Below are 110,830 nucleotides of genomic sequence, written 5' to 3' on the forward strand. Positions count from 1 at the left end.
ATGCTTAAGAGAGCAGCAGACTTGGCTTTGCTTGAACATGAAGTGCAATAACCTGTTGAAGAAAAGTACGGCATTTTGTTCAGGAGGTGGCAGTGAATAGAATCTGACATTGTCAATACACAGTAAATAAGTTGAATTTCTCATTTTGTTTATGTAATTGTTACTATAGATGGAGTACTTATCTGTTTCAAGAGGAAAACCCGCTTTACAAAAGGTTCATGGTGGTCAAAGGTCAATGTTTAGTTCTGTTGTTGCCTTTATCTTGACATAATGTTGCGAGCACTTTACCATCCTGTGAGCAGGAGTGTCGATAGAAGCTTTTAACTATGCAGCAGACAACTCTTGTACTGTAGTTTCTCTGGACTATAGAACCCGTTTTGTGCTTCTTTTTTTTTATATAATGAACTTGCAGTGCTTTATAATGTGTGTGCATCTGTATTGAGTTCTGTTTATCAAATAGAAATGTACTGTATGTTACATGTATAGTCATACACAGAGGCGTGTGCACCCAAACTGTTTCAACTTGCTGGTTTGCCTGTATTGCACACACCTCAAAATGTGATCAGAGGCACACATAAACAGGGCTATGAGGATAAGTAGTTGCCATGAAATTAAATGTTGTACAAAGTTTGCTCACATGTGTGTGCTTTATAACCATTTAAGCTCATCTGTATTTTGAGGTATGGTGGCTTTAAAAGTTATTTTTGTCTCTTGTAAGTTGTGTTGTTTAATTGTCTGCAGTTGCAGTACAGTATATACCCCCAGTTGATACACTCTACAGAACTAAGAAGGGGCTTTCATGAATCCTGTTGGTGATCAACTAGACACTGAAAGTATTTTGTGAATGTTGAGCCTAGCCATGCAGTTTTGTCCAAAGAGGTTTTAAGACTTACAGATATGATAAGGGAGTATGGACAAACGCTGTGGAAGTGGTGATTTAAGGCTAAAACCAAAACTTGAATTTTACAACCATTTCATGAATGTTTTAAAATGCTTTGCAGAGCCAGTGTGATGACTCACTGTATGAAGTTTTATTTGTTTGCAAATAAAGAGAGGACACGCTGGTCCCAACTGTTGTGTTTTTGTCTTTCTTTCTAGTGTAAGAAGCTTGTACTCTAGGTTAAAAGACACAGTCTCTTAGGTCAATATTATAAGTTTCAGGTTTTTCTTATCCTAGTGAAAAACACATTTTGTTTTTGGCTTAATGCTTGTATGTTTTGTTTGACATTTTCTCATCTTTTATATCCTTGTCCTGAAGATAGTATTTCATTTCAGCAGCACTGTCTTATAGTTGGAATTACAGACCATTCTCTTGAACTCTTGGTCTAAATAGCTAGTATTCTGAATTCTGACTTAAAATTTGTTTCTGCTTTACTCCAATGCTTTAACTTCTCACTTTGCTGCAGTGATGTAAAGTGTGGGTGTGTCAGCACACTGTGACATCACTTGTGGGTGTGGCCAGAGGTGCAACAGCCCTGGGGCAAGTTTCATAAAGATATCTCAGATTGGGCTGTAGTGTAAAACCAGGTAATTTGGCCCATAGAGCAGTTTAATGTAAGACTGTTTCACAAAAATAAAGACTGACTAATTTTAATCCAAAAACATTAGACTCCTTACCCCCATGCTCTGGTCTAAGATTAATGTTACCATGGTAACAATCAGTGACATGAGCTGGCCAATAGCACCCAACATCAAAAAACAAGAAAAAATGACCCATAATTTGTGGTTTGCTAACATTATGATGGAGAGAGCAATGTAAAGTGAAAGAGTTTTTAGAGACCACAGTAACTGCCTCTCCTCCTTTGCTGTCTCATCCAGTCAAAGAAAGGGTCGCTAAGAAAAATAAACACCGACAGCACTACTGAAGGCCAAGTTGTAGCGTTTGTTGACATGTAACTTGCCTAGCTTGCACATAGGCTGTATCTTAAATCGTTAGCAGGTAGCTACCGGCTCAACCGTTAGCATACCAAAACCACTGAGACACTGAGTAAAACTTTTTCTCTTGACTGCTATAATTCAAACAATCACTAGAGACATTATTGGCCTAATCTTACCTGTGTTCTCTTGGCTGTCACTGGCCTCTGTCTGTCTCTCTCGGGAGGCTGCTGGTGGGCTGCAGTGGGCCGCGGTTGACCCCCAAACAGAGGGATTGACACTGTTTACTGTCGCTGCGATTTCTTTCCAAACCACATTTTTCTTCTTATTTTTACACCCTTCGCTGAATTTCCCAAGTAAAACTTCCTTGTAACTTTTGAATTCTTCCAGTAGACAAACATTTTCTGCTGGGATAAACAGCTGTGCGATTGTATGTGTTGACTCGGTCGGCCATTTTATTTTGAAAAAATAATTTAATTTACCCAGAATTCATTGTACCACAGTCCAATTTAAAATAGAACTAAACTGCTTTGTCCAAATGATGTGTTTAGACGTCTATCTGAAGCCTGACTGTTATCTACTAGCAAAAGCAGAAGTTAATCGGGACTCAAATATGAAAACAACATTAAATTGGAACCAAAACTGTGCATTGAAAAAGACTATGACAAAACACAAACTTTTAAGTGTTTTATTCATTCTTTCCCAAAATCTTTCATTGATAATACTTGTGCCAACACAACACACTGTTTACTGTCATCAGAGACAGGATCCATATGAGTCCTGTATCGGCTTTCTAGTTGATTATACACAAACTCAGAAACAAAGCTGCTTTCCAGTCACATAAAAGCTGCACCAATCAAATAGCAGTATATACATACGCAACTCAGGACCAACAATACATTGTTTCAAACTGCCATTTGATTCCCTTCTTAATAACAAATAGCAATAAGGCTTTGTTTACGCTCGAACAAGGTGCTTTGTGGGTCCAGCATTCACAATCTTTCCAGTCATTGGCTTTTTGTTCTATTTTACAGTAGACAATTCTTCAAAACTTTTCCCTTTTAACTTCGTTAATTTCAAAAGGAAGTATCAAACTTTTTACCTCTATTGAAATACTTGGCAACTTTAGTCTTTTCTTCAAGACTTGAGCGCAAATAAAACCTAGTTTGGCAGATCTCAGGTAGACGCGCGCTAGTTCAAGGCCATTTCTACCACTGAGAGCAGACTGAGGCAGCTCTCAAGCTAAATTTAAAGGCAAGCGAAGCAACATTAATCAGAGCTTTTTTATAGGTGGATGGTATTGTGATCTGTGTCTTACATATCATGAAGGCATAGTTTATGATTTCTTATCAGACACATCTATGTGGCTAATTGATTCAAAGTGACACAATCCTCTAACATACACTGCATATAAATCATACATTGCAGGAAGTGAATGTAGCAAACACACTTGTAATACAATGATGTTTAACATCAAAATAAAATATGTAAAGCTATTGCACAGCTACCCAGATAATCAACTTTGCAAAAAGCAAATGTTGTATGTATTTTCACACACACACACACACACACACACACACACACACACACACACACACACACACACACACACACACACACAAAAGTAAAGTTTATACAGAAAAAGCAGGTTATTTACAGCATAAAATGGCAAATGTACAGCAAGAAAACACATCAAACCAAACGTGAAGTTGTAGTTATAAGTGAGTGAATTATAGAACAATGATCCCGCCAGTAGCCTGCCAAAGTTTGTGTTATCTATGAGAACTTAATAACCTATATTGCCATTGCCATGGGAATGCTAAGATGGCCTGAACCAAGAGAAATAACATAAAGACTTTAGCATATGGCCTTGTGGGAAAAAATCCACTGTTGCGTTTTGGTCCAAAAAAGGAGCTAATTTCTGTCGCACAATTCGAAATAAACTGAACCAGCTGTCTAACGGTTACCGTCTCTGTGGTTCTAGAGGCCCTCTGAAGAGAAAACACCTCTGTATCAGTTTCAGATCAGTTTGTCATTCGCATGGATAAGGCAAGTCAAAGTGAAGTAAAGAGTTCAGAAGTTCAAACTTTGGCAAGTATTGGCAATCCCCTGTTCCATAGCTTAGATTTTACCATTTACCAATCTCTGTCATGCATTAACACTCCAGAAAAAACTTACAATCATAACACTGATCGTTTCCTAACATTATTATGAGTGTGACTAATAATCCAGTGTCAGGCAAAGAAATAATGATAATAACCCGGTGCAGCATGATCATTCAAGAAACAATATTATTATTGCACATGCTCGTATGAGAACTCCTACAGAGGAGCTTGAATACGCGTGTTTAGCCTGGTTCCATTTGAGCACATTAACCTCTTTTTTTCTAACCTACTCTAATGTACATCCTGCTTAGAAATCACAACTTACCAATCACAAAGTGGCCTAAAGAATTTAACTGACCCAACTCTTCATTACTTTTACGACTGCAGCTTGATGCCAAAAAGCACCATTAGGAGCTAAAAGAGGAGGCTTGTGACTGAAATGGAACCATTCTCTGGCTTTTGTTCTGCTATTCATGACCCTTGGCTGATGGCTGACATACCATTCATAAGCTTCCTCCACAAATACAGATATAGCTAGTACACAACTATGTAGCAGTGATCGCCTACCTCCTCTACATTCTTCAACTGTGTCTAGTGATACATTGTGGGTGTCATTGTTATTTGCATTGCATTTGCAAAAAAAGATGTCCTCGTTAATAAAAGCGCCACGAGAAGTAAACATTTCTGCGGCAGTCATAGTTGAGGATGTCTTGTCTTTGAGTGAGCTGAGTTCAATCACATATAGATATGTGTACACGTGTGCAGAATTCCTCTCACAAGCCATTTTAAACATGCATGTTCATCTACTCCGTCCACAGGCTGTCTGGCTCTCAGGAGAGGATGCTCTTATAGACAGATCCGGGGGCTATCTTAGAAACTTTTTATTTTAAGTAACAAGTAGTAATTAGTTCTCTCAAGTATAAGAAAAATTTAAATTCTCCAATGTCAATGTCAATTCTTTGTCCATATTTTCAAAAATAAAAGGTAATTTGACACTAACTTAAATTAGCACGATTACCCTCAACATTTCTGTGATTTAACTCCACTGAAACCAGACTGGAAAGATACATCTGGTCTGAGATCAGAATCTAAGAGCATCTTCAACCAGTTCCATCAGTAGGACGCACGTCACTGAAACCATCAGAGGCACATGTCAAACACCTTCTTCTGTCACACACACGACAAGGCAAACTGCTGACTGCATCATTCAAAGACAATAATACATGTGGTTGGGGGAGGGGGCAGAGAGTGAGGGGAGTTTGGTAAGGCTCAAGGTGCAGATTATACTGTGCACATATTGCCCAGAGGGGGGAAGGATGGAAGAATGGGAGAGGGCAGGCTGGTGTGGGGGTGGGGGCGCTGGAAGGATGAGGGTGGGTGTTGGGGAGTTGTATTGGCGGTTTCAGCATAGAGGTCAGAGGTCAGAGGTGGTAGCGTTGAGGCTGGTTCTTTTAAAGTCTAAAGCAGGCATTGGCTGCTGCGCTTCCTTGTTGGAGGACGCTGACCGGCTGCAGCCCCAGCAGCTCTGGAAGCACAGCCGGTCTTCAGGAAACTGCCATCAGCAGGCCGCTCTCTGGCAGCATCTCCTGGGTCCTCAGCTGGATTTAAGGACAAAAGCAGAGAGGGAAAGTTAATATTCAATAATCCTTTGACAGCCTAATAAAACTGACAAACTAGACAGAGCCAGGCCAGCTGTTTACAGCCTTTATGCTAACTTGCTAAGCTCCGCTAACCGACTTCTGGCTCTAGTGTAGCTCACATTTAGCGTACAGACTGGTAGCCATCTTCTTACCTCACTCTTGGTAAGAAAGCAAATAAATTTCCCAAAATGTCAAACTATCTCTTTAAAACAAGTAACATCACAGCAAGGGGCAGGTCGCTCTTCTTAATATTAGCTGCAATAACATTCCCAAAGTACAACTGCTTGCAGATGAAGAGCTGAGAATGAGTGATTAGAGACACACACACACACACACACACACACACACACACACACACACACACACACGCATACACACACACACACTTGCTGTGTTTTTTTCTGTGTGCCTTGTGGTGTGAAAGAATCTAGGTGTTTATGTCAATCCTAAAACTAAAGGGCAGAAGTCAGTCAGACACATGACGGTGTCACACGTTTGTGTGTACATCCTTGGGTGATACTGTGACAGAATTCACACAGAATGGAAACTATGCGTGCGGTTATTCTCATTGCTCACTGTGGGGGGTCTGAAGCTGTAGACTCAACCTTAATACTCGGGTCACGTACAATTAAACAAGTGGTGGCTTAGTAGACTGATGTGAGTGTAATTTGGTGCCAGTGTTGTGGTTTCAGGAGCAACTCAAAGTCTTTAAAACCCACAATCAGCCAGCTTCGACATGGCCATGTCATGGCATAACATGGTATGACATGGCATGTATGACTCATACACCCCAAAAAACTAGGTACTGGCTGTGGAAGTGTCCCAGGTAGAAAACAAAGTGTATCAACTGAGCTGTGTGTGTGTGTGTGTTGTGTGTGTGTGTGTGTGTGTGTGTGTGTGTGTGTGTGTATGTGTGTGTGTGTTTGTGTGGGGTCATCTTGTTTTCTACTCTCAACCAGAATAGTAGCATGCCATCAGCTCCATTATCTCCCATGTGTTATTTCTCTCTCATAAACACTATTAGAGCAGGAATGTCACAAAATGCTAAAAATAACAGTCAACAGTTAAACTGGGATGGAGTTTGCTGTCAGATGGGATGGTGAAGCAGTGACGTCAGCATGATTAGACAAAAGCAAATCCACACTTCGGTAAAAGCTGCCCCAGACAACAGAAATTTACTTTAACACTTACAGTTTAACTAGAAGGAATAGTCCTACTACTAATACTACTACAGTCCACTTATTCAAATAGAGTATCTGGGACAACGTCTACCTATTCAGAACACCACGAGATGTCAGACAATTACCAGCATAAGGAGAGGAAGAGGAGGAGCTTAGAGAGGAAAGTCTCAGCTCATTCTTCTGGGGGTTTTATAAGAGGAGAGGAGAGGAGAGGACAAATGGAGGATGAAGGAACAAGTGAGACAGAAAAGCCAAAAGTGATGTATTTGCATCATTAATACCAAAGACTTGAGGAAGTGTAGGACACCAGGGGACATCACAACATACAATACTGATACACATAATACTGTGACCTATGGAATATGCACACAGATAACCTACATTATGTATGATATCCTGGATGAGTGATGCAGCTTACCTCTAAATTTGTCCTTGCTTTCTTCAACACATCACGAGTCCTCGACACTGCAAAAAAACAAGGAAAACATTTATGCTTGTACTGCTATTACAACAACACAAGAGCACAGATATGTTAAAAACAAATCAGCACTATATGTGCTACACATATATAAATAACAACTTTCCTTTTAGGTTTTTTTGTATTCAGAACAGGGTTGAAAGAAGCAGTCTTGTGTTATTCAGTAAAATCCACAGAGGCCTGTGTATCACAGATCTGTGGATGATAATTGCCTCATTTATTGTTTTTGTCTAAACCCCAACCTGGAATTTGTCTGCACTTCTAAGAAGGAAAGGGCAATGTTGTCTGCTGAGAATGCCTCTCTGTCTCACTTCCTTTACCTTATTAGGTCTGTTGTTTTTACACTTGCACGCACACACACACACACACACACAGAGAAACACTTACACTGGTTAACTATGAAGTGCTCCATGCTCTCCTTGGTGCGGCTGGTGCTCCTCAGTCTTTGAATCGTCCCCTTAAGAACCTCTTCCTGCTCTGACACGCGCAGTTTCAGGGACAAGATCTCCTCCTGCATACACTGCTCCTACACACACGAACACACACACACACACACACACACACACACACACACACACACACACACACACACACACACACACACACACATGACACACACACACACACACACACAGTATATTTGTTACCATGGCATGACTTTTTTACTTCACACAGCTCTTGAAGATCAGACTATTGTCATGATAATAATGTATTTCCAAACCTTCTTGAGGTTTTGGATGGAGGGATCGGTGCTGGGCAGAGCAGCCCTCCAGAACATCTTTAGCAGCGACACCGCCTCCTCCAGAATCTGCCTTAGAGTCCTGGTGTTGGAAAGCAGACTCTTCACACATCCATAGTCCAGAACCTGCATAAAGAACAGATTTAGATATTTGCAGTCATTACTTGATGATTGTGGGCAGCGCTTGGTTAAAAATTTTCATTTGGCCTTGTGGCTCTCACCAGTTCGCTGCCCTGTTTCTGGTTGCCCTCCAGCAGTGGCGGGCCGAGGCAGGCCTGCAGGGTGGTCTCCATTCGCTGGACGAGGCTCCGGCCCTCCAGGACTTGCTGTTGCAGAGCACTAAAATCATCCACGTGACCGATGGCGTGGCGGCCGTTACGGTTCGCAAACGATCCGTCGGGGGCCTCCCCCTCCAGCTCAGAGTGAGGGTCGAGAGGGTCTGCTGGAGATAAAAGGACTTTAAATGACATTATTGTATTTTTTTTTATTGTAAGTGTTCAGAAGTGATTAAAACAAACCGGCGACAAGCACATTAGAATCATAACAATGAGTTATTACTGTTACACAGCAATACACTCTCTTATAAAAAGGCAAAAAATTTAAGAGATTTAGTTGCAGTCATGCAGTTTCAGGGTTAAGTCACACCATTGGCAGTGCTATGGCTGTCATCCAGGTCTGAGTAGGGAGGACCGGGAGATCCGCAGTTAAACAGACCAATGTCCCTGACTGGTGGAGATGGAGCTGGGTCTGTGGAGCACACAGATACACAAACCAGGCTTGGACACAATGCAAACCCACACCACAGCAAACGAGCCTCACAAACAGTTTGTGCTGTAGTTTTTTGGAGCAACATCTAGAAGCCCGTGTCTCACCGTGCAGCAGCTGTCGTCTGTAGAAGTTTTCTCTTTGAGGGCTGGCAGTGAGAGCAGAGAGGGAGGGAGTCCGAGGGGAGCCGACACCCAGCTTCTGCTCCAGCTGCTTGTGGAGCTCCAGCTGTTTGAGGGCGCTGTTCTCCTGGACGCTGGTTTGCAGCTGGGCCGCAGACTCCTCACCTCTCCAAGCAGCTCTCCCAGCTCCACTGGTAGACCTGGGAGCTCACACAGGTAGCCTGAAGACAAAATACACAATTACTGGAGAGACTGGGACATATTTCTGAATAAAAAACTGAAACAGTCTTTGTTTGCATAACCTATTCATGTCAGTGTGCATGGGTCTACCATGATGTCATTCTTTATACTACCACCAGATGGCGCCAAAGTAAAGGAATTCCACAGGAAACCAACTTTTTTTTTCTATTTAAAAAAAGAAGTATATTAAGTATAGCTAGTGCATTATTACAATTCTGACCTTTGTTGGCCTTTGTGCTGGAACACACTCGATCGTAAACCTGTAGTTCACTCTGCAGGGAGTGGATGAGATCCCTGCTCTCACACAGCTGCTGCTGCAGCAGAGACACCTCATGCTGGAGCCTGAGGATGCACACACACAAATACTGTGTGGTCAAATGACAGAAATGTTAAAACAGACAGGCATAATTTCTATATGCTCATGAACACACCGACCTGTTGGTTCTCTCCTGACTGGCCTGTCGCTCCTGCCTTAATGTGTGTATCTGCTGTCCTTGGTCCTGGCTGTGAGTCTGAAGGCGCCGTAGCTCCTCCTTCCACTGCTCGGCCTCCAGCTCTGCCTGCTTCAGTCGTGCCCGTGCTGTAAACACGGCCTCCCGCAACTGCACCACCTCCTCACGCGTGTCTGAGGGAAGAGGTGAGACCAAATGAATTAACATGCAAATTTCCAAAGGAAAACTTTAGCTGGCTTTCAGATATAGCACCTGTGCTGGCCTGCAGGCGCGACTGTAAACCCAAGTTTTCTTCCTTCAGGACTCTGATCTCATTGGACAGTTGAGTGACGGTATCCAGCCCCTGTATGTAGATGTTTGTTGGTGCCCCTGGACAAAATAAAACAGTTATTTGATGTAATTTCTTCAAGAGAGAGAAGTGATCATGTTTGGTGTTTCTCAAGTGGAGGAGGGCTACAGTACCTCCGTCACGCCCAGTGGTGGCCAGTCTCTCTTCTAGCTGCTGTCGGAGCCTCTCATTAGTCCTGATGGACTCCTCCAGACGCTGACGGAGACACCTCACCTCCCGCAGGTGCTCCTCTATCAAATTTACCCCTAGGGACAAACAGACATTACAAACATCAAACATTAAGAACAGCCATTTCCAATTATCAGCTAATTATCCTAATAGATCATTAGCCTATGATGTTAACACAACATAACTTATTCACACCTGCATGGCTGCTTCCTGGCTGGTGTCCAGCTGATCCAGGGTAGCTTCCAACTGGATGAACCATGTTCTCCATGTCCCACAAGGGCCCGCCCGTCGTTAGACCTGAGTCAGACTCCAGCGAGTGGCCTTCAGGGATGCCACCCAGCTGGTACTGTTGAAAGGCATGATGGGATAGCAGGCTGTAGCTGGAGAGGTTGTGCTGGTTGTGGGCACCGGGTGAGAGTGTGAAGAGAGACTTGTCATGGGGAGCAGCAAATCCTGTAACCATAAACAGACACACAGAAGAGTGAAGAAGTGTGGGAAACATGATACGAAAACACTCAAAGGACAAGAGAGGACTATGAGACGGTGGATACACACAGTAGACATTATGACAGTTAAGTCTTTAAATTACAATTAATTTCACACATGACACACTCTCCCTTGCCCCTCACCCCTGTTCTGCTCATTCATCTGTTTGTACAGCGTGTCCAGCTCTGGGCGAACAGCGATCACAGACAGGGCCCTGGGCCGGGGGTCAGAAGTGACTTCCTTACCCCAGACGTCAGGGCCAGAGGGGACAGAGAGGAAGGAGGAAACAGGTTCACTGAAAAGGGCTGGAGGAGAATGACAGGAAGTGACAGGTACAGAACATGGAGGAAGAGGAGGAAAAGAAAATCTGGATTTTTGGGTTCTTTGCAAGTCATAGCCATCTATGAGTCCCATACCTCTGGAGGACTGACTGGTCAAAGACACAGGGGCTGAGCAAAGCATGTTGGGACAGCTGCTGGAGGACTTGAGGAGCCCATGAGGAGGAGGGAAATATGGACGGACTAGAAAAGGGGAATGGAAGGTGAAAGGATAGAACAGACATTTCACAGAGAGAAAGAAAGCTTAAACTTCAACAATACCGTCTGGTTCTGATCCGTGTCCTGGCTGCTGCAGCCGGTGCTCCTGCTGATACTCTCTGGCGTCTAAATCAGAGCACAGCTCCAAGTCTTCATTGGTTCTGTACTCATCGGACACCAAGGAGGTCCTGTCTGATTGGTCGGTGGTCTCAGAGAGGGCGTGGCAGCTGGACGGGGTCTCAGGACGCTGATGCAGCTTGGTGTGGAGCGACTCGATGATTTTATCTTTCTGCTGCAGCTCCTTACTTAGCCTGCAGGCGTACACAGGGACAAGAATCAGCACTCTGGGCTGATAGAAATGAGGCAGGGTGTTTCCTGGCAAAGTTCAGAGTTCAAATTTTACATGATGCATTCACATCATTTTATTTTGATAATCAAATAACAAATAACTTTTTATTATTGACTGTTGGTCAGTCAAAACAAGACATTTGAAAACTTCTTCCTTGAGCTGTGGGAAACACAGTAACTACTTCAGACTACTAGATAAAATGACATATTATTATATTATCCGAGCAGACCTTCAGCTGTACTTGGACCAATCCACAACCATTTACCAGTATTTTTGTTTTTTTTTACAGTGGAGTTCTTAATGTAAATGTGAAGTGGACTACGTGTGCGTCTCTTACTGTTTCAGCTGTTGAAGCATGACCTCCCTGTCTCTCTCCAACAGCATCCTAAAAAAGGCTGTCTCTTTAGCTTGGCTTTGACCCACAGAAAAAGACCACAGGGAGTCCCTGTATATGGAGCTGTTCTTAGAAAGCATAGCTTTCCACAAGGGACCCATCTGACTGTGAGTCCAGTCCACAAACTGCAAGTCCTTGATGCACCAGAGACAGAGCTGAGTCAGCTTTAAAGACGCAGAGAAAACAGCTGACTACAGTCTGTGATGTCTTCTGCTTCTTTTTTACTTTACCCAGACTTCTAGACGACCTTATAAATAACATTTATTGGAAAATGAATTAAAAAAAAAACTCAACAAAAATGCAGCAGCTATAAATACAGGAGCAGATGTCAAAATGAGAGAAATCAATAAATAACTCCTTCTTTTAGATCTTGCACTCAGCAGGGTGATGTACCACCAGCAAAAGACAGTCACACTGAGCCTCTTAAGCCCGGCTGGTGGGACACCTGCAAGTCTGTTCATCTAAAGCAACTTAACAGTAAAGGATCCGTGCTTTGGCCTGTGTGTGGATTAACACCGACCGTCTGTCTGCCGTGTGGACGGCTCCTCGCATGCTGCAGCGAGTCACATGACAAAGTAAACTAATCAGTAGGACAGAGCTGGTGCTCTACACAGTGAGCTAATAAACTGATCACAGTGCCGCAGGTGATACTACAGCCTGTTGCCTTGCTGATGCACGAGTGATGAAGAGTCTAAATACTATAAAAACACTTGTAGACATTACGTAATCTGAACATTAAACTGTGCAGCTGAATCATGAAACAGATTAGCTCTGATTTCTCATCTTTAAGCTTGTAAACATTCACCTGTCCTACACATGTGGACACCTGCAACCAACCATGAAGACTCCTCACCTCCCAAATGTAATATATATACTGTATATGCATGGGCAGGACTCTGTATCTTATATAACTGAAGGTGTGAATGTACGCACTGAGGTCCATCTTAAATTAAATCTCTCTCTCACACTGGCCTCACATGACAGCTAACCTTACCACCACTTCAAGTTGTGTTATGTTAAAGATATTCTTTTTCGCTCATGCAGTACATTTAGCATGGGGACATGATAAAGTCGACTCACCGTAGGGCAAGCAACTCATGGCCCGTCTTGTCATCACTGCTCTCTGCACGGTCGCCTGTGTAAACCAAATCCAAACAACAGAAGAGGAGAGGGACACAAAGTTCAGGAAAGACCATTTAGACAGAACAAGACCACAAGAATGTAAAGTGGTGTCTTTCTGTGCGTTTAGCGCAAAGGGGAAGATGTTTCTTACGTCCACTGATCTTGGTGACCACTCTTTGTGATAGGGCGATGCTCTGTGCCAGCTGTTCTCTGAAGCTCTGACCCATGTAGTAATCAATATCATTAGCTCGCAGCAGCTCCTCAAAGGCCTGAATGTTGTTGAGAATTTGAAGAAGGATAAGAATATTGACCATAAAACGTCTGCACATGGCCCAGAAAATGAAGAATCGATTAATGCAGAAGGGTTTGCGGTACCTTTGTGGTATCACCCAGGTGCTGGGTGAGGATGTGGCAGACTCCCTGCCCCTCTCTCATCCTCTGCCTCAGGTGCGACAGCTCACGAGCTTGTGCCTGGATCAGAGAGTTGTACTTCCTGTGAAGGGAGGAAAAGTATCGGAGAGGGACACAAGGAGGCTCAGAATTAATAGGAATGTTATGATGTTTTTCAGAGCACCACAGGCTTTAAGTCTTATGACTAACCATTCCCATGTGCATCTGTTAACCAATTCTAGATAAAACAGAGGTGCCTTGGGGTATATACAGGCACTGCGAACCCTTACTAGGCCCCCTCTTCCCTTCCCCTTCTTTCTTTAACCACTGCCTCTCTGTCTCTGCCTCACTCACCCGGGCCATGTGGCACATTTCCCCTCTTCTGCTTGGCCTTTTCCCTCCTGTCTGGAGCTCTTCAGTTGCGCCTCCAGTGACGCAACTCGTGCCATCAGTTCTTGCAGCTCCCTGCTGGGTTTGGACCCTGAGCGAATCCCTTGGGTGTCAGACATCCAGCCCTCATCCTCTTCCGCACCGCTGGGGGCAGGTGATGTCTCAAATGCCCAGTTTACCTTGAAGGTGAGGATTAAAAAAAAGTTTATGAACTTTCAGTGATATTACAGTGAGTATTACAGAGCAGCTGATTAATGTTGCAGTACCTTGCGAGGGGTGCGTTCCAGACTGGAAGCGTAGTCGCTGGTGGCAGACAGGGAGCGGACACGCAGCTGCAGCCCACGGATCACCTTGTGGCAGCGGGTCAGCTGTGAGCGCAGATCCTGGACCAGGTGCTGGAGAGAGGACTCATCCGCCATTTCATAAGCTCCTCTGTTACTGCTGCAGTTACCAGCGTACCAGCTGCTGCCCACACCCTCATAGTCCTGCTGATGGGACAGGGATGTGCACATCTCCAGGTCATCAAACTCTGTAGAACGGAGAGAAGCAGAAATATATTGTTGAATGTGTTTCACAGGAGAAAAATAATGTTATTTATTATGATTTAAGAGGAATTTGAATCTGTTTGTTACCTGGGCTGCTGGTGTCTTCTCTCTCAGCTTCGTTCTCACTACGACCACAAGTCTCATAACCCAGATCCTGAAGATCCACCTGCACCTGTTTACTGGCTTGCTGGACCGATGTCTCTGCTGCATAGACACAAAAGAAAAACTGAAATCTTGTACACTAACAAATGTTAGTTTGTGCTTTTGAACACTTTTTTTTCCAGTATGTCTGCATTCCCTTAACATGTCTTTGAGAATGACTCACTGAGGAGATCTCTGTAGTCCTTCAGTTGTTCAGCCTGAGCGTGGACCGTGGCCTCAGACACCATCAGCCTCTCCTGCAGCTCTCTGTTCTCCTGGTGGCTCAGAGCCAGATCGGAGCGGAGGCGGGAAGCCTGCTCGTTGAGACCCTCCTCTTTATCCCACCAGAGCGCTCCCACCTCACTGCTGTCACCGGCAGGCTCCACCTCCTGCAGCAATAAAGTGTGTAAGCAACTGACATGTATACAAAGGATGGAGGATGATACTGCAGGTAAAGTATGTCACTTACATCGGTTTAACAAGTGGGAGCTTATGTTCATCACATACAGCAGGACAGCAGGATACTAACTGTTAATATATGAATATTTTAACATGGGAAGGTGCAGCAGCGAGAGCTCCATTACTTATGTAAACAACCACGAGACTAAAGAGAACATCACACCGGTACACAGAGACCGTAAATAGAGAGCAAAGTGATGAGAAGTCAGGGAGAAAAGGAGGGCAGGGCCTGGAGGCAAAGCTGCTCCCGCAGTGATCACTAAAATCTGCTTTGCAGCGAGCATAGACACTGCTTTATTCACAGAGGTGGAACATAACAAAGCACTTTTACATCATTAATCTGCCAGCTGCAGTTCTCTTCACTTTCCCAAAACAATGTTTTACATGCAAAATATACTGTAGCTTAAAAACATGATTCATTTTTAAATTACTTCATACTTAAAGGACTTTTAAATTGACAATATAAAAAAACTTGATTACACTTCAGTACCTCAATTATTTAACATTAACCATCATTCAAAATGAAGTTTTACTTGTGATATTTTATTGCCAATAAGTTTACAATTTATAAATCTAATTAGAACTTTTAATGGGCTATTTTCCCATCCAAATGGCATTTGCCGCTTTTACTAAATTATGCAAGCACTTTTCCCACAACCATTGTTTGCCATTTTATTCTCTTTAAGACATTGTCAGATGTGTGGAGGGAAACATAAATGAGTTCTGTGCCTGCGTATCATAGTAAAAATGACCATATTGAACAAAGGGTGGACAAAATAACATGAGAAACAATCTCTTGCATAATCCTACAGATTAACCCTGCAATAAAGATATTTGAATCTTATTACATTCAGTTTAGTAGAGACTGTGTCAGAGAGGTGTTGATGCAGCTAAGATCTTTTTCTTGTTGTTGACATGTTTGCTGTGGTGTCATTGTTGTGCTGAATCAAACTGCACTGTGAGCTGTTCCTAATATGTTCTCTACCCCCTGGACCTTTATTTGACAATATTATTATATAAATTGAAAGACAAGTAAAAAAATTCTTAATTACTGCAGCAGATTCATAACTCATCTGTGATAGTTATTAGCTGCTGATGTAAGTCACTCAAACATCACCTTATTATATATCTATTTAAAAGTATAGTGTGTTGTTACCGTTTCAGTCTGGTGTGTGTTATGACGGGACGTCAGCTTTCCCAGGTCCAGAGAGCGTGGCCTCGTGCAGTGCCTCTTCCCTCTCTCTTCACTCGGACTGACACACAGAGCACCTCGCTTCCCCACCGGCACTGGAGATGTTTCCTCCTCTTCATCTTCTTCCTCTTCCTCCTCCTCCTCCATATCCTCCTCTTCATCCTCCTCCTCCTCCTCCTCCTCTTCGTACTCCTCCTCTTCCTCTTCCTGGTTCAGACTCCTGTGATTCGTCTCTGTGTTCATCCTCAGTCCCAGGACTCCAGCTCGTCCTTGGCTTTCTTTCAAAGCCCGGTTTTCCTCCTGTAGCCTTTGCAGTGCACTCCTAGTGGAAGACGGACAGAAACATGAAGCCAAATCGACATCAGCATAATGGAGCTGTCAGGTTTAAACCTCTCCAGCAGCTCAGACAGCAGAGACAACAACACAAGAGTCAATGAAGTGAACAATTAAAACATAAAGTTTACCGAGGATCTGAGACAAATACGCACCTCATCTGGGCCACAGAGGCGTATCCATCCTTCTCCAGTTGTAACCTTATTTCCTCGAGCTGGCCTTCAAGTGTCGTCTTTGCTTCTTCAAGCTGCTTTACATCAGCTCTCTGGGACAGCAGCCCCCTCGCTAGCCCTCCTGTCACACCCTCAGGTTCATGAGCCTTCACAGAGGTCTAGAAAAGAAAAAGAAAAAAAGTTAAATTTCTATTCAAGTCAAGGGATTATATGAAGTACATTCTCCAAGATTTAAATCAGTAAGAAATCAACAAATCTGCCTGAATTTAAAGGTATTTAACTTTGAAATATAAATAGAAGCATTTTACCTGAATGAAAGCCAAACTCCTGGCCGTCACTTTATCATCATCGTCCTCTATGCTGTCTGTGAACTCGTCACTGCTGCCATCTTCATCGTCTCCCTCCTCCTCCTCTGTGCTGAGCTCTGGAAACACAAAAACCATATAAGGACAATATCCACTTGCTGTTTGTTTTTTTGTTGAAATCTTAATCCAAAGTTTCTCCGTCTTCTTCTTTAACTTTTGCGTCTCTCCCTCTGTAGCGTTCACCCTCTACCCCATTCTTTCCACACTTCTGTCTGTACACTGAATCACCAGCCGTGGCACTGAAGGGAAATGTTATGTCATACATTGCCAGCCAGCCAAAAACACACTCAAGGCGGTGCAACCTAGTACGAGTGTGTGTGTGAACTAAAACAAATGTAATGGATTTGGGATCACTTATATTCACACACATGAAAGGACGGTGGTGATCATGTGCTAAAACATAGTATGTATACAGCATATAAGTGTCATTTCATGTTATTAAAATATTGTACACACACTCACACACAGAGTGAGGGAGGAACACATAAATGGATGTTGGTTTGCTGCCAGGAAGCAGAGGCTCGGAGGAAAATGACTAGCAGGAATTTCAAAGGAAAACTGTTTTACATAATAGGCCCTAATGCTTCGAAACAGACCCGCACATACGCAGAACATACTACATATGCACACACACTGCGCAGTGCTAGATGTGAGTCATAGGTGTATGGGTGTGTATTTCTACAGTTCCTCTATGTATTGTTACGACTTATTATGGGATTATTCCATTACAAGGGAAAGTTCAAAGACATTTGGCAACTAAAAATGTCTCTACCCGCAAACAAGGATGAAAGTGAAATATATGAAACCTCTCTGTGCCGCTGGTGAGAAGGCAGGAAATTCATTGAGCAAAAGTGCTGGGTTATTATTGATTCAACAATGTGCTCTGTAAGCTGAACTGACTGAATGTGGGGCCCTGTTCACACACTGTGACACTACATACTGACACCACTGTCATACTGGGGACATGTAGAAAGAGGCAAAGTAGGGTCTGTTGATCAGTGTATCTATCATTTAAACTAACATGGATTTCATTTGTTTTTTTCTGATATAAGGGAATAATTGAGTGAAAGGGCTCACATGAGCTTCCCTTATTTGGTGGATTTTGCATTTTAGTGTAGTGAACATCTAACTGGGCATTAGAGCAGAACAGCCATGCAAACATGAAAACCATGCCACAATCTCATGCATGAGGGATCAAGGACATGAACAAAACTCACTCATTTGGATTGGAAATGTCTTGTAATACACATTCTAGCTTGATGTAGATGTTTACAAGTAAACGTTAAAACTGAATTATCTACAGAAATCTACTGACATTTAAATGTGACAATGTTTCAAGACATTTATAAGTGTGTTCTTACGGTTATAAAAATGTATATTAGGACAAACTAGGAGGCAAACTGAGGAGGCTGATGATGACATGTAAATAGTATCTCTACACTGAGGATTGGTTCAATTGTGGGTTGACCTCTGAGGAAAAAAGGAAGGTATATCAAGGAGCACGCAGGGGATTTCAGGTTTGGGATATTCTTAAAACAAACTCCCAATTAAACACAATAAAGAGAAATCCATAACAGAGCTGCTTTTGACAAAAAGCCAGCAAATGTTTATTTTCGTTGCATTTAAAATACAAAAAAAAAAAAAAAGAGGTGTTGACAAGGATTCCATCTTTGAGGCTTGATGATTGATCAGGGCACACATCCCAAGAAATTGTACTCTGCCTAATATAAATATTTAATGAGCAACTATTATTTCTGGCATTCACATCTCATGTGCTTTATATAGAGAGCACAGTCCAGACTGTAAAATAACTTATTATATATATAATATTTTCCTGTTATGTTGGTACAAAGCTGAACTGAAGTTCAACAAGCAGATAAACTAAAAACAATACATATCATATTAACTTACCATAACGTTACTTTGAAGTAATCAGCAGGCACCTAGCGCCTTATATCTAATGTGGCTGACTATATGTTTCATGCATATCTGTCAGACTAAAATGTAACTACAGCAGAGCAGGTCTACAGTATAAAAGCGAGTATGAAAGCAATCCAAGGTTAAGCTGAACTGAGGGGAACGACTTGGCCATCTTTTGTTTGGATTTGTATCTTGGGCCTTGTTAAGTGTGCACATCCTGTTCACGAACAGATGATATAAAACAAATGATGGATGGTGAGACGTTTCACTGTAAGGCATGAGCTTGAGTTTCTCCACAAGACGTAACTTCACTGTGACAGTAAGGCTGGAAGAGTGACACCGGTGAGAGACAGTACACAGAAATGGCAATACAACAACAGTCGCACTGCAAAGCAATACGCAGGCAGTTTTCATGAAACAATAGAACAACATATTCACACCACACTCATGAAATCTATTAATAAATAAGACTCTTGAGTTGCACGTTGCCACTTCATACCATTAAGGTTAATCTGAACAGGCAGCTGCCACTGTGAGTAGTGCTTGCGCCATCTGGACGAAGCTTCCTGCAGACTGAGGGTCAGATTTTTGATTCATACTCTGAGCAGATTGTGCTTTATCACGTTCACTTAAGGATAAAACTGACCATCAGTTGCTACGGGCAGCTTCATCTCACATAAAGAGTGTGAGTGTAACTCAGTCGAGCTGTGGTCAGACAGAGCATCACGGAGCATTAGTGACAGTGCCCACTGCAGCCCTGGAGGCTGGACCCTGCCCATCCCCACCTCCAAAGTCAGGCTGCCGTTTAGCAGCCCTGTCCAGCACCAGGGCCATGTTACGGGTCCTGGCCAGGACCTCCTCCAGCTGTCCGCGGAGTGCCTGAACCGAGTCTAGCTCAGTGTGGAGGGCCTGGATCTTCTCTGAGCTGCTGCGAGGCGGAGAGGAGGAGAACAAAGAAGTGTCTTTAGGGCAAGAGCAATTAAAAACTGCAACTTACTGTATTCACAGGGAACTGAGCTGGGTGCAGCTTCCCTACCTGTCACTCTTGGTGTGAATTTGCATGAGATTTTGGTACAATCTCTTCTCTGCCCTCAGGGCGTCATTCAGCTTGTTGTACTCTGACACAAGCTGCTCCAGCACGCACTAGACCAGATTGGCAGGTAGGATGGGGGGCGGGGGTGGGGGGGTGAAGATATACATTAGGTGCATAATTCTTAAGTCACTCAAACCCCTGAATATTGTCTTATTGGCTGGGAATGAAGGAAAATCCTACTTGGTGATTTGTGCTGTCTTTTGGGGCAACTTGATCGACCTGCTGGTGAGCCAAAGACAAACGCAGAACAGAGAGCTCCTTCTGCAGGGAGAGGACACAAAGCTATAACTTGTAAGATATAAAAAAAAAAAAAAACCACAAGGATTGTTTTAATTGATCATCCACACAGATACCTGAGCCTCCTTTTCCTTCTTCAGTACCAGCTGCAGCTCCTCCTGGAGAGCCTTCACCTCTGCCTCACTCTCTTTAGAAGACAGCTGCATCGCCTCTTCCTGGCCCTGCATCAGCTCCTAATGAATAAAGTATACTGTGAAGATCAGGTGTACTGGACACAGAGCATGGGAATACAATCATGGACAGATACCTTGATAAAGGCTTCCTTCTCTTTGAGCAGACTCTGCAGATGTGCTGTCTCTCCTCCCATCTCCCTCTCCTTGTCCCGCCTCAGCTCGCTCAGCTCTTGTTCTCTCAACGCCAGCTGTTTGCGTAGCTCCTGCAGCTGGCGGGTGCGCTCACTAACCACCAAGGACAGCCTGTAGGAGTAGTCCTGAGAGAGACAGAGTGAAGAAGCTGAAGGCTTTTCAACTTCGTTGCGTACAATCTATCAGTTGCATGTACCAGCAACATGGCCCTACCTGCAGATACTGGTCTTTGGAGCTGAGAGTGCTGAGCAGATCCTGGACCTGTGTTTGATGTTCATTAGACTGGCGGCTGCGGTCTGACAGCAGCTCCTGGAACAGCTTCTCTTTCAGTGCCAGCCGAGCCTTCAGCTCCTCCACAACCTCGGTGGGGCCGGCCTGAACTCTGGCAACAAGGGCGGCTGTCAGATCCTGTACACAGACAGACAGACAGACACAGACACACACACACACACACACACACACAAAGCAACATACACCCAGAAAAAGGCTGCATCAGCACACCTGTTGTGTTTGTGAAAGTGAACACACAGGTTTGCCGACCAGGGCTGTTTTTCCAAAGCTTTGAAAATTACACAGCAAACAGAAGCCATGATAATAAAAGCATAAAACGGTGTGCGTGTGTGTGTGTGTGCATGTGTGTGTGTGTTACCTGTGTCTCCTGGCTGCGGCTCTGCAGGGCCGCCTGTAGCTGGTTGATGATGGTGTCTTTCTCTCTCAGGGTGTTTCTCTCCTTCTCCTCACTCTGCTGCTTCAGCCACTGGAGGTTCCTGTAGGCCTCTGCCGCCTGCTCCAGCTCCAGCTCTTTGCCTCGCACCAAGCTGTCCAGACTCTGATGGTCACAATCACACACAAAAAGCAAAATATAATACCTCAAGTACATATATCTAGAATGTATATTTATTGTTTTGGAGTTGCTGATGGACCTCTGACCTGATTCTGTGGGCAAAATGACTCCCACCTGGCCTTTCCAGATCAGATAATTCCACTGCATTAGTATAAACTGATCTGATATCATTGCACTGTGTGTAATGAGCGTACCGTGATGGTCTCTTCGTTGTTGGACAGGATGCAGCGCAGTCTCTCCAGGTCTCGTTCCTTCTCCCTGAGGGCCAGCTGCAGCCTCCTCACCTGGCCCTCGCGATCCTCCAGACAGCGAAACTTGTCATCGATGGAGCGCTGCAGACAGGGAAAGGGGATAAATCACACTGTTGCTATTCTGGGCGCCCGCAGCTGTGACATTTATCATGTTCTATACTGTGTTCAGCTCTGTAGTTGACAGCAAAAAAGGGGCCAATATGCAGTTTTGAAAAGGTCTTTTTTCTTACAAACTAATTCAATTCAATATATCAGGGTATGAAGTTAACATTTTTGTTTGGGAGCATCTCCTGCAACTGAAGATGAACTCTTTACATGGTACATTTTATTATAAAATAGCATTTTCCCTCTCGTCTGTCCAACACAGCTCCCATCAAGATCTTTTAGTATACTGGTGGTGGAATTTTACGCTGGACTACTGGTTTTTGAGGGATTTTGCATACTAAATAAATGCATACTTGCCTCTTTTCTGATTAATTTTCCCTGCAAGACTCCCATGGCTGCTCCATGAATCACATAGTTTTTGTATAGAGTATAGTAACACTGATCCACATGAAACAGTATTTGAGAAGGGTAGTCTTTAGTATTAAGAGCATTTTTCCATCCACTCACTATTGTGTGTGAGTTTGTGTTTTACCTCCAGAGCCTTGTCTCTATCTTTAATACGCTCTCTCAGTTTCTCCAGCAGGGCATCTCTTGGTTTGGAGCTTCCTGCTGATTCCAACATGTCCGAGTACTCCTACAGATGTAACGATTTTTAAGACATCTAAGCATGTGTGCATATCTGTGTATCTACATAGTGTATGTATGCACAGTGTGTATTACCTGTAACTGTTGCTCCTTGTCCTGCAGAGAGCGTTTGAGCTGTGTGATGCTTCTCTCTTTTTCCTGCAGCACACTGTGCTTCTCTGCATCGCTCTCCTTCAGAGCTGCGTCTTTAGCCTGAAGCTCAGAGCGAGCTTTCTGAAGGGCACAGCGCAGGTCCTGCAGCACAGAGATGAGAGGTTACACACGCTTCTGCCTCTAAATGTTTGGTTTTCCTGCGCTCACAGATTCACAAAAACACTAACCTGGTTGTGTTTTTCTGTGACCTCCCTGTGCTGCAGTGCCTCCTGCAGATCAGAGTTCAGTCTGTCCTTGAACCTCACCAGGTCGTCTCCTTGCCTCTGGCTCTGTCTCAGACTCCTCTGGCTGGCCTCCAGCTCCAGACCAAGGGAGAACAGGGAGCTCTGCACCCCCACCAGCTCGTCCTGAAGCTGTGCAAGCGTCAAGGACTCACTGACCCCCTCTGGAGCCTGGAGAAGGAATGACCACAGATCAAGGTCATCAGCCTGAAGACAATTTTTCTCACTATCAAAAGGAGGGTTCTGGATCAGGGTTTGCACCGCTATATGTGCATAAGTCCTCACCTTGCTCTGAGTGAACTGGTTGCGGTGGGCCATTTCTCGCAGCTTACACAGAGTGGTGTTTTGTCCTTCAATCATCTGGTACAGCTCCTGGGCCTTAAAGCAGAATGAATCATATGTTTGAGGACATTCTCAACAGATATCCTCTCATGTTGGCTGACCTTTGTTAATTCACTACTTAATGCAGGAAACAAAAACACACACACCTCACTGTCTTTTGTGCTAATAGACTCTGTGAGGCCCTGAATGGTTCTTTCCTGACTTTGAGATTCCTGGCGGAGAGAACGCAGCTCACACTCCATCTCATTCAGCTTCTCCTGCAGCTTCTGCAGACGTAGACAGAGATGACTGTTAGGCTGTCATCAGGTCTCAGGTGTGCTTGTATCAAACATATCCAACTGTAAAGAGGCATTTTATGTGTCTTTACCATATTGTTGGCCTCGCTCTCATGGATCTTGACCTGCAGGGACTGGACCTGGAGCTGGGCCTTCTGCAGCTCGCTGACACACTGACCAGCAGCACACTCGTACTGGTTCAGCTGACTTTGCTGCTCCTCAACGAGACTCTGTATTAAAGACAATAAAGTAAGGAGAGAAGAGTAGCTGCATTATTTTTTTAAGAAGATATACGTATATATATATATATATATATATATATATATGAATGATACTTTTTAGTCTCAGAATACATGAAAAATACAGAGGCTGAAGGCTGCATAACTTCCACAGCAGATTATGTAACACTATATGTGAACAACATTTAGAGACTCTGCTCATTCATGTGTGTACTTTGTAAAAAAGCTGATACAAGGATAGAGCCTCCGGAGTGCTGTGTGATCATCTGCATGAATGAGTGTGTCCAAATTGTTCTGTGCTAACATTATCTTTACATAACCAGTGTATAAATAATTCCAACTTTCACAAACTAAAGGAAGGCTATTACCATGATACACTGACATGGTTTCATGAAGCTGAGATTATATATTCAGAATTTTACTTTAGTAATTTTTTCCTAATAGAAATGCTAAAGTTAACTTACTTAAATGGCGTTACTGTAGTAGCCAACCAGTACTGAGATGACAGGGTGGTCTGACATTGCGTGGATCACTTTTGCCTCAAGGGCTCTGAGTGAAAATAGGCCAGTGTTGGAGTCACTCTATCTTAATGTCTCCCCACATCTAACCTACTTCAGTCAGCAGCCACGGGAACCGAGATCACACACTCCAAATAAGGAGGAACATCTCATTCAATGGCAAATTCAAAAGCTATCAAAGCTGATTATTATTTTGAAGAAGTCAGCTTTTTAATAGATGCAAATACTGAACACACACTTGTTTTCGCATAGTGGTGCAGAAAATCGTGTGCTGCAACCTAATTTATAACTGGAAAAACTGGGAGACTCATCTGTCTGCAGACTGTGTTCATGCTTCAGAGTATTACCAGCTACACAGAAGTCACTGTGTATCCTCATCTTCAAATAGATATTAAAAATGCTGGTTTTAAATTTAAAGATATTTTACACTCGATAAATAGTGAAAAATGTCTGTTTTCACTCGATAATCTTATTTTCTACTTCATTGAAATGAATAATGACCTCCTTGTATGTGCCCACACACACCAGGTAATTAGGCCATGTCGTGTGTCACCTCTTACCCACACCTGACTGCTCATGTAATGTATTCCCACACATGGAAAACTAAGCAGAAGACGCACACACGCACACACCACTGTAGTTCACATCCTCCTGAGTATAAAAGCTTGTAGTAGAGGCCATGGGGAGGATTTAGGTGACTGACAGCTGGATTATGTGGCTAATTAAGCTAAAAAAAGTGGTGAGAATAATCGTTTTGCAGACAGGCTGCACTGTTTGTATGTCAAACATCAAAGCCTGTTGGGGTGGTTCACTGCAGATATTGCTGATTTGCAGTGCATAGGCAAAATTCACTACAAGTTTCCTCATCTTTGAGTAGTGAAAATTTGTATTCAGTACCATCACCATCCTCATCAAGATTTATACCTGGTGGGGAGGTGGGGGAGGATACTCTTTGTACAAATCTTCTAATAGATCCTCCATGTCAGTCAGGTTCAGAACCTGAGCCATCCTGACATCCAGCCTGATCAGAGGGGTCTCCAGCTCAGGTGTCAGCATGTTGTTGTCTCTTTCTCCATCTGGAGTTCCATACAACATTCCCAGGACAGGATCAGGGAAGCCCAGCCTACTGCTTCCATTACTGGAGCTCCGTCTGATCAGCACTGGCAGCTTGCTCCCCTTAAGGCTCTGGACTGGCCGGTAGACGGCATAGCTTTGAAGCAAGCAGAGGGCCAGAGGGAGGCTGAGCCCAGGTGAGCCTTGGCCATGCGGGGCTCCTATGTGCTCCTCAGAGAGGGAGTCACATATCCGGTCATCTATGGCGTCCCTGGGGGAGCTCATTGGACCATCTGTTATGGCTCCAGGCTGGATGTATTCCTCAGCTGTCTCCAGGGATGCTATAGAGGGGCTGGAGCTGGCTCGTCCAGCCAGGGTGCGATCACTGTCTGATGTCCTTGAGGGTTCCCGAGAACCAGGGACCAGAGTTAGAGAGGAGGGGGGTTCTTCTGAATCTTCCACATTTTTTCTGTCTCCCTCTCCAACACCTCCTATTCCTCCAATCACACTACCTCCGATAACACTGGCTGAATATCTGGTTGATGGCCCACAGGAAATACTCCGTGCCAACTTCCTGGGCACCTTACAAACAGCTTCGTAGTCTGAGTCTGCCACCCGCCAGTAGGAACATCCTCGACACCTCCTGGGAGTGCTGTGCACACAGCGCTGTGAGCCGGCAACTGTAACCTCTGACCCTGGACCCACAGGACACTGAGGGTGGTGGTGATGGTGACTGTCCAGGCTGTCGTCAGCCCAGGACTCATACAAAGAGTAGACCAGGTCATCCTGGAGCAGGGCACAGTACTTCGCATGGGTGAGACCTGAAATATCCACCATACCATCTCCTGGTCCTTCATTGCCTCCACTGATCGTCCCTGCACCCTCTTCTGAATTTGTTTTCCGGTAGAGCCCACCAATGCACTGCCTCAGCCGATGTTTCTCCTGCAGGAGCCTCTGCAGCCTTTCAATAGACAGGGCCTCCACACGGGCGATGACTGTGTCGAAGCGGTACATGCGGTCCAGCATGAAGGTGCATTTGGAGCAGGCGAACTCTCCTCTGCCGTCCCGGGTCAGCTCTTGCCCCAGAGCATGAGACAGCAGCACATGCAGGTTGAGTTTGGCAGTGGGGTGGAAGATCCATCGCCTTTGGTTACCGCAGAGCTCCCGGCCACAGATGCGACACGTCTCCTTCATCTTGAGATCAAGCATTCCACAGGTTTATAATCATGCAGCAGTGGTAGAATTTCTTATTTGTTCTAACATGAGGACACCTGGATCCTTATGATGAATTTGACATTCAAGCTGCCTCAGACTAAGCACATATTACAATAAAAAGCCTTCTGCATCTGATATAGTGTAAAGCTCTTCATGGCACCAGTCCACACAATGGCATTAAATTCAATGGCTTAAAGAGAAATGAGATGAGGTAGAAAAGAAGAAGCAGTCGTCCAGGCTTGTAGAGAATGGTTGCACATGTGGTTCTTGGCAGCACTGAAAACGATGAGGTAAAAGCAGATTAACAGATACTGTAACTATCATGTAAAGATTTCCATCAGCTCAGGATCACCGTTCATTTGCTGGACGTGCAGGTGCATCGGGAATATGGCGTACACCCCCACAGATGTTGAAGTCTAGTCAAACAGATGCAGTATTTATCCGTATACTGTGTGATTAGCATGTCCCGACAGCACCGCACGCTCCTCTGCACCATCCCTCGGCTGTCACGGACACATGAGCCGCACCGCACGCGCCATCAGGTTCATTACGACCGGGTATCGGTAATAATCCGCTGCCCTTTTACACGGACACGGAACAGTAACATGCGTCCCAGGACAGTCATCTGATTCTTTCCCCGGTGTCCGTGTTCGGAGGAATGGACTCCTCATTCATTTCAGAGCTGTTACCGACAGCTCGTGAAGGAGACACGCGCACATCAGACTGGCTCCTCCGTGCGGTCGGAGATCCTCCGGGCTGATAACGCGGTGGCTGCCTGATCTAGACCTGCAGCGGCGGAGTGCACCATTCAGGGAAGAGGGGGGTAGAGAAGCCGCCGGATGCAGTCAAATAGGGGTGCTCACGGTTTAATAGCCACTATGATTCCGATTCATAACGACGAGTTTCATTAAGAAACACACGAATAAACGTAAAACCAGCGAATATCCGCTTTATTTAAGGTTTAATGTGAAAGAGACGGAGTAATGTACCCTGGCAGTCGGTTACTTCCTCCGGTCCGGTTTACTAAGCTCTGCTCGCTCGCCTGACTGAACAGGTGAAATGCTCAGTAGCATGTTAACATTAGTGACGCTCTGTAAAATTAAATACAACTGAGTGCAACACAGACTCTATTCTATATTGTTCTATTTTTTTTTTCAAATTATATTTCTTTATTGACACGATAATACAGTAGTGTTGTTCTACGAGGTTTACCATGTAAGTATATGTGTAATAATTCTCTCTTTTTTAGAGATAATAATATTATGATAAATCAAATGGACAGACACACACACACACACACACACACACACACACACACACACACACACACACACACACACACACACACACACACACACACACACACACACACACACACACACAGCCTAAGGGTGACTCTTGAACCAGTTTCTATATTCTAGTATTTGAGTTTAAACTGTACTGTATATGAAATAATTTATACAAACTAATGCTGAAACTATTGGTGGATTAAATGATTAGTCACTTGACAGGAAATTAATTGCCAACTATTTTCATAATCAATTAATTATTTAAGTGACTTATCCGGCACAAGATTTTCTGCCTTTCTCTGTTTTATAAGCTGAATATCATTGGGTTTTGGACTGTTGTTCTGACAAAAAAAAACATTATATTCAATTTTATCAGGCCGAGCCAAGAAGCTCTGTGGAGTTAGGATGTTTTCTCTACTAATCATAAGATTGTGAGCCTTAAAACCAGTTGGTAAGATGACGGCTGCTGTGTGGTGATGTAAAGATATAAGGACAAACTTTGAATAGAGGATATTATCTTACTGGCAGCATCAGAGAGTCAGTGCTTGACAGATTAATGTTTAGATAATCAATAAGTGGTTTGAGTCAGTTATCATATATAAATGAACAAACAAGTATTGGTTGCAGCTACATAATTACTGTTATAAGTGCTCCCTGTCCTCCATTAGGTAATAAAAGTGCAATCAAACATTCTGAAGACGTAATAATTTAAGGTTTAACCATACTGGTCTGTTAGTTTTGGTCTATTAATAGCGCCCTCAACAGACCAGTGTAATTTTCCAAAGATGAACACAGAGTGTCAAAACATGTTCTTGCTACAAGATCATTAGTGTTTCTTGTTGCCGTGGTGCACATATATCAACAATGGTTTCACTGTGATGGTCAAACAAAAAGGCCTTTCTGATGCATTTGACTGTGCAAGTTTGCCTCTGCGGCAACCACAATTTTTGTTTTCCCGAGGGCAGAAAGACAGATGGTCATGCTGCCATGCTGTGACTTCCAAACAGACACGCAGTGAAAAAAAAAAATCCCCTGTTGACCATGGATGTACTTTCATCCTGAAAGCAGTTCCTTTGCTTCAGGGCACAGTGTGATCCTGCACATCCACATTAATGTGTGAGTCACAGTTTTGGGAGTCTGCATGCAGGTCCTTCATTGCTGATTATTTAAAGGTTAATTACTGGTCTGGACTTCTCTGAAATCAGATGTTTTCAGAAGGATGTACACAGCCTACAACACATGTGTGAAGGATGCAGCTGAATAAGTCTAGACATGTGATATTTCTATGTTATATTTGTATGTTAAGTAATTGTGAATGTTCCCTTTTATTTTTCAAAATGTAATGTTCATAAATACAAACAAATGTAAAAACATAAACAACTTAGCTGTTTACAGTGTACAAATTATTATTGGAACAGAAATGATTGAGTTAAGAAGTTTCATTTTATACTTTCTCCCGCCTCCTCCTTTCTCCCTAGACATAGAATTGATCTAAATGGCTGAGGTGCCTGGGGAACTAATTAAGAGCTCTTGTGGCGGGTGTCCGTCTGAAACAACACAACTTGATATCAGTGTCAGGGTCGCAGATCACTCAAAGGTCGACCTGACCTATCAACAACCTGGCTGAAACCAGAGCCGCTAAACTGCTAACCAGCGAGATGCCTGCATGCACACATGCACATATGAAAGAAGGCACCTCATGGGAATGTGCGCACACACACACGTGCGCGCGCAAAACCCCAGTTACAATGATCCTCACAAGATCTCTTCTGATCTGTGTGTAGGACCGTTTCTCTCACTGCTGCAGAACTTTGCCAAAGTCCACATTTTGAATCATTTCATTGCAGCAAAAGGCACTAGGTGTCATTTAAAGCTACAAAATATTGCAAAGCATTTTTGATATAGCAATATTCCACCGGTGTTTTCTAAATTGTTAAATGCAAAAATAAGTTTTCTAAACATGGAAGCAATGGCATACACATAACAGCATATTCATTCAGTTCTCGCACACATACACCACTTACTCAACAAACAACTGTCACTTCCCTTTGATTGATTTTGCAAAGTCAAATTGTCCTCTGCACTGACACAACAACAAGTATTTCGACACACATGTGGTTCCGATTCAGGCATCAAAAACCACAAGTGTTGTCTCTTATTATACTCATGTTAAGGCTACGTCTTTTCTTATGTACATACAGTAAATACGCCAACACAAAAAGTGTCATAGCATTTGTAAATGATACTATAAAGCTTATTATACACTAGCCCACTGTTACCATAGTGACCCAATGTTTTGCACATACAGTGTAGTTGTTCATCATTGAACATGGTGCTCAGATTTGTGAGCTCTAACAGAGGCACACATGCACACTTCCGCACACACATGCATCCAGTGTGAAATCTGAGCAGAGAGCCTGTCTACCCAGTACATTTGCATCCTTCATCCAAAACTGATTTACAAGTTAAAACGCCTGCAGCAGCACCTTGACAAACGAAAACACTGTTTGAGAGAAACTCACCAAGCATCAAATATATTTGCAACAAAAACATTCATTCACACATTCGGGTTGTTGCCAAATAACAAGAACCAGCACTGCACAGGTCATGCTATGGCTGTTGTTATGTTATATTAATTTAAAAGACTAATAAATGGTAGGGATTTATTCTGGGTGGAGAAAGCTGTTGTCAAGATAATGGTCCCTCTCCATTTGTAGTTTCATTACATATCAGAGGAGTAATGTGTCCTTGGGGATGTCAGCGCAGCTAAAGCCTGTAAATGTAATGAGATTCTGGCACTTTGTGTGATGAGAAGAATCCTCTGTAAGATGGACTGTACTTTCAAAGCAAGCCTCACATAACTTTCCATCCACTGCGGCTTTAATTACCACATAGTTCTTTTTGTGTTATGTCCCTTGCATCCATGTGTTCAGGATTTGATTGCACAAAGATGAGCAGAGTTTAACTTCACTGCAGGATGTTTCATTGGCTTACTGGTTTACTTTTTACCATGCCCTTCTTAATAGTCAGTTCTTTCAGCTATGGTATAATGATGCTCTGTTCTCTTATTCTGCACAGTAGTTGTATTGATTTTGTTATGTTGATTTCTGCACAAAACGCTCTGCAGAGACAGAATAACTTTCATAAAATATTTTTAATACTGTGCTTTCTTCTGTTTGGTCCAATTTAGATGAAGTTGCTTAATTCCGTACCACAACCTTACTGTTTATTTTATTGTAAATGATATTGTGTTGGTCATGTTGTGAGTTTTCATATTTCCCTCTTTCTTTTACTGCAGGTCATTTCTGTGAAACAACAAACTAAATTAAATAATTCAAATATGCGTCATGTTTAATCTACAGTTGTCAGCTCTTGTGTGAAAATGCTATGTGTCACTTCTCCATGAGGAGGCAGAGTCTGTCTGACTTCAACAGTGAACATAGTGATGCTACTCTGACACTTAGTGGAGAACTGTATAATGACATGTGAAGGCTAAAGAACTAACGTTTTAAATATCAAACTGAGGAGCTCAAATTTATGCATTAATGCGATGCACCTACCTGCATCTCCTGTTCGATGCGCAGCCTCTCTCGACCCAGTTCCTCCTGATAGAACTGTGTAACAGAGAAGACTGTAAACCTACTGTACGAACCAACATAGGAACTGAGAAATCAATAATTATTTTCAACCTTAAGCTTTATGGAGGAAGGGAATGCACACAACAGGAAAGTGAATAAATAAACCCAGACTGACTTATGAATTTTTTTTTTTTGTGTGCTTAAATTTGTACTACTAATACTTGCATACTGATGCATCTGCTTACATCAGTGTCTGTGTTTGTTAAAGTAGTAGTTTGTGTGTGCAAACTGTTCTTGTGACCTACGTGAATAGCTGTTAAAATAAGGCTGAGGAATGTCACATATGCTGCTTCAGGAGCCTCATTTCAGGAATAGAAGTTTGGCCAGAAACAACATGGTGGTCCAGAGGAATGCAGTAATAATAGAAGGACAGTATCAATTGTAAAGGGACTGACTCTATATACATGAGGGAGAAAAAGCTTATAGAAAGACATTCACCGAAGGGTTCCTTCAGTGAATTTTACCTCAGATTAGAGGAAGGACATAGCGAAGTTTGAGAACCAATTTCCTACAACTCAGCTGCAGAGTTTCAATGTTAGTTGTCATTCAAAGCAGAAATAAAAGGCCACATACCTCCACATCCTTGTCCTTCTGCAGCAGAGATGAAGACAGCTCCTGAACCTGTCCCTCCAGTTCTCCCACCCTGAATGTCAGGGTCGTCTTCTCTCCGCTCAGCTCTGTAATTAGTGCCTCTTTGGAGCAAAGCTCTTTAGTCAGCTCCTCTATTAACCTGAACACAGACAGACGTGGTCAGTCAGTGCCACTTGGAGATGGATTTCGTTTGGTGTTGCTCATGGTTGAGGAGATTTTTTTTGTGCACCTGTCTTTGTTGGTCTTCGATGGGGACAGGATGCTCAGAGGCCTCTCGTCCTCTGGGATGTCCTCCATGGGGGTGTCTAGGGAGAGGAGGGAGGCATGGGAGTGTGATCCAGCCAGCGACGCCATCCGCTCAGCCTCGCTGCGTGCTAGCTGGGCCTCCTGGAAACACACAGAGCGGAGCTGTTATCATTTGTAAATCTGAGACACCTTTGTGTCAGTTTAGATACCTGAAGGTGTAAGAGGACCAACCTCCTGCAGGAGCTGAATCTTGGTCTCAAGCACTTGCTGCATGTGATCAATTTCCTGCTGTCTCTCCTGACACCGTCTCTGCAGCTCTGCCTCATTGTGATTGGTCAAGCTCTCTGCTGTTGTGCTGTCAAAGAGCAAAACACACAAGTGCAGTCAGAGGGTCAGCATTAGGACATGATGGAGACAACCAAGAAATAATATGTCATCACTTTCCTGTCGGCTACGGTGCTCATTGGATACCCAACACCCTTCTACTTATAGCGCAGATTAAGTACGTGCCCCACCCGTGGTGTAGACTTTTATTGTCATAATTAATAATAACATGCAGTGATGTTCACATGATCTGATGTTTATACAGTCATGGATTCAATTAGGATCCTTTTTCCTTCTGACAGTAACCTCGACTGTGGCAGCAGCACTGAGTTCAACCAGAGATTTGAGTCACAGATGTGAAGATTAACTGACAGATGTGTTTGTGGTAAAACAATGAACTGAACTGGGAAAGTTTTGTGTGCATGAAACATGAATATTTTAGACTTTACTCTGAAATATGAAATCTCTCTCACACACACATCCTTTGTGTTCTTCTACAACCACGTGTGGCTCATGACTCATAAGTGTTTTCCTCACTCCTTTGGCCCCCAACTGCACAAGCATCTGTCTATATCACTTAGTCAGTCAACGACCCTATCCCAGAATTCCTGCTCCCAGAATGGCACACGCCACTCTGTCGCCACGAGTCCTGTTCTGGACCCTCTCTACTTACGTTTTTAACTCTGTCCACCACATGCAACAGCTCAAATAACTGGGATATTTTGAACCAGTCTGAGTAATGCAAATGTCTGTCACTTGGACAAGTGTCCTTTTTGTGTAGTGGACAAGACCTTCAGCCTAAATCACTGCTTCCGCAAGAACTCAGAGGCAGAGGATTCAGTAAAAACATATACAGTTTAGAGGGCGCATTGGTGGCTCACCTGGTAAAGCGTGTACCATATAGACTTACCCTAACCGCAGTGGCCATGGGTTCGAGTCCAACCTGAGGGCCTTTGCTGCGCATCATCCCCTCTCTCTAACCCTGAATTTCCTGTCTCTCTCACTGTACTGACGGGATAATGGCAAAAATGCCCCAAAATATCACATGTATACAATTTAAACTAGCAAGAGTCACAGTACGACAGTAGTAAGAATCTGTTGACAACTGTGCTTTAAGATCAGACAAACACTGTTACATATATTTTTATGATGTGTTTTTCCAACAGCTCCAGTGATTGGCTATGGCAGTAATTTCTGGCAATCAAGATGATCCTCAAAACACAGGGCTGGGGCTGTGCAGAAACGGTCACTTTTCCCGCTGATAGTTAGATTACCATTTACCTTTGACACTGGCTATGCAATTCTGTGGCAACAAGCACAGCACAAATTATGCACTGTAGAAATAAAATATAAAGCAGCATTATTGTTGACCAAGAAGACAGCAGAATCAAAGTCATGCAATAATAACTGGCTTAACTGTCAGAATCATCTCTGCTATCACTGACAGCTTTTCAAATCACGTTTATCCATAACAATACAAAAGTAAAGGATGGGCAGAGAGGGAGCAACAACAGCAACAAAAATAGAGACACTAGTAATAAGTAATAAGATCCAATTTATCCTTTCCAAGAGCACCAGCAGCTGGCCAGTGATGATCCATACCAATTTAAAGGTCAACAACCATGACCTTTAAAGCAGCATCTCTGATGATTTCAGCAGCAGAGAGATTCTCTCTCTATCATATGCCAAATCAAAGTAGTGCAGAGCCAATACATTCTACTGAAGCCCTGCAGCAAGCTCCGCCCTGGGGCAAGAGAAGCCCTGCAGGAGGAGGTGAACATCTGTTTTAAGGGATTAAGAGTGTCAAAAAGGGACAAACAATTACCACAATAAGAAAGCAGGAACCCTGAAAACTGAAAACGTGGTCTCTCTCATCGGTATGCCACACTGACAATATCAGTCTTTTCATACAGCATTTATACAATAATCCTAACCAGGACTATTCTAACATGTTAGGTGTTTACACTGCATTCGCCTATACATGAAGGTTTATGTAACTCCATTGTGTGTTTGTGTGTGTGTGTTGCCTCTATCAGCTGCTGCACGACATATGAGCTGTTAGAGATATGAGGTGTTACCACCCGTTAAGACAGGACCATGTAGAGAATCAGAGATAATCTCTAGCAGGGACTCACTTACTCCTCTGCAGCCAACATCCATAGATGGAGGTGCACAACCACACATAAACACACGAGGTCTGACACTAGAGGATTCATCTGTGTTGTCAGTGTCTAACTCCACTGGAGCAACTTGTGCAGCTGCCCACTGATACACACTATAGACTATATTGAACAGTCTATGTGGCCAAAGAAAACATTAAAATAACTGGATGCAATTATGTTACACAGGCTGTTTCCGTAGACTATTTTAATGAAGCTGGGCAGTTGATACCTGCCTGTCACACTTACAGACTAGGAAGTCTTAACTTAAGGGTTGGAAGTTCACAACAATATATTTAAGATTAATATTTGAGGACTTACAGGGCTTTGTCCAGAAGCTGCTGTTTTTCCTGGAGCTCCTGCTTCAAGCTCTCTACTTCCACCTTCAGCTCGATATTCTGCAAAAGATGACCAGCAGTCAGGTCAGCCAGTCCATCATCATCATCATCATCATCATCATCATCATCATCATCATCACAGTTTGTGTTCCCCACCAGCATAAAATCTCAGCAACAGATAAATGATCATTTGTACAACATAATTCTGCAGAGTCAGTTAGTGGTAATTTGTAGCTGTGAATAAAGAATGATGAATAGTATCATATGCTGTTAAAATGATTGATCACCCCATGTGAAACTTGACATAAGAATGAAAGTCAGTTTTCAGATGTAATTGCAGTCTTTATAGCTTTTCAACCTTTTACAAAAAACAACAAATCTTTGTTTTCACATTCGCTAACCGTGGCAGACTTAATGAAGAAGCATTTTCTTCTCAAAACAAACACTCTGTAGGCAAACATGCATAACTTAGGTTGTCAATATACAGTAGCTACCACATTGGGCATGGAGCTTCCAAACACAAACAGCAATTGTGATTTACAGAGGCTTTCTAATATCTCTAGGATATTTCTGTAAATTGTCACCTAGTAATTAATTATGAGCCTGAAATGGTAAAATTGGTAGGGACTGGGTGTGCAGTGTTGTCAGATGTCTTAACTGACATACAACTATTTGAATTGTAAAACCTCTACACACATATGGTTCGCCCACACAGGTCTTTTCCTCTCAGGACTCAAGCTCTATGATGTGTACAGAGGCCAACACGGGAAACATCTGAGGGTATGGCCAATGATATTCCCAATGGAAGTAACAAAATTCATCAAGTCACTGCAAAGATTAAAAAGTTTTGGACCGTTTAAATAATCTCAGCATGTCTGTGATGTTGTGAAAACACAAAAATAAAAGTTTTATTTAAGATTCCTCACCTTACACACTAAACATGCCCACAGCAAACCACATACATTGGACTCATAGCAAATCTTGTCATTTATGCAGAAACAAAGGACCACTCAATCTATTTTACAATCATGCTGTATTTATATCAGGTGAAAAACCTTTGTGTAGAGTGTGTCTAATTGAGGTTCAATTAAAAATTCAAGATATGAAAAAAGATGACGGATCCCCCCCCCCCCCCTCCTCATTACATCTCTCCATCACACCCTGATCCCTCTGTCTCTGCTGTGTGAATAAGGGCTGGTGGGTGTTGTGTGTCATTAGTACAGAACATCTGACCGGGCTGGTATATTTAGAGCTGGAGAATTCAGGGCGGCTCAAATACTCACCACCGGGGCCAAAGGCTAAACTCCAGTTTGTTTACCTGCTGGGGGACCACGGGGGACATTTTAGGGACAATCAGGGCTCTTAAACTGGGCTATGGGACAGAGGATTTAAACAGCAGGAATGGTGGGGTTTCATTCCTTCCATTCTGACCTCAGACAGGATAGAGAGGACAGTTTATCTGTCTGCTGGACTCAGATCAGATAATTGGTCTCAGTGGTTTTTATCGCCATTATCACTGAAGCTTGGCTCTCATTCATTTCAACAGATCATCCACTTTCTCTTGTCCATCATCTTGGTTTAGCTGCCTCTCTGTCCCTACGTCATTCTGTCTCTCCTTTCCTGCCTTTTCCTTTCTCCATTTCTCTTTCAGAAATGTTTCAGTGCCTCTTCGTGCACGTCCAAGCTTGTTAACACTCCCCTGTCCCTTGCAGAGAGCTTTATGTGTGTATGTACTGTATGTCGATAACACTCACAGAGCTGGGCTACACGTGTACCTACTCTCGTAGCTTGAAACCTACCCATGAACATATTCCAGGCACCAACACACACATGTACACATTCATCCTGCATGTGACCAGAGTACACAGCAGTCATGCTGGAGTCAGACTGACAAAATATTCATGAATAAAACTGCAACTTGTAAATATGATATCACGATTTTACATGATAAAATAAATTGCTGTTTCTATAAGATATCGTGGAAAGAGCTGTCAAGCTACAACAATAACTAGGAAACTACTGTATTTTGATCATCATCATATTTTGATTGTTTATTTATTTATTTTTTTTAAACTAATCTCCAACTAGTCACTGGTTGCAGCTTCTTCAATACGAGGACTTGGAGAACTGGATGATGGACCTTTTTCACAGTTTTCTGACATCTTATAGAAAAAACTATTGATCAGTCAATCGAGAAAATACTTGTCAGTATAACAGCAGTTGCAGTAATACAGAGTTAGTAATACTTTTTGGACTGAGCATAGTTTTAATGTTGTGAAAGTAAAAATATAATAACAGAAGTTTATTTTAAGGGACAAGATGTTGGGTTATGACAATATATCAGTCTAAGAGTGGATTGTGTTCAGTGATAACATCTTAAAAAACATCCCTAATAACTGGATTTAATGTTTTGTATGTTAACAGACTGAAATTAACACTATTTGAGACTCTGCATATCCTCTGCTTATATTGATCATTAATGTTACTCTGTCCAATTCATCTCCAACAAAGCATTCCACTCTTCTGATGCTAAGTGATGCAGCAGCAGCTATAACTTATGCAACATATGACCACACATATGCTCTGAATAGCTAATGATGGCAAGTAATTTGCCTACATGCTCTAACAATACATGATGTGCCACACACTGTGTGTGTCAACATGGTTTACAGTAAGAGAGACACTTTCCCATCTTGAAAACAGCTCTAAATATAGACGCCCATCACAGTGCACCTGCTATTCTAGCCCCTCCTGACCCGTCAGCCCTCAGCAACAGATCCACTTATAACCATTCAGTGAGACAAAAAGGAGATGGCTACATGGACAGGACCATCACACATAAAACAAACACACATGCAATGTTATGATGACTTATCACTAACACTACTGACAGGTATTATCATTTAGGTTCATGGTGATCCTGCTTACGCTGTTTTGACTCGTACTAAAGATTTACATCTGGTAGTATCTTGATAACTGTCATTTTTAAAGCAAAAATATCAAACATTCACATGTTCCAGCTTCTCAAATGTAAAACCCTGCAGGTTTTCTCTGTTTTACACAGTAAATCGACTGGTAGTCGGACAAAACAAAACATATGAAGATGTTATCCTGAATTCTGAGAACTTGTGATGGGCATTTATCAGTATTTCTTGATGTTTTATAGACTAAACAATAAATTAATCTGAAAAATAATCAATAGCTTATTCTGTGTAAATGATCATCAGTTGTAGGCCTAGAAATCAGTGAATTAAAAACTGAAATTCTTTCAGCACAAGATGTTAAATATGTATTTACTTACAATTCATATCAAATAATATGGCTAAATCATAAAGTGTATTTATGAACTAACTGTTCGAACTAACTAACTTACTGAAATTAAATGCTTTATAAAAAAGACCAATATAACAAACCATACAGTGAAGAGAAACACAAACACGTGTAACACAGTGCCTCTCATGTCATATGGACACTCATATGAATACATGTGATAAATAAATCAGTGTACTCAAACCTGCTCTATAAATAGAGTCTCTCAAGCTCTGAGAAAGATCACTATGTACCCGAGCTGCTCAGGTCTGATAACATCTACAGTGCAAAGATTTAGACTCCAATAAAATAGTGATTAGACTGATGAACCTTTAGCCAAACAGAGTGAGGGATTGTCAAGCACAAGGATTAAACTCCAGTTGCATGTCTGTATGTTGTGGGATCAGTTTACCCAGTCACTGCTGGTATGCAGTAATTGCGGAGGATAAGTGCCTGGACACTCAGGTCTTGTTCAGCTGGCTCAAGCGGCCATTTCATTTTCTCATATCAAAGAGTCGTTGATGATCACAAGGGATTTGGAATGATGAGAGGAAGAGAGAGACAAGTTTCAAATGCCGACTGCCTCATGCAAACAGGCACCAGCTGAGCTGGGTCACCTTACTGTAGGTGCTCACTTTGCACGCACACATACAGAGGAGTGCAGAGGGACTTAGAAACAAACAGAGCACAGTGCATGCATATAAAAGGTGAACTCAGAGACTCTGAGGAAGAGAGAAATAGTTTAAAAATGTTGCCATTTTAACAAATGATTATTTTCGTCATCACTTTTTCTTTATATTATGTTTTTGATTAATCGTTTAATTGTGTAATCTAGTAAATATGAAAAACATATGCCATAATAAATTCTAAGAGAGTTCAAAGCGACACCTTTGAATTTCTTGTCTTGTCTGAGCAACCATCCAAAGCCCAAAGATGTTCAACAACATAAAGCAGACAAAGAGCATAACTGGACTGAGAAAATGTTTTTTGCTTCATAAAAGATTTAAACAACAAATCGGTTTATAAAAAAATCAAATTTTTGTTAATTTTGTTGTCTGGTAAACTAATCTATCAGAATATCGTCTGATAATTAATACCAGTGAGAGTATAACATCTGGCCTGTGGTACCAGTAACAAAACAATACTGTTTTAGACAGTGGCGAGACACATACATCATTAGGGGCCCCACTTGGGGGGGGTTTGGTGAAGCATTGGTGCACAGTACAGGCCTTTATGGGAGGTTTAAGGGGTTTATAGTTGTCATTGCAAAATGTGCCAATATGTGGGGCGATCGGGGATGCCGAACATTTGCCTGGTTCGCCTCTCCTGGTTCAGATACCTTAGGGAGCCTGATTTGTTACATCAGTGCTCTGTGTTATACTGTGTGATTGACTTTTCCCCAAAGGTTTAAGTGAGGAACATTATGTGTTATGAGGTCATCTATGGGGCTATAATTTACTTTGAAGAACATAAATGTTTACTGGAAAAAAACACCCTTTTCTGATTTTACAAAAGTGCTCAAATATCTAATGTTGTCTAAACACACGCAGCTATAGAAGAACTTTACTGCAATAAAAATACAATTGCAAATTGGCATTCTTAAAATTTAAATCAGGAACTATTTGATAAATAAACCAATCCAGCTTTTTTCTCCCCTAATACCAATTCAAATACCTCAACTCAAGGTATTCTGTAAATCACTGATCCAATATCAGTGTTATCTTTAATTCTCAGTATAAATATGCAAACCTCACTATGGGGAATTATTTGAATTATCTTTAAATAAAGTAACATGAGGCCAATGCTGTATTACAGCACTGGCCTCATGAGAGTGGAAACACAGAATATTATATTGTATTGAATGTGGATCAGTCATGCCATGGCCAATACCTGATCGGCTAAATAAGGTCAGTATCAGCAGCAATATTGATCTGGTGTATCGGCTCAGTGCATCCCGAGGAAAACCAAGTACAGAAAAATGACATTCTGTTCTGCATTTGATATCACATTTTTCACGGTGCCACTGACACATTTGGTGTGTAATTTTTGTTTTTTCCCCCTTTTATTTTTTATCACTGGCCTATTGCTGAGATTCCATTATAGGTCCACAGGTATACCCCACTAAGTCTTTATATCTCTGCAGCTGCAGTTTAATCCAAAGTATCCCTGGGCTGTGGGGTGAGCCTAAATTTAGTTTGTCTAACTAAACCACATAAAATTTTCACAAATCCCAGTATAAGACAACAATACACAGCAAAACAGAGGTCCCACTGGACAGCTGACAGACAGGCACACACATAAGCTGCATCACTTAAAGGTTCCTGAGCAAAAAGCTAGTTAATGTGTAGTCCTTCACATGGTAGTCATATCTAAACACAAGCACTTGGTAAAACAAACACATGGCAGGTCACATCACCTCAACCAGGTCAGTGCGACAGCTGGGTCAACAAACAGTGGAAGTGGCTCAGTAAAGCAACTCTTCAAGACTATCCTGACAACAATCATCCAATACCATTGTTGAAGGCACAAATCATCTCTTTTGATTACCTACTCAGCACCAAATCTGTCAACAAAGCAAAAATCAATTGGTGCTGATCATTTCTTTTAATGAATTTAATGACCCTTGGCCCCTGAAGAGCAACCACTCATAATCCCACACATCAGCAGTCAAACAGATCCCAATTCATTTCCTCATAATCAGAGAGAGCTGCCCTACTCACCGTGCGGTAGACATCCTCACTACTCTCCTCGTACTTCTGCTGTATCCGCTCCTCCAGGAAGTAGATGCGGAGCTTGAGGCTGAAGTTCTCCTTCTTCAGGTCATTCAGGTGCTGTGACAAAGTACGGTAACCGTTAGACATGACCGTCAAAGAGCACCGACACTGCTTGACATGTCCGTTATAGGTCAGAAATGAACAGTCGTCTTCGACCTCTCTGTATCCTGGGTGAATACAGAGTCCATATTAAAGGACAGCGACTGTCAAGATATGTCCTTGTGATAGAGTCCGGTAACCGTTAGACATGCTAGCTCCTTCTCCTAATGAGCATAATGCTATACCTGAAAAAGCCTAATTATTTACAAAGTGGCATCCCAGCCTCTAACAGGCCATTGGGATACCATCTACAAAACTACACTCATACACACACCCAAACAAACACACACACACACTAGAGTCTAATGGGGCCTTTGCAGTGCAGAGGGCTACTCTGCAGCCCGGGCTGTCAGAGATGCAGCCATTTCAGCTCCATGGTGTGATCTGCTCTACTAGGGGACGGGACAGGAGCTTATTTTACTGGAGGAGACATCCCTGGAATCCCAGACTGCCATGGGAGATGGGTGGAAGGGGAGAGGAGGGGGAGGAGAAGGGGGGAGGTAAAAGGCTGAGGGCTCACAGGCACTTGTAATATGAAGGGAAATCTCACCCCTCTGCAAAACAGAGCTGTCGAAAGGAAGATAGACATGAGGATGAAGATGAAGTGAAGGTAGGGGGTTAAATGACAGTCCCTTTGTGTCCTTTTCTGCTTCCTTTCAGATATTACATTAAAGGTAAATTTCATTTCTCCAGTTTAACCACTTCCTTTCCCCTTTTCAACATATTTTTGAGCCTGGAGGTCAATCCCTATTGAGAGAACAGCTGTGTCTCTCCACACCAGACGCCATGCCGATGCTGATACACTTTACACAAGTTTATCAAACACGGAAACACTTGATTTAGGAAACAAGAAAAAACATTTAAAAGGTATGAATAGTACAACCAAAATAGTAGTCTATTGCTAAGCTTAACTGCTTCAACCCTCTGAACTCTAATTAATACCGCTCTCATGACAAATAATGGGTTTTCTGTGTAGCCTTATCTCTGCAGAAAATTAACTGTATGTAGCATGTCTGACTGAGTACTGACAATTCCTTCAAATAAATAATAGAATAATGGAATAGGGAATAAAGGTTTCAAGAGGTAAAGGGGCTCAGGCAGCATAAGACTCTCATGATTATAAGAATCAATATTTTTTTTTTATAAAAATGCCAACAGAGTCAAATGAGAAATTTATAAGGCGTCACTTTTAATGACGACCGAGCCGAAAATTATCAACCAACTCTGCAGCTCTACTGAGCCTTTTGTCTGTGTTAGCCACTTGTTTTGGTTGCACAAGTAGGAATTTTAATGTATGGTTCAGTTTGTCCTGTCTCATTAAATTATGTGTCAAGCAGTGGACACACGACCACACTAGAGGTAACTTGGGCAACTAAGGTAAAGTTAGCAACAAGTTAAAGCTAGCTAGCGAAGTAAGTTTGCTGAACACCCTGATATCTCTCTGAAGAGTTGGCGGAGGCTAAAGTAGAGCTAAACACCAGAAACTCTGGGGGCCTGGGGGATGTGTAGCTAAGTAGGCAACTGTTTGCTTAAACGTTAAGCATACCAACACAGCTGTGTCTGATTTAACCAATATCACACGAGAGGGAGTGATGTTGTACTGATTACCAGCACGGCAGCAACGGCTGTGATTGTCTTAGCTACTCGGCCGCAGTGCTGATATTCAATACAACATCACGACCTCCGGTGTGATATTGCTTTTAAACAACAGTTCTACGAGCGCAATATTAGTTAAATAAACCACAACAGATTATGATTTGTTTGTTTATTTAATCATTAATTTGGCTACGACAACACAAATAGTTCCGCAACTGGACTGATACTGGACTGTTGCTAAGCATTTTCTTAAATTTTCCTGACCTGCACAGTGCACACTAGCTTGCTACTTTGTCTACACGTTACCTCAGGAGTGCGCTAAAGTATCCAGGCTGCTTCCCTTCATCCTCTTCTGATGACCATACAGCATGTAATTTAAATGTTATTTCTTGAAATATATTCATCTTTTCAAAGTTTTTTACAATCTAAGAGAGATAACGACCGTTAATGTGGCGCTACTTAACAGTTAATAGCACACCTGTGACGAGGAGTGATACATGTAGTTAAAAGTCCCAGTGCCATTATAAACAGCACTCATGGAATGCCACTCGTCCAATCAAATTACTTGGTCGGAACTAACTGTTTTGGTGCTCTTGTGCCCACTAGTCAAACTAAGCTAGCTTTTAACTAAACAAATAGAAAAGTCACTGAGACACAGTTAAGTAACGTTTTTTTTTTTATCTTTACTTTTCTTTTTTTCTTATTTTTACTAGCATAATGTTATTGAAAAGGATGAGTCCATATCATCTAACTAACATTTCAAAGGAACCACATCCACCCAGTCCCACTCTGAATTTGCCATACCTCTATAGTTATACAGTTAAAAATGAAACACTCCCCAGACAAGGGCTAACCAGTATGGAGAAATAAAATCAGAGGGGCTGATGGGAGTGGGACAGACAGGTGAGTGGAAAGAAACTGGATGAAATAGGAGACCTGGAAGCACTGAGCCACAGTGCTATTAATAGGGAGGTGTCCTGAATCTCACAGAGCGGTGAATCCCTGAATGTCCCTCAGAGATGAGTGAACAGAAAGAAAGGAAGATCGGCTCCACTAAGTATATTTCTTAATTTCATAATAAAAGGAAAAACCCTAGATAAAATTTCATGACTAACGTCCAGTGCAAAAAGAATTTCTATCCCCTTTTAAACAGAGATCCTGCTGTACTGCCGTTAAAAAAAGGCCCCTGATTATGTTGGTTTTACTTGTTTACAATGAAGCAAACAAATCCAGATCCCAACTGGAGGAATCAGAGGTGTGACACGTTACATAACAGCATCGCCGTCTGTCCCACCATGCTGGCTCTCCATTTTACACCGTCTGTCCAGCCCTGTTACTACCTCCACTGCCAGCTTAAAGGCTGAAAAACAATGTCCCCAAATTCCATGTTAGGTGGAATAAAGGTGCAAAATTCCAGCCTTGAACAGGCTGTGTAAAAGGGGCTTCTGATAAAGTGACTGAGACATGTTACCAACAAATTACATCATTATTAGTTCTTGATGCATTCAGTGAGTCTGCCCATTAAAGTGTCACATTACATACTGCTGCTAAATAATTCAGAGCAAAGATAGGCTAGGCGCCAAGCGGAGTCTCCACATAACATTAGGGATGACATCATGTTCATAGTGTGTGTTTTTAAAATTACTCCACACATGATACAGCCACACCCCCCCACATACACACTTTTCAGCTCCTGGTCAAAGACAAATAAATAGGAGTGAATGTGTGTAAATATATACATGCAGTGTGTGTTGGGATGTGTTTATGTCAGGTGTAAAAGTGACACATCCAAGATCTGGCAGCCATGAAAGCGACTCCAGCTTTCGTGTCTGGTTGGTGACACCTCCCGTTTTAACAGGGCTCAGCAGCACCTCCAGAATAACATTAAAGGAGTACCAGTGGTGGTGAGTTTTCAGTGACAGTTTTAGTGCTTGTCTGGTGTTTTATTATGATCTGGTATGTGTCTGAAACATCAACAGTTTTTGGAGAAGAGCACTGAGGTGTGTATTGAAGGACAGTGTGCTGGAATTGGGAATCCATGTAATACTGTGTGACAGTCTAAGGATAACCAGCCAAACTTAACAGCTCTATTTTACAAAGAGCTCAACCGCAGAGACTATCATTGGGTACACTGCAGGAGGCAACTAATGGACAATGGACTCAAAAGAGAAACAAGGATGAAGGGGATGGAATAAATGATTACTGATGTATGAGTTTGGATTTGTGTCAGTAATATTCTGGCTGCCCATTACAACACCCTACTGACAAACAAAAATATTTCATATGGTATTTCTGTAAAATGTGACTGGTACAATGTCCAATAATAGTGCAACAGAGACTAATGAGAAATCGTTAAGTAGGCCATGCTGTAGCCAGAGGCAGACTTTAACCATCAGGAGGTTTCAGGGTGTTTTCCATCCAAATCGTCAGCTGCAGGTGTTCTCCTTTTCTGTACAGTATTTTAAAGACATGTACTGCAGATGATTCATTTAAGATCAAGGATTTCTGGAACACCACTGATTTCCTCAACACTCAATGGTCTGTATCAAACCAAACCAAACCAGCTTATTTACATCTTGTAGTAAAACATGGATCCTCAAGATGGCCCTGCTGAGCACATTTTATCAGAGCTCACCCAGTGTCACTTATCATGCTGAAGGACAAGCTGGTGTCACTCGCATACAAGCTCTCACCTGTTCAAACTGCTTGAGTGTGTGAAGCTGGAGAGGAAGAGAGCCGTCTGTTTCATCACTACACAAATCTAAACAGAAGGAAAAAAACATTTTAAGAAATCATAAAATCATTAGAAATCAATTCATTATGTTTCTTACACAAGCATAATAATTCCATTCTTTTTTTATGAGAACTATGTACCTGTCATGTGACCTGTGATCTTGGATGAAGTATCCTCTTCCACAGCACTGTCCAGAGAAGCAAGAAAAAGAAGCATTGTCAGCATGGATAACAAACACACACACACACAGAGAGAGAGAGAGAGAGAGAGAGAGAGAGAGAGAGAGCGAGAGAGAGAGAGAGAGAGAGAGAGAGAAAGAGAAAGAGATAAAAATAAACCTGTGAAGAAATTCAAACAACTACAGTAGCATATCCATTCCTACACTTATGGAGGTGGGAATATCATGCAAAAGTAATCAATAACCTGTCTGTTTGTAATCCTGACAAGCATAGATCTCCGCTAGAAATGAAAAAGCCACTAGAGTCTTTTCACTATAGAGGCATGATCTCATTTGCACCTCTGTGGGAGAGTAGGGGGTCATCAGGGAGTCCCAGCAGGGGAGAGGAAAGATTTTGGAGCGGTGGGGGTGCTGAGGGTCAGAGTTCATCTGACTATGCCCAACTATCTGCCCACCAAACAAAACTGAGGGTGTTTACATGACTTGGTGGAATAATTATTCCATTAACGTTGTGGAAAACAGTTGACGAGACTGCATTCAAACACACTTTCACAAGAAAGTGACAAGTACACTATAATAAAGCTATACAATCAACGACTGTGTGCAGTGACCACAGGATAACAGTAGCATTCTAGGGTCACTATTTTTGCCTACACTACTAGGCTATGTATTTTACAGTGCTACATACTGTCCCGACTGTTCTCCTCATTCTAGACCCTGCACATTGTAAATTCCTCTAACAGCTGCTGGCTCAGAAAATGTAAAGACAGTTGCTGCATGCCAGAGGTCTAAAAGTTCACCAGGTGGGGGGAATAGTCATGCTGCAATGTTGTGGAGGGCAGGGTCTCACAATCTCAGCCTATTTCACTACTGTTTTCTTGTTGCCAGTATCAGCAGGTTGGTCCTTTTTTGGTTAAAGTGTGCTTGTCTGTCGGAGGGATTTGGTGATGCAGTAACCCACATATCACACACTGCATGGAGAATTAGAAGCATGTGAGGTTTCTATTACTCTGAATCAATACAACTAATTGGTATATATTCAGTGCATTACATTATGGTGAGTTATGATGAGAGAATTTCAAAACGTTTGTAATGATTGAAAGTCATGCTTTTATTTTGTCATGCTCTCTCAGACCTGGTTGTAGGCTATAAAGGAATTTAATCTGAGTTATTACTTCTGGGTCTGTTATGTGAATTGTCTCCTGGGCCCTATTGCCCATATGCACGACTGGGCCCTTTAAATATTTGCTACTGTACCGCAATGTATGCTCTTTTGTGCAAAGCAAGCTAAAATTAGCGTTGTGAGCCTCGTCCTCATCCGTGTATTTCATCAGAAAACCTGATTATAAACGTGTTTGGGGGAAAATGTAGACACTCGTGCAATATGACAGTCATAAATCTAATCGCCAGTGGCCTCAATAGCTTCCACCGATACATAAAGCATGCAGATGGCTACTGTGTGTGACACAGCCACGTCTTGTGCGGAGAAAAGGGCCTTTATTGGTTTGTACGACTGTTTTATGAAAGCAACATATGAAAGAAATCAACGGCATTGTAACCGAAAGGTGCGCTTTAATTAGCCCGAAACCCCGCTTACACCCAGCGTCGTGTTTTTGTTACAATGCCCAATGAGCGCCAGTCTTCCGCTGCGGTGTCCCCCCGCACACAATCAACCAAATGCCGCCTCACCTCTCAGACTCTCCCCAGATTTGCTCCGGCGATGATGAGCTCCAATCCATATAGGCTGTTCCCTCAGTCAACGGGCATCCATGCCGGTAAGACGCTGCCTTCAAATCACCAGTCCATTATTCATTTTTAAGGGGAAATATAACCAAACAGGAACACATTATCTGTGCGGTCGACGTACCGCGCACCGCTCAGGTTTGGAGGGGGCGTGTGTGTGTGTGTGTGTGTGTGAGTGTGAGAGTGTGAGGATGCGCGCCCTGAAAAATGAAAGCAGGGATGTCACCGAGCCCCCATCCCACAGTGCAGAGCCCCTGCTGTTCAAGCAGCCCACCACCTGACGAGACGAGCTGCTTCAAAAGCAAGAAAACTGTCTGAGGTTACATCCTTCATAATGATCTGCACATTCCCTGATTTCACTAAAGGTAACAGATTTTTCCAAAATAAAAGTACCACAACCATGTTACCAAAGCAAAATGTAGCATAAGCTTCCAGTTTTCACTGAGATAGACTAAACAGTCCTGCTCTTTTTCTTTTTTCTTTTTTCTTTTTTTTTTTTTTTTTTTTTTTTTTTTACAGCTTATCCTATATACTGGCTTATTATAATGTCCTGCGTGTAATCCTTGACTGAGTTCTTTATCAAATGTACATTTTCTTTGAGGCATAGCAGGGATTTATCACAATGCCAGTTACCACTACAGAAAGAGCATATGATCAGATACCACATTAAAAACTACATCTGTATGCTTTCTACAGCACAAACTGACCATAAGGTTTTGCCTGATTATCTGGATTTTCATGTCCTTGCAATATATAGTTAGGTTCCTTTAAACATCCCTGAGATCCCCCTCTGCTGATATTTGTATCAAGCTGCAGAAGCCGCTGATCATTTTATCTATTTGAAGATAGTGACATTAACTTGGGGGTCCTGCTCTGAAAGAGAAGGATTAGAGGGACAAAGTTAATAAGATTATGTCATGTTTGCTTTAGCACTCAGTAACAACCAGAGGATGTGAAGAGGGATACAGCTTTGGTAATCTGGTTAGAAACCAAAGAACCCTTAGAATACCACTTATGGATGCAACAGAAACAGTTTTGAAAGAGGAAAGAGATTGTTAGCTGAGCCTGCGGCATCACACATGAGCCCGGGGGATGAAAAGTCATTACTCTTAACTAAGGAAGGAGCAAAAATATCATAATATTCTGTTGTGTTTCACATTTACTTCTTTAGTGGATGCCTGTCGGGTTGTGACTTATAAGACCTCCACACTCATTTTAGCCTGAAAAGGTTCCTGTGCTTCCTTCACAATAACAGATGTGGTGGCATGTAGCTTATGGGGCTATTTCTTTTTTTTTACCACAGCGCCCTCTCCTGGGGCCAAGGTTGCCATTTAGTGAAACAATGTTTTTTTTTGTTTTTTTTAACTGACTCTTTATGTTTGGGTTTAGTCTGGTTATGATGATTTCTTATGGTTAAAAGGGTTCACACATACACATCAGCTTTACACAACTTAGTATTTAATCTGACCATGCCATCTGTGTGATATATGACATACATGGATCTTATATATTGTTGCTTGCAGCTGCATTTTTGTTTGTTTTGTTTTTGAACTATGAGCTTCCCCACTACCTATTTTGTATATCATGGTCTCTTAATTTCAACACTTTTTCATGTTTATCTCTGCTACAGGAGGGAGGGAGGAGAGGCTTGTGTACAAATGTCATTTTGGAGAAATTGCAAAATCTAAGAAACAGATTTTTTTTTAAAAAGGTTCACACACAAGAGCTTCATGCCAAATTGTTAGCCTCAACTGCAATATTTTAGTGTCAAAAAACTTTCTTTCTAGTACGTAATCTAGTCTTAGTTGGTGGGAAATTCATAGAGCACAGCACATCTCACAACCACATGATTCAGATATGAACCACTAATACTCTCTAAGCTGATACAAATCAGTGGGACTTCACACTTGTGACTTCAAACAAAAAACTCTTAAGGTTGCTGAACTTTTAATTCACATAACCTACTCAAAATGCATTTAGTGGCTAATTTCAACAAAATTACTCCAAGATGCTTGTAAAACTTGTATTTAATCAGTCTACTATCAACATTTTTTGTTGCTGTTTTTATTATTTCTTGCACCCAAAAAGTATTTTCATCCATAGCTTATGTATTGCCATAAATTTCAATATAATTTATTGAATCAATGTGAAATATCTGTTGTAGTTGTCTTTGTTCACATTATACCAAATATGTGCACTACTACCCAAATGCTCAGAGCAGAGAATTTTTAAAATATAAAATATAAATGAAAGAGAAAAACCCCCAAACTTCCCCCTCTGTTTATTAAAATGAAAATACTCTGCAACTTAATTCATAAATCTTTAGCTGAGCAGACACAACAGTGACACAACGCTTGATACACTTGACTGACCACACATTTTGTCTACATATTCTCTCATCAGCTGTTAACAAAAAAAAATCTGTTATAAACTATAAAAAATCAGAGACGACATGGCAAGGCATGCTCATAGTTTTTTGTTCTTGTTTCTTTGTTCATCTCTAATCTCAAACTCGTGCGAGCATCACTGTGCAGTAAGATTCATGTAGCAAATCAGCTGTAGTTTCCTCAACAGACACTAGATGTCCTCATGAGACCACTCAAGCATTTAGCTCCTACATAGACAGAGATACCCCCTACTGTTGCAACATAATACATTTTCACCCTTACACAATAACATTGTGTTACAGCCACTCATTTCACCTCTCAGTCATGATATCCATGCAATCACAACACATACAGAAGGTCAGCATCAACAACACATCTCTGATTTGATTTCTTCTTCCTCACTCATTTCTTCCTTAAGTCCTCTTCCCAAAAATCACTCGGGGTCCCGTCCTGCTCCCCCGAGGTTCTGTGTTGATGATCCAAATGGCAGGGGCTTTCATGAAGTCCCTGTCAGCCACCTTGTTCTCCTCGGCCCGAGCCATCGCCTCCAGTTCAGGTGAGGTTTCTGGACACCAGTCGGCCATGAACTTATCCTTTGCCTCACAGTAGTTCACCACCACTTCCTCAGGCTGCTCCCCAAACATCCAATCTGGAAAAACAGAGCGAGAGGGAAGATGTGTAAGGAGAAAATCATTAGACAGGATGCAAGAGAAAAGCACAATGAAAGACTGTATTGAACAGTGGAAACAGTATCTTCTGGTTTTAAGAAGCTGCAGCTACAGTAACAAACCTGCACAGTCATGGATGAGGTCTTTGATGAGGTGCCCAATGATGGCGTAAAGAACAGACAGCACGATGAAGATAGCTATGAGCAGGTAGAGGACATAGGTGGGCAGGTGGACAGCATCCCGAGAAGGGGGCACATAAGACTCAAAGAACACGGTCCCATCTTCCTCCTTGTAACGAACGTTTAAGCTGTCCACTGTCACATCCATTGCCGCGCGGTAGTCTTCAAAAATCTGCTGTCAGCCAGGGGATATCCACTTAATATCTCTGTGTCATCGCTGTATTACAAAGCCAGCACAGAGGTTTTGTCTGACTCATCACCTCATGCAAATTACAAAAAAGATGCACAGGAAATACTATGTCCTCCACCTTTAAAATCAAGTATGTGTCTACAGAATCTCTACAGGAAATAACCTCATTGCCTCAAATACTCACAAACTTTGCAAAAAAGCAGGTGAGGATCCTCCAGTTCATTAGGTATCTTTGCTCCTGTGATTAAAGGCTACACAAAGCAAGAAAGACTTCAATTAAAATTACAACTGTATCTCTCCCCCTGATTATTTTTTCATTTTGTTTCCCTCCCTATCTGTCTGCTTGTTGAGCGATGCATATGGAAACTAGATTAGCTGCAGCAGCTTGAGGTACTCAAGGTCAGAGGAACGACTCCGCAAGCAGTTTCCAAATGAAGGAGAGTATTTACCTGCTGCACATAGAACAACATGTAGATTATCTGTCTGTCTATCTATCTGTCTGTATATCTATCTATCTATCTATCTATCTATCTATCTATCTATCTATCTATCTATCTTAATGCTCTCTGTGTGTACATTATTACTGAACAGTATTTAATATGACTGATGTAGAGTAATCCCTGGCATTTACAAAGGTCATCGCCCCTGACACAACCAGGTATTAGAGTAAGGTAAGATGGATTAATGAAAGCAGAGAAGACACAACAGCACTCTTGTATAATTCAGCTGTTTACTGGAGAGAAGCTTAGTCCCAACACCAGAACAGGAAAACTGATGTGTGTTTTCTTCAGAAAAACATTACAGCAACAAGTGTGAAGTAATTTGAAAATGATAGTCATGACAGTGGAAGATGCACCGAAATGGAAATTTATGTGCAATTTAACAACACTTAGGGGGGAATTTGACATTTTCATTGAGAGGTATTTTCAAGTCAAACTATTTTTTTTAGCTTTGATGTCAGTTATCAAAATAAAATGTCCTTTTTGCAGGTCATATTAACATCACTGAAGTTTACATAGTGCATAATTTACATTTTGTAGTATGAGCAATTGGACCACGAATAATAATATAGTGCAATAAAATGAAATTATTGACAATGTGGAACTTTTTTACACTAACTTTTTTAATAAGTGACGACAGGAAGCATTTTCTTGTAAAATGAGTACAACATTTGTTTTTATAGAAAACAAAGATATCTTTAGCTTAAGCATTACTACAGCAAAGAGACAACATTGATTACTGCACTGAAATGAGAGATGAGACAAAAATGTATCTAAATGACTTTTGTGACAAAAACTCAGAGGGAGGTGACATAAGGGGTCGCAGGGCAGGCGAAGGTGACACTGTGAGCGGATATCCTTTTTTCTCCAGTGTATGACGAAGTGATGGCACTTCTCAGTGGAGGAGGGGTGGATGGACGGCGGCAGCCTCCTTCACCCTGGTAGAAACCGGGCAGTGGCCTGTCCTTCTCCATCCTCAGCATGTCTTTCCCCATCAGCTCACTGGGAATACTCTGTCGGCGCTCTGCTTCTAGTTCTGCTTTTGCTTCCTCTGAATCATCCTCCACTGGTTTGGGGCCAAGAATCCAGTCTGTGATGGGAAAAGACATAAGAATGAAATAAAATGCAATGTTCTTTTCTGACTTGATGGTGTGTTTTAAAGGGGCACTCCACTAATTTTACACATGACGTCTAGTTTACTCATCATATGGCGTACTCAGCCTGTGAAAAAGTTGTATAATTATTAGAAATTAGTGAATTGCTGCCTAACCATGGGTTAAGAGTTTGAAAGAAGTGAGCATTTGCCAAGTAAGCAAAGTCTAAATAAACATACTATTAACTTTCATTATGGGAAATACAGGATCAAGTGTTTTTGACTAAAGGTCTGGATAGCTCGGCCTTCCCGCTTTGTGGAAGAGAAAACACCAAATTGCTGGAGTACCCCTTTAAGATGTTACTTTAGCTGCAGTCATTCACTCAACTTTTAATCACTTTTTTGGTATTCACCTTAATGGTACGACAAGGAAACTGTGGTTAAGGTTTAAAGAAAATAAAAAAAATATGAAGGGGAGTCATCAAGCAATACGGTCAACCAAGACGACAAAGAAGGGAAAGACAAAATGTTGATGCCACCTTGACCCAAGACTTCAGGGTAAGGAAAGGGCTCAGAGACACCACAAACATGGAGTGGACTGATGGGAAGGAGAGAACACCAGCCTGGGGTTACCTGCCAGGTCATGCATCAGATCTTTAATCAGGTGTCCCACTATGGCGTAAGTGGCCACTATAACCAACACCACCCCAACTAGGACGTAGACTACATTGCGCGGCAGAGTTATAGCATCTCTAGCTGGGGGAATGTAGTCCACAAAATAGGCCTCCTCCTCCTCCGCCTTCCTTCTGGACAGCTGGAGGAGCTGACGGTGCTCAAACACCACTTGTGTGAGGTTTAAAAGCAGACCTCCTCCTGAGGCGTTCAGGGACACAACCGGTTGTTGCTTCATTGTTTTTGGCTGCTCTGGTAGAGTTGTTTTTGACAAGTAGATACTCTCTTAACAGGAGAGTGTTCAGAGAATATGGTGAAACTCTGGGCCTGTTTCTTTGGGGGCGATGACAGATTTATTGTGTTGTTGCAGATCCGAGCTCCTTCATGGTTCTGTGAAAACTTGGAAAACGGGTGAAATAGGTGCATCAGAGAGGAGGAGGGAGAGGAGCTGAGCGTTAGAAGATTTATAACGTTGTCTGAAGCTGGGAGGAATGGCAGGATTGACTGACAGATGGAAATGTCAATATGTTTAAAAAATGAGAACATTGTCAGGAGTGTCACAGAATAGTGCTACTAAAATGTGGTTCACCAGACAAGAAAAATCTCATAACATAAGTGTGCCAATTCTCCTAATCTCTCGTCTAGACTTAAATCCCAGCATTCCTCCTTCTAGTCTTTTGGAGAGGGGGTCCTCGGTCAAATTTCCAGCGGGGTGAGGAGTGTGAGACGGAGGAGAGGTGAATATAGGACAGACAGAGTTAATAGGATTGAGTCTGTCACAGAGCAATATCAGCTTTCCATCTGCAGGGATTAGAGATATGAGCGAGGAGAGGTGGACAGTAATATGCCAAAGAGGCTTATGGTCTTCCATAACCACGTTGCATATAAATATGATACATATATTACAGTAAACCCAGTTTCTCTTGGGTTTAAACTGGCATCACTTTATGGATATTGCATGCTTTATATTCATCTTTACAGCACAGCAGGTCCACTTCTTGTATTCTATAAATGTCCCATCACATAATTCACTAATATGACACTATATTTGCACGGCTCATTTCTTGCTTCATAACAGAGCAGATGGCGATATTTCAAAATGCAATCTGAGTTTTGTGACCAATAAATATTCCCATTGGTGGGAAAACTGTAAGTCATCAAATGTAACTTGTGAAAGACTCACATGAAACTGATAAAGAGCAACATCTAATCTACCCTTGCAATATAAAAGATGAGAACATGTTAAACATGAGAAGGAGGAAATGAGGTTTAAGATGTTTTAGGGAATAGATTTAATTCCTTACCTTGTAATCAAGACTTCAAAGCGGCTCCTCAGCTTTTTTCTTTGACTTGTGCATGAAAGGACTTCCAAATTAGCGTGTGTTGTACACAGACAGCTCTGGGAATAACCAGAAACACATGGCAGAAGGTTAAGGTCATGCAAACAATAGGCTTACCGTAGTGGCTGCTCTATCACTGCAAACAGCTAAAAGAAAAAAAAAAAACCCACCATCATTGTTTTTCTCTACAAGTGGGCAGGTAAACAGTGGTCCTAAAATGCACGTTTTATCCTCTCAGATCTTTTTGGTGAAGCATCAGGATGTGCTGCAGATTGCCTCCTCTATGCTGTAGACTCATTTTCTTTAGGCTGAGTTTGAACTTGGTTAAACTGAGAAATGAGAAAACTCCACTCTATGATGGTGATGGTTATATTTGCAAAAAGAATGAACCAAGACACTGGGTGCAACCCGCAGTAGAAGACGTGCGACATGTTGTTCAGAGGAGAGCTGTAAAAAGGTTTGATTGAGAAATCAAGGTGAAACAAAGACAAACGAGAGGAATTGATGTGATAAAAAAATAAGCAGGGTGAGGTCTCTGAATGCGTCTCAAGATGCAGCTGTCAGGAGAGGAAGGCTGTCTGTGTCATTATGGAGGTGTTCTTTAGTAATCCTTGACAGGATTTGGTTGACACATGCCACCGTCACCGGGAACACCTTTTCACTGAGTCAGCAGACAGCAAAACAAGAGATGGAGTTCATTTAGCATCACCTGAGGAACCTGTTGACAGTCAAGTGCGGTGCAGTTTGAGCCGCTGATACTTTACAAGACAATTCGCAGAAAGTAAATCATGCAATTCAACATATTGTCTGATGCAGACGTTTTAGATAAATGTCAGACTTTACCTGTGAGAAGGATTCCTTTCTCATTCACTTGCGGGATTCATTCAGTTCAGTTAATTATAAAGTTCACAGTGGGATTCCAGATCTTCTTCGGGTGAAACAAGAAGCAAATTGACTGCAAAATCAGACTCCACAGAAAGCACTACAAGCTGAACTAGTCCTACGCAAAAATAACACCCAGTCACTCAGCCAAGTATGTCCATACTGACTGTGACTCCCTCAGGCTGGGGTGACCACCTTCTTGGGTTTGTCTTCTGGCTCCAGCAGCCACCTGAAGTAGGCATCTCCCAGGAGGAAGGTCCAATAGACAACGGTGAGAGAAGTGTTTACGGTCACAATGCCGATGATTAAAGGGTGCAGCATGGTGGCAGACTGAGTGGACTCTTTTCAAAATCTGTGTCACCTCAAATTAAAAAAAAAAAAACCCTGTCTGCTTTGTGGGTGTGCGACAGGTTGTCTGTACGTCTGATTGAATCAGCCTGCTTCTACTCTCTTCGTGGACTCCCCACCCCTCTCTACTCTCTCTTTCCACTGGTCACTAAGTTTCTGTGGCAACAGCAGCATAATCCTCTTCAGCCGCTTTGTAACAGAAGATAAAGTTGCATTAGATGTAGGCCTGCTTTACAAATGTTGTTCATCCTTAAGATGTAGTTACATAATGCACATGTTCATTCTCTATGATCTGCAGTGAAAAGACTGCTATGAGCCGATATTTTGTGAAGCAACTGTGCAACAAATATTAGAGTGATGATTAGTTTTAAACAACACCCTAACTGAAAAAAAAAACCATAATCTTTGTCCTGAACTTTGTGTTCTCTTTCAGATATAATCCAGAATCTAATCAAGACTGGAGACATCAGATGGAGGAGTTCTTAATCTTACACCAAACAGGACAGATGGCTCCCTAAACGAACCCCAGGGGCCACATGAGCCTATAGACAACACTTCAACATGTGCAGTGTGACCGGGATTTTTTTTTTGTTTTTTTTTTCATTACAGACTCATCTCATGTACCAAAACTTGCAATTTCCCAGAAAGCAAAACCACAAATTGAAGCTATCAAGGGTGGGAGAAAAAAAAAAAAAGTTGCCTCCAGCAGGCGGCAGTCTGTACAAGCTGAACGGTGAGTGACCTGTATGATCAGAATGGTTCTCCAGTAACATGTGGAGCCGCCTGTCCCTAAACATCACATCCAGCATAGAAATTTAAATGAGTATTTTATGCATGACGTGCCAGTCAGAAATCCATAATCTGAATCTTGCATGCTTTCCCTTTAAAATTTCGCCCGCTGGACATGACCCCTGAGTTGAACTTTGAGACCTAGCTACCAGATAGCAGACTCATTGGAGCAGCATGGTGTTTCATCACAGATCAAAAGGCAACTGGTGACACTCCTTCTAATTATCTCCTTCCCTCGGCTGCGGCAGTGGAGAGGACGCTGGCTTCAAACATGCCTCGTTTCACAGCCAATAAGCGCGTTTAGCTGGGGATATTTCCATCTTGATGCTTCTCTCTCTCTCTCTTTGTTATTTTTAAAAATAGGTCAAACAATCAGTTTTTCAACAATGAGGCCGCCGGTGGAAGTGTCCGTGTTTCTCCTCTCCCTCCTGGCTCCTGGAGTCTTGTACACCTTGAACAACATCCCTGCGCTTCAGGAGTAAGTGTGTATGTGTGTCTGTATGTGTGTATGTATGTGTGTGTGTGTGTGTATGTGTGCATGTGTGCGTGCATACACTATATTTTCCCTCTCAGCTTGGCCTGCAGCATGGAGGCATCGTACTGATATTAATAAGCTGGTGAAAGGCCCACAGCCTGGAGGAAAAGACGGTTTTAGCGAGGGCGTGCTCAACGTCCATTAAAGTTACCGTTGAGATTCTTCAAGCCCACACTGAAAACAAGATTCACGCAGGCCTTAAAAACAAAACGAGAGCAGATGAAAATGAATTAGTTGAGGGGAAATAGATTAAACTCGTAAAAGTAATATATTAAATTGCTAAACTGATTACCCCGAGTGCAAGGCTTTTAAATGAAAATAAATCACCCAAATTCACTGGTGTTCCCTGTCTGCGCCAAGATCAGTGCAACTGATACATAGAGATACACTTTTAAAAGTAATGATTTAACTATATGATCACTGTATGGCTTGACTGATATTTAAAACTGTTTTGTGCAACATCCAGTGTTAGATCTTTTTTTTTTTCTAAAAGGATAATGGAGGAAATAACACCTTAGAGAAAATTGTTGTGAGGGTTGTCTTTTCTGATGAAAGTGTGGATGTGAGGGAGATTGTACATTCTAGTAAAATTAGAGCTGCAACCAACAATTATTGTCATCCTTGAATAATCTGCTGATTATTTTTCGTGATTGATTGAATGTAAATGTTGGAAAGCAGAGGTAAAAAGCAGGAGGACACGTCTTCATGTTGTCTGGTTTGTCTGACAAACTGTCTAGAATTGGATGGTATTCAGTGAATTAACACAAATGACACAGGGAAGCAGCAAATCCTCACAACAGAGAAGCTACAACTGGTGACTGTTTGCTTGAAAACTGACATAAACGACAAATGGATGATCACAATAGTTGCTGGTAGTTAAATGCTTGCAGGGTTGTGGACTGATGAATGAGCTCTCACTGTGTCCGTCACTGTCACTCCTCAGACCTCTGCCTGTCCTGGGAATGGGAATGGTTGTCCTGGGATCGGTTCTTCTTCTCCTTCTCCTCACTGTGCCACACAAGAATAAAATTGACCCTTTATTCTATGGTAAAACCAGTTAAACAAATATTTTGACATTGTCAGTGAATTAAAGGTGTAGAAGGTGTTTAATAAAAAAAAAAAAATAATAAATAAAAATCCTGCATATGTTTCTTCAGCGTTTGCAGAGTTTTCCTTCACCTGCATGGTGGGCCTGACTAATGCTTTAGAGCAGGATGGCTTCATCTCTGGCTTCATGGGCTTCTATCTAAAAGCGGTAAGATAAACCTTTCCTCCCACTCTCCTAAATACGACTTCCTGATGATGGTGTTTATATGTCATTGCATGATGCTATCTCTTCAGGGTGAACCTCATCTGAGTTCGGCCTACGCTGTGATGATGTCTTACTGGGAAGGCGTCTTTCACTTTGTCCTCTTCCTCACCATCATCCACCGCATGTTCAGAGGGTGAGCTATGGCATCACCGCCGCCATCTCTGCCTGTCTGCTGTGTGTTCAGTGGGTTCGTCTTAATGAAACCTGTTGCTTTTCTGTTCATGCAGGAAGTCCTATCGAAGCCTGGGCCTGCTGTGGACGGGCTCCTCCATCGCCCATCAAATTGTTCTCATCCCGGGAGTGGTCATCGGTGAGAGCTGCCTACACAAGCACTGCTTTTCATTGTGTGTATGTATTTAATTTCGAGTGTTGTTTGAGATCCATTTCTGCTGATGACGTTCTCGTTTGTGCAGGTAAATACGGGTCTAACATTCGGCCGGCCTTTTGGAGGAATGTGCCGTTCTTTCTGGCGCCTTTCTGGGCGGCTTCCCTGCTCTTTAGCAGACCCAGAGAGATGCCGGTTGTCACAGCGGACAAGGTACATTTCCACTGATGACACATTTACAATATTCTGAATAGCCTATCTGTAGAGTAGTGGCATCCAACCATCCATCCTTTTTAGACTATTTTTTTCTCCTGTTTCCTCACCTCTGATGATAATCTTGCGACCTCTTAGACTCATGACACGACCCATTGTGTTGGATCCAAACCCCAGGTTGGGACCCACTGCCATAGAGGATCAACTAATTTGTGCTAATTGACTTTTATGATGATATCACAGCCCGAATGATGCTGTATTTTTTTAGGCTCACACAGGTACTAGACTATATTTGAGATTTGATATATTGACCAATTTTTTGTTTTGTACATTAATGCGTTTTACTGTGATAAAGATCTGTCTTGGCCAACACATATTTAATAATAGGCTTTATCATAAAATAAATAAATAAAATAAAACACTTTAAACCTATAACAAATATACATACCTATACAGCCTGTCAAACAGTTCAAACAGTTGCTGTAGTGCTGATACTATCAATCCTTTGCTTAGCCAATTTTGTCCCTATCATTATATAAATTTGGCTTTAATCACTATTAAGGTATTAAAATAAAGAAATGGACAGTGCCTACATTAACTGAGAATGCGTCTGTGTTGACTAGATCGCAGAGGAGCAGAAGAAAGGTCTGCTGTCCCGCCCGCTCGACCTGCTTCTCTCACTTCTGTTAGTGGGAGCGATGGCCTTCTCTGTTTTCAGAGGCTTTGTGAGTAAAACCACATGCAAGCTTATGTAGCCTTTTTCCAGTATGTCTGCCTTACTCACTGAGATATCAGGTAACATGTTTGAATACGGCTCTGTCCTCCTGCTGTGTTCCAGGTGGTGCTGGATTGTCCTCTGGACGCTTGTTTCACATACATCTATCAGTACGAGCCGTACCTCAAAGACCCAGTCGGCTTCCCCAGGGTTATGGTCAGTCTGGAGAAAGATGCACAGGATTAAAGCAAATCTAATGTATATCTATAACTGATTTTTGTGCACAATTCTTCTAGATGCTGGTGCATTTGTTCTATGCTCTTCCCCTGCTGACGGTCCTCATCTATGGTCTGAGAACACCCGGGTGCAGCTGGATGTTAGACTGGACCATCTTCTTTGCTGCAGCCATGGCTCAGGTAACTTTGGTTATAATGTGTTCGTTGTTATTCATATAGCGTGAAAAAGCAAAATGCCACATAACAAGTCTAATGTTGACTTCCTGTTGTTCTCTCCAGAACCAGTGGTGCCATATTGGTGCATCTCTGCACTCCCGCACTCCCTTCACATACCGAGTCACAGCAGACAAATGGTGGCCTGTTATCACCCTCAATGTGCTGCTCGCTGCTGCGCCGGCTCTGCTGGCCCTGCGCTGCCGCACTAACCCTGCTTATTTTATGAATCCTGTTCCCAAGGGACAGACCAACGACGAGAAGAAGAAAAACTAAACCACACACCAGCTGCCGGCTGTCGAGGAATACTTCACGCTGTGATGGGCCGAATGTTTTCTGTGGACTCGCTTTTGTGGACAAACTGCTTTAAACTCACAATTTTTCAACCTCAAAACCCAGAGGAAATCTAAAGACACTGCTCTTGAGTCAACTGTTTTGAAAATCAGTCACCTCGTGCAGCACTCCCTGCATGGACTATTGGACCCTGATAAGAAGGCTGTTGATGGAGTTGAGGGCTGTGATCGTCTCACACAGCTTTCAGGTGACTCATCCAGACACCCAGTTCGTAAAGTCATGATTCTACATCTTTCTATGCAGAAATCCAGACCAAAATCTCTGCAGCTCTACAGCTGAAAGTTTGTTCTTACCGATCTAACATTGACAGGGTCAGTGAACTTATACTTATAAAATCTTGAAAGTCTGAATAACTTACGTTGATGTGATAAGGGAGATGGTAGCAGATGTTACTCAAGAAGAAAAGTCGACCTGGTGATGGATACTGTGCACCGTCTTTGGTGATTCTATTTGTTGTTACTGGGGCTGCAACTAATGATTGATTGATCAATCATTTGGTCTATAAAATGTGAGTAATAATTAAAAAAAAAAAAAAAATGTGTATCACTATTTCCTAGAGCCCAGTGTGATGTCTTCAGATTGTTCTGTTTTGTCCCAGCAATCCATTTTTCACTGACACTGTTTTTGACCGAAAATGATTTAAAAATAGTTCTGCCCTTGAACTCATCAACTTATTAACTAACATTTTAGCTCTAGTCATCTCAAGTGACGCAGTTTCTCTGAGTCTCTTGGCTTATGTCTCTCTGTGCTTTCAACATGTAACAGGCCATAGGTTCACGATCACGAAATCCAAAGTTGAAATCTGCTTTTATTCATCAGCTGAGCGGTTTGCTGGTTTAATAGGACGATCTCCTCAGAAGTCAATATTGTCCCTGCCTGGTGATGTCATTGTGCCCTATGTACAGTGAACCGCTGTGGTAGTCAAACTGATAAGCATTGAACCCTGGATTTAGGTTAGCTGTCACACACAACAGCAGCACAAAAGATGACGTGACGCATCAGCCAGCTGTGCATCACGTAAACTGTTTTAGCCTTTTGAGGTGAATCAAAGTTGTCCTCACATGCTGTGTGTACAGGACTGTAGCTGCTGTTGGAAGTGTAGAGAAACTGGGACCATGGTGTGAGATGAATTAAACATAGGGGGGGGGGGACGCCTATGACAGATGTATGATCATCCCTGTGATTGAACTGCTTTTTTATCAGATCAAAATCATACTTTTATTATACTTTGCGACATAAGAAAAATCTTCTCTTTTTTCACACCGGGGGTTCTGTTGATTCTGGCAAACACAATCTGTTATGTCTCACTCATCGCATGGGGTCATCCTTCTCTCTCCTCAAGTATTCTGCTCACTGACACAACCAAGATGAGCTCATGTACCAAACAGGATAAAACTATTGCCCAGAGTGTAGAGAGCGAAATAAAGTGAGCAGCAAAGAGTTTCATCTGCTGGAGTACCAAACTGGTGACATGATAGAAACAATCTAAGCACAACAGCACTTTCCTGTCAAAGACGAATGGATTATAGGATCTGTGCACAGACACACCAGTGAAACAAAGCCTTGCTAGTGGCTCTGTGTGATGGCACTAGATGAAAAGTCAGGGAAGTCACCGATATTATTTCAGTTCACACTATAAAGATGTGTCACTTGATAGGGGATGTCATTGACTTGCTGGTGGCGCTATGGGAAACATCAGGGGATAATCTAATTCATCGGGCTTCATCCTCTGGGGACCACGAGGGTCTATGCAAAATTTCACAGTGATTAATCTAATAGTTGTTGAGACGTTTACAAGATATAAGCAGATAAATTTGTTGTTTTGTTTTTGGCTTAAATGAAGGATACTCAGGAATGTTGTTCATTTTTTTTCTCACTTTATTAAGAATGAAATACAACAGCAGGACAAAAAGTCATAAGAACACCAAAAAAGTGGATGATCGATCAAATATCAAAGGGACCAAAGACAAAAAAAATTGTGACATTCTACCCATCATGTAAATATAGCCGTGCAAAGATTGAAAGTATTCAGCAATTCAGATACAATCAAGTGGTTATCTCACGAAAGTATTGTATAATCCCATCCAAACTAACTATGCCAATGGGACATATTTATTAGGTGAGAGTGCTTATGGGAACAGGGGAGTCTATTTAATTGGGCAGGGTCCAGCTATTGATCAGGGATCAGCCAATAACAAACACCACAATACTTACAATACAGAGATTAGAGGCAATCATGATTAATTTTGTTACTGATTGTTGGACTTATATACTGGTATAGAAAAACGATGTTACATCGGCTCTCTGAAGTATAAGTAAAAAAAGAAAGCATATTCACTAGCAAATGATTCATAATAAATAGTAACATTACACAAAAACATAGCAAATATCAGAAAAAAAGCATGTCAGTAGATTAAGACGAACCAGCTATTCAGGTACTCTATCGAAAAAAGTAACACCTACAGTACACATACAAAAAGCTCAGGGTTATCAGGGACTGAATGCTATCTTGCATCATCACATCTGTGCTTTGTAAACAGAATACTAGGATGAGTCATTTTTCATGTAGAACAAGCAAACTTTTACAAAAAAAAGAAAAATGTGACTCAGCACTTCTGTAAGTCTCTCTCTTACATGCACACGCTCACACATGCTCACACACTGCTGTCAGTCTAGAGGGCTTTAGTTCATAGACAGGTGAAGGATTCACTGTACTGAGACGTTAGGGAGGGAGGATGTTAATAAGAGTTAGTGTTACAGTTAGTGTTCGCATGGACCTCGGGTTAAAGGAAGTGTAGTGAAAACAAAAAAAGAGGCATCAAAACACCCGAACTCGGTGACATGGAGATATACTTTATGTTAGAGTAAGAAAACCTTATTCGTCAGCTAAACAGAGAGCATGGTCAGAAGCGGGAAAGGAAACGAGAGTGATGTGAACTACTGTCTTTCTTTATGGGCCACAGTTAGCACCTAGGCATCGCAGACGTTGTGTTATTTGGTTCAGTAGTAGCTGTGTGCGTCCTCTCTGGCCTTGTGTCCCTCTCCTCCGTGTCTCCTGTGGCTGCGGCGCTCGTGGTGCTGATTGTGGTGGTGGCGTCTGTACCGGTGTGATCGCCGGGCTAAAAAATGAGAAGGAACCGCGTATGTTTATCTTGTTTTATGTTGTACATGTGCTGCAGTGCCGTAGATAAACAACACAACTCTGATTTTGGTGACTGTTCCTCACACTTGTTGCACCCAGTGAGTTAAGTCCTCCGCTCACCATATCAGCTTATATTTTTATATCTTGCTCTTTGTTTGCCCTTCTCATTGACTTACCTTTACTTTGTATGTTTCTGCATTATATATTTTTCATATTTTAAGGGACTTTATATTTGTATTGTAAGGCTGACGCTGATGTGGCCTTGCCTCACAGCAAGAAGGTTCTAGGTTTGTGGTATTTTTTTTTTTACCTAGACACATAACTAAAAACATTTTTGTTCTATTAGTTTTGAATTAGAATTACAACCAATATATCTAGTGACAAACTATGACACTGTTTAAATTTCTGGGGGGAGGGGGCAATGAAGCACACTGGACTTGTCATGTTCATGAAACCAGTTTGAGATGACTTTTGCTTTGTGACATGGTGCATTATCATGTCGGAAGTAGCCATTAGTTGACAGTAAACTGTGGCCATAAAGGGAAACATAGGTCAGCAACAACTGGCATTCAAACACCATTACAACAGCAGCCTGGATTTGTTTTTCAGTGTTTGGGAGTCTGTGTCCTCTGCAGCCTCAGATTTCTGTTCTTGGCTGACAGGAGTGGAACCTGACAAGGCTTTGACCTTTGTTCATGCAGAGATGCTTGGTCTGCTCACCACAGTTGTAAAGAGTGGTTATCTGAATTACTGTAGCCTTTCTGTCAGCACCAACCAGTCTGGTCATTCTCCTCTGACCTCTCTCATCAACGAGGCGTTTCCGTCCACAGAGCTGTCACTCACTGGATCTTTCTTTTTTGTTTTTCACAAAATAGTATAAACTCTACACACTTTTATGTGTAACATCCTAGGTGATCAGCAGTTTGTGAAATACTCAAACCAGCCTGTCTGATCAACAATCATGCCACAGTCAGAGTCACTGAGATCATATTATTCCCCATTAGCCATTCACCCATAAAGATGAGAAATTAGGCTATATCTGCCAAGGAAAGCCAAAACAAATCAATTATTTACAATGACAGCCTAATACTACGAGTTAAATAATTGAAACGGACTGTAAAAATAAATATAAAGCTTCATACTTTTCCTTTGCCTTTTCCTGAATACTCACACTTTGTGCAGATGATCCTGGGTCTCTCCCAGCTCCCATCAGCCCGGCAGCGAGCGGTGGGGATGTGACGTTGGTAGAAGCCTTCAGAGCACTGGTAGCGCACCACCGAATGGATGTCATAGTGTGACCTCCGGCGGCCTATTAAATGGGCGTTCTCCACTGTGGGCGGGGTCCCACACAACACTGCCAAAAATAATTCAATTAAAACCATGTAAATAACACAGATAAAGGTTGGTGTACATGCAGTATTTATTTCACATCAGTCATATTTGGTGCCAAAAGCCCACGACTTCAAGTATGGTAATAGTCTCCACCTCCACTTAGTCCATATTAGTATTTATATAAAACAAATCTATTTTAAAGGCACAGTAACCGAGCTGTGTTTTGCCTGTAGATGGCAGCATTGTTGCTGTATCTGATAGCTGAGCTGAACTGTGGTGAGGCCAGAGGGAGGTAATAGGTTTCTGCAGTAGACAGGGACTACAGCCAAACCACAGAGCCATGAGACCACAGCCCGACAAACAAACACTCACACTACTCTATCCTTTTCTCCCTGTCCTCCTCCATCTGTCTCCTTCCTTTCCTAACTCCTCCTGACCATCCTCTGTGTCTTCAGCGGCTCCCCGGCTTTCGCTCTCTTTGCATCCCACATGATCTCACTGCTTTCACATTCAGGCCGGCTGAGTTGTGGCTCACAGAGGGCGGAAGGAGCGGTATTAGGAGAACCTGGCAAAACGGCTCAGAGGAATTTCAGATCATATTTGTGAACAAGGTAATAATTGGTAATAACTGCAAATACAGTTCTGCTGCGTGGACAAAAATGTAAGTGAGCCCAGTGGATATTGCTTTCAAAAATCAATACATGGTTGGAGACTGAATCGCAATCTTCACTTAAGTTTGTGGTTAACTTTTTAGAGCATCTGCTGCCGTGACCTTTAATGGAGAAAAAAGAGTCTGAGCAGCTCCTGACGCTTTGTGATAAAGAAATGTTTCCTACATACAGAGCACAAGAACTGATGATGAGCCCTGATGACTAACAGGCAGCCAGCTGGTCAACACACAAGGAACCGAGTTGTATGAAGACAGCAAAATTCTCTCCACATGAAATGATTATTACGCTGTGAGTCATGCTGGACCTCAATTTATCAAACAGGGAAGGACAGAAAGTTGTTGATTGTTTGCATGTGTTTAATTGCGCTAAAGGAATAGTTAGTTTGTTGCCGAGTACAGTCCAGCCGTCTTGCTGTACCTGTGCCTTTCTTGCAGATGTAGGGCAGGTTGTAGTTGCAGGGCACGTCGTTCCACTTGCCATCCTCATGGGCAATGGTCACCACGCAGTCCTCGCCGCCTGCGAAGAAGTTATCGGGCTGGCTCTCCCTCCAGTTCTCATATACCTGCACGACAGCAAACAGCACAATTCAGCTGCATCTGCTTTCATTTGTCAGGGCTGTCACTGTGGAAATCAACAATCTTTACTCCCCCTTGCTTCAGGCAAAGATGAACACTGGTATTTTCAGATAAATGCCATTTGTAAAATTATAAATGAGATTTAAATGACCATAAAAAACATATTATCCCGATCAGTTTCTTATCATGAGCAACAGCATCTTTCTGCATGCAAAATAGAGTCAGAACAGTTTTCTGTATTGGTGTTTTTATCTGATTCAAACCGCCGTCTGTCCAATCAGATCAAACATCGCCCACACTGTCCTGACGATGCACATTATTTGAGTATTTTAAACTCATTTCATCATGAATGTTGTCAGGGGCTTTAAAACTAAAGTTGGTGATTCGCAGTCGGCGGCACAACAGAACGGCGATCACTAACCAGATCATTCCCGTCAGTCCACTGAAAGTCCTCCTCCACTGTGCGGTCATTCAGTCCGATCCAGGCGTTGTCATGACCCAGACCTGGAAAGAAAATTCCAGTACAACATGATTCTTTGACCTAATTAACACACATACTTACACACTCCCTGGCATACAGTATATCTCTGTGCTTCACACTCTCTGTCCCTTTCTGACTCGTCTATTCCATCACCTTCTTCTCTATCATTTCATTTGTATTCTATTTTCATTTGTCCTCTCCCTGCATCATAGTGTAGATGAACAAATCAGGACGACTATGGAGAAGGTTTTGTTTATTTTTTTTAATCCTGTTTATCCTGTTTTATATCTTTAGTTTCTGAGTGTGCAGGCATCATGTTTAATTTGATTTATGTCTCTAGTTGTTTCCTTTTTTTGTTTTTGTGCATAACTGTGTTACATACCAGACCAACAATAAATACACACATACCATTGATAAACTCCTGCTCCGTAGCAGAGATGACGCTGCTGAGGTGGGCACTGTGCTCTCTGCAGTCTTTCTCTGCATCCTCCCAGGTGTGTCTGTGGGTGAAGTACCTTTGGGACGACGCAGTGAAAGTGGATATGAAAATACATATTTCATACATAATGCAGCGAGACAAGCCTAATTGGTACAGAGCACTGCGGTAAGTGTGTCAGGGAAAACTCAAGGGTATAAAGAAGTAATGCAGATAGACGAGGCACCTGTGGTTGCAGGCAAATATTTTGTGACTCCATTTATTTTCCCAGTGCTGCCAGTTTCTTTTTTCATCATTCCTACCTGTAGCAGTGGCCGTGGAACTTCCTCCAACCATGCTCGCAACCTTCTATGTCTGTAAAGATGAAGAGAAAGGAGGAGCGGAAATGACAGAAGCTAAAATTATTCCTTGAAGGGCATGAAAAAAAAATGTGTGGCTGAATGCAGGAACATGGAGAAAAGACAAAATAGTCTGTCTAAGATAGGAGGAGAGGAAGCAGTGGAACCGTACGCTTCTTTTGCAGAGCGTTCTATCTCATTTGGCAAATAAAGACTAAAATATATGGCTTTGGCATCCTGAGAGGCTAAATACATGAAGTCTAATTATACAGGCTCGTTTTCAATTCACTGCACATGTGGCCCTCTCTCTGCACTATTAGTATTCATTAATAACACCAAGGCCTGTGAATTCATTTATAACTGCAAAGGTTAGATATTCATTAATCCTCATTACAACTAGTGCACAGTACACACACACACACACACACACACACACACACATATATAAGGAGGACAGATCTGGAGCTGGAGGTGGCTAAAACCAGTGAGGTGATGAATCAGCGGGTGTGGTATGGGGGGTGATTAGTGCCACATACCACACGGACATACATGTGACTCGTGCCTCTGTGTTTAGTGTTCATACTGCATGGGCTCAAGAGACTAGACTGCCTCCTTTTTGTTGTATCATGGACTGCCGAGCCAGTACTTGTGGGTTGGTTGCTGCCGTACGCCTCTTTGATAACGTAACATGGATCCTGATTTGCCTATTTTGATATTTGAGCGCCTGCATCAGACTGTTTTTACACTCAGCCAATTCATTGCTAGCTTAGTTTGGTTTATATTTAGCGACACAGCTTCACATCCGCCTGCATATTTTCTGTGGCTTGTTTCTCTGCCTCCTTGGTTCTCACTGTCATTTACTTACTTATTTTTTGGAAACAGCTCGGCTGGCTTTGTCCAAAGGTGCCAAATCAACCTACCAGCATGTCTAAAGCTCAGATTAACAAATTGTATCTTGGCAACTCTCAGCAAGAAAACAAATAAGCATATTTTTCAAAATGTCAAACTATCCCTTTAAAATTATCTTAACACCTATTTGTCTTGATTGTCTTGATATTGTATTCTGTGAGTTTACCAATTTAATTCTGCTTGTTTTTATAAATTGTCTTCTCTTTTATATCCCTCTTTCCAAAAAATTCTGTTTGATTGATAGGTGGTGGCAGTAACATGCACAGCAGTATGAAGTATGGAAGAAGCACGCCAACAAACAAAGATGTAAAAAAATGCGTTAGTCATTGCATTTGTCCAAAAAGCTGCGTTGCAAATGTTTGATGAGAAAAAAAAAAAAATTGAATCAACAAGTTTGTTTGTATGACCTCAGGGATACACACAATGCGTTTTGGGAAGAAACACTGAATGTAAACATCACTTTTGTATGTTTACAAGAAAACCCCACAGGGCACCTTTAATCTACAAACAGCACATAACACTGTTACAGCAATAATCTTGAACCATAAAAACACTATTACAATCACAGCAAACACAATAAAATTGTGTTTTTGATGAGTCCTACCAACCAAATAACAAAAAAATGTGCAAATAGTAACTGGTGCTTTTTGTGCACGCAGGAGATCCAGTCAGTATCCATCACCCTGCAGCCCTATGACGCACAGATACACTGTCTGATAGCTGCAAAGAGATGCAGCCTTGCGATTCTGTATTATGACATATAGCGGTAACAGACACTGCACACTGATCAGGATTATTTCCACCAGCACCTTTTACTGCTGGTGTCAGACAGCCGGGAATCTTAATAAGTTCACCACTGTGGTTGCACATACAACAACGTACTGAATTTCTTGGCGCTGTTCAGTCCAGTAACGTAATGCATGATAATCGTCCTCAGATAGCTTGGAGTCGTGTGTGTGTGTGTGCAGTGCTCTCCCTCTCACCTTTCTCACATGTGTCTCCTCCGTAGCTGGGCAAGCAGAGGCAGAGGAATGCATCAATCTTGTCAATGCAAGTGCCTCCGTTTTCACATGGCTCGGACTGGCAGTCGTCAACATCTGTTGGGAGGAAAGAAGCGAGGATAACAGACTTGGTTGGAGATCACATTAGGGTTCAAACTTAAGAGATGTTTTCTGCTGAAGAGATGTTGTTCATGAAGAGGAGTAAAAAAGTCGGAGGCGTTCAAGAAGTGACACAAGAAGAGCTGGTCATTGCTCCCGGTTTAAACAGTGTAAGGTGTCCATGTCGGTGTGTATAGTGTCATAATTCAAACAGGGTGAGAGCAGAATAGAGACAGTCTAATCTCCTTTACATTCCTTGTTTGTCCTCATTCTCTCACAGACACTCTAAAAGCCTTTCAAGTGTTGCTACATCCTTCTTTATGCGTTTACAGATCTTAACTTGATGTATGTCCAATCTCTTATTTTGTCTCTTGTTCATTGTCTCCTTTTACAAAGGACTGAATGAGGGAGAAACGGCAGTCTGCATTGCTTTTCCTTTAAAGCTGTTAAAGTGTAGACATAAATTTTGGTGGACGAGTGAGCAGATAGAGCTGAACTTGGTCTGGGCTCGGCCCCCCATTTTGGCAGACTTCCACACTGCTGAAGAGTCCTCAAGCAACAACAGATACGCTACCAGCTCCAGGGCTGCCGCTCTGCAGCTGACGGTGCTCTCTAACCTCTCTGTGGCAGGCGAGAGGAACATTTCTCTACAGGGATCAATAAAGCATCACTTTATCATTGTAAATGGAGGGCATGTAATCTTCTTTCAACACTGTGGGGTTTTTTGGACCCAGAATAACAGATATACCCCAGGACTGCAGAAATCTATTAAAACTCACAGCGAGAGTGCAGAAAGAGAGCTACTTAAAAGTTTAAACTTACTTCAGAGTATCTCCTCAGATCTCAACAGTTACTTAGTTTCAAGCAGGAAGCTGAACACTGAAAAAGGTCAGTGGCTATGAGGAGCTATTGTAAATGTGTCAGACGGATCAAACCAGAATGACCTTTAGCCTCACACAAGACTTTCATACTTCACACTGGTGAGGTTGGCTACATAAGGATTCGTTTTCAGTCTAGTCAAAAAAAGAAGTGAATATGGCAGTGTTCTAGTGTGATACTAAATGAGATTGTTTTTGAATCTTTTTTAAAATACAATTTTCTCGGCTTTAGTAACCTAACCTAACTTTAATGTTTTCTTTGGCATCAAATACTTTTAGGTTTGATCTAACTTTAATCTGACAACAGGGGTTGTTTATGTGTTTATGAAGATGGCAGCTCTTTTATGACAGAGGGAGGAAAATGAGGCTGTTATTTTTGAAGAAAGACAGAGTGTGAAAGCGTAGATTTGAGCTAATGTGTTTTCTTGTAACGGGCTCAAAGTTGTGATCAATCAAACTATGTTGTTTGTCTGTAAGATCAAATAGCAGTTTAAAGGCATAAGTAGCCTTAAAGTTTTTCAAAAGCCACTTATCTTATTGAGAAAATAGCCTTCTTTGACAGCTTGGTTCATCGGTTCAAATCACTTCAAACCACCATGACAGAGGAATAACACTGTGGCAGAAACACGATATAGGATTAGATCTACTTCTCTACTTACTAAAGTGTGGTGAAATTGTACCAAAAAATTTATAATATGAATCAAGGATTAGTCATTTTAATCATAGTTGTACCAAGCTCAGACTGTCATTTATTAGAGATTAAATTAAACAGTGTGGGTGCAACCCAGCCAGATAATCTCCAAATAGTTTAGGCAAATGAAACTTCACCTGACAATCACACATTAGTGTGTTTAGTCAAAAAGGGCAGAGGCTGGATTCCCTACAATGTGATGTGGAAGTTTTTTTTTTACATTTTTGTCTTTTTTTTTACCAGCACTGGTATTGACTCGGACCTCATATTCTTAATTCTATAATAAAAAAATCCTAACTTATGAAAAAAAAAAAAAAAAAAAAATCAATGACCTTGAATGACCTTGAGATGTGCGAGTTCACAGTTCCAACTTTTTCTTTCTATTAAAATCAATCCAGCTCTTTGTTTTTCCTCTAGTCCCTCTCATCCATTATGCAGAGGGGAAGCTGCTCCTCCGAGAGATAATACTGCAAATTCTGCAAATCCATAACAAAGCCTTCCAGCATACCCACGCATCAGCTGCTGGCTGTCATTTTGATTGTCTCTCCATCCGTCCCTCTGTCTTTCTATGACACGAACAACCGACAAAATCGAGTAAATATTAAGTTGTTCACAGCCAGAATGTGGATCATTTATTCATGAAGCGATCATTTCCTTGAGGAATGGCTGCCTAACGAGCTGAGCATGTGTTAAGGAACAAATTAGGGCCCTTAGGGCAGATATATACTGTACCTCTGTCACAGTGTCACAGAACCTCTGCAGAGGTAGTTCTACCTGCTGCGGGACAAAGGGGATCAGCTACAGCGAAGCTCTCTTCTAAAACACAACTATATTTGGGAACCAGTTTAGTTCAAGAAATGGGAAGTAAAAGTGGATGCACAGAATCCTCTATCTCAATATCAATATACACAATACATATTTGCAGTATTATGTTATAATACAATTGTGCAAACTTGATTGAGGAACCTTTATAGAATATATTTGACTGTGAATTAAATTAATAATTACCTGAAAAAACAATGTGTTCATCACAATGATGCAAAAAATCTTGTAAACCTGATACAATGTGGTACTCATCATTGATTTCCAACATGGCCAACAATGTCTGATGCAACCAGAGTTTGCTTTTTTTTGGGGCATTTTTGCCTTTATTTCGATTGGTGCAGTGACAGAGAGACAGGAAAGTCCGGGAGAGAGGGGGAGTGACGTGCAGCAAAGGGCCACGGGGTCAGATGTGCTCTACCAGGTGAGCCACCGAGACGCCCCGAAGAACTTTTGAGGCTTTTTGAGTCATCTTACTACCTGTTTCACAGTCATAGCAAAGTATGAAAGATATCAATAAGAACCAGTAGGGACGATGAGGCATCCACCATCCATGGTTTATCTTTTCAACTGTGAGCAGCCCCTTCATTTCCTTTCTGCTTTGCATTGTGGTTTAGTAAGTAATAGTTTCCTTCAACAGCACACTCAGAAATGGACAATATTTTGAATGCACGCTGTTTGCTTTGAGTACATTTATTTTGTCAGCTTCTCCAAACCTGCTTAGAATCAGTGTTCAGCATGGATTTGGGACACAGCGTGACGCCTGCTGTGGCTGGAGCTTTGTGAGCGTCAGATTTGGAGTTGCAGCTACGTGGCTGACTGTGGGTGTATATTTTAACCTTGAAGAAAAAAAAGAAACACATCTGGCTCTCTGATACCACTGCACCATAAATACAGTGACACCTCCGCAAGTATAATTCTTGCCCAATCTTGTCATTGCCAAAGATAACAGGCGGTTCAGAGTGAGAGGAAAATTCCATGTAAACAAAGGATTGATCAGGAAGATTTTGAATCTAGTTACTGTCGCACGCTTCATGCAGGCGATCCTGACCTGGTCCTTCCTGTAATTAAGTATGTCCAATCTATGTGTGAATTTTTGAGGGTATAATTACAAATAACCTTTAGCTACTTCCACCAAGAAGGTTATGTTTGCTCCGCTCTTTGTTTCTTAGTTTCATAAAATCCTATGGATGGATTTCCATGAAATTCAGGGTGTTGATTTGTTTGTTGGTGCTGATTTGAATCTGGGATTTCTGCCATAAAATGATTTTTCTTTCTTCTTTTTTCAGCCATGATGAAACTCAGCTAGGCTTTGACATGATTCCAAAACCTTCACGTTCGGGACAAGAAATCAAATCAGCTTAAAAATTCAAGTGACTGTAATAATGTCTTTGGGTGTAACAGCAAGTCAGAGAATCGTTGAGCGCTGGCACAGTATCACAGAGATAGATCCATTTGTACATGCAATCAGCATCTTGGCTACATGGCACTACTTTAGCCAGGAGTGTTATTTGTGAGAAGAAAACGTTGCCATTGAAAGCTACCATGGCTACGACCTTGAGGGACAATTACCATCACCCTTCTCTGACAGTCTCATCCTAACCTTTGACCCTAGTATCTAGTCAAACTCCTCTCTCACTGTGACGGACAGCTCAGCCTCTGACCTGCCAACAGGCCGTTGAAAAGCCTTAGGCCAATATGTACAGACCAGAGCTGGCTTCATTATGCCGGTGTGTGTGTTTGTGTGGGATATGTTTGCGAGTGTGTGTGTGTGTGTGTGTGTTTGAGCATAACTCACCAATCTCACAGTTCTCCCCGGTGTATCCTTGTGGGCAGTAGCAGCTGTAGCCCGTTCCCTGAGGAAGGCACTTTCCTCCGTGCAGACACGGGTTTGTCACGCAGGGCTCCACCTCCACTAAAAGAGACAGACGGACGGGGGGTGTGTGTGTGTGAGTGTGTGTGTGTGTGTGTGTGTGTGGGGGGGGGGGGTGGATTTAGGGATTCAAAAAAAGGGAGTTAATTAGTGATAATGTAAAGGAGAATGTTTTTGTTAGTTTTTTTTGTAAATGTGATTTATTTGGGAAGGGATACAACACGTGCGTTTAAGCTCTACAGACTGAGTAAAGCTCCATTTATTTCTTTCCGTGGTGATCCTTTAAAGTCAGATGGCTTCAACGCAATTCCCCTCAGCACTGCTCTGGATAAAAATAAAAATCAATGTATGACTCAGAAAAAAAAACACATGCCATCCTAATTTTCCATCATTGCAGTTCAGCTAAAACCAGCGGTTACAACAAACACACACAAACACACACACACACACACATACACACACACACACACACACACACACACACACACACACACACACACACACATATCCATTTCACACTCTGTCTCTTTTCAAAGGGATCAGAAGCCACAGAGCCTCAACCTCGCCATCCACTCACAGCCACAGTTGTCATGGTTACCATATGGAAAGCAAGCCTTGGCTCACTCCACCGAGCGTAGTGGGCAGCGTGAGAACTTCAGACATTAGCCATCCTCAACAGAAATGAGCAGACCTCCCGCTGAGCACCTCGGCCTCGCTATTCACCCCCAAAATGTGTGCGTGTGTGTGGTCTCCTTCCACAATTACACATTTCCATATCAATTGATACACCACCACGTGTTTCTCCCCTGAGCCGCTCATTATAGCAACTTAAGGTCTTTGAAAACCACCACTCGTTCATCCTGTCCGCAAAAGCTCGGCTGTGGGAGTCTTTGTTCTGCCAGATCTCTCTCTCTCTGACACTGAGGACTGCTTAGGAGGAGGTGGTGTTGGTTGGAGCAGGTTGACACTGTGTGTGTGTGTGTGTGTGTGTGTGTGTGTGTGTGTGTGTTTGTGTTTACATGGCACGATGAGCGAAAATCAATACCTTGGCTATGATTAGCCCTGAAGCTGATCCTGGTCAATAACTAACCAGAAGCAGACATCTCAAGCTCACATCCTCTGAATTATCATCATGCCGGCTGCTGTATTGGACAAAATAAATGTTCAGGGCTTAAATAAATAAAAAAAAGAAAGAAAAAAAATGATAGAGAGTTTTCAATCAAGGACTCTGGTACAGAGCGAGATTTCTCAATAACTTTAACTCTATAGATTTATGATAAATTTTGCAAAGTAAACCTCTGTGCACATGGTTTGAATTCTGCTGAAGTCAGGTGCTAAAACCAGCCATGCATTTCATTTAATGTACAGCAGTCTGGTCCAACGTGGACTTGCACCCTCTGCATCAGTCAAGGTCATGGCACGCCTTGACAAATAAACTGTTATGACAAGCAGATTTACGACAGTATGTATGTGTGTGTGTGTGTGTGTGTGTGTGTGTGTGTGTGTGTGTTTGTGTGTGTGTGTGTGTGTGTGTAAGTGTGAAAAATAAACCTTGTGCAATTGGCCATTCATTAAAGCGAGTGGTGCAGAAAAATCAATAGTAGGTAGAAGGAGGCCGACTGTCCCTCGCTCCGCACAGCAGCTGACACCACCGGCACAAACAACAACAACAAGCTGGCAACAGCAAAACCCAACTAATAAGTTTACAGAGATAGGACGGTTAGGGGATGATACTTTGCAGCAGCAGCACTGGGAAACCTCAAAGCATTAATCTACACATCACACCTAGCCTTTGCTATGGGTAATCACAGATACTGCAGTGGAAACACGGTTTACTTTGGAAATATGATTTTTGGAGAAGGAGTTTAAAGACATCGTTGGCATTTCTGTGAAGGCAGGAGAGCGCGAAGACGAAGGTGAAAACAAAGAAACTATCTGCAATTTAAATGTTACAGGAAAATGAAGAAAAATCAGTTTAAATAAATCAAACAGGAGAAAGAAACTTGATGGATGACTGCGTCTTTGTGCTCTGAGCGTGAATCCATGTGTATCTGTGCTTGTGTGTGTCCACGTTTTAGTGCAATGTGCTTCGCTGCTGAAAGTCCTTGAATCCAACCTGAGGCCCCTTTTTTCTCTCCTCTCTCATTGATTGAACTAACTGATGAAGTGCTGCGTGATCCAGTCAGGAGAGCAAACACTGACCACCACCATGAAACCCAACCACAGGGGACTGAGCAGGAGCTGGGAGTGTGCACACGTGAGTGAGACAGATGTACGCTGAAAGCCATTACTCTGGTCCAATCTCTCTGCAAGCGTATCCATCCACCTCCTCTGTTTGTGCAGCAAAGATATCAGTGTGTTTGTGTGTTTATGGCCTTCTGCCTGCATGACTCCAGGGTCTCTCAGTCAATCAATCAACCCTCATACTGTACACCAGCAGTCCAGATGGTTACCCTCGGCTTCTTGTCGATACAGTTTACAGCTGATTTCCATCTGCAGATCCCTCGCACCCCGAGCAGGCAGCTCAGCCACGCCTGCTGCAGACATGAGCCGCTTTCAAAGGGCGCAAAATAAATCACCATAGAAATGTGTGATAGCATGATGTCCGTGGGGCTTTCAAATGCCGGGTGATAAGATGTTTCCTGCATGCGCTCTCATTATCAAGCGGGAAATAAGTAGTAAACCAGGTGGCCAGCCAGGGGCTTCACTGAGATATACAGTGCTGCAGACTTAATGGACAGACTGTGTATGGTGGCAGGGGTGTGATCTCTGCTTGTGATGGGAATAAAAGGTATGTAGCCAGGGAATACACACTGAATGTTTTGAATAAATAAACCAGTGGAGAGGTCAGGGGAAGGGGAAATGAAAAGGCCGTCTTACAGAACAATTCTGTTCTTTTACAACCAGGATCTTATTTTTATCGTTTCTTTATAATAACAGTGTTAGCAAAGTCATTCCTGAGATTGCACAGTAAGGGTTAGTCACATCGCTTGCTACATTTCATCACTCAGTTCAGCTCTGTCCAAGGTGCCTTTAAAGCCTCCACACCCACACATCACACATTTTGTATTTAACACATGTAAGAATAGAAAACAAGACATTATCATGTAATAAGTAGCCAGCCTATCCATCCACAGCTAATGCTTTCTTAGCTCCAATTACCACAAGCAGGTTCACACACCTATTCACTATGAACAAAGCCAGGTAATGTCTCAAAGTGGGCTACTGTGAGCAAGACAGCAAGACAATTTTGGAGTAGCATTTCTCTTCTTTAGATAGAGGCTAACCACCGCCCATCAACTCCGGTCCCTGTGCCAAGCTAATGTGTAACAGACAGCTCTTCTTTTATTTTGTTCCAAGTTATATTTTTGGGCATTTTTACCTTTATTCCGATAGTACAGCGAGAGATTGAAAGACACTGAACGCACTATCAGACAGCACAAAATGAGACCTCCATAAAATGTCAGCGTACTACTGGATTAGATATGTAAAAAACTGTATCCCTACACTACTGGTTACTGACAAACGGTCACCACAGAGGTGTAATGCATTGGTAAGTAAAGTGTTACTGCACTGGTTATAAACAAGGTGATAGTTTTGCCAGAATGTCTGAACCACTTAATTCAGAAGAGTGAGAAAGTGAGCGCACCCAAAATATCAGTAGCATTCGCAGCAAAGCATCGCAAACACTCTGCGCATGTATAACTGCAGTGAGCAAACAGAGATGGAAACAGGCAGTTTGGGTAATTGTTTTACACTTTGTCTGTGTTTTCTCTTGCAGATAAATTTGATTAATCTGACTGTTGTGTTTTATTGACCTGCTTTTTTAAATTACATTGCCGTATCCACAGGTGTCAGCGATTAAATTGTTTTTATTCCTGCCAGAAATGATTGCCAAAATACAAAAAAATAAAACTCAAGTTGTAATTAATAAATCAGAATTATCCTTAAAGACTATCAAATTAAAATAGTGATCAGTGTTCAACATCTTAAAACAGATAAACAGTTCTTACTCGTTTGGCCCAGAGTTATGGTACTGATGTTTGATCCTCTGCTGCTCTCCTCATCCATGTTGCCAGGTAACAGGGCCCCTGAGCCCACAGCGTGAGACCAAGCCGGCTCCTCCTCATCCGAGGGCCCCGACAGAAATGGAGGATAATCCAGAGAGCTGTTGTGACTCGCTTTCTCCACTGGGACCCAATGAAGTGATGTTAGGGGGTTGGTGGCGCTGTCCTGGTTCTCTGAGAGAGGAGATGGAGATGGGTCTCCTGATCCAACCATTTGAGTTGAGGACTGGGAAGAGGGTGATGCTGGCGAGGGTGAGAGGGATGGGGTCTGGGAGGTCGACAATGGTGCATCAGTGGATGGAGAGGGGGAGGAGGAAAAGGAAAGAGACGGGGACTGAGATGGCGATGATTGAGAAAAGGACATAAACGCTGAGATGGACGGGGATGGTGAGGTTGATGGCGATGGAGATGAGGACAGTGTTTGATATGGGTCTAGTGAGATCGACGGGGACGGGGTTTCTGCTGGTAAAGCGGACGGGGATTTAGACGTAGAAAAGTCAGCGCTTTCTGACCCAGGAGTGGTCATCACTGTGGGCTCTGGAGGACTGGCGGTGGTAGTGGCAGTGGTGGTGGTGGTAGTGGACTGTCCTTTCCTGTGACCCCTTTCTCTAGATCTTTCTCTGGATCTTTCTCTCGGTTTACTTGTTCCAACCGGTCGTCGTGAGACTTGTATTTCCCCTTTTGCCTCTGCTCCGGTGATTTCTCCGCTCCCCTCATCTTCTCCTTTCCCCTTCTCCTCTCCTCTCCCCCTCTCTTCTCCTCTGCTCCTGTCCTCCCCTCTGTTCTTCTTCCCCCTTCCTCTGCCTCCTCTTCCGCTTGCTCTGGAGGTCACTGTCTCCTCCCTCTTCTCACCCGGCTGGGTTGTGGTCTCTGCTTCAACACGGACCCAGGTATCCCCGCTGGATGCGGTAATTTCAGGTGCAGAGCTGGAGGCGGTGAAAGTGTGCGTCTCTGAACTCTCCCAGCTCTTGGTGCTCTCTGTAGTCGTAGGAATACCGGAGGCGGCCAAAGTAGATGCCAGACGAGTGGGTGAGTCTTCACTGGCTGATGAAGCGTTCTCCTCTGGGGTACTGCTGAACCATGAACTTCCCCAAGAAAGCAAACCTGCGGAGGGCGCAAAGCAAAGAAAAAGAAAAGAGCAAGGAAAGTCAGGCGTGCAATTATGGCAGACAGAGGGAAACGTGCAAAAGACAAAGCCAAGAGTGACGAACAAAGTGAGAATCATCTTATGGATTCTCTATGTCTTGCCAAGAGAGGAAAAACAAATGCTTCAAAGCTGTATGAGCTACTCATCAGTTATGTTTCTTCTACCACTGCACCAGCACTGTCTACACTTCAATATTATCAGCACTTGCAAGAAAAGCTCTGTGGACACCGCAAAGACAAGCGTTTAAAGGAAAGGTTGGAATAAAGCTGAACATTTCCCTCTACAGTATGTTAAACATTACTGTCAAACACTGCTGGGATAAATATAGCCAGAGAACGCTGTGTGTAGGGGATGGATGAACTAATGAAATCCATGTCATTACGTTTACAAAGACAGTTAGACAGTTGGAATTGTTTGTTTGAAAGGTTTAACATTCAACACTGAATTTAAGTGTGAGCTTTCAAATGAACATTACACCGTGTTCATGTCATATCAGAGTTAAGGTTATTACCAGGTTCTGACTTGAACACCAGCCACTCATGTACACATCTGAGTTATAATCACAACAAAAGACTGGAATTAGTGCCTTGTGGTTGTCTGCCTCCCCCACTCAGACTCGTTGCAGATTACATCCTTGTTTGTCCAGAGTTATATTAAGTATTAACCATTTGTGTGAAATTTTATCTTAATTGCTGTGTGAAGTTTCAAGATATGGCTAAAAAAAGTGTTTTGTCCGGTCACAGTGACACACACCTTTGAACACCAAAATCTAATCAGTTCATCCTTGAGTGCCAGTGGACAGATATTGAGATATTGCATTCAGGTCACTGTGACCTTGACCTTTGACCTTTAACCACCAAATTCTAATTAGTTTATGCTTGAGTCCAAATGAATGTTTGTAGCAAATTTGAAGAGATTCCTTTAAGGTGTTACAGAGATTTATAACGTTCACAAGAATGGGATGTACGTACGTTCGTATGGACGGACAACCTGAAAATATAATGCCTCCGGCCCTGGCTGCTGCCGTTCACAGTAATTACACCCAAAATAAATGAATGTAGTGCTGAATTGTCAAGGCAAGATTAAATAATGTGTCTAAAATAAAATGTTCAAAATGTATGACAATATATGGCAAGAACAGGCGAAGTCTTATCTGAGCTTGTTCACAGATATGTTTCTATTACTGATGACATTTAAAGAGATTGTTTCATGTCATTATCATGTTTAAAACTTTAAAACTTTAAAACTGAAACCACTTTTCATTAAACTAAATAAAGACAATAAACGTATGAGTGAAGGTCTAAAACCCCTCTGGACCAACACACACACACACACACACACACACACACACACACACACACACACACACACACACACACACACACAATCAGGCCAAACACAATGAAACTAAGGACCACCACAGTCTCACAAATTGCCTCAGAATTGAATCAACAACTCTGTAACACAGTTTCAACGAACAGCGAGCGGGGATGCCTGCCATTTGAAAACGGCTTTCTTCCACAGCCAGCACATAAAGACCTGTAAAGCCGAAGGCCCCCTGGAGTAGTGGGAAACACAGGTTGATGAGTTTGTTTTCAGTCTTTCTCCATCGTCTGCCTGCCTTCATGTGTGAAAGAAACCTGATGTTTTCATCCCACGATGCCTGTGCCTCAGTGTTGATAATGGGCATGTAGCTCAAGAGAGACACTTGGAGACATGATTTCTCTGCGTGGCACAGAGCAGCCACAGTCACGGAAACAAGCAGGCTACTCCTGTTTTCGGTTCTGGATGCTCCATGTAAGCACTCCATTAAAATATATTTCTTAAAATGGGTCTATTTGTACAGCAAAATAGGTTCAGCTGTGGTTTAAACCACTCAACGATGAGGGTTTCCATTTGATTGAGAGCCTGGTAGAGTCAGAAAAAACCTGCATTTTGATTGGAAAGGTGCCTAAATGAGTGAATCTAACCAAACATGCCTAAGTTGCAGCCAAGACAGGAGCTGGCTGAACTCTCAAAATGCTAAGCAGAGAAGCTTCAGAGCTTCCTCTCCTCTCTCCAGGTTTAGCTTCCACTCAATCAGTAATATAAAGATTCTGGTATGGCTGTCGTACTGTATACATGTTTATACAATTATGAATATAGAAATAAACAACATATTTTTGTTATGTGGCCTCATAAATTTTAAAGAATGGATTCAAGAGCTTGTGAAGAATTATACAAACACTTCATCTGAAGCGCTGTTAGATGAAAGAATTTAAAAGTCTCTCCTTTTGGTAAGTTACTTTCTAAATGCTTGTGGGGAAATGAGAATTACAAAAGCAAATCTGCAAATGGCCTTTATAAAGCTGAAGAGCAAGCTTTATAAAGGCTGTCTAATGTAACACAAAAGCAAGCTTTGTGTTACATTTTATTTTATTTGAATTTTTACATACTTTCAACTGAGTTTCAACATGGAACAGCACATGATAGAGAGCTGTGCACCCCCCTCCACCCCCCAAGAGAAATAATTGAATAAGATTAAATAAAAAAAAGTCACAGTATTCAACCTAAACAGATACCAAACAAGTATGTTCATTGATGAAAATAGCCCATTGTTTGCAGTCCTCTGTGAGTTTAGGGTGGGGTTTCTTCAGGTCTGCGGGTAAATAATCTAGAAAAGGAGACCAAACCTTGAGGAACAGCTCGTCTTTTCCTTTTCAGACAGCCTGTAATCTTTAAGGGGGGAGGGTGTTAAAAATGTCCCTGTACCAGAGGGTGACACTTGGCGGGGAGTCTTTGATCCAATTGTGCAAGACGCACTTTCGTGCAATTAAAGTGAGCTTCTCAAGAAGGTTGTAGTGTGATGTATGGAAGTGCAATTCCCTGGTGGAAGGGTCTGAGAGGAAAAAAAGAAAGTATTTTTTTTTTTTTCATTTTTATGTTAAATGTTCCACTAATTACATTGGAAATAGATGCCCAGAATCTGGAAAATAGTTTACACCCCAAGAAGAAATGGAAATGCATCCCCATATTAGAATGGCAGAGGAGAAAGAGAGGGATTTATTTTGTGCACGGTAACAAGAGTGTGAAGAATCTACTGATGCTGAATCTCCCTTAGGCTCTTTCATGTACACGTGGATCAGATCAAGTCTATAGCCGCTTTCCAATAATTTCCAATATATTCAGTACCTATATCTCTTTGTCATTTATGAGACGCGTTTGCCAACTCATATGTCAAAGGAACCGAGAAGTGAATAAAATGATGATATAAAATGTTTTGGCTCTTCAAGGTAAATCTCTCAGAAGAGGAGTTAACCTGAGAAGATATGAAATGCCTCTTGCAGGTATCCAAAGAAATAACCCTAACCCTTGGGAATATCAAATATCTCTTGCTGCAGCTGGAAGGACAGCAGAGCATTAACTTTAAATAAGTCACCAAGTGCATGAATCCCCTTGTTAGAGAACACATGAAGAGAAGGCAGGAAAGTCAGGATTTTAGATATTAGGAGACAGTGGAGATTTCACATTTTTCCGTCCTAGATATTTTGTCATATCATACCAGACTCTGATACCCAGGAATCAATACAAATCTCTCTCTTCAGATATATATGTAACCAAAGCCAGAAGTGGCATGCATGACCGGCCCAAGTTCCAAGATACAAAATTAGGCATAGAAGGTTCATCCATATCTGTAGGTAGTTGTAAGTATATTACTCCTCTGTCTAGGCCAAATAAAATTAGAAAATGCCTTTTTCTAAGTCCTGGTTGAATTTCCTCTGTAATTTCAGGGGGCGAATCTGCAGGGGATATAAAAGTCAAGGGAGAATATTCATCTTAATGAGACTGATTCCACCAGTGAAGGACAATGGAAGGTCACGCCATCGCTCTAGGTCTTTTTTAATTTAATTAAAAAATGCAAAAAAAGAAAAAGTAAGACCTGAACCATTTGTTATGACACAAGCTGTTGGTGAGTGATATATGATTTTAAAGGACAACCCCTCCCCCAAACCCAAGTCTCTCCTGTACGTCAAACAGATAGCTCCACTTGACCCTATACCCAAGGCCTTCAGAGCATCTGAGGAGACAGCCAGTGGCGGCCTTCTGTTTCTTCCAAGTAGTAAACTGCACAATGCTCATGTTGCTGGTTGAGGAATGTCCGTGAACAAATCCTGTCTGGTCTGAGTTTAAAAGAGTAAATTATCCAGCTGCCTGGCAAGAAGTTCTGAGAGCAGCTTGCTGTCAGATTCAAATGATAGGTCTGTAGGAGCCACACAGGTCAGGAGGTTTATCTTTCTTCAAAATGACAGGGATGTGGGTGAGGTTTGAAGTAGGGGGGAGACGGCTAAAGGAATCTGAATGCATATCTGTGAGGGGGCTTACCAGGGGGGAGGTACTCCCTTGAGAGTACGAATGAGTTCTGAGACTTCTTCCTTGCTAATTAGTTTCCATGGATCCACTTTTTGCTCATCAGATGGAGTCGGGCACTTTGTCTTATAAACTAATTCTAATCATATCAGCTGATTTGAGAAAGTCATGCTTCTTTTGGGGACAGTTAGGCGTACAGTTAAAGTCACCTTGTGTATGGAGAGGAAAATGTAGCCAAATATGACTGTGGGAAGCTGTGGGACAAAGGAGACTTCATATATAGTTTGGAGCATTCAAGGATAAGAAGTTCACCATACAGGTAGCAAGATAAAAGTACACAGCAACTCTCCTTTTTCTTTTATAGTTTCATAACTGATTTTTGAGTTATGTAGTGGTTAAAACATCTGGTCCACACATCCCACCTCTTTACTTTAATATGTTCCAGGTCTGAAAGGTGGGTTTCTTGGAGAAACGCTATCTGACATTTCTCTGTCTCAAAGAAAAGATTTTCTGGCATTTGATGATGTGGTTAATGTCCTTCACATTAAGTGCAAGAATTTCAAGGTATGTTTTTCACACTTTGTACAACATGTGGAAACTGATAGGTGGTTATTAGCACGACACAGATAAATGAAAGGGCAGCAGCAGCAGCAGCAGCATCTAGTAATCACATACACGAGGGCCGGAGCACAATGCCCACACAGTAAAACGGAAAACACACAAATTAATCTGTCATTTGTTGTGCGAGGCTCCATCCCCAAACAATGGATCAAATCTCAATACAAAACAGAACCCTTCAAGAACAAGAACAAATAACTGCCATTCAGTGGCATGAAGTGATGAGTGAGGCCAAGAGGCATCCCTCCTCTGCCTGAGAGAGAATAACACAGCAGCTGCAGGCCTGTCCATCCCGCTGCCGTCACGATGCTCGTTCTCTACAACCCTCCCCTCCTCCAGCCGACTAACAGCGTCAGTGTGATCAAACCACCGTTTGTTGAAAGTAGCGGAATATCATTGGGGGAAAAAAGAAAAAGAGTAAACATTGTAACTGAGCGTTTATATTTGTACGATTAAATAAGAAAAAAAGGAAATGAGCAGCAATTCTGCTCAGAACCAACCAAGCACTGCCCAAAACAAGCGCAGTGAGAAGGGAGAAAAGACAAAGAAAAAAAAAAACCTAAAACATCAATAGCAACACAAAAAACAGACTATTTTCACTGTCCTCAGCCTGGTCGGCTGAGATCTTAAGAGGAGAGTTTGTGGGGTCTTCACCCAGAGAAATGCAGCTCTCTGTTTGAGTTATTGTGTTAGTGTTGTTTTCTTCAGCATTGCTACTTATAGTCTGTTGAGGGTGGACTGAAGTTAAGCAAATTTCTGCTCCATAAAGCCACTAATCTATAAACAGTGCGCTGTCTCCATCATTCATGCTAACCATGTCAGAATTGGTCAGAAATGATCCTGTTTGATTTTTATCTGATTTTGTTCTGTTTGATTAGAGCAGTTTGAGAACTTAAATATAGTTTTAATTTATTTTATAGACACTGACTAATGCTTACACAGTAGATTAGTGGCTGTGCAGCACACATAGAATGTCATTCGGTACTGATTAATAATGCATTTTTTTCTAACATTTCCAATTTCCAATTTCTTATAAATGGAAACTGATATTACTTAATCTTGTAACATTTTTCAAAGCCTCTTCGTACAAGTAAAAGTTTAAAGATCAAACACTTTTAACCATTCAGACTGAATCCCAGTGTCTGGAAAGCAACTGCCAACAGCTGGAGCTCGTTCACTGTCACACTTGGTGTCAATCAGCTCATTAGTGACCGAACAGGAGAGGCAGCCTGAGCTACACAGAAAGGTCAGCGTGGCTTTAGTTTGAGTCCCAGCCGGATGCAAGGGCACCAAAGGCTACACTGCTTTTTTCCCCTTGTATACCCCGGTGCTTCTCTAATGAACTACATTCCAGGGGCTTGTTCTCTAATGAATGTACCATCCTGTTGTGTTGCTCAGTTGATATTTCCCCAACATCACAGACTGAGAAAATTACACACACACACACATCATAATCCACACACCTGGTGATGATGTGTTGGATGGCTCAGTCTTTGCAGTGGCTGTGTCCTCTTCCCCTGCCTGTCCGTTCGGTGCTCGGGTTCCCTCCTCATCTCCAGTCCCCACCAGGTAGTTCCAAGGCTTCCAAATGGACTTGACAATCTTTGAGATCACCTGAAATAATGAGTTGATGGACAGAAACTTAGTAGATTCAGTATTTCAAACCTTATGACAAAAGCTGAAAACCAGACTGACCTTCTTCTCAGCAGGAGTTGGGTGAACTGGGGGTCGGAGAAACTCCTCCGAATCGGGTCCAGGCTCCAGCAGCTCTCCCCAGTCTAAGGAGCTCTGTCCTGGGATTAGCTGGAGGGTCAGATAGGACCCTGAGGACTCTGAAGACCAGGGGTCTGTGGCTGAGGAGACAAACAGGTGAGTAATAATCCACAGTATCCACACAATCGTTTCCCACAGGCATCAATATCAGCAGTCAGACTCACAAGCATCAGCGTTGTGAAGAGCGGCCTCCTCTTCAAGGTCAACCAACCCCGTCCAGTTGGAAGGTGAAGCATCTGAGGACCCTGCATGGGTGTATTTATGTAAAGTTATGTGCATTCTTATGTCCATATTTACATACTAAATGTTTGATTCTGATTAATCAGCTGCTTCGTGCTGCTACAGATCTGCAAATCGAAGACAAATGTAAAACCTCTGGTAGTGAAGGTTTGCTGTGTAGTCAGGTCGGGCTTGTCTGTCCCTGTGGAGTCGGCATCACTTGAGCCTGTGAGGTAGCTCCAGGGCTTCCACAGGGAGGTGTAGATCTGAGAGATGGAGCCAGTATTCTTCACTTTACCTAGGAAACAAGTCGAAGAGATTTGCTTTTCCTGTGGCAGCCGCCGAAGGATTTCATCCAGTTTGTGTCAAAGTTTTGCTGTTTTAATTTAGCAGAAATCTGAAAGGGAGCTTCTGGATATTTAACTTTAAGACAGCCTGTCCTCTTTTTTCTCTCTCTCTTCCACTGCTTCTGTCAATCCAGCAATTTCACAGATACATGGCGGTGGGGTAGATAATGTGGATCAGAAATCAGTGTTGCCATAGCTACAACACTGGCAATGACATTTATTTTCATTCTTACTACATTAAGGGAACTCAAAGCATCCAGAGCAACAACAACACTTCTCTTATGAGTGAGATGGCAGTTAAATCAGTGTATTCATCCATGTTTGTGCCCAGTTTTGATCTACACGCTCCAATTACATTACCTTCATGAAATGTCTTTGATTATTGCAATAGTCAACTAGATTCATTCATGTTTTATTCCTGTCTAAACAGTCCATAATTAGTTAGCTTTGTATTTTTGATTGTCTTTTCCAGAAACAAAAATAGCAAACAAATGCAACCCATGGTTGTCACAATACCTCTGTAGCAGTAAGCATCATATAACGCTGTGGTGTTGTCAGCAGTGCTGTTGGGTGTGACGGTGCAGACTCCCGGCTGGCTCCCTCCACACTCCGGGCGAGGCCAGGTCACCGGGTAGCGGACACTGCCATCAGACAGCCAGCCTGGGGCGCAGCTGTCCAGGCCAGCTCTCCAGGCCAGATAAAGCTGCCCTACCGTGGCCAGCTGACCCCCGAGGGACACGCAGCGGTCTGAGGCTGAAGACAGAGACAACCTGCCCGGGACGGAGGAGTGAAACACCTCACCTGGAGGAGGGAGACATGAGACGGGAGCTTGTCAAGAAGCAGGTGAAGCCTGTGGGATTTCTAACAGGGATACACCTGGGTTATGAAGACTTTGAAAGCACACGAAATATTAGGTAATGGTCCTTGCACTTAATGGATAAGGCTGATGACATTTTATATTTTTGTTACCCTGCCTGTGACTTTGAGCTCCAGACATATTCATTCCTACTAAAGGCATAAAAGCTAAATGTAAAGGTTCATTTTTTATGACATGCTAGATAATTTTCTAAATCAGATGGGCACTGTGGTAAATGGTGCATTTGAAGAGAACTATTTTTAGCCGTGGATTTACAAGAAATTTGTTGGAATAGTGAGTATTCACAACAGCAGGATGGTGTTTGTGGGATTGGCTCAAAATAAATCACAGTGCCCAAGTTCATGAGGGAACATGTCACCCAGTACGATGGTGTGACTCTGCGAGCGAGATCAATTCACTGTTTGTACTTTCATTGGAATAGAAAAGAGAATATGGCAGGACTTCTCCTGTAATATTGTAGCAGAGTATGATGCAAACACCAGCGTAAAGCCAAAAGCTGTCACAGGTTTTGATGTGTATTTTTGTGAGTGAGTGTGCATATGTGTGTGTGTGTTTGTGTGCATTTGTGTGTGTGTGTGTGTGTGTGTGTACCATCCAGTTCTTTTGCAAAACAGTACACATCAAACAGCTCTTTCGGGTCCCTCTTCCCATAATTCCTCACTCCAGCGGAGTACTCCTTGTGTCCATAGCAACCAAGCTCTGGCAGCTGGACAGAATAACTGTGGAGACAACCATGTGGGAGTAAACCTTGTTTCTTTTCACTAATAACAGGAAATAAGTAGCATAGATATCTCCTGGACATTTTACTGTACAAACATTATCTCAGCTCAAATATCAAAACTTTTATTTTCATTAAGTCTTTAAATGTCAGTTCAGAATAAATTCTTGTCTGTGTTCTCTTTTAAAGGGCAACAGATTAGAATAGATTAAAATACAATTAACAGCAAAGAGACAATGGGGGTAAAAAGAACATGATCCTGAAGCAGATAAGGTGACAAAACAAAAGAAGTGAATATTAATAGAAACAGCAGATGATCCAGGAGGAGAGGGAATAAACAGTATGTAAAACAAAGGAAATGTCTTCATATTAGAGACTTAGCAGGCATATTAAAACTATAGCAGTCTTTAAATTTGACCTGAAACAATTAGTAGATCAATCAATTACCCTGTTGATCATTTAGTTCTTGGCAAGAAAGCCAAGAGCATATTTACCAAACTATTCCTTTAAGTAAAAACGCCCAAAATTCACCGGTTTCATCTTCACAAATGTGAAAATCTTTCTGTTTCCTCTGATTCCTCTTTAATAATAAAGAGTAATCTGAGCTCTGGGGACTGTTAAAGCTTTAGCTAATGAATTGGTTGGTCTATAAATGGTCAAAAAAATGTGAGAAACATCTTTCACAATTTCCCAAAGCCTGAGTTCTGCAGAGCCAAAGCCAGTCTTCAAATGTCTTGTCTGAGCAAATCCTCACAGGAGCTGGTGTGAGAGAATGTTTGGCTTTTATTTTTTCTGACTCATTTTCTTTTCAACGTGAGCTCTACTCAATCAATCAATCAATCAATCAATCAATCAATCAATCAATCAATCAATCAATCATAAAAAACAGCTAGTTGCAGACTTGCTTCAAAGCAAAAGGTGTAAGGGTGTGACAAGCAGAAGGAGGCTATTGAATGTCTTCTCACCGGACGGTCTGATCATCCAACCAGCCGGCTGCACAGCTGGCAAAGCCGTCATAGTACGCTGCCCACAGCTGGGCCGGCGAGGCGATCTGGGCAGAGTTCTCCAGGCAGACCCGCTGCGCGTCGGCAAATGAAAGGGAGTAACGGGCGCTGGGAGCCCGGTAGTGAAACACCACACCTACACGGGCAGACACACAGACATTTGTTGAGGTAAACTTTTTCAGTTCTTTCTGTTTTTAGAGATATCCCAAAACAGCCGGAGAAGAAATCCTTAAATCAGTGGGATGCAATCGATGAACATTTTATTGTGGCCACAAACAGATCAATCTACCGCTATGTGAGTTTCAGCAGGAATTTCACAAATGAGCAAACAGAGAAATTATCACTGGTGTTCATTCTTTAATTAAAAGAATTACACAATTACTCGAGTGGAAAGCGAGATAAGAAGAACAACACTAACGTAGAAAGCAGTGAGCTACACAGTCAGTCATTATGATATTGATATAGTGAATCAATGTTATTAATGTTTAATTAGATTAAAAAAAACCCTGAAAGGCTGGCTGTGCTCTTGTTTTAAAGCAGCCCTTATGCATCTTACATTAGCACAATATAATAAAACACAAAAATCAATTAAGTTAGAAGAATTTTAAAAGCCTTTTGTGTTAATGCTGCTCAGTCTGTCAGCGGCGTTTAAATGTTTCCTTTAGGGAGTTGTGGCACTAAACCTCTCTCACAAAGAAATCCCCGTCAGTGGCTGCTGCACTTACCGGAGACCACCAGGGGCACAGTGTCTCTCTCATAGTCGTTACCCATGACAACCTGACAGTGGTAAGTGCCTGAGTCGTTGGTACGGAGACTGGAGATCTCCATGGTAGCATTCAGGGGATTGGCAGGGTATCCTGGCAGCATGACCCGTCCACTGAAAGCCTTATTCACCTTGATTACATCACCTTTGGCAAAGAAAAATAGATTTCTTCATGACAAATGTCTGCTGGCATCCTGTAGGTTTTACAGATAGAACATAAAGTTTAAGGGACCCCAGATAAATAGATGGAGATAAATCTTTATCACCAAATTTTATTTTGTTCGGATGACTTTGCTGAAATCCTGGAAAACCTTTCTATTGAGAGTGCTTCTCTCATTTTAACTGCAGGATCTGCTGTTGTCAGCTTCATTCAGATTCATGATTTTTTATTTATTTTTTGGGCATCAGAAACAATGTGTGATCACCTTTTAAGCTGATATGGCAAACAGCTGCCTAATTACACATTCAAAATTAGGAGTTGTGTTTCTGCTGTAAGTCAAATATTGACTCTCTTTTAGCTCAGCTTGGTTTTGGTTTACGCTCATTCATGAAGAAACATCTGGCTCTTTAGCTGCCAAATGCTCCACTGTGTTTACCATCAAGTTGCTAACTTCACATCCAGTGTTTCGGTGCCAAAACTATCCACTGAAAGATGCTAAAAGAATAAAGGTGCCTGAGGTAGATTAATTCAATCTGCACACAGCCTTGACAAGTACAGTGGAAAAACCACAGCTATGAAGGTTCATCATTTTAATTCAGCTGTTATTGTTAAGTTGTTTATCCACAGCTGAATCAGACTTTCACATAACATCTTTGTTTTACCTTTAACTGAAAGAACAATCTGCTCAGGACGAGCACCCTGTGCCCCCGCTGGGAGCCTGGTCCACAGGAGGTGGGGAGGCTGGCTGGAGGAGCTGGTCCGGAGGGTGAAGACACAGGGGAGGACGGCTTTGCCTGCCAGTGTTTGTTGTACTGTAGGATGGATGATCCTACGCATGTTCACTATGGAGGAGGCTTCACCTAAAGAGGAACAAAAGGAGGACAGAATATAATTGGATTAAGTGATTAAATGCAGTGCATTCAGAAAGTATTCAGATCCCTTCACTTTTTCACATTTTGTTCTGTTGCAGCCTTGTGCTACCCAATAAAGACAAAAGGAAAACAGAATTTTAGAATTTTTTAGCAAATTTATTAGTGAAGTGTTCAGACCCTTTTTACTCAGTATTTAGTTGAAGCACCTCTTGTGGAAATTTTCAGCCTCGAGTCCTTTTGGGTATGATGCCACAAGCTTTGCACACCTGGATTTAGGGATTTTCTGCCATTCTTCTCTACAGATCCTCTCAAGCTGTGTCAGGTTGAATGGGGACTTGGTTGAATTGGGTTCAAGTCAGGGCTCTGGTTGGGCCACTCAAGGGCATTCACACAGTTGTCCCTAAGCCACTCCTGTATTGTCTTGGCTGTGTGCTCCGGGTCATTGTCCTGTTGGAAGGTAAACCTTTGGACCAGTCTGAGGTCCTGAGTGCTCTGGATCGGGTTTTCATTCATTCAGCTTCTCCCTGTCCCTGCTGCTGAAAAACACCCCCACAGCCTGATGCTGACACCACCATGCTTCACTGTTGGGATGGCATTGGTCAGGTGATGAGCGGTGCCTGGTTCCCTCCAGACATGACGCATAGAACTGAGGCCAAACATTTCAATCTTGGTTTCACCAGACCAGATAATCTTGTTTCTCACATGCTGAGAGTCCTTTAGGTGCTTCTTTTAGCAAGCTTTCACTGAGGAGAGGTTTTTTTCTGGCTACTCTGCCATAAAACCCAGATCAGTGGAGTGCTGCAGTGTTGGTTGCCTTCTTGGAGGTTTCTCTCATCTGCACAGCGGCCAGCTCTAGTATGAGTCCAGGTTGTTCCAAACATCTTCCATTTAAGAGTTAAGGAGTTATGCAGCAAAAATATTTTTTGTAGCCCTCCCCTGATCTGTGCCTCGACAAAATCCTTTCTCTGAGCCCTGCAGGCAGCAGCTCCTTCCACCTCATGGCTTGGTTTTTGCTCTGAGGTGCATTGGCAGCTGTGAAACCTTATATAACCAGATGTGTGTCTTTCCAAATCATGTCCTGTCAACTGAATTTACCACAGGTGGACTGTCATATTAAAGGGTCTGGATATTTATGTCAGTGTGATATTTCAGTTTTTCCTTTTTAATAAATTTGCAAAAACTTGTAAAATTCATTTTTTTCTGTTTTGAAATGAATTGAAATGATTTTAGCATAGATGCTGCAACATAATAATAAAATGTGAACAAACGTGAAGTCGTCTGAATACTTTAAATGAATACTTTGTGAATCCACTTAAAGTTGGAGAAGCTTTTGCTTACAAGGGAAGAAAACAGTAGAGAGAAAAGTGCAGTAAATAATTTCCTGTATTGATGATTCACCATGCATGAATCTACTTTGTGAAAGGATTCAGCACATAAATGCTTTTTCAAAGACATGAATAAGTCTGCTGGTTCATTCAGGTGAATAATATAATGTGCACTAAGCAGACGAGGAGCTCCAAGAATGAGGAACTTGATTTGCTAGTGCAGCAAAGGAGCGCAACCTAGGCACACGCACACACCCATACACTTGAGCTGAAAACCACACACACACACACACACCAAAGATCATAGTGTCTTGCCACCTCCAACCTAATTATTTATTATTTAATTATTTATTCTTCACACCATTCACACAAATGACTTGAACTGTCACTCAGACTAATTCATTTAGTGATTTTATGCCAATGAAGCATCAATGTAAGGAAGGGAATGTCACTGTAACGGTTAGATTCATGCTTCTGCAGATTGATATCAGCAGTTCACTCAGTCTGGTTGCCAGGATATACATGTTCAATGTAACCATGACAACAGGATCGCCTACAAAGCCATTATCCTCCAACCAACCAATTCTTAGCCTACCTCTTTGTGGCTTTATCCTTGTGGATGTTACTGTAAAATACCAGGCTTCCATTTATTTTTTTATTTTTTATTTTTTTTGTTTGTTTGTTTTATTTCATAGATGGTTGAAATTGTGTTCTCCTTTTCCTTTTCTATCTATAAAAGTTTTTTTTTATAAACTTTCATTTGCTTTTGACCACTGTATACTCATTAAGCGTTCATCATAAATTCATGAGCTGTTTCTACTCTTGAAGTCAAGCAGTAACATGGAGTGTAATGTGCTAAACTGTCTGTCAGCATACCAACAAAAGGCAGACGACACCACTACAAAGCTTAATAAGCTTAAGAGAAATTTGTTCAGGGATTTTTGTATTTGTTTTCTTCTCTTGTCCTCTCCATTCACATTTTCACTGTTAGTCAAATACACCAATTTGTAGAGAACAATTATGAGTGTAACAAGAGAATCTGTGAGAAAAAAACAAAAAACATAAAACAAAGCCTCCTTTGGAATATTGCACACGGTGGAATTGAATCCCCAAAAGATATTTCCATCTGCATTTAGATTGGACGGCTTTCACGAGCTGAACCCCCTGAGAGCATCTCTCTGTGCTGAAGAACGCCGCCGCTGCCTTCCCCCCAAATCAGATGTAATCACAGAATCACAAATACACGGGAAAAGCATAAGAGCCAGAACAAGACGGCGGGCAGGAATAAGAGAGGGGGAGAGGGAGTCTAAGAAACCGAATGGTGGAAATTGAGGGACTTTGGATGATAAGTGTACCCTGCCTGTAGCATGGTGGTGACAGATGGGACAAAAGAAAAACAGCCTAAAAAGAGAAGCAGAGAGCTGGAAGTGACATGAAAGGACACTTTCTGTCATTAACAGATGTCATCTCTTATTCCTGTGAGTCCTTCTCCAGAGTCCATTGAGCTGTTTGGATTACTGATAAACTGCAAACAGGGTTTTTACCAATATTTCTTAAACGCAACTGAATCTACAATCTGCAGATTCACTGTCTTGATACGATCATCAAGGGTCGCCATGGTAAAAAATACACCTGTTTGATATCTTGCGGTACATTTCGTGGGGATGAACCTGGAAATTATTGACTCAGGAGTGAAATAATCCTACATATAAATGTTTTAACAGCTTTTACAGTAGCTTCAAAGGTCAATATTTAAGAAAAACAGCAGGTTCCAATCCTGATTTTTCAATTTTAGTAGCGGGGGAGATCATTTTGTTTACTCTTGGATCCTGAATCGTGCATCAACAAAAAACTATAAAACATGATTGAATTTGGATTAAAAACTTTCTCCTGTCAGAGCGCAATGACCGGTGAGCTTATGTTTTAATGCTGGAAATGAGAGATGCAATGAAAATCCAGGCTGACCAGCTTCCACAGTGCATGCCAATTGCAGGAAAAGTAATTAAGGAGAGCAACTTATCTTTAGTACAAGCCGTCAGCAGGCTGCATGTGTGACCTCAAATCTGCGATACTATCCTCCAGAGACTTGCAGCTCTGACATTTTTTGTCTTTTTGTTCCATAATTGTGAATTTTACGCATAGTTGTAATGGAACAGATGGTCGACTAAACTTGCACAAATGGGTTTGGAGGTGTTCCAGCTCAATCCCACCGAGCATGTCTGCAAACATCCTCAGCATGTCAGCTTTCACTTACAACACTCAAATGAGTACAGACCTGTCTTGTGTAATTATGCCTATGGAAAAATTAATGTGGGAACTCTTTTTTTTTCTGTATTCTGGTCCAGCTGCTCCCCCCTCCTTTATTCCTTCCTCCTATCCTCCTTATCATCTGTCATCCTTCCCTCCCTCTTCTTTCACTGAACACTCCTGTGTACTGACATATTCTGTTACCATGGACCGTTGTTCCTTTATATTTAAAACTGCTGATCAGTTTCTGCAGCACTTGGAAGACAAAGCGTTTGAAGGAAACAAAGAGTGGAGGTATAGGAGACAGAGAACTCACCCAAGCCTAAATAGAGCGGCAGCATCAGAGCAAAGAGGATCTGCCGCCCAGCTGCACACAGAGTGAGCACCATCCTGGACCTGCAGAGAGAGAGAGAGAGAGAGAGAAAGAGAGAGAGAGAGAGAGAGAGAGAGAGAGAGAGAGAGAGGGAGAAAACAGAGAAGAGAACAGTGAGACAGGATCGAGAAGGGAGGCTGAACCAGTAGTTATAGGAGGAAGCTTTGGATCAAATGTAGTTACACTGGACATGTATACTTGCTTTTCAGTGTAATAATTTTATGGCGCAGCTTGGACAATCAAGTAAATATCTTATTTTATGAACTGTAAATGTGCACATCTTTAAGTTTAGTTCTTATCATTGCCTCTATCTTTCAAATGCAAGCACATTAAAACTGTGAATCGTGTTTTCATTCAATGTATTCGTTCAGTAAGATGATACACTTCACCCATCTGTATCCAGCGTTATCCTCCCATGCTTGCTTTCCCCTTGAAGACAGAACTTTTTACTGTAACTCATTATTCAAATGTTACAGATTTTGTCTGTTAACATGAAACCCCTGAGCTTTAATGGCACAGTTTCACCCAACCCCCGAATTGCTTTGTGGGGTTGGGCCATTGCTCTGCACAGAAGCTCGCTGCAATCGGTGTGTGTGAACCGATGAATGAGAGGCAAAAGAGCTTTAGATGAAAGTGTGAATGCAAGGTGAAACAGACTTTCATTGTCTGAACGGATGAAGGGCTGCTTACTCCTTTGTGTGTCTGAAAAACCTCCACAGCTGTTTTGACTTATAAAACACTTTGGGAAGCTAATTAGACCAACTCATATCCATCCAAATGTGATACAAACAAACTTGTGTGTAACACAAAGGGTTTTCAGCTGATGGAAATGAAATGTATTGTCAGCACTGTCCTTTGCTAACTCTGGTGGTGATGTTCACACAGGCCCGGATACGTGTCACTCATCTTAATGAGCTGTCTACCATCAGAGCAGTTTTCACAAGATGAGGAAACCATCATCTGTGAAGCTACAACAGGTGTTAAAGCAGCAGTGTGAAAAACTAATGCAGACCTTCACAAGCTTTCTGAATGGGCGAATCACTCATAGTTTCTCTCTCATTTATTTATTGTTGCGATGACTCCCCTGCACAGTGACCTTTAGTCTCCACATTATATCCAGCTCACCACTGGCCACATCTATAAAAAAATATATATATACTAAATGCCCCAAATGGCCTTGAACACTGAATCACTGAAAAGCAAATATTGGGCAAATGAGGCAATTGAGTAGCATAGCACACAGTATCACAAAAAAAGAACAGATAATGCATCATATCCATTTTATTTATTGGTGTTATAATAAAAAACAAATAACTGCATCTGTAAAGACCCAGACACAGTTCACTGGGGCTGAGGAAAATGACTCATTCAGCACTTTCCAGCCAGGAAGCCTAGACACACCACTGTGTGTGAGAGAGGCTTTAAACTGTTGGCACTGCAGCAAGACAACGTGACCTTTGATCCCATGCACTGTTGGAGATGGGAGGATGTCCAATGGGATGCACTAGAAATTTTAACTTGAATTATCTTGAAATTAATACACACTACATACTGTGTTTAATGAAAAACCTCCCAGAAAGTGAAGAATGAGTCACATTTATTGTCTTACTCCTAGTGTAAGAGTATTCTTAAACAGCAGAGTGATCACATGATTAATCATAAAAAAAGACCCTACATCTGCCCATTGTTCATTAAAAAAATTCCTTACATGTTGTCTTCAGTGATGTTAAAAGCAAGGTTCATTTTGTGCAATTTTGGGCTGAAATGGCGAAAATTGGCTGAAAACAGGAAAAAGAAATTCTGCTACTGGTGCATCAGAGAAAACACTACTGCCACTACTTTAGTCTGGAACTGTCAGTGTTGTACGGGTTTTTGGAGGCATCTATCTGCTTTTGTATTTTCCAGAATTTGTCATGCCTTAAACGGTTTGGTTTCTGTGACCGCAGGATAACTTCTGCCTGATGAATTTTATTATGTGTTTTATACCTAAAAATCCAAAATTATATTAAAAAATGTAACAGGAAAAATACATTCATGGCTAGAGGAAGTGTCTTGTCTTTAATTTACCTTTAATTGCACATTTTTGTGCCCTGTGGGAGGAAAGCGGAGCACACTGTGATAACCCACGCAGACATGGAGACATGCAAACTACACACTCACTGTGTAGCAAATTACAGCCTCCAGAATGATTATTTAAATAAATCAACACCTCTCTCAAACAGATTCAATAAAAACTGAATACTCTAATCCTCATAAGGGGAGGATTTATTGCTGCCCTGTTGTATTATACTGCATTAGTTTTATCTAGGTGTATCTAATAATTTGGCATGCGAATGTAGATTGACTTACTCAATGTGTGTCATAGCAACCATTTCCATAAACTGCAGAATCAGTATTTTTACTAGAGAACTTGACATGGATTTAATCACTGGAGTACAATGCAGTTAAGAAACTGCACTGGCAAATGTATTTCTGCATCAGCAAATAAAATATTTAAAATGATTTACAGTTTGTAATGTTAGTTTAAGCCATTTTTTCACTCATAAATGGACGTTAAAAGAATGAGGAATAATACAACAGATGAATAACAACATTAGATGATGGTGCATAAATTACTTGTCCCACCTGTTAATGATCCTAATATATCAGATTTTGGTGGAGATAAAAAATAAAAAGTATATTTCTAAGGAACCGCTCATCTAAAAAACTTCACAGTTGACACTGCGCTTCCTCTGGTCCTCAGCAATCCACTCGTGACAGAGATTTCTCCCTTTATAGCTAAATTACATTTATTTGGCAGATGCCTTTGTTGACAGCGACTTATATTTTTCACCTACTCTACTACCTGAGCTCCAGGTCCAACACTGGTCTTGTACATGGCTAAAATAGACTATCTCACGTTGTAAAGTGATTTGATCTCATGCCACACACAGATATATCTGATGAAGAAAAATTGGACTGAATCTTTTATAACATCCAAACGGTCATTCTCCAAAGTATATCTAAACCAGGATTAACTTTCAGTATACTGCAGTGAAAAGGTGATTGTGGTGCATTCCTACAGCACAACAAGAGGAAATCCTACCACACATCAGAAATGAGCTGCTGACTTTGCCAGAGGATTTGGCTTGGGGCCCAAAGCTTCTCAGCTCAATGGAGAGACGCCTGAGACAGAGCTTTATTGCCCCGTACTGGTATGAAATGGAGATGAAGAGGAGAATATGCTGTTTGAAGTAAACACAGCTTTGTTTTCTACAGTAATGCTGATTTCAAGGGGAGTTAAGCAACTTAAACAACTCTAAATTATTTATTTGTGGACAAAATATTGGTTCTTTGTTCCCTCCTGACTTCACTTTGCATTACCAGGGCTTGCTAGAAGACCATTTGAAGAATTTGAAATAATCTGAGACAAATCAGTCCATGTTTGGACTGTCAGGATTTCAGTTACATAAAGTAAATAATTAATCCAAGAAAGCAAATGGCCTCTTTGCATTCACCAAGGTAACAGCAATTCATGCCAACAGCATCCCAATGCTCAGAAAGAAGATTATGCAACACCAACTCAACCCTTTGTAAATTACAGGAATAATGGTGGCTCTCTTCTCCGACCATGTGAAAGCTCAGTAAAACGTTCAACCAAATAAAAGTGGAGCGTGTGAGGCAAAGAAAAAACATTCCTCTCAGACAGTAAAGCACTTTGTGACACCTGCCAAACAATACTTTTCATTAAACAACAATTTGTTGTGTGAGTTTTAATAGTGGTCTACCAAGTCGGTCTTGGACTTTTTGAAAAAGGGGATTCTGGTGAGGGTCAGACCCCGCTGTGCCACACACTTTGAGGCATCCCACCATAAAGGTGGGTTAGGACCTTGTGATGGGCTGTGACAGATTGGGGTTGAGCCGTTGGACTCTTTGCATGTTGAAGGCCTGCAGTATTGGTTGAGCTAGCTGGGTGGGTGACAAGAGATTTCTAAAGGTTTGGAGAGGGTCGTGACACAGAGGAGTTTGCCCAGTCTTGCAAGAAGAGCGCATTAGAGAGTGTTGTATCTGAGTGCCTGGGACTGGCAGGGGCCCAACAGCCACTATCCACAGCAACAGAATTCAGAGTTCAGCCTATGGACATCTCTATGGCTGCTATACAACATACAAACGATGTTCCTATAGACAGCAGCCATTCAAAGTTTTACCAGAGGGGATTTACAACATACAGTGCACTGGCCATGCAATCGCACCAGCCGCATACTAACCAGTGCCACCTTTTGTTAAGGATGAGACATCAGATGTTGTGAACGTCTCCCTCTAAATCGCCCCTCTTCACTTTCACAGGCACAGTTGTGTCTCGAGCCAGAAGTCTCTAAAATGCTTCAGTGGACTTCAATGCGAATGTCCATCCGACACATTTTCACGATGTCGTCTGAATAGGACGCATTCTCAGTTCATTGTAAGAGCCAGCGAGCGGAGTGACAGAGATCCAAAGAGAGCTACCAGACGAGGCTGGCAGACCTACATTAGGGTTCAGCACTAAGCTGTCAATCTGTTGAAGCAGGAGACCAACTGGCCTCATGATCATCATGACGCAGGCAAGACAGGCCCCTCGACCCAAATCTCCTTCAGTTCCGCAGTTGGTGGGAAAATTGCTTGAAGAAAAAGCATGAAATGTGTGGAAAATGTCATCTCAGCTGCTGTTGTGGCTGTGAGCACAGCACGACAGCTTTTTGCTTACAATGCCTCTGCCATGCTACACTGAAGTGTGTGTGTGTGTGTTCACAGACGGCAAAGGTTTACTTAATCAGGCCAGGTTGAGTCCCATGTTAAGTGATGACACAAGCAGAAACACACATGCCACTGTAATAGTACAACCACTATGAAGTTGCACATCAAACCCCCAGCCAAAGCCGAGTGTCACTGGATCTCAACTTCTGTGTAGTAAAACACATACACAACAACATGAGTACAAAACCTGGTGCCTAGCCTCTGTTAAATGTCCGTTTAAGTTTGCTTAACTCTTTACATTCTGCAAGACAGCATGACACATATGTACAGTAGTTCACAATAATGGGGTCAGATGTAGGCCTACCACTCAAAATCTTTTTTTTTTACAGACCTCGACAAAAACAGACTTCTCATTTTTAACAGGCAACAACTGATTCTCTTTTCTGAAATCACAACTGCTACTGGCAATTTTAGTTAACAGTTATGTGAAAATCTGTCTCCAGATGATGTTAGTGTTGTTTTATACAAGAAAGGTCCTCTATATGCATTTGATGGCTGCAGTACATAGCCACATAGTAGTATGCTAAAAGTAGTGATCTAGCTGAATAAAACCACATGTCCCTGGTAAAAGGTCTGCTTCTTCACCAGCTGATGAGCCATTCAGATAACCAACACAAGAGCAGCCTTGTTCTTGTATAGCAGGGTCATCCTGGTATTATAATATAGCATTATAAATTAAAGTGTAATTTAAAGAGGACATATTATGGCCATTTTTAGTCTTCATCATTTTATTCTTGGCATCTGCTAAACTATATTTACATGATTCAATGTTCCAAAAATAAATTATTTTTATAATCGGGAATGTCCCTGACTGACTGACTGAGGATATTTCTACCCCTGGTCAGCCTAGTGCCTTGTCACTGAGTTTGAGTTTCTGGTGCTTACAACTTCTGTTAGGGAGTGTTTACAGCCTGCAGTGTAGCCAACTTAGCAAATTGTCGATAGATTTAGAGACTTTTTTCAAACAGAACCTGGTACATGACTGGACAATATCTGGATGCCAACTGGGGGTTAGGATTACACCCCTTGTTAAGGGCAGTCTACCGAGCCACAGGGAAGTGGAGGTGCGCCTCCTACACTGAGCCTCGCCACCATTGCGGCCCATAAACTACTTTCATTACATGTATCAATATTACTAAAGGAGGCAGAGGAATAACTAAACATAAGCCACACTGAGCAGAGAGAGCAGGAGTGAGGGAGGGAAAGAGAGAATGCATCATAATTGGTAAAGAAACTAGCAAATCTGAATAGCATGTAAACAACAGTAACACTGGCAACCGGAAATGGTACAATACACTTACTGCAGCACAGGAATTAAAAGAATAAAGAGTTTCTGCCTAATGAAACACTAGAGAAATTTAAATTTGAAATGATTACAGGAACTGCTGAGTTTGTATTAACACGTAATGCAGTAACTTTAACAGGGCAAGTGGGAGCGACTGAAAAGGAGGCTTCATACTATAACATTGCTCTGACCAATTCTTCATATCAAACCAAGGGAGTTAGACAAAAACACCTGCCTCTAATAAAAGTCTGTCACGCAGGTAAATAAAGGCAGAATTATAGTGGATCCCAGACGGAGGCTGTGCTGTTTGTGAGAGACAAAATAAGAAAGATAGTTTGTCTCTTTTTACGTTCTCTCTGAGTGATCATTTTATAAGTAAATAAAGCTGATATCACAGCACAATTTTTTTCTTTAATTTATGTGTTTGGTGATTTTGTCATATGCAGTCGCAGTTATAAAATCAGTATTTGACCATAGGCAGTCCAGCCATATAATACGTTTTTAACTAGTCTTGTTCTTATACTGTACTTTCTGTCTGAATGCCTGTATTAGAGCTCAGGGCTCTTTAAGGCCCCCCACCGCCCCTATGAAGCTAACCAATCAGAGCCCAGCATGCTTGATTACAACTAGTCCCGCCTTTCTCAGCAGCTGGAAACAAATGTTTGTGGCTGTCACAATGGCGTCGGTTTTGCCGTATCCGATCTTGAACTATTAGATGATTGACCCGATCCACTTTTGCAAGCTAGACTGGAGCAGGAAAACAAGCATACCCACTGCCGAGCAGCCGGAAGGAGGGAAGAGGCAGAATTATGAAGAGAAGTGCTGCGAATAAAGTCGCTGGACAGTCTGCATTGGACTTCACGTGACAATATTCATACGTAAAAAAAATAAAAAACGTTTAGATTTTTTTTTTCTTTTTTAAATCTGTGGACTTTTACGGACTAAAGGAATATAAGTAATCGCGGAATGGACAGGAACCAACAGACAATCCGACTTAAAAAGGTAGGGAGTCCCCACTGCTTCCTGGTTTATAATACTGGTAAATCTAAGCGAAGTATACGTTTATGATCATAGTTAATGAAAATGAATGGTAGAATTGAGGATAATTTCCAAGCTATCAAGGTATGGTCAATATTGATAAAGATTTAACTTTTCTATATCTTTGTGCTTGTGGCTTCACTGCTTTTACTAATGCCATCCGGTCGCCGGCTATGGAGTTTAAAATCACAAATCCACGAACTGCCCCTTCCTTCAGAAATAAACATCGCGGTGTTGAACTGTGCGCAGTTTTTTGAAGCAGTCCTGTTTGCCGGTGTTATGTCCAAATCTGTTTCCCAATAGATATGTTTCCTGGCACACAGTAAAATGTTTGGAAGCGTGGAGGGGTCGGTGGTAAAAATGAATTCCAGCCAATGGGTTCGTTGTGGTTCTGCCGTTGGCAGAGCATGCAAAGCATATATTTCACCAGGCATGTGAGAACAGTCTTTATGATCTAAGTAGTTGTGTGCTGTGCCTTGTGTGGAGGTGCCAAGCTTGCAGGAGGTGTCCAGCTTGCAGGTGGGTGACACTGAGGGACATATGACGTCAATAGGTCTAGGAAGTAAGGCCTGGACCCCAATGAGGTGTTTCATGCAAATGATAAAGTGGGTTTTCGCCCCGACTGAGGTACTCCTTTTGGTGTGTACTTTAAGCCTCGCGACTTTGTTGACCATTTACATGCACAAAAAAACAGATATATTACACTATAGGAAAGGGGAAAACTTGGAAAAGCATAACAGGTCCTCTTTAAATGTTATTTGTCATAGAAATAACAGTGATAGGATGTTTATGAATAATATAGGCCTACTTGGAAAGCAACAATAAGAGAAAGAGCTTTATTGTTCATATTTTCAAATAATATGTCTCACTTCAGCAAAAGTGATTTACAGTTCAGAATAGCATTTGTCTAAACTCTCCATTTGGCGATTTGAGACCTGATTGGTCCTGGACATGTTTTTTTGTTATGCAAAAAGTAACCCCGCAAAACAATAGTCTTTGATGGCAGTAATACACAAATACACTTACTCTACTACTAGTTTTTAATGTTTACAGCTTATGTTTGAGCAGATAAACACACTGTTGAATTCATTACTTTTATGATTTTGGCTTTGGAAAGGCTAAAACTCTTGCCATTTGATAGAATATTTTTCTTCCTTCAACAGAAGAGAGCTTGGACTCTAATTTCTGATTACTTTTTATTTTTATAGTAAGTAAACCTTTTTTGCCCAACAGCATGATGACAACAAGAGGAATTAATGTCTAAAAATATGGGGAGAGGCTTGAGGACTTTAGATAAATCTGTACCATTAGCCTTTACGACTGAAGTAGAGTTGGTTTTACTGTAAGGGGTTAAACTGTTAGTCTTGTTTCCCCCTATTGGTACCTGACAGGAGAAGGTGATTTCTCTCCTACCCTTTTTCTTTAATCATGTCTCACAAAACTATTACCTCTAGAGAGAGTGGCAGAGTGAACAGCAGAATAACAGCTCCAGATGAGTGACAGACAAAGTGGTGGGCTGGGAGAGGAAGAGGATGAAGGAAGAGGAATGAAAGGAAGGTCATTTTTATCAGCGTCGTGACAATAATAAACTAACATGATGAAAGCTCCTCAGAAAAGCTGCGTTGGAGCTCTATAATTCTTCTTAATTTGTTGTTTATGAGAAAAAGGCTGCAGCCGGTGCATCCTGAATAGATGTGTGGCTGAAATTTGAACTTCTGCTTACACAGAGGCAATTTTCATTAATGAATTGTAAAGACAGGAAAAAAATACATGTTGCAGTCATGATTTGGTGCCATAAAAAAGACATAAAACCAGCATGCATGAACTTTAATTGCTCAAGAAATTAAAAATAGAAAAAAAGGACACCTCAGAGGGAGAGTGAACTGAGCTGAATCAGATATTAAATTCCTGCACATAAACACACAGATAGCCTTTGTGTTGAGTGTGCCTGTGTGGTGACTAATCACACTCAAAGCAACTAATGACTCATGCAGTTCTGGCCTGGGCTTCAGATGGCGAGAGGACTTTGGAAAGCTGCTGGTCCCTCCGATTCAAGATTACACACTCCATCCTCTCACACTGAAACCATTGATCCCACTGGGCATGGAGACCGGGGTTACTTAAACCGGCTCGATAACACGCTTGGAGGCCAAGTTAAAATTTGGCAAGATGTGTGTGTGCAGTAAAGTGCAGAGAGAAGCAAATGTAGATCACTCTGAAGGACCCTTGATTGACAAATATAGTAAGCACAGGACAGGGAGGAGTTACAAGTAGGATATAGGTGCTGTAGTTGGTTGTTACAACTTTTCTTTTCAGTAATTATTCACTGTACAGTTACCCAAGAGGAAATATATTGTTTTGTATTGTTGAAATTATAATGTTTCATGCATGTATCACCAATGATTTTTTCGTACCTGAGAGAGATTGACAGCTCTTATGACATCCATCTGTTTCCGACCTTCCTGTAGAGCTATTAAGCTGCTGTAGAGCTACACTCAACAGACCTGCAGCAAATGATCTCAGATATACTCATTTTCTCTCTCCACCTGTTCATCCTAAGCCTCTTTCTGCCAGCGCCATAGGTGTATTTTTGTTGTGTGTGTGTGTGTGTGTGTGTGTGTGTGTGTGTGTGTGTGTGTGTGTGTGTGTGTGTGTGTGTGTGTGTGTGTGTGTGTGTGTGTGTGTGTGTGTGTGTGTGTGCGCGCATGTGAGTAAGATGTAGGTTTGATGATGTGAGGTTCAGTGCATGTTAGCCAACTGCGAGTTTGACAAAAAATCAATCTAAATGTATTTGAATAACACATGAGGGAGCCACACTATGTATAAGTGTGCACATGAATGTGTGAGAGTATTGTAACATAGCTTTTAGAGGAAATGGAAACCAGGCAGCGGCCTCAGTGGAATCAATCATGTCTCATTGTCTGCATCTGTAATGCATCATAAAAGATCAAGTCACACGGTCATCATTTCATTTGTTACCAGTGAACCTTTTACTTAAAATGTTCTATTATTGTAGAGAAGGACTTCACAGCAAAACCAAGCTGATTAATTTCGTATAAAATTGTTGTAAAAAAGTAAAAAGAAAAAAGGTTAATAGAGAATAAAAATTTGTCCTATGAGTGACTTTAAAAATAAAAAGTGGATAAAAAGTTAATATTGACAAAAATAAAAAATATTCATGGCAAGTCAGAATTTTGAAATAGTAAGTGCAAATTAATAGATACTAAGATTTGAGATACTGCATTTTTGACTCAAAACTTTGACTTATGTGATAATTATGACATTCTATTTAATAATTTTGAGTATCTCATAATTTTGACTTACTTGTACCATTTTGATTTTTACTTAAATATTTCATGTATTTGTTTTTCTTTCCCTGGCATAAACTTATGTGAAGTGTATTTGAACAATACAAACTAAATACTGTCAAAAATCCCTTTAAAACATGTTTTGATTAATTGTTTTTGCCACATGGGAGCAGTGCAACAAGCTGTAAACACAACATTGACATAAACCTCTACAGTAGATGTAAACATACATGCAGCAAACATGTTAGCAAACACTGGCTAATTGACACATCCAATTGACGTGGAGCAACTTTATCATTTATTTGGAGTCATGTGTCTGGACACCAGATGAATGGAGGTCCAATATTCACTGAGCTTTTAGCTCTATTTTTGGTCTCCATCAACTCCTGAAGGAAATATCTGGCTCTTTAGCTGCTAAATGCTTCAATCCATCTTTACCAGCTAGTTACCAGCTAGCTGCCAATTGTACAAATTAATTAGTTTAGTTATTAATTACTGAAATTAAGTGCAACATTTTGCCACATTTAGCTCTAAATAATTTTAAAAAGTCGTCTTCTTTTTTTAACCAGATTTACAGCAATATTTGTGAACGTTTGTCATATTTACTTTAAAAAATAAATGTAAAGTTAATGGAATTGTTATATGTTTAATATAAATCTTGGTGAAACAAAATATTTAGCTAATGTGCAAATTCACACTGCTGCTCAGCGGAAGTACCAAAATAAAAGCTTGATCTGGCGCTATCCATGGTCAATTGAGGCTCAAAGCTATAACAATTTTTTGTCCTTGGACTGTTATCATATCATTTTACTAGGTTTTCATATTTTCTCAGATGGGAATGTAAGCATTTAGATTTATAAAGTGCGGCCAGTTTACCCGAAGAATACCTTTTTAGAAATTTGCTCCAACGTTTTTGGATATGTTAGGACCCACTGTCTGGATGGAGCCGGCACAAAATTGATGATGTCCAATGTCCACCGTCATCCCGGGGGAAAAAGTGTTATCTCTGTATCCCTTTGGCTTACCGCTGGTGTTATTGCTAAGATAATTCTTTACACTTTAGAATCGCTTCCATAGCTAGTTGCTAACTGTGTCTGCCTGCTATTTGCTGCTGGATAGGCATACCAGAATGTTCTAATTTAAAAACCACTCTGTAGAGTTGGGTGATAATTCTCTGTGGGCTTTGACACCATTAATGACTCCTTTCATATTAAGGCCACATGTTGTAATTTTATTACATGTAATTCATTGTAACAATGAAAATATTGATTAGAGCAGCTTTAAAGAATCAGAAGCATGATGAGGTTCAAATGTATTGCAGGTAAAATATTTGTTTACGTAAATAGCAATATGGAGGGGGACAGTGATTTTAATTGGCCACTACACCAGCTGTGTCTTAAAAAAAAAAAAAAAAAAAAAAAAAAAAAAAATACAGGTCAAAGGTGAAGGTTCAGAGGTTGGCTCTTGGTGACAAAGCCAATAAAGGATCAGGTGCATGAGATGCGGCTATCATCTTGAGTATATTAGATCCACAGCTCCACACACACTCACACTGTTTGTCTTGGATCATGAGAGCTACCAGAAGGCCATGTTTTCATCCACAGGATGGAATAATAGACACAAACATAGACACTGATGGGACTTCACCCAAGAATTCCTGTTCTTTAATGATGTGCTAACTCTGTGGACTATGAACTAGGTATGGAAAAAAAAAATAGAGAAAGAGCTCTGTCCTTCAAGCATTTTATCACCAATGCCAATGCCCAGAGAGGCAGAAGCTGTCTCTTTATTCTCAAATCAGCAGTTAACAGAAATAATAACAAGAAATAATAGCTGAGAGGAGATTTTTCAAAAGAAGGGAAAAAATAAAAAAGTAACACAACTGCAATGACTGTTAAGCCTGACTATCTCTTTGAAAATGACTTATCATTCAACTCATCTCTACATTGCACAGGCTGATAAAACTTTGGTGCTGCCTTGAAGAGCTTCTTCTTATCCAACTGTAAAGCCAAACATTTGTCTTGCACCAGTCACTACTTTAGAGGAGAGCCCCCCTGGTCAAAGACAAAGAGAGGGACCTTTCTCTCTTTGTGTGGGTGAGCTGTTCAGCTGTGGTCTCATCTACGCTTGTAGTGATTGGCCTGGTGGGCTGCTTTAGTCCCTCCCAAGCTAAAGACTGAAGTTGATTGATGGATTGGTTTGTCCAATCCCTTTTGGGGTTTGGCGGCTGGGGACTCATTTGACGGGAGGGTTTCAATATTCCAGAGAGAGAGGGGGAGAGAGGGAGACTTTACGTCCAAATCCAGCAGCTCAAAACACAAACTGGTCACTGCTCTTTTTCTATTTGACAAATGTTCGTGGCCGGATCATTCGGCTCTGAGATTTGGGAGCTGTCCAGTGCTGAAAACGTGGACAGTTTTTGCTCCAGTCACTGTGAAGTCATTGTTAGTCTTAAGCCTATTCCCCTTCTGGCTGTAAACAGACCACAAAGTTCAAAGAGATCATAAAACTCCCACTTTAGTTCACAGTCTAGTTCACGGTTGGATCTGCTGGTTCATGAAATACAGTTAGAGCAACAAAGAAGTCTCATAATTTTACTGAATTATACAACGCTACCCATCAGTTCTAAACAAAATCAATGCATTTTCAGGGCAGCATAACCATAAAGAAACAAGCCTCTGAGGGGAAGCTTATTTTCATCATTCCAAGGCCTCTGTAACCAAGTGCTGGTACTAATTTGCATTTATATAGTGTCATTCTGTTAGCTATTAACACTCTATAAGGGGGGAATACACCCCATAATCACCTTAGTGACATATTAGAATGGGCACTTTCATACCATAGAGACTAATATCAAACCCCGGATGAGAGTTACCTTTAGCTTCCACTGAAAATAAACCATCAGCAAGGTTCTCCAAATGCATTCATGCCAGGAAACTGGAGGAAAAAACAGCACAATTATGACCAGCAGGGCTAAACTGTCTCCTCTGATTCATTTCATTCTGAAAATCCGGCTATTATATTTTAGGGCTGCCACTAATGGTTATTTTCATGATTGATTTAATCTTCAAATTAGTCTATAAAATGTCAGAAAATAGTGAAAAATGCTGACTACAGTTTCCCAAAGCCACAGTAATGTCTTCAAACCCAAAGATATTCAACTGACAATGATATAACAGAGAAAAACAGCAAATCTTCACATTTGAGAGGCTGCCAGCAAATGGTTAGCCTGTTTTGCCTTGAAAAATAACTCAAATGATTGATTGATTATCAAAACATTTGCTGATTAATTTACTGTCAATCAATTAATTGACTAATTGTTTCTGGTCCAGTGTTAACTATTGATAAATCTACAGATTATTGTTGTATCAAATGTAAGAAAATCATTTTCTCCAACTAGACCTAAATATATTCAGTTTACTATTATATCAGACGAAAAGAAAAGCAGCAGGTCCTCACATTTTAGAGGCTGGAACAAGGGTATGTGTGGCATTTTTGCTTGAACAATGACATAAACTTGCTGCCAATCATTTGCTGTCGATTGATTAATTGATTAATTGACCAGTCTTTCCAGCTCTACAGTATTTCATCTGTTTAAAAGGCACCTCACATGACTCTTTTTTCCATTTTCCACTGATGCAAAGTGACTCCTTGAATTGCAGACGGCTCACAGCCAGACATGATAAACAATACTGAGGCTGACTGAGTGCAAAGTGTGCAGCAACAGACAGCGAGGCAGCTGAACTGAGCTTGTACTCTATTTTTGAATCAGACTCTTCTGTTCCTCACAACACCGATGTCTGATCCCTCTGCTCGTATAAGTGCAGTCATCTACATACACACAACTACTGTATGTGCGTGCCGGGACACATGGATCCCCACACGGCCCTTTCAAACAACACAAACACACACACACATCCGGACAGAATGAAAAATGCATGCTGTAAACTTTCAGCTGGGTCTCTTAGCCTCATTCCTCACCATTCTCCTCTCTCCTCGCCCCACAGGCACACTCTGTTATCTCTCACACACATATGTTCCCTCTCTCCTCAGCTCTAGCTCGTCTATAACGTGGCGTTGCCTAGTTAACCTCGTCCTGCTTTATGGCACTGACACACAGCTGGTAGTGGGCGCACTAACAAGGCCAGAGAAGAAAAGACTTGAACTCCTCCAAACTGGAGCGGTGAATAGAAACAGAATGGGCTTTATTGGGCTGCGGGGGCTCTCATATTCTCAGACAATACAGCTCATTTGTCAAGGTGACCCAAACTGTTCTCCTCCTTCACTGTGATTTGTACATGCCCAGTGTTTGTTTACAGAGCAGGCAGTCATCAATATAACACTCTCAAAGATCTATTCACCGGCTTGGCACCAGGCAATCACTCATTTTACCTTCATTAGGTCACTTTCTTTCTCTCATTTCTGTCATTTTAAAGGACCAAAGCAAAGTTAGTGTCGCACAGTGATCACTGGTAATTCAGTTTCCGTGCACAGCAGTATCTTTAATGTCATGCCCAGGTGACAGCTCTGGAGGTGGACCAGTATAAGATCAGATTTTGGCACTTATTCAACACATGTTGTTTGTTCACCAAAGGGCTCTGCTTTACATAATAGATTTCACAAACACCTGTTCAAGTGTTCAGATCTGCTTCCACAATTGCATCACCTGACAGAAGGCATCCTCCCCCTTTGATTTCTTTTAATTTTGGCATCTGTAAAGGAAGGTTTATTAGACGTGTGCGTGTGTGAACCAAAGCAACAAAGTTCTTGTGGTATGAAGACAAGATCTCTTGGCGTGTCTTGTAAAGGACACGCTAACAAGGTTACTTGGCGAGTTGATGATTAATGCATGCCCGTACACGGGTCGTAAATATAGACCAATATTAAAAGCTTTGACCAGTAAATAATTAAAGATATCCCAAACTGGTGCGATTTGTGTGAAGCCGAGGCGACGATCATGCGAGGGGAAATGCACTGATTGGTCCACATGAAATACTTATTACTTACACTTATTGCATATGCATATGATTTGATGTTGCATGGACGGGCAGTGAGAAAAGCACTCAAAAAAACTGTTTTTTTGCTCCAGTTTAACCAAAAGTGCGTTTTCATATGGTAAGCAAAAAACTGAGACACTTCACATCGTCTTCCAGGAGCTGCGGGGTCTCAGGAGCCTCCTGCCACCCGGTGACTTGAGATATGACACACTGACCAAACGATTGGTTTCATAAAGCGTGCATGCGAAGCAGATCGTCCTCTTGCTTTCGCTCTTACCTTGGCAAAAACGAGGTGCGTCTTAATGGTGCAATCCCCTGGAATGTGGGCGAAAGCCTTGCGCCTCAGTGCAGGTGCTCTCCAAAGCTCCCAGAGGGTGCAGAGACGGCGAGCGACGAAACAAGGGTGAAACAGCACTTTGCAGTGTCAGAGGAGAGAGCGTGTGCACAAGCGCTCCGCGTCTCGGAGTTTACACTCCGTCTTCAGCGTTATCCTCTCCTCACTGAGCAGCAGCCTTATGCGCCGTTCATCCTCACACGCTGAATGTCGGGAATAAATGCACTCGCACACGCGCGCACACTCACACGCACAGCAAGGTGCTCCCTCCGTCCCCCTCCTCGCCAGCAGCTACGCTGAGGGAGAGAAGCAGAATCAGTTTGAACAAAGAGGCAAGCGGTGACAGGCAGACGGCTCCAGCGCCCCCATTCAAAGGGGGGGTGGGGGTGGGGGGTGAAAGAGAGAGAGGGGGGGGGGGGGTGTACTTTATATGACCATAATCCTACATAAACCTCAAAGGTTGATCCGGCGTCTGTGAATTAAATTAGAATTTACCCATGAGCTTACAATGACAGTCTGACCATCAGCTAAAACCCCTGATACCCTCGTGTCACAT

General features: G+C 41.9%; 4 protein-coding genes and 1 long non-coding RNA gene across 5 annotated transcripts; 1 reads left to right on the forward strand and 4 right to left on the reverse strand.

Annotated features, from left to right (window-relative positions):
• Positions 1 to 2,549: 2,549 nt before the first annotated feature.
• Positions 2,550 to 47,700, reverse strand: LOC130178469 (myomegalin-like). Its single transcript, XM_056390741.1, is given in 50 exon segments — positions 2,550 to 5,578; positions 6,927 to 6,981; positions 7,220 to 7,266; positions 7,667 to 7,805; positions 8,001 to 8,144; positions 8,240 to 8,460; positions 8,664 to 8,765; positions 8,891 to 9,055; positions 9,058 to 9,126; positions 9,366 to 9,487; positions 9,581 to 9,770; positions 9,850 to 9,966; positions 10,060 to 10,191; positions 10,310 to 10,567; positions 10,744 to 10,905; positions 11,017 to 11,121; positions 11,200 to 11,447; positions 12,960 to 13,014; positions 13,153 to 13,270; positions 13,377 to 13,494; positions 13,746 to 13,960; positions 14,048 to 14,310; positions 14,414 to 14,530; positions 14,652 to 14,856; positions 16,083 to 16,440; positions 16,607 to 16,782; positions 16,933 to 17,048; positions 19,695 to 19,837; positions 19,946 to 20,052; positions 20,183 to 20,263; positions 20,356 to 20,472; positions 20,547 to 20,729; positions 20,818 to 21,012; positions 21,254 to 21,433; positions 21,643 to 21,780; positions 22,337 to 22,438; positions 22,525 to 22,683; positions 22,770 to 22,994; positions 23,109 to 23,201; positions 23,312 to 23,431; positions 23,533 to 23,670; positions 31,315 to 31,368; positions 31,966 to 32,122; positions 32,213 to 32,370; positions 32,461 to 32,584; positions 35,034 to 35,110; positions 41,080 to 41,190; positions 45,522 to 45,589; positions 45,703 to 45,749; positions 47,430 to 47,700. Coding segments are annotated over 50 exon segments (6,984 nt in total). The 5' UTR covers positions 47,480 to 47,700; the 3' UTR covers positions 2,550 to 5,438.
• A 2,583-nt stretch (positions 47,701 to 50,283) lies between these two features.
• Positions 50,284 to 50,865, reverse strand: LOC130178700 (uncharacterized). Its single transcript, XM_056391148.1, has 2 exons — positions 50,661 to 50,865; positions 50,284 to 50,519 (listed from the first exon to the last, which is right to left on the reverse strand). Exons 1-2 carry the CDS (start codon positions 50,863 to 50,865, stop codon positions 50,284 to 50,286), a joined length of 441 nt encoding a protein of 146 aa, XP_056247123.1.
• Positions 50,866 to 51,626: 761 nt separating this feature from the next.
• Positions 51,627 to 56,268, reverse strand: LOC130178549 (uncharacterized). Its single transcript, XR_008829182.1, has 3 exons — positions 55,356 to 56,268; positions 54,477 to 54,571; positions 51,627 to 52,497 (listed from the first exon to the last, which is right to left on the reverse strand). It is a non-coding gene; the product is annotated as an uncharacterized LOC130178549 (long non-coding RNA).
• Positions 56,269 to 56,679: 411 nt separating this feature from the next.
• On the forward strand, positions 56,680 to 60,983 carry tm6sf2a (transmembrane 6 superfamily member 2a). The gene is made up of 11 exons (XM_056390889.1): positions 56,680 to 56,737; positions 56,895 to 57,009; positions 58,010 to 58,113; positions 58,224 to 58,321; positions 58,408 to 58,511; positions 58,606 to 58,688; positions 58,792 to 58,916; positions 59,540 to 59,641; positions 59,755 to 59,847; positions 59,928 to 60,047; positions 60,147 to 60,983. The coding sequence occupies exons 2-11, from the start codon at positions 56,918 to 56,920 to the stop codon at positions 60,354 to 60,356; spliced, it is 1,131 nt and encodes a 376-aa protein (XP_056246864.1). The 5' UTR covers positions 56,680 to 56,737; positions 56,895 to 56,917; the 3' UTR covers positions 60,357 to 60,983.
• A 1,306-nt stretch (positions 60,984 to 62,289) lies between these two features.
• Positions 62,290 to 110,583, reverse strand: LOC130178546 (neurocan core protein-like). Its single transcript, XM_056390888.1, has 20 exons — positions 110,218 to 110,583; positions 94,483 to 94,562; positions 90,385 to 90,582; positions 89,525 to 89,707; positions 88,761 to 88,935; positions 87,669 to 87,796; positions 86,717 to 87,001; positions 86,008 to 86,151; positions 85,799 to 85,879; positions 85,557 to 85,714; positions 85,325 to 85,475; positions 77,696 to 78,853; positions 73,608 to 73,724; positions 69,302 to 69,415; positions 67,374 to 67,425; positions 67,044 to 67,150; positions 66,576 to 66,658; positions 65,997 to 66,141; positions 64,748 to 64,930; positions 62,290 to 63,553 (listed from the first exon to the last, which is right to left on the reverse strand). The coding sequence occupies exons 2-20, from the start codon at positions 94,553 to 94,555 to the stop codon at positions 63,435 to 63,437; spliced, it is 3,654 nt and encodes a 1,217-aa protein (XP_056246863.1). The 5' UTR covers positions 94,556 to 94,562; positions 110,218 to 110,583; the 3' UTR covers positions 62,290 to 63,434.
• Positions 110,584 to 110,830: the final 247 nt, after the last annotated feature.

The sequence above is a fragment of the Seriola aureovittata genome, chromosome 12 (assembly GCF_021018895.1).
Source record: "Seriola aureovittata isolate HTS-2021-v1 ecotype China chromosome 12, ASM2101889v1, whole genome shotgun sequence".
Taxonomy (NCBI): domain Eukaryota; kingdom Metazoa; phylum Chordata; class Actinopteri; order Carangiformes; family Carangidae; genus Seriola; species Seriola aureovittata.

Coding starts and splice junctions, on each gene's coding strand:
- LOC130178700 (XM_056391148.1), bottom strand. CDS start 50,865: ATGGATGTGACAGTGGACAGCTTAAACGTTCGTTACAAGGAGGAAGAT. Junction 50,520..50,660: donor CCTCATCCATGACTGTGCAG/GTTTGTTACTGT, acceptor CTGTTTTTCCAG/ATTGGATGTTTGGGGAGCAG.
- tm6sf2a (XM_056390889.1), top strand. CDS start 56,918: ATGAGGCCGCCGGTGGAAGTGTCCGTGTTTCTCCTCTCCCTCCTGGCT. Junction 58,114..58,223: donor AATTGACCCTTTATTCTATG/GTAAAACCAGTT, acceptor ATGTTTCTTCAG/CGTTTGCAGAGTTTTCCTTC. Junction 59,848..59,927: donor TCGGCTTCCCCAGGGTTATG/GTCAGTCTGGAG, acceptor CAATTCTTCTAG/ATGCTGGTGCATTTGTTCTA.
- LOC130178546 (XM_056390888.1), bottom strand. CDS start 94,555: ATGGTGCTCACTCTGTGTGCAGCTGGGCGGCAGATCCTCTTTGCTCTG. Junction 87,002..87,668: donor TTTTGCAAAAGAACTGGATG/GTACACACACAC, acceptor TCCCTCCTCCAG/GTGAGGTGTTTCACTCCTCC. Junction 67,151..67,373: donor TTCCACGGCCACTGCTACAG/GTAGGAATGATG, acceptor GTCGTCCCAAAG/GTACTTCACCCACAGACACA.